Source organism: Rhea pennata, unplaced genomic scaffold, assembly GCF_028389875.1.
Source record: "Rhea pennata isolate bPtePen1 unplaced genomic scaffold, bPtePen1.pri scaffold_32, whole genome shotgun sequence".
Classification (NCBI taxonomy): domain Eukaryota; kingdom Metazoa; phylum Chordata; class Aves; order Rheiformes; family Rheidae; genus Rhea; species Rhea pennata.
The window spans coordinates 2,551,469-2,658,499 of record NW_026907679.1 but is presented as its reverse complement, the minus strand read 5'-3'; the positions used below and the strand labels follow the sequence as shown (position 1 = coordinate 2,658,499).

At 55.6% G+C, this 107,031-nt stretch overlaps 2 protein-coding genes and 1 pseudogene across 2 annotated transcripts; 2 read left to right on the top strand and 1 right to left on the bottom strand.

The window, feature by feature from the left end:
* The first annotated feature begins 14,791 nt into the window (after positions 1–14,791).
* On the top strand, positions 14,792–15,754 carry LOC134154620 (olfactory receptor 14A16-like). Its single transcript, XM_062601294.1, has one exon. The coding sequence runs from the start codon at positions 14,795–14,797 to the stop codon at positions 15,752–15,754; it is 960 nt and encodes a 319-aa protein (XP_062457278.1). The 5' UTR covers positions 14,792–14,794.
* Positions 15,755–48,142: 32,388 nt separating this feature from the next.
* LOC134154550 (adenylate cyclase type 10-like) lies at positions 48,143–93,188 on the top strand. The gene is made up of 42 exons (XM_062601223.1): positions 48,143–48,147; positions 48,600–48,720; positions 51,526–51,648; positions 51,884–52,038; positions 52,434–52,581; positions 53,027–53,214; positions 53,303–53,440; positions 54,152–54,266; positions 54,737–54,874; positions 55,458–55,634; positions 71,026–71,062; positions 71,582–71,686; positions 72,083–72,121; positions 72,651–72,794; positions 73,297–73,502; positions 73,952–74,048; positions 74,380–74,468; positions 74,983–75,174; positions 75,418–75,539; positions 75,787–75,863; positions 76,183–76,372; positions 77,168–77,220; positions 77,679–77,832; positions 78,612–78,804; positions 79,240–79,326; positions 79,748–80,031; positions 80,633–80,769; positions 82,491–82,616; positions 83,579–83,833; positions 84,562–84,906; positions 85,390–85,441; positions 86,433–86,655; positions 87,068–87,175; positions 87,545–87,723; positions 88,268–88,424; positions 88,903–89,107; positions 89,186–89,282; positions 89,512–89,627; positions 90,535–90,652; positions 91,593–91,788; positions 92,297–92,485; positions 93,024–93,188. The coding sequence occupies exons 1-42, from the start codon at positions 48,143–48,145 to the stop codon at positions 93,186–93,188; spliced, it is 6,045 nt and encodes a 2,014-aa protein (XP_062457207.1).
* A 9,266-nt stretch (positions 93,189–102,454) lies between these two features.
* On the bottom strand, positions 102,455–103,038 carry LOC134154549 (olfactory receptor 14C36-like; annotated as a pseudogene).
* Between the last annotated feature and the right edge of the window lie 3,993 nt (positions 103,039–107,031).

Genomic DNA, 107,031 nt, shown 5'->3' with positions numbered 1-107,031 from the left:
GGCAGGGATGAAGCGCACACTTGTGGCCACAGTCACTTCGCGTGGGACGTGCTCCAGGACGGAAATCCTGGCGTTAGGCACGTCTTTGGTGAACTGCCTTGGTCTCATGTCCCTGTGAAAGAGATGCCAGAGTCCTGCTGCCTTTCCCTAGAGGCAAAGAGGATGGTTTTGGGGCCTCAGTCCTACCACCAGCTGCGAGTGGCCTCGGGACCCCATGCATGTGTGCGTGTGACGGTCCTCGGTGGCAGTGCTGCTGCCTCCGGGCTACAGAATCTTTTGCAAGCCCAGCCTTGGTGAGGGTCTGGCCCAGGTTAGTCCCTCTCTCCCTACGGATACGGAGACACTAACTCTACACCGGGAAGAAGAGAACAAACTCTGAACTGTAACTGCCCTAAGACTACTGTAACCACCTACACACCGAGGCTACTGTAACCAACACCAAACTCTGGATCCTAATAACTAATAGCAACACTAATAATGCTAATATCACTCATACTAACTGTAACTAACACCTGTCCTCAGGAAGACAAATAGCTATGCCCTATTTGTCCCTTCTACCTAACTGTGACTAAGAGTAACTACACGCTAAGAATTCAATAACCAACGCCACGCTATCGTAATACTGTAATCCGACTAATGCTTATCCTAAATAACCCGTCCTATCCAATTACGTACCCTACAGTCCAAGGAGAGCTGTGGCGGAGTGGTGGGAGGTGATCGCGGGCACTGTGTCCGTGCTGCAGGGGAGGTGGAAGGGAGTCTGGGAGGAGGGGCCGCACAGCAACTCTCTGCACCTCCAAGCCCGGTGCCTTGGGCTCGTCTTCCCCTGGCTAGGTGCCAGCACCAGCCTGGTCTTGCCGGGGGGGAGGCCATGCCCTGGCTGGTGGGCAGCGGGGGCCTCCTGCTGGGCTAGCACCTCCTCCTCCTCCTTCTTAGGCTCCAGAGCATGGCCTTGGGGCATCAGACAGGCCGCCCCCTCACAGCATCCACCTCCAGAGTCTCCCCTCCTCCTCCTTCATGGGGTCCACCTGCATGGGCTCTGGGTGCCCATGGTGGCTGCGGTGCTCTGCAGGAGGGCAGCGCGGTTGTCCCAGATGGTTGTGTCCACCTTCATCTTGGTGCACAGTGCTGCCTTCCTCTCCAACCACAGCCACTGTGACTGGCTCACGGTGGCAAGAACCGAGAGCTCAATACAGTACAGCCCCCGGAGTGGGAGGCTCCAGAGGGGGTTGCCTTTGCTTGCAGCAGGAGGTTGTGTGCTGGTGCTGATCTGAGTTACAGGTAGGAGTGGAAAGCTTCTCCCCAAATCCAGGTGTTTTCTGGCAGTGCTGTGCACAGCTGCAGGCCGGTGCTGCGGCAGGAACTGTAGAAAGGAGCTGTGAAAGGAGCATCAGCAAGATGCTGCTGGAGCTCCCTGCTGCCCTGGCACCGAGGGAGCTGCTCTCTCCAGACTGAGTCACTCAGAAGTTACAAAATCGATGAATTCTACCTGGGAAATGGAACTCTCTTACATTGAAGTGGACTGCTCTCAGGGGTTATTGGTGTTATTTCACATTCTGATACCATTATTATTTATAATAATAGGACTGATTTATAGGAATACTGATTTGTTTAATCCTTTTCAGGGAGCTAATCAGATGGAAAATGAGGACAGTGTTAATTTTTTTTATGCATGCCCTTTGCTACAACTAACCTGACTGTGCAGCTTATACAGGCCTTTGGAAAGTCCATAACGTGTCTCAGATTATTGCTTGCTTGCCTATTCCCAAATCTGCCAGACCACCCATGCCGTGGGAGACACTTAGACCTAACTTAACATCCATACGGGAACTACTGAAGTTGTTTAATGAGACTTGCTAGGTAAGTGATATTATCAAGTCTCAAAGGGCAGAATTGCTGGAACGATGTTGTGGAAACCCTGCAAATAGCTGCCAGGACTCAAGGACAAGGGAGAGAGGGTATCGTAAATCAGTATTGCAAAGGACCACCAGCTCCAGACGAATAACCTCGAGGAAAGCACAACACTGTGAAGAATGTGAGGGGCAGAGAAGACCAGAATAGCAGAATTAGCCGGAGTTGCCTGTAAGTTCATTAAGGCTTTATCTCGACCTTGCTCTATGCCTACTGGTTGCTTGCATACCGGGAAACAGAACCCAGTTTGGGGAAAGCAATCTGGCCCAAACTGCTGAGGCGAAGGGCGTCTCTTAGACGATGATGCGTCTCCAGCAGAGCTGAGAAAACGCAGCCACTTTGCTAGGTGGTTTTTCACTCCTCCTGAACCCCACCAAGAGAATGCAAAATACTTTTCAGTAGCACTTGGTAGGCCTGCACTTGGCCAAACTAACAGAAAAATGGCATTTCTATCCCTTGAAATCCCATAGGTCTCCCTTGGCCCTGTGCCTGCCTGGGTAGCCTTTGCCCACCTCACCCGCTCCTGGGGCTGCGCACGTCTCTCCTTCCTCCCAGCCCCTCAGCCCAGACTGCTGCCTGCTGCTCAGGGCTGGCTCTGCCCAGCCTCATTTCCCAGCCTCTCTAGGTATCTCCCACAGCCGCTGAAAGGCTCTGTGGATGCTTCTCTTTCCTGATCAGCTATTTCGAGTGGAGGGGAATGCAGGAAGGCTGCTGAATGGCCAACATGCCAGGAGACACTGCCCAAAGATGGCATCAGGAAATGCTTTCCTTCCGAGCTGGTTCGGGAGGCATTTGGAAAGGAGACTTCTCCCCCAACTACGGCAAGCAGCCATTCCTTCTCAGGTATGTTTTGCTTCTGCTCAGAATTGCAAGTCTTTCCTTTCCCAAAAGACACTTTCAAGCAACAGCTCCCAGGTTTGGAAACCTCCTTGCTTTGTAAGCTTGCTAGTGCCCCCCCCCCCCGGCCAGGCCTTGTCCTTTTAGCCTTGCAGGGAAATGCACACCGATTTCAAACAAACAAGGAAAACCTGCCAGGGCAGCAGCTGGGCCTCGAGCTGGTGGGCGCTGATGTAAGCAAGATCCCAAGGCAAAAGCCCATCTCTTAACAGCTAAGGACCCCGAAGGGCACACAAGGTCCACCCCAAAACTAGTCTTTAGTTGCCAGTCAGTGGGACCCCTGCAGAGCAGATGAGGCCTCGATGACCAGTGTCCTGTATCCTCTCCGTGGCACACGAGGGTCCCTGGGCAGAGATGTCCTGGTGCTTGGGAGCACATGGGTGAGAGCGGCTAAACCCTGTAGAGCCCGGGGGGAGCAGGCCGGAGCGCCTCATCTGGGGAGTCTGTAAATCACTATCGCTTCCCCTTCCCTAAGGCCTTGCACTGCTGAGCTTTCTGATCTTAATTTCCCAGTGTTTCTTCTGGCCAGCTGTCACGCAGGACCTCAGCTGCTGCCTGCCGTGTTGAAGGGTTCCCATTGCTCGGCAGTCCCCAGAGATCTGCAGTGACTCAGGGGAGGGCGGAGGTGACACCAGTCCCAGGACAGGGAGCCCAGGCCCAGGCTCGCTGCGGGGCCTGGCAGGGGAAGGAACTCTGATTGTGGGGCAGCGTGGGGCAGCAGGAGGCGGACAGCTTCCCCAGGCCAGCGGGGGCTGTGGCAGTCCCTTCTCCTCCACGCGTGAATTTGCTCTAGGCCGGGTCACCTTGCACAAGGACTTTGACAGGCTGCTGCTTGGCCTCTCAAGTCCTCCCTAACCTCTGGAGCTCTGTTCAGGCCCGTTGTAACCTACCTGCAAACAGCAGAGCCATCGCCTGCTGCCTCAGCCACTCGGCATCTGCATTTTCAACGGCGACTCCTAAGCATGCAGTACAGATGGCAAACATCAGTACACGGCCCTTGGAAACTCCCATTTCCAGGCCAATGTATGACACTGAGGATCTCCTCTGGGACGTGGACGGGAGGGTTATGAACATCAACACTTTCAGAGCTGTCCAGGCATTTTAGAGAACTCTAAAAAAGGCCTCCGGAAAAAGCCCATTTGCTGTCTGCCCAGTCTCTCACCGCTGGGACACACTTTTCTGTTGTCCTGGCCTAGTCATGGAGGCAGCATGTGGGGAGGCATGAGCAAGCCAGCTCTGACTCCTGCACTCCAGCCACACCAAGTTCCCGAGGGATCCAAAATGCTTCCTCAGCTTGGAGGCTGTTTTAGGGAAGAGGGCACAAGAAACCTTCCTGGCACTCTGAGGGCAGAGACCAAGCCGAGCTCCCAAGCGGTTCTTTTTCACTTGCACAGGCCTGGGAGAACTCTCCCTGGAAGGGGCTGCAGGGGAGGAAACCTCACGGAGAAGGCTTTCAGATGGACCCAGACACAATTAAGATCAGCTGTCTGCTGCTTAGTGCAGGGTCAGGAGTGCTGTTGATCCACCTGCCTTGCTCCCAGCTGCCCTGTGCTCGCACTTGTGTAACCCAAAGGATTATTTCACCCACAAGTTACTCTAAAAAAAGACATTGAACTCTGATGAGATCAGGGGAGGCTGGTTTCAAAGCACAGATCTAACTCTGCTCTCTTTCGCAGCCCGAGGTGGAGATGTGATGGAGAGAACAGAACGTTGCTCCTGACATACATGATTCAACCAAGGACTCTGTGAGCTGACTGCCGAGAGTGGAGGAAACTCTCAACACTTCCATTCTAGCCGAGGAAATGCTGGGTTCACTTCAGCTGCACACATACGAAGGTGCTCAGCAGCATTTTCTGGTGTTAGTACCTCCTGAACTACTTGAAAGGGATTCAGCATTGCTAAGATCCAATGGGAGAGCTGTGTCCTTCTGGAGGGCAGCTTCCAAACCCAGCAGGACACCATAAGGACTCGCTCACATGTCCTGAAAAGGAGATCTCCGAAAGGGAGAGTCCATTCATTCCCCAGACCCTCAAATCACATTTCCCAGCACCCTGGGATGAGAACAGGCCTTGGGCACCTCAGCCCTCTGCAGACACCTCCATGGGAGGACCTCAGGGTGGGTGTCTGAATTTGCAGCTGAACCTCCAGCTGACAGCAAGTACAAGAGCAGAAAGGGAGAGGGAGGACCACGGGAGAGTTGCCTGAGTCCAGCCTGCCACAGTGTTTCTGTGGGCACTTTCCTCACATTCCCTGAGCATCTCTCAGCCGCCTGGAGCTGTCCCCACTGGAAGCTCTTTCTTTGTCCCCACGTCTGTCCCCTGTCAGTGCTCCCTGACCCCATGCCACCCACGGGGCATTTGGCTCTGCCCTACAGACTCCTTCTGGCCAAAGGGCCCAGCCCAGGGGCATCTCTGTGTGTGCAAGACCTAAGGAGCAGGGGAGACTAAGCATGATGAGACTGGTGAGGGCTGCAAAGGAGATACTGCTGCTGCTGGCAGGTGAAGAGGTGGCTGAAGGAGCTTTCTGGGGTCCTTGTAGACCTATTGGTCCCTCACAGGAACACTGCAGAACTCTCCTCCAGTCACCTAAGCCCAAACAATCCTTTCCAGTTTGTGCCCTGCCAAAGGTATAAAACAAAATCAGAGCCTCAGGAGAGTGCCTTCCCTTTCAGGCAAGCCTGCCATGCATGTTAGAAACCAGGAGAGTGATCCGTAAAAAGCCTTCCAGGCCCGGGATGGGCTGGGTTCAGAAGACCCCTCCAGGAATCTCAGTGGTGTTGTCCTGCAGCCAGAGACTTACCGTGTCAAAGGCTGTGAAGATTTCTCCCACAGTGAGCTCTCCTCTGGCCTCCCACTCCACACCGCCTTTCACTTCTCATCTCATGTCCACAGTCAGTGCCTAGAGCCTAGAGCCCTGCTGCTCTTGGCAGAGGAGCTGCTCCTGGACACCGCTGTCTCTCAGTAATGCTTCCAGGTTGCCATGGGCTCCCTCTGTCCCAGGAGCCCGGCCCTGCTCAGGAGCAGGGGGCAGCTGAAGACAGGAATTTCTCTGTGCCTTGTGCTCCATTCTCTTGGGAAATCGTCCCTGAAGTAGACTGAAATAATCACCGATGGTCCCTCTCTAAGCCCTGAAGGAAGACTGACTCCAGCATAACAATTTCTTTCATCAGAGAATGGTTATCTGCAGGAGATGGAAATCTCCCACTCGGGAAGCCCCTGTTCCGTCTCTTAACTAGGCAGGACACCTGGAAAGGGGCAGGAAGGGAGCTCGTTTAGCCATGGTTCAGGTATTGGTTCTGATGAGTCTTTCTGGGCATCGCATGTCTGTTTAGAAGCCCCTGAGCTGGAGTGGGACTCAGATCCCTCCCATGACCGCCACAGGCACAGAGAAGGTGGGATTCCCCTTGCCCGAGCAGAAGTGTGCACAACAGAGATGTTTGCCTATGAACTCCTTGTCTGAACTGCCGTTACAATCACTGGAGATGGCGGGTGGGAGTCAGTCCCTCACACACAAACCTCTGGTGTTAATTAAAGAGACAGAGTTAAAGAGACAGCTAAGAGCTAAGGAGACAGTTCAAGTATCTGCACTGATGGAGCAACTACGAGAATCACATTCTTCTGGAGCATGAGGTGGGGGCCGGGTGGGGAATTTCCTTGGCCATGACACTAGATGTCTAACACTGCTGGAGCCCCACTCACTACGAAGCTGAGACACAAGCCGATCCCTACAGTGCAAAATCCTGATGTGATTCAGTGCAGACTCTTGATTTAATGACGTAAAATAGGCTGGCAGGTCCATACCGGATGCCTGGGTTGTCCAGCACCACTGTGTATTTCTCGCAGATACAGCGTGGCACCTACAGGAAAATCATGCCCCTTTGGCACGTGTGCTGGGCAAGTGCCCCAGGGCATCTTGGGTTTCCTGCCTGTGCCCAAACAAATGAATCCTACCTCTGCCTTTAGGCACAGTCAGTATCGTCCACGTCCAAGCGTGCTGTGTAAATGGGAGGCACATCACACCGGGGTCTCCACTCCAGTCTCGGCACTCTCACACCCTTCTAGCTCTCCTGTCCCTGAACCTCTTCTCACCTGCCCAGATGATGTGAACAGGGACTGGGCTAATGATGTCCACAAAGTGGCTGGATCATGGGCTTTCCAGGGCCTGGGAATTGCTCAGTAGCACCTTGTCCTTCCTGGAGATCAGTTCACCTCTGACACAGGCCCCACGATGCTGCAGAGTCAGCTCAGGCAGCAAACCCATTCCTGAACAGCCCAGCTGTGTTTCTCCCTGGCCTCGGGCACTGCAGAGTTTGCTCTCTTAGTGGGAACATCTTTCACCATAACATTGCCACCTGCTTTGTATGCCAGCATGTCCCTGCTCTGAAGTGGGACCACCACACACACTGTGTCCTTTGCCCTTGATAACAGGCTTCACCATCACCAATCTGACTGAAACATTGCTAGAATAACTAAGATGTGGTGAGATCACTTGCATGACTGAAAGGAACCAATTGTAGGGTAGAAGCTCTTCAGGAGAGAACAAGGGAGAAGATGAGGAAGGGGGATGTCCTTTGTGTGAAGGGGCAGTTCACATGTGTGGAGCTCTTCCATGGGAGAGGCAAGTGTTTGGGTAAGCACCAGAGTCAGGGTGACATTGTGATGGGAACTAGACCACCTAATCAGGGTGACAAAGTCAATGTAATGTGAGCAATTCTGTGGATCACAGGCCCAAGTGATCTTGTGGGACAGGGAGGGGAATGGACTTCAATCTCACAGACATTCTCTGGAAAGGTGAACAGCAGGGTGGAAATAGGCCGGGAGGTTTCTGGAGGGCACCAGGGACAGCTTCTTTGCACAGTTGCACAGTGGGGCAGTACTCATACTTCCCTCTGTCTGCAATTCCAAACGGGGAAGAACTGATCAAGGATGGGACAGTCAGTGTCATGCTTTCCTAGAGTGACCATGAAAAAGCAGAGTTCTACATCCTGAGCAGAATGAGGAAGGATAGCTGCAGAGCTCAGACCCCGGACTTCAGAGAAGTAGACTTGGGCCTGCTCAGGGGACTGGTGGGGGCCCAGGAGCTCAGGAAAGCCAGCAGGTCTGTAAGGACAGCACCTGCCAAGCACAAGAATGGGCCATAGCAATACTCAGTAAAACTGGTAGAAATCTTGGGAGATTGGCTTGGCTACGCTGGGAAATCAGGATTGACCTCTCAGCAAAAAGTCTGCATGTAAGAATTGGAAGGAGGGAGAGGTTAAAAAAAAGTAGAAATCAGAAAAGTTGTCCAGCAAAGCAGGGATGGTCTTAGGGAAGCCAAAGCTCTGCTAGGATTGGACTTGCAGGGTATGTGAATGGCATCAAGAAGAGCTGCTGCCTCTTCAGTTACAGCAAAAGAAAGAAAAGGAAAATGTGGGCTCACTGCTGGTTCAGGCAAGGAATCTAGTAACAGAAGATGCAGGTAGGTCTGAGGAGCTCTGTGCCTTCTTGGCCCCACTCTCCACCAACAAGGTCTCCTGGGCTGTTTTGCCTGGAGCCAGGACTTCAGAGGAAAAAACAGCCAAGGTGGAAGAGGGTTCAGTGAGGTATTATTGGCAAGAACTCAACCCCCTACAAGTCTCTGGAGCTGGATGGGCTGCATCAGCGGATACTCAGAGGGCTGCCTAATATCATAACTGCCAGTTATGGCTGCCAGTCTCTATCATCCCTGAAAGGCTGTGGAGATCAAGGGAGGTCCCAACAACTAGAAAGAGGAATCTGTGCCCATCTTCCAAAAAGGCCATGAGGACCACTTGGGGAGCTGCAGGCCCTTCAGTCTAATTTTGGTGAGGAGCGTTTCATGGAGTGAGTCCTCTTGTTGTCCAAAATCTGGATTCTGTTACCCGGTGTGCAAGCAACCAATAGACACACAGGGTCGAGATATTTGTTTACTTAATTTCTGCACAGAGATGGGTGCTAGGTGGTAGATCCACAAAGCTAGCACACCTTCTCCCTCTCTCAGTCTTTATTTATATACACTTTTCAGGGAGTATTTTATACAAATCTTTCTGTTGGTTACAATTTCACTACCTCAGGTAATTGCTCTGCACTTGTGCTTTCACATTCCTGCTAATTAGCACAGGAATCGAAGAAGAGGCAGTAACATCATTATCATGTCATTTCCATCTCATTCTTCATTTAGGGGTGTGTAGTTTAATATGTTAATAAGCCTTAATGAACCTACGGTCACTTCTGTGTTATTCTGCTGTTTTTGTCTTACCTACCCCTCGCATTCTTCAAAGCGCTGTGGTTTCATCAAGGTTATTTAGCCGGAGCTGGTTATCCTTTGCAGTACTGTTTGTCTCTCCCCCTTGTCCTTGAGTCTTGTTAACTATTTGCAAGGTTTTTCTCACAGCATTGCTCCAGCACTGTTACAACTGTTCATACCCCTGTGTAAGAAAGAGGTGTTCTCACCACAGCTATGCAGTATGGAAGGTATCGATGGAGTCGAGGGATGGGGACTGTAGGGGGATGCTTCCAGCTTCCCCCAGCATCTGGGGCCAGTTAAATGCAGTCTGCATTCCTGTGCCTCATATTCTGAAAGAGAGGACATCAAGACTTTGACATAAGGCCTGCTTGGATGTCAGGACTTGGAAACAGGAAGCCTGCTCTCACCGCTGGGGCAGTGTTAATTCCTCCAGACAGGAATTAACTGCTCCTTACTCCAGTGATGGGATCTGTCCTTGGGACCACCACTGCAGGAGTAAAGCAGTCATTTGCAGTCACTGAAACTCCTTTCTTCAGTGTTCAAGGCAGATAGCCTGCTGTTGGGGGTGTTTGGCCACCCCCTCACCCCATGACTTTGACTATCATAAAAATGGAGCAGAGCTGAACCCTGCGGCAGCTAAAAGTTAAGGACTGAGAGTATGTGAGGAGAATGGTAACTGGCCTAGTGACCCCAAGTCCATGTTTGCCTGAAGGATATAAATAAATTGGTTGTTGTTTTATTAATCTCTTACTTTGCTGTAAAGGTCGTGGGGAAGGATGATTGGATCCATCCTTTCCATGTCAGGAAATTACCACCTTCCCAGAACGGTGAGACCTTTACCCAGGAAGATAAAGCTATGCTAGATCATGAAAAATGAAGGAATTTCTGGTACCTGTTGCACTTGTTTCCTTTCCAAGGCCTTGTGGACATGTGAGTCTCTGGTTGCTTGGCTGAGCCAACCATCTCAGAGCATAAACCAAGGACATTTTCCTCACTGGTGTCTTCATCATCCTTACAGGAGTGCCCTCCTCCTGCATGCTGCTCCAAGGGGGGAAGGATTAAGATACCACCAACACGGGTGGCTCTGGGTGACATGTAATAATTGTGGTTCTTGTGACCCTCGTTGGTGTGACCCATGTTACCGAGGCCAGTGGATGAATAACTCTCAAGGCTGCAGTTGGGGAAAGGTAAGTAGGCCAGGGGCAGCAGAACAAATTAACTGGTGTTGTTCCTGCCCATCGCATCAGCCCCAGGCTATAGAAGCTGGAATAGGTGCAATAACATTATTAACTAACTAATGACTCTACTCAAATTATCAAAATGATTGGGCTGCTAATAAGTTTACTTAGTGTTCGGGTGGCCCATTTCAAATTATCCATAATGCAGCCTGAGATTATGTCCAAATAATGTCTCCTGTGCAGCCTCAGGGCAGCCTTACTGCCCTGGAGCCCACATGCACGTTCCCCGTTTAGTCAAGCTGGGTCCCAGAGATGTCCACTAATTTTATAATTGTTTGTATGGAACATTCTTGTACTTGACAGGTGCAGTCCTTAATGAGCTACTGGCTTTCCTGAGCTCCTCTGTCCTTCAGAGCTGCCTCCTGTTATCCATCCCATGGAAGAGCTCCATACACCCAAGCCACCCATCCACATACAGGGGATCCCCCTCCTCATCTTCTCTGGCAGTCTCTACTGAAGAACTTGCACCCTGCCATTGAAAGACTCCAGTCATGTGAGTGATCCCACCAGTTACTCCAACCCTGTGGCAGTCCTGTGACAGCTCATTCATCTCCATTGGCTCCTGTCTGCACCCCAGGCTGCATACGTTTGCATACTAGTTGGCTTCACCACCTCAGCTGTGGCACTGATGGAAGATTTGTCACAGGAAAACATGTTACCAAGGATCTTAAGTATGCACAGGCTTTGATTGGAAGTGGTGACATGCTAGCATGGATACAGGTGGCAATATAATGATGAAATGAGGTTCCCACTAACAGAACAAATCCTACAGTGCCCAAGGCCAAGAAAGAGCTGGGCTGTGCAGGAATGTCAGGCGAGGGGTTGACTGCCCAAGCTAACTCTGCAGCACCATTGCACTTGTGACAGATTTCTTGAACTAATCTCCAGGAAGGACATGTTGCCATTGAAGATATCCTGGGGCCTTGACAGCCTATGATCCAGCCACCCTGATGTCATCATTAGTCCAGTCCTAATTCATATCATCTGGTGGGGTCGGAAGAGGTTCAGGTCAGGAGAGCAAGAAGGATTTGAGAGTGCAGAGACCAGCACAGAGACCTTGCTGTGATGTGCCTCCCATTTGTGCAGTACACATGGATGTAGACAAGATGGGCTTTGCCTAAAGACAGTGGTGAGATTCATTTGTCCGGGCAAATGTAGGAAGCCAAACATGCTCTGGGGCCCTTGCCCAGCACGGACTCCAAAGGGACGTGGTTTTCCCTAAGGTCTCATGCAGTATCTGCTACAGACATATGGTTGTCCTGGACACTTGAGCATCTGACATGGCCCTGCCAGCCTATTTTATGTCAATAAATCAAGTGTCTCCCCTGAATGACATTGGCTTTTTGTAACACTGGAATCTGCCTGTGTCTCGGCTTCATAGTGAGTGTAGCTCTAGTCATAGTAGGCATCTAGTGTCATTTCAGATGGTCAAGGAAATTCACCACCTGGCCCTCTGCTGATGGTCTAGAAGGATGCGGGTGTCCTGGTTGCTCCATCAGAGCAAGCAGACACAGGCACATGCCTAAGACTAACCGTCTCTTCAAATGTCACCAGCTGTTTGCATGTGAGCAACTGACTTCCACCGTCCATCTCCAGGGATTGTAATGGGAGCTTAGACAAGGAGCTTGCTTGCAGACCTCTTATGCTCACTTCAGCTTAGGCAAGGGGTATCCCACCTCCTATGTGCTTGTGGCGTTCACAGGAAGGAGCTGAATCCCAACTGCTTCCCAGTGGCTTCTGAACAGGCATGAGATGCCCAAATTGATTCATCTGAAGGAAAAGCTGAACCATGGGAAAATGAGTTCCCTTCCTGTCCCCTTCTAGGTGTCCTGCCTAGTTAAGACATGGGAGTATGGTTTCCAGGGTAGGACATTTCTGTGTCTTCTAGATGACCATCCTCTGATGAAACAAGTGACAACACTGTAACTGGTCTCTCTGAACTGTTTAGAGAGAGACCAAAGGTGATTATTCTGTTTTACTTTCGTGAACAATTCCCAGGAGGAGGGAGCACAGGGGACAGAGAAAATCATGCCTTCAGCTGGGCCACTGTTGACTAGAGAGAGCAGGCTGCTGGGGTGGAGGGCACTCATGGCAACCAGACAGCAGTGCTGAGAGAGAGCTGTGTGCAGGAGCAGCAGCTCCTCTGCTAAGAGCAGCAGGGCTCCAAGCACTGCCTGCAATTGCTGACCTGAGAGGAGACAAGGCTGACAGTGAGACGTGAAAGGCAATGTGGAGCAGGAGGCCAGGGGAGAGCTCCTTGCAGGAGAAATCTTCACACGTCTTGACACGGTAAGTTTGGCTGAGGGGCAGTGCTACTGAGGTTCCTGGGGGGGTCTTCTAAACCCATTCCATCCCAAGACTGAAAGCTTCTTCTAAGGATTATTCTCTCGGCTTCTCTAGCGCTGCGGAGGAGGAGATGCTTTAGAGCAGGGATTCCTTGCCACACTGTCAGAGGGACAGGGCAGGCTGCTACTTTCTCCCAGGAATGGTGTAGGACTGTGAAGCTGGGACATGCACCACAATCTGCCCTGGGCTGTGATTCAGAGCAGTGTCCCTGCACCACAGAGGAAGGTGTAAAAAGGCTCCATGAAAGGGAAGGAGTTTCCTTCCAAGGCTTTCAATTTCCTCCTTTTGGCAGGGAGAAAAAGGAAAGAGTTTTCTGGCTTGGCAAGGGACTGGGACTCACTGATCTTCACTCTCAGAGATCAGAAGGTGTGTGAGAAAGGTCAGCAAAGCCCTTCAGCCCTACCTCCCACCACAGCTGCACCAGCAGCAACTTAATGGACTTACCAGGGTTTATGTGACTTGCTCCTTAGGACCTGCATGCAGAGATGCCCCTGGACAGTGCCCTAATCTGGAAGGTTTCTGTAGGGCAGAAATACGCATGCAGAGGGTGGTAGAGGGTCTGTGAGCACCGACAGGGAAAAGGCGTTAGGACGGAGAAAGCTCCCAGCAGGGCCAGCTCCAGGAAGCAGAGATGAGCAGGGAATGAGAGGGAACTGCAAACAGAATCATCATGGGGAGATGGATTTGGGCAAGTCTTGATCAGTCCCTGCAATGCAGACACGTTCCGCTGGGCAAGGTGCCTGTGTCTCCCCTCCCACCCAGCAGAGCCTCTGCCCTGACAGCCATGGAGTCCAGGGCATGAGCTGCCTCTCCTGCAGCAAGACCTGCGGGAGAGGAGAGGGGCATCACTACTGCCACGGGCATGTTTTGTGGCACTTGATAAAGGGCTGAGTGACTGCTCTGTGATATCATTGTCTATGATGCAGCATGCCCAGCTGGGAAAGGTGAGGGCTTTCTCAAGTGCGTGTCCCCCCCCCCGCCCTTGCCTGCCTTGGAATCAGGATCATGATGTTGCTCCTTGTTTCCCTTCCTGTCCATGATGCTCCTCTTCCTTTCTCAGGCCCTTAGGGTTCAACATTTTCAGCTGCAGTTCAGACGCTGATGCTGCAAGTTGTGCAACAGAGGGGTCTGCATGGGAACGAGGTTTCCCCAGCCCCTTCTAAACTGTGTGGCAGCCTGAGGGGCTGGGAAATGAGCTAACTTCCTAAAGTAGAGCCCATCTCCAGTCTTAAAAGTCCTTTGACTGCCTCCCTGTGGTGTCCTAGCAGGCAGTGAACTGCCCTCCTGAAAGGCAGAGCTGTCTCATGGCACCTCTGTGATATCTGAGAGACTAATGAGGAAGGTGCAGAGATACTGAGAGTATGGAGAGGGTGTGGCGAGGATGTATATGGGTAGCTGAAAAGAGCCCTGTGTGTCCCTGGCTAGAAGTGGAGTGTGGAGATCTCCCACTGGCGCCCTTAGAAAGGCTGAGAATTTTGGAGACCTGTACTTTGAAACTGGACTCCTCTGCAGCTAACAGAGGCTGGTTTCTTTCTAGAGTAATATCATCCTCCAGCTCAAAGAAGCGTGCATGCAGGAGGGCTGGGAATAGGACTAATAGACAGATGAGATGTCCCTACTCTGCAACAAAGGGCAGTAAATGGCTTCCTTTCAAGACTCACAGTAGCAGTGCCAAGAATTTATACTTTTGAGGAACATTTTCCAGAGATGATGTCTACAGGAAAATAAAATCCCTCTGAAATCCCTAAAATTCTGTTCCTCAAAGCTCATTCTCCAGAATTGGGACTGAAGATGCTGAAAAGCTCTTCTACATGATGAGTGGATTTCACCTGACAAAAACTGTGAATGTCAGGACAAGTAACCCCCATTTCCCAGTTCCCACTGCTGTATTGACTCTTTGGGAGCCCATGGGCAGAGGCCAATGCTCCTCATGGCAACCTCAGCCGGTGCAAAGTGGAGGTCAAGAAAGAGAGCTGCACAAAGACCCTCTCAATAAAGAGAGAAGCAATGTGGGTGTCCTAGGGTCCTATGAGAAGTGGAATGTCTAGGGCTTTTTTTTCTTTTTTTTTTTTTTTTTTTTTTTCTTTTTCCTCTTGAAAATTCTCTCTTAACTTCTCAATGTCTTCTTTGGACAGTACCCCATACCCAGAGATAGCAAAATGTCCAATGGCAGCTCCCTCGGCGATTTCTTCCTCCTGCCATTTGCCAACAAGCCACAGCTGCAGCTTTTGCACTTCTCACTCTTCCTGGGCATCTACCTGACTGCCCTCCTGGGCAACAACTTCATCATCGCAGCCATAGCTTGTGACCACCATCTCCACACCCCGATGTACTTCTTCCTCCTTAACCTTGCCATCCTCGACCTTGGCTCCATCTCCACCACTGTCCCCAAATCCATGGCCAATTCCCTCTGGAACATCAGGACCATTTCCTACTCTGGATGTGCTGCCCAGGTTTTTCTGGTTCTCTTCTTGTTTGGAGGAGAGTTTTCTCTCCTTACAGTCATGGCCTATGACCGCTTCATTGCCATCTGCAGACCCCTGCACTATGGGACCACCATGGGCAGCAGAGCTTGTGCCAGAATGGCAGCAGCTGCCTGGGCCAGTGGTTTTCTCATTGCTGTGCTACACACTGGAAACATATTTTCAATGCCACTCTGCAAAGGCATTGTCGTGGACCAGTTCTTCTGTGAAATCCCCCAGATCCTCAAACTCTCTTGCTCAGACTCCTACCTCAGGGAAGTTGGGCTTCTTGGGATTGGTGCCTGTTTAATGTTTGGGTGTTTCATTTTCATTGTGCTGTCCTACGTGCAGATCTTCAGGGCTGTGCTGAGGATCCCCTCTGAGCAGGGTCGGCACAAAGCCTTTTCCATGTGCCTTCCTCACCTGTCTGTGGTCTCCCTGTTTGTCAGCACTGGCATATTTGCTCACCTAAAGCCCCCCTCCATATCCTCCCCTGCTCTGGATCTAGTGGTGGCTGTTCTGTACTCGGTGCTGCCTCCAACAGTGAATCCTCTCATCTACAGCATGAGGAACAAGGAGCTGAAGGATGCACTAAGGAAAGTGATCTCATGGATATTTTTCAAAAGTAGTAAAATTGCCTTTGCTCTCCACAAATGACTTCCCCTGTATCCCGTAGTAGGACTGAGCTTTGTTCATTTTAATTTTATTATTCCTAGTATTGCTGTTGTTATTATTTGTTGTCATATTGCTACACAAATACTTGGATTCATTCCACTTTCACTGAGACTGCTCTGCTACATCTGGTGCCCACATAAAATTGGGTCTAACACTGGGTCAGTTCTGTCTCCATCACAGTATCTTTGTAATAAAGTGAGTTCTTCCTGGTGCGTTTCCTGAAGTCTGGGCTTCCTCCAAAACTCTTGTCCCTCACCCTGTCCCCAATACATGTCCTTGAGACAATCTCCCCCACCTTGTATACTGTTCTTTACCCCCAAAGTCACCTCCAGAGAAGGCTCTGAGCCCAGGGGAGATAAGCCCTTTCCTGAATCGTCTACAGGGCTGGCAGAGAGCATGCAGAGGAGGTTCTGGGCCACCTACTGGGCCTGTAGACATTCCTCCTCCCATGGGAGCTCTCAAGCAGAGTCCTTCAGTGCAAAGATCCAGCCAAGCCTGTTGTCTGAACAGAGGGGAGAAACTGCCCCGGAAACTCCCTCCAGACTCAGCCCCTCATACAGCCATTTCCAGCACTGGCCATTCCCCACAGTCTCACACATCACAGTGAGGGCTGATCGCTGAGTGTTGACCAACTCTATTTGCCTGCTGGTCTCAGCATATGTATGAGCTCATTGCTTCATTTACCTTGTCTTTTACTGGTATTGTCTACTACCAGGCCTCCTCGCCCCCTCCCCATCCCCCCAAGTCCTTTAGCAGCATCTGCATTAGCAAAGTCTCACCCATGATAGGGGGAGCTGCAGCTGGGGAGAACATTTTCCCGGTAGGCACACATAAATCTGAGATAAGATAGGATGCGCCCCAGCATGCAGGGAAAGGTGACTGGACTCATGGCAGTGCTGATCATCTTTTCAAGGTGAGAGTAATTAGGATGCTTCCTGATGACTGGGGAAAGGCAGACATCACACCTATTTTCCAGAAGAGCAAGAGGGAGGATCTGAGGAGCAACATGGTCGCTGGTCAGCTTTATCTCAGTCCTTGGGAAGGTAATGGAGGAAATCTTCTTGGAAATCATCTCTGAGCATATGAAGGGCAAGGATTGGAAGAGGCAGCATGGTTTGACCAAGGGGAAATGGAAACCATGCCTGACCAACTTGATTGCCTTCACCATAAGATAAATGCCTGTGTGCACAAGGGGAAAGCAGGGTATTTTGTGAAGCTTCACTTTAGCAAGGCTTTTGATATAGTCCCTCCTAGCCTTCTAGCCAAACTGTTGAGATTTTCACTAGATCAATGGACCAAAAGGCAGGTGAAAGACTGGATGGACCACGCAGATGAAACACTATAACCAATGGTACAAATTCCAAGTGGTAGCCAGTTACTAGTGGTGTCCTGCAGTGATCACCATGTGTGGCAGGATTGTTTAACCTCTCTATTAATGACCTGCACAATGGATGGAGCACAGCCTTAGCACCTTTGTGGCCAACGTAGCATCTGACCACCCTCATCTAGATCCCTCTGCACTGACCAGTGTGTTTGGGACTAGATGGCATCCAGAAACCTTGTCGAGCCTAAGTACTGTGACTCACAGAATCACTCAGAATCACAGAATTGTTGAGGTTGGAAGGGACCTCCAGAGATCATCCAGTCCAACCTCCCTGCTCAAGCAGAGTCACCTAGAGCATATTAGAAAGGATCATGTCCAGGCAGGTTTTGAATATCTCCAGAGAAGGAGAGTCCACAGCCTCTCTTGGCAACCTGTTCCAGGGCTCTGTCACTCTCAGAGTGAAGAAATTCCTCCTCACGTTCAGGCAGAACTTTCCGTGGTTCAGTTTGTGCCCATTGCCTCTTGTCCTGTCACATGGGACAACTGAAAAGAGTTTGTCCCCATCCCCTTGACACCCTCCCTTCAGGTACTTATACACATTGATAAGATCCCCCCTCAATCTTCCCTTCTCCAGGCTAAACAGGCCCAGCTCTCACAGCATTTCTTTCTAAGAGAGATGCTCCAGTCCTCTGGTCATCTTCGTAGCCCTATGCTGGACCCTCTCCAGTAGCTCCATGTCTCTCTTGTACTGGGGAGGCCAGAACTGGACACAGTACTCGAGATGAGGCCTCCCCAGGGCTGAGGAGAGGGGCGGGATCACCTCGCTTGACTTGCTGGCAACACTCTTCCTAATGCACCCCAGGAGACCATTGACCTTCCTGACTACAAGGGCACATTGCTGATTCACAGTCAACTTATTGTCCATCAATATTCCCAAGTCCTTCTCTGCAGAGCTGCCTTCCAGCAGGTCAGCCCGCAGCCTGTACTGGTGCATGGAGTTTTTCCTCCCTGGGTGAAGGACCCTCCACTTGCCCTTCTGGAACTTCATGAAGTTCCTCTCTGCTCAACTCTCCAGCCTTTCCAGGTCTCTCTGAATGGCAGCACAGCCCTCAGGTGTTCCAGTTACTCCTCCCACCTTGGTATCATCAGCAAATTTGACTTGGTGTCCCTTCATCCAGGTCATTGATGAATGAGTTGATCAAGACAGGACCCAGTACTTAGCCCTTGATGACACCAGTAGCCACAGTACAGAACTCCAGCTAGACTTTGTACCATTGATGACAACCCTCTGAGCTCTGCCTTTCAGCCAGTTCTCAATCTACCTCACTGTCCATTCGTCTAACCCACACTTCCTGAGCTTATCTAGGAGGATGTTATGGGAGACAGAGTCAAAAGCTTTGCTGAAGTCAAGGTACACAACGTCCACTGTTCTTCCCTCATCCACCCAGCCAGTCATGCTATCAGAGAAAGGATATCAGACTGGTTAAGCATGACTTCCCCTTGGTGACCCATGCTGACTATCCTAATAACCTTCTTTTCCTCCATATGTCTGGAGATGACATCCAGAATGAGCTGTTCCATCACCTTTCCAGGGTGATGGCTGTCTCACCAGGAGGTGAGACTGACTGGCCAAGAGTTGCTTGAGTCCTCCCTATTGCACTTCTTGAAGATTGGAGTGACATTAGCTTTCTTCCAGTCCTCTGGCACCTCTCCTTTCAAAGATGATGGGGAGTGGTCTAGCAACAACATCTGCCATCTCTCTCAGTACCCGTGGGTGCATCCCATCACGGCCCTTGCATTTATGGATGTCAAGTCTGCCTAAGAGATCTGTAACCCGATTCTCCTCGACCAAGGGAAAGTCTTCCTTTTTCCAGATTTTCCTCTCATCTCCAGGCTCTGGGAGAAGCAAAGAAGGTATTCAGTAACTGCCTTCTCTGTAGCCTTCATCACCAGGGCCCCCGCCCCATTCAGTAGTGGACCCACATTTTCCCCAGTCTTCCTCTTGCTACTATTTGAAGAAGCCCTCCCTGTTGTCCTTAACATCCCTTGCCAGACTGAACTTCAAATGGACCTTAGCCTTCCTTGTTGAATCTCTACATGATCTGACAGCATTTTTATAGCCCTCCCAAGTAGCCTGTCCCCTCTTCCACATTCTGTGTACTTTCTTCTTATGTTGGAGTTTTGCCAGGAGCTCCTTGCTCACCCATGCAGGTCTCCTGCCGCCTTTGATGGACCTCTTTCTCCTTGGAATGCACTGCTCTTGACCTTGGAGGGAGTGATGCTTGAATACTAGCCAGCTCTCCTGGACCCCCCTTACTCCTAGGGCTGTAACCCATGACATTCCTCCAGGTAGGTCTCTGAAGAGGCCAGTTCCGCTCTCCTGAAGTCCAGGGTTGCAATCCTGCTTATTGCCTTAGTTCTTTCCTGCAGGATCCTGAACTCCACCATATCATGGTCACTGCAGCCAGCACAGCCCCCAGCCTTCACATCTCCAACCAGTCCTTCTTTGTTGGTTAGGACAAGGTCCAGCAGGACTCCCTTCCTCGTAGGCTCCTCCACCACCTTTGTCAAGAAGTTATCACTGATGCACTGCAGGACCCTCCTGGACTGTTTGAGCCTAGCTGTGTTGTCCTTCCAGCAGATATCAGGGTGGCTGAAGTCTCCCATGAGAACCAGGGCCTGCAATCATGAGGCTACTTCCAGCTGTCTGTAAAAGGCCTCATCAGCTTCCTCTTCTTGATCAGGTGGCCTGTAGTAGACACCCACAACAGTGTCCTCCATGTTAGTCTGCCCTTTGATCTTCACCCATAAGCTCTCAACTGCCTCCTCCTCCACCCCTAGGCAGAGCTCAATGCCTTCCAGTTGCTCTCTCACATAAAGAGCAACTCCACCACCTTGCCTTCCTGGCCTGTCCTTCCTAAAAAGCACATAGCCATCCATGACAGCATTCCCGTCATGCGAGCTATCCCACCATGTCTCTGTGATGGCAATGAGATCATGGCCTGCGACTGCACACAGATCTCCAGCTCCTCCTGTTTGTTCCCCATGCTGTGTGAATTGTTGTACAGGCATTTTGGAGAGGTGGTCATGCATTCAGATTTCCCAGGAAGGGTGTAGAGGAGTCCTCCATAGCCACGTCTCAAATGCACATTGTGTTTTATTGACTCCCCTCTCTCTATGACCCTCCCCTTCCCCCCTCCAACCTAGTTTAAAGCCGTCTTTACCAGGCTGGTCAACCTGTTGGCAAAGACACAGGTGCCCCACTTAGTGAGGTGGATCCCATCTCTCCCCACCAGTTGCTGATCTTCAAACAATGTCCCATGGTCATAGAAACCAAAATCCTGTTGCCCACATCAGTGGCGCAGCCAGCTGTTAACTTGGATAATTCATCTACTCCTCCTCCCATCCCTCTCCCTCATCAGCAGGCCTGAGGAGAAGACCACCTGGGCTCCCAGACCCTTGACCATCATGCACAGAGTCCTGAAGTCCTATTTGATTGTTTCCAGTTTGTTCTCCTTATCATTATCACCCATGTGAAAGGGTAGCAGTAGTCTGATGATCAGACAAGCCTTGGCAGCCTTTCATTGACATCTCGCATCCGCACCCCTGGCAGGCAGCAAACCTCTCTAGACAAGAGGTGAGGTCGGCAGACAGGTGCCTTCGTCCCCTGCAGCATGGAGTCACCCACTACAACCACTTGTCACCCCTTCTGAGTGGTCATGCAAGGCACAGGGTCTGACAGCCCAGTTGCTTCCCTTGAAGTCAAGGGAACAGAAAATATTATCAATGTCCTGAGACAGAACCAAGCTCAGAAAGACACCACGCACAGTGTTCCTCTGGCTAGACTATCAGGCACTGCGAAAAAGTGATTTCCAAGTCAGCTTAAAAGCCATGCGCCTGCTAATGGCCCATCAGGCACTGAGGCACAAGGGACTTCACACCCACAAATATCAACCAAGTGACCAGTGCTGGCCTATCAGGTACTGAGGCTCAATTGACTTCAGAACAACAGTCACATGACCATCACTGGCCTGTCAGGGCCTCAGGCAGAAGTGACATCACAAACACAAACAGCAGCCATAGGCTCATGACTGGCCTATCCAGTCCTCAGGCAGAAGTGACCTTAGAACCACAAACAACAGCTGTGTGCCTGACACTGGCCAATCACGCACTAAGGCACAAGTGACCTCACTGTACTGGCTACCAGTCACTGGGGCACGAGTGACCTCACAACCACAAACAGCACCCACAGGACCAGCACTGGCCCATCACGCACTGAGGAACAGGAGACCTCACAAACACAAACACATCCCTGGGCCTCTGGCAGACAGGACATCACCACCACAGGCAACAGCTGCGAGACTAGCACCACCTTAGCATGGCCTCAGGCAGAAACGATCTCACAGCAACAAACAGCAGCCATGGGCCTACTACTGGCCTATTAGGCACTGAGGCACAAGGGACCTTGTCACCGCAAACACCATCCATGCACCTAGGTATTGCTAGTCAGGGCCTCAGGCAGAAGTGACCTCAAAACCACAAACATGAGCCGCAAGACCAGTGCTGCTCTATCAGGGCCTCAGCACAAACATAGGCACAAGTGACCTCAAAGCACAAACAGTAACCAAATGGCCAGCACTGGCCTATCAGGCACTGCTGTAAAAGGGACTTTACACCCACTACCAGTAGCCATGGGCCTATGAGGCACTGGGCCAGAAGTGACCTCAGAGCTACAAAGAGGACCTGTGTGACCAGCACTGCCCGATCAGTCCCTGGTTTACAAGTGACTTCACAACCACTAACACCAGCCAGGGGCCTCGCGCTGCCCCATTAGGCACCGAGGCACAAGCGACCTCCAAAGCACAAGCTGCAGGGATGGGCCCAGCACTGGCTTGTCTGGCACCGAGGCACAAGTGAGCTCACAGCCACAAACAGCAGGGATGTGTCTCCCTGTCGCTTGGCATTTACATGCACACAAGTGGCCTAACAACGTTTATCAAAGGAATTTGCTCACTGCTTGCCTATCCCGTTCTCAGGAGGCAGTGACTCCACAGTCTTCCTCAGAGCCACGTGCTGCCAACTGGCCAATCAGGCAGTGAGGCAAGTGTGACCTCATGAGCAAAACCAGAAGCCATGGGCCTGCCCCTGTCCTCTCACATGCTGAAACAAAAGTGACCTCACACTCTGCGTTGAAACCATGTGCTTGCTGCTGGCCAGTCAGGGACTGAGGAACAAGTGACCTCCCAGGCACAAAAGCAGAAATGGGCTTGATGCTGTTCCTTGAAGAAAAAGTCACCTCTCCAGTACAAAAATGAACAAGGTGGCTGCTGGTGACCTAGCAGATCCTGAGGCCCAATGCCTTCACCAACACAACCACCAGCAATATGCTTTGAGCTGGACTGCCAGCTACTGAGGCTGAAGTGACCTCACAGACAGCCAAGAAGCTCCTGGCCTGTTCGCGACTCTGGCACGATTGACCCAACCAAGCACAAACAGCAGCAATGTCCATGCTGATCACTGCTCACATACTGATGCACAACTGACCACAAAAGCACAAACACAGCAATGGGCCTGCTCACCATTTATGAAGCACTGAGACAAAAGGGACCTCATCATCTTCACCAAAGCTAGGGGCATGTTCTTGGCCTACCAGGTTCAGAGGCACAACTCACCTCACAAGTACAAATGGCATGAATGTGCCTGCTGCTGGTCTTTCTGGTACTGAGTCATAAGTGACCTGAGAAGTGTAAATCTTCACAGAGCAGAAGCTCACCCGGGCAACTCTCATGGCCTTTGATTACGCTGTTAGCACTCCAAACGTAACAGTCTTCTGCAAACAGCTTTCATCTCCTGGCAAGACTCTTTCCAGGTCACAGGACATCTCCATTCTGTCACCCTGGGCACAAACCACAAAAGGGAGCAATTGGTCTGGCCTTTCCTTTAGTACCATCAAGTCAGAGCTGTGAGCCTTTGCCCTGGGGCACCTACACAATGACAGCAGGATGCCACTTCCATTTCTATGGCCTAGATATAAACTGAGTGAGCAGCTTCACTGGAAAGAGTTTCCAGAACTGTCAGATCAGCTGAGCTCTGCAACAGCCATCAACCTCATGCCAGACCTCTGCTGTCCCAACTAGTCTACAAACACACTGTCTCTGCCCCACAGAGCTGGCTGGTCGGCTAGATACAACCAAGTGCCAGTAAGAAGAGATACATGCAGGACACTCACCACTTGCACGCTCCCCTGGCACTGCTCTCCTCACTGCCTTCGCTTGGCTCCAAAACTCAGACACACAGGGAAGCTCTTGCACTCACACCTGAGGTTGGCCAAGGCACTCCAGGCTCACAAGGTAAGTGCAAATGATCAGCACAAGATCAGGCACAGAGCTGGCTCCTTGTGTGATGCGGCTCTTTCCACAGGGCAGCATCCTGCTATCTTTGGGCAGAGCAGGCTGCTGCTTTCCACCTCCATCTCCTCAGGAACCTCCAGCTAGGAGGATTGTAGGGAGGGGATGAGGATTTTCTTTAGTAACCCAGAAGTTGCACATACGATGTAGAAACATTTGAGAGACCTGAAGGCCTCCTGATTGCAAGGTAACCTCAGTTCCTTTGCTTTCCTTACTTGGACATGGAGCCCTTGTGAAGCAAAAAAGCATGCAGAGGCTTTGAAATGAAGCCCAAGCAAGGAGACAGCCCCAGGCTAGAAGTCTGCTTAAATGCCAGCTCTCCTGGCTGTGCAGCCTCTGCAGAATGAGTCCCGGCTCCACAGCTGGGTTAACACAGCACCAAGGGCTGCTGCCATGGACAGTGTGACCTTGGTCACATCTTCAGCCCTTGCAGAGCCAGAACCCCAACAGCTATGACACCTCCTCAGTTCAACCTATCAAGGCTTTTGGGCACTCACACAAAGGCATTCAATAGATGCTGGCATTCATTATAAGGTTCTTTCACTTATTCTGTAGGGCACCACGACGTTCTAGGAAAAGGAAGGGGAACACTAGCATTTGCTGAGCAGGTGTATCCGTACTACGTGATACTTGATGGGAATGGTCCGTGTTGCAACTTTTGTATCTGTACCACCTGCTATTGGGTGAGAATAGTCTAGTGCTGTAACTTTTTAGTGCCTAGAACAATACCGCTGTGTTAAGCGGGATACAAACAAGTAACTAACAAGGTCTTGGAAATCTGTGAGAAAGAACAGCAGTTGGTCACATATAGATTCTGTGGCTGGAAGCCACAGAATCACCATGAGAAGCAGTCAACATGAAGGTCAGAAGCTGAAGAGTAGTGAAATAGCGACCCCAAAGTCAAATGTGGCCCCCAAAATAAGTCTGTATGCGCGCGCAGTATCGTAGCCCGGTTATGCAACCGGGATGGAGTTGGGCTAGACTCCCTGCACTTGGTGGCCCCAGGTGCCGGGACTCCTGCCTACCGCAAGTAATCATAAATGCCAGAGTTTTCCGAAGGAGGGAGAGGCTGCTACACAACAGAGGAGCACGTTGCCTCCTCGGGGACACCCGAAAAGATTGTGCCTGCTGACTCACTCTCTCTCCATGCAGACAATCGGGACAAGCATTGAGGTGGTCCTTCTCGAGATTACCATTGGGTCAGTCTGTTTGTAAGTATCTACTAATAAACTGCTTGCTACTGAAGAGTGTTTGCGTGTGTGTGTGTGTGTGAGTTTGTGCTGGGTTGCCAAACCGGATGTTTGGCCCCCGGGAATCTAACTAGAACAGCTCGTCCCCCAGTGTCCCCGAGGCTTGGTGTCTCCTCGCTGTTGGTGTCACCCCACACTCATCCCCCAATGTCCCCAAGACTCGGCGTCCTCTGGGTGTTGGTGTCACCCTATGCTCATCACTTGGTGTCCCTGAGGCTCGATGTAACCCTGTTCTTGTCCCCCAGTCCCTGAGGCTTGTCCCCCCGGTGTCCCCTGGGTGTTGTTGTCATACTGTGCTCATCCCCAAGGCTCAGTGTCCTCCCTGGGGTGTCTCTGTTTCCCCATGCTCATCCCCTGTTGTCTGCAGTGTCCCCGAGCTTTGGTGTCAGTGTCACCCCTTGTCCTCAATGTCCTCCATGTGCCAATGTCTCCTTGCCATGGTCCCCAGTGCCTGCAAGTGTTGGTCTCTGGTGTCCCTGTGCCTCAGGGTCCATTCAGCCCTGTCCCTAAGTGTCCCTGTGCTGGGTGCGGGCCACATCGTGAAGTGCCTGGGAGTCCCCTCCACCCTGTCCGTGGGTGTCCCCGAGCCTCGGTGTCCCCATGCGGCTGCAGGGCCACCTGCAGAAGACACGCCAGGTGTCTCCGTGCACTGGTCCTCCATGTCCCCAGGTGTCCCTGAGCGCTGGCCCCGGGTGTCCCCATACCTCCCTCATGTCCCCACATCACCCAGTATCCCCCGACGAATCCCCACGTTCCCTGACGTGTCCCCGCAGCAACCAAATGGGCAACATTTGGGCTGCTACATCCACCTGCATGGCAGCGACCTGTGGCCCCAGTTCCCCCAGTTCACAGCAGTAGTGAGGCTGGGACCTGCCTCAAATTGCCCCCTGGAGACCCCAAACTGCCCCAGGGACACCCCTAAAACACCCTGGGGCTCCTGCAAATTACCCTGCCTCCCAAAGAGGCCCCACAAAACCTCCCCTGGGACCCCCAGACCCCCAAAGGACCCATAAAACCACCCTGGGATCCCCCAAAGCTCCCCTGAGCCCCCAAATGCACCCATGGCCCCTAAAACCACCTGGGAACTCCCTAAGCCTCCCCCACTGACCCCCCGCAGCGATCCCCAACTACTCCTGGGATTCCCCCCCCCCCAGGGCCCCTCAGCTACCCCTGGGATTCCCCCCCCCCCAGTCCAGGAGATCCCAAACCCCCCTGGGACCCAGGAGTCCCCCAAACCCCCACTGGGATCCCCCCAAACCCCCCTTGGATCCCCCAACCTCACCACCCCCTGCACCCAGGAACTCCACCCCCCCAGGTGCTGTCACCCCCCTGCCCCCCCCCCAGATCCCCCTTTGGGACCCCCACACACCCGGGACCTTCCAGATCCCCCCGGGCTCCACCAAACCCCCCTGGGACCCCAAACCCTCCGAGGAGCCCCCTCCAAACCCCTGCAGCCCCCCCAGGATCTCCCAACTCCCCCCTACCCCGGGGTCCCAACCACCCCCATGGGGGCCCATAAAACCCCCTTTGTAGCCCCCCTCCAGAAGGCCCCCCCAAACCTGCAGCACTCGGGGTGGGGGGCAGCAGCCTATTTCTCCCCCTTCCCCTAGGACAGGGAGATCTGGGTGTTTATTTGTCCCAGGGATGGTTGTTTGCCATGGTGGGGGGGGGCGGTATATACCCCCTGCTCCGCGCCAGTGCCGCTCTCCCCCACAGCCTCACCCCAACATCAACCCATGATGTACGCCAAAACCCTGCTGCAGCTGGGCATGATGTGACCCCCCCCGAGATGACAACACCCCCTCGAGGTCTCAACACCCCCGGAGGGTGACACCCTGCCCCCCCCAGGTGTCTCCCCTCCTCCGATGGCTTTTAATATGCTGGATTATATTTATTCCCTCCCCACCTCCTGGAGGGGCACTAGGGGGTGGGGGGCACCCCACCAATGGGGGGGAGGGGAAGGGGGGGACCGTCTATGGGGCGCTGGCTCAGGAGCTGCCCCCCTGGCCTGGCCCCCACTTTACTGTCTGTAATTAAAGATGTTAAAATAAAGTAATTATTAGAAGCCTCGTGGGGGGCCCAGCGTCCGAGGAGGTGTGGGGAGGGGGGAAGGGTGTGGCGCTGCTGGCCACAGACACCTGGGTCCTCTGTACGAGTGCAGGGGAGGGGCGGGGCGGCATGCCCGGATGCCTGGGACCCTCCCAGACACCTGAGTCCCTTGGAGAACTGGGTTGTCCTGGACTTCTTGCGTTGCCTGGACTCCTGGGCCCCTCGGACGCCTGGGCCCCTCGCTCACCCGGGGGAGTGGGGTTGGGGGGGGGGGTTCAGCATGGGAGCCCTGGACGCCTGGGTCCCCTCTGTGTGGGGGAGAGCGGGGGGTGAGAAGGGGCACCCGGACGCCTGGGTCCCCCAAGGGGCAGTGGTAGAACTGAGACTCGTGGCTGGATCTGGTTGATCATGTCAAATAAAATATTGAATCGGCAACAAGTTTCTATTGCTTAAACCGTGGAACAAGAAGCTGCTCTGGGTCCTTCTTGTGCTCCCAGCCAAGAGGCACCTTATCGCTAGCAAGAAAACTTAAAAAAAAAAAAAGAAAACATAGAAATCGTGACTTTTGCTGCTCCTCACTGGCGCCTGCCAACGATCAAAAAGAGAACGGATCATTTTTATCCTGCCAACGCATCCGGGAAACATCCTCTTGGTCGCTGCCGGCAGGGCTCGGCGGCCGCTTCCCCTTTGGAGAGCACGGTTTAATTTAATCTAGAGGGAATATAGCGAAATGCTCAATGCGACATTGATCTCTAGGCAAGAGGCTGCTTTTTAAGCGTGGGGGGAAGCTCGTTCTGCGATGCGTGTTTGGTCTTTGGTGGAAAGCTTGAAGCAGGTGAGAACAAAAAAAAGGGAATAAATCATTTCTACTCACATAAGATCGGTGCTTTTCCAAAATCCTAAGGACTGTGAGTCATGGAAACTTCTTCAAATCTTTGCTGCATTGTAGTGTTTTCATATTGGATTTAAAATTGCAGTTAAACGAGGGGATTTTTTTGCATGTAAGCAGTGGGATGAAGACGAGCAGATCAGCGGAGACCTCCTCTCAGCGACCGTGAGCGTGTTGAGCACGGTTTCATCTTGGCAGCCCTTGGTGGGCATGGCTGCTGCTAGAAGAAGCTTGGAGGCAACGCGAGTCAGTTCCACCCCCCCCCTCAAAAAAAAAGGGGGGGAGAAGAAAGGAAAGAGAAGACACACATTTCCAAGACATTTCATGGGACGTTGAGATCCTTGGGCTGAAGGAGGTGCTGCTCCGTGGAGCTGATCCCAAAGGATGAGCCAGGGACCACAGAGCTCCTGCCCTACCCCAGGGCTCTCCGTGCCACCGGCTGCCGGCAATGACCGTCTTCTCCAAATGCAAAGGACCGGGGAGATGTTCACTCAAGGAGACCACCGGTGGTACCACCACACCTCACTAACTGCAGCAGAAAACAGTCCAAGAGAGCTGCGGGAAACGGAGGCAAGTAGGAGTCCATCGCCCAGCTCTCCACAAACAGGACTTGCACCAGATGAGAGCAGAAGAGGGGAAACGGGCGTTCGCAACGGCTCTAAATCATGAACGAACGACTCCAACCAGAGAAGACCGTATTCTCTCCATGAATTGTGCAAGATTCCCAGTCCCAAGTTTAGGTAGGATTTCCATCTTTACGAACTTCAGCCGTAACCTCCGTGAGTTCAGCAACTTGTGGAAAATGGTAGGAAGCGGTGAGGAACAGTGGAAAGGGTGGAAAATATTGGAAGACGAGGCAAAAGCAATGGAAAAATGCATAAAGAGGCAGAAAACAGGGAAAATGATGGAAATTGGGATGAAACCCCCAAAGCAGTGGAAAATGCAAAAATACTACAAAATCACCTGCAAAATAAATGCCAAATATCCCATTTAAAAAATAAAAAAACTTCAGCACAATGTCTCCCACAAAATAAAAGCTACTAAAAAACCCCACAGAGAATGCACAAATAGCAGAAAACAGTAGAAGAATGCCAAAAAGTTGAAAATGTAAAAAGTGAAAGTAGAGAGAGAAAACAATAGCAAATGAAGTAAAAGAGAAAGAGAGATTAAAAAACCCCAATATATTCAACTGAAGGCTGAGTATGCATACAGAAGATCAGAAAATGTTTTAAAAAAACACAAAAAGGGTGGATGCAATGACACAGAATGGAAAGAAAGGCAACACAAGTGTGAAAAGCACATGAAAAAGAAAAGGAATGATCATAAAGCAGAGGAAAAGAGCAGAAAATGCTAAAGAACGTGAAGACAGTGAAAAATGCAAGAAAGATGGTTAATGCGGGGGAAAAGAAGGGTTGAAAACAGCAGAAAATGATGGAGAAAATCATACCTGGAAAACTGCAGAAAGCATAATGACTGAAAACGCAAAAAAAGGCAAAAATGAAAAAAGAAAAAAAAAAGCAAAATGCAGAAAATGCTGGCACATGACAGAAAAATTCAGAAAACATCGTAATACACAAGGAATGGCAGAAAATGCAAAACCTACCAAAACCTGGCCTCCAAAATAATGGAAAACACCTAAAGCAACAAGGAACACACACACACACACACACAGACAAACAAACTCCAAGCGGAATTGAGTGGAAAAATGAATAAATGGTGGAAAGCAGGGGAGAATGTACCAAAAAAACAAGGAAGAAAATGCACAGAATTGCTGAAAAAAATCAAAAATAAGAAGGTGGTAGAAAAAGTAGGAGTTGATGAAAACGGGCAGAAAAAAGGAGAACATGGTGGGAAGGACTTAGAGGAGTGAAAATGGCAGAAAACAGAAACACCAGAAAAGGTTAAAAAAAAAAAAAGTGAAAAATTCGAAGAACAACTGAAAGCATCAGGGACTGACTAAACAGCAGAAAATTCTGAAAAGGAAAGGAAAAGGTGGAAATCACAGAAGAAGATGGAGAAAACAGAAAGGATGGATAACATGAAGAAAATGGAACACCAAATACACTTAAAATGGTTAAAAATGGTTAAAATGGTTAAGCCAGAGATGTCAGAAAGTGAAAAAAAAAAAAAAAAAAAAAAGTGGGAAAACTGAGAAGTGGCAGAAAATCAAAAAAAGGGAAAACCTGAAAACACTTCAAATGGGACAAAACGCAAGAAACAGAGGAACATTCGCACCCCCCCCAAAAAAATAATTGCCCAAAGTGTCCAACAGCAGCAGAAATCTTTGGAAAAAAATATAAATAAAAAAGAAAGAAATGTGGAAAATGCAAAAAGCTCTATATGAAAACTGTGGGAAATGCAAAAAAAAAAGAAAAAAAAAGAAAAAAAAAGTGTAAAACAGAGAAAGAATGGAAGAAAGAGGACACAAAAAAGGTTGAAAGGGGGAAAAAAGATGGAAAAGGGAAAGCAGAAATGGTAGAAATGGCAGAAAAGGAGGGAGAGCAGCAACAGATGATGCAGGCACGGCAGAAAAGAGATGGTGCAAAGCAAGAAGTGCAGAAAGCTGTGGAAAATGGTGAAGAGCACCAAAAGAAAGTGGAAGGTGGAGAAACATCAAAATGGAAAATGAGAAAAGCAGGTAAATTGGAGGGGAAAAAGCAAAAAGAATATGGGCAGATGGAGGTCAGAAAACAGTGGGGATGACTGTGATGTGCCAGCAGAGGAGCTGCACCAAGGTGATCGAGGTTCTCCCTGGCTGTTGGCCTCGGGGGCCTCCCTGCTGCTGGATGGGTTGCTGGGTCCACCGGCCAGCTCGTGGTGAGTCTGAGTGCACACCAGAGCTCTGCGTCTTGCTGGCTTTCATCCTTCCCGGGCTTCATTCACTCTCCGGTCGAGCCATGCCAGACCACAGGTACACAACAGACCAGATGGCCTCAGCCAGGAACAGGATGGTCGACAGCTAACAGTGCGGCTGGACGGCCAAGAGAGAACCCGGTGCACAGTTCCACAGGAGCCAGGTGCTTCCGGTGTGAGCCTGCAGTGTGCAGGGGCCGTGGTGGGATTGCTGCTGGGGAAGCTGGACTGAACTGCTCCGTGTCCCTGAGCAGCTCCTATGGCTGGTTGACAGTGAAGGGACTGTTCTGCAGCACTGAATTCGCTGAAAGGGACTTGGTCACACATGGCCCCAGCGTCAGCAGCTCTGCATTACGGGGCGCCCCAGTGAATCAAAGCTGATGGCTCCTGGCTTTTGAGGTCTTTCAAGGGAAAATAGAAGCACATAGTCATGGGGAAGAGGGAGAGCAGAGGAAAGAAGCAATTCCCAGGATCGGCGCAGGGTGGGCATTGGTGATAGAAAGAGAGCTGCATGGCAAACCCCAGCTTGGCCCTTGCACAGCAGATGCAAGGCCTGAGGACAGCGGGTGTCTGTAGAGGCTACAGAGCTTCTCCCTCTTGCCCTTGTGTTTCCTGGTCCAGCAGAGCAACTGCCCTGTTCCCCCTTGCCTTTCTCTTGCTCCAAAAAAAATTACACACACATGGGCTGAAGAAACAGGACTTTATCTTTGAGGAAAGCAGAGCAAGGGGAGGAAGTGGTAGAACACTAATGGGCCAGGATGCGCTTAGAGTTGTCGAGCTGTCCTGTGCTGCGGGAGACACCAGCCATGGCCCAGACCTTCCAGCACACCTGCGTGTCTGCGGTGCGCAGCCCCACGGCATTGGCACAGCTGTGGCAGTGCTGCTCAAACAGAGTCACCTCCTGGCAGAAGGGTGACACCTCTGCCATGCTCTCTGGAGCCAGTGACCCAGTGCTCCAAAGCTGAACCTTGGTGGTGACCGCTCCCGGGCAGTTCTCAGTTCAGCACGGTCTGTGTCACCAGGCAACAGACGGAGGGTTCGGCATCAGCTTCCAGGGGCTGGAGGGCTGAGACAGAAAAGATCACAGCACATAACAGACTCCCACAGTTGCAGACCTCCTTGATATCCCGCCCAAACAGGGCCCGTCCCACCCAGCCCTTCCCAGGCCGGGCAGGCAGCACGTGGGACAAAAGGATCAGCTGCAAGTTGCTGGTCAGGAATACCCCGGGTGACCCACAAATACTCACCTCCTCTCCCCCAAAGAGGAAGACCACACCTGCCTGGCTTATGGCAGGGCCAGCAACTGGAGCTCCCTTCCTGGGCTCCCTCCTCCTCCCTGCCAGGGCTTCCTGCCACACCTGCTCTCACTCACCATTGCAGATCTGCTCCACCTTCTCCTTCCTCTGCTTCATTTGCTGCCCCATGAGCCCTAGGCAAACACCTCCTGTCAGCCCTCATACTCCCCACCAAGACCCCAGCAGCACAGCTCCCATCTGGCCTTGCCAGCCTGCCCACTCATCCTCTTCCCCTTGTGCAAGGCTGGCCTCAGCGTTGGTCCCCGGGGTGCAGGATGCAGGCATGCTGTGAGGCACTGCAGAACCTCCTCTCAGCCCACCTGCACGGTCAGGGATGCGACTGGGGTAGTGGGTCACCAAGGAACCTCACGGCTGCCTCCTGCAAGGATGCCTCAGGCTTCTCCAAGTATGGCAGGCTCTGGTGCAAGTATTGCTCCGCTCTGCTCCTGTCCCTCAGCACCTGGAGACACCGCAAGGCCGTGGGTTGGCACTGAGACTCCCTGGGGAGCCAGGCTTGACCCTCCTCCCACGACCGGCCTCCTCTTCCTTCCTCCTCATGACCCTCGGTGGCCTAGGGATGCTGAGATCCCCCCCAAGCCTTCTAACAAGGACAGCCAAGCCAGGGGCTCCTTCAGCATCCCAGGGGGGACAGCAAGGGCAGAGGGGCCTGGAGCAGAGCCCGAGGCGGCTGGGGCTCTGGGCTTCAGCAGTGGGTGAGGGGTACAGCTGTGTGCCCTGCACACTGGGCAGCGGGGCAGGCTTCGTCCGGTCAGGGCCCCGGGACTTTGGCCTTGTCCTTACCAGGTACTCCCCAATCTTGGCCAGCGTTGGAGCATGTCCCAGCCCAGAGTGGGGCTTAGGACCAGGGCTGCCCCTCCCTGCTGAAGGCAGCGGCACCTCTGCCTTGTCCTTGGCGACTCAGCGAATTGGACCTCCCGCTGGCATGCACTCAGAGGCACACTTGTCAGCAGCCCCTGTCATGGTGCTCAGGCCTCCCCCAGGTCATGTCAGCATCCCTTCCCCAAAGCACTGCTCCATACCTGGGCCACTCTCTGGTTCTGCTCGCTCATTTGCAGGAAGAGTGGCACCAGGCTCCTCTGCACGGGCTGCATCATCCTCTGCTTGTTCTTCCCCACCACAATCTCCATCAGGTCCTTGAAGAGCAGCATGGAGAGCTCTCGCACTGTGCTGCAGCTCTGTGAGGAAGGAAGGAGAGCAGGGGAGGCCTCAGCAATGACTCCAGGAGCCAGGCATGAGAAGAAGGTTTTCCTTTGCGAGGCCTCGTCTTCTGCAGGCACAACTGTCCCCCTCCCTGGCCAGGGCTTCGAGCTGGGGACAAGCCTCTGCAGAGGCAGCACAACTGTGGCAGGAGGTGCCAATACACTGCCCAGTGGGCACACGTGCAGAAGGACACACAGCATCCAGAGCCACGTCTACAGACCCACCCACACGCCAGAGAGCCCCTGGCTCTCCCACCAGCCTTACGTCATCAAAGCGTGGCAGAAGCCTCTCCGCCAGCTGCAGAGCAATGGGGTTGGAGCCCTTCTGGTCCAGGTAGCTGAGGATGTTTCTCAGCAACAGCAAGCTTCCTGCACGCACGTCCCTGCGGGCATCCTGCAGCCACTCCACCATGTCTGGGAGCAGGCTCTGCATTTTCCTTGTCTGTGGCAAAGACACAACTTCCTTTTGTCAAGCAAGGCCAGAGCCCCCTGGCCACGAGTGCTCTGGGGGCTGATTTCCCATCAGGGCTCAGGGGCCACGGCCAGGGCTCTGCACACAGCCACGGCTGGGGCACAGAGGCTGCAGTGCAGGGCAGAGATCTCCAAGGGGCCCCCGAGCACCCTAGGGCTTCTCTAGGGAGCAAGGCTCCTGCCTCCAACACCAGCAGCAGCCGACTGCATTAGCCCAACCCTGTGATCTGCCTCATCGTCCCTCTCCCAGCAGGACTCTGGCCGCAGCGTTCGCACAATGGAGGCCGTTTGGAAGTGGCTTGTTGCTGCTGGGCCTGGATCTCCGCCTGGCACAGCGGAGCTCTTCCCGAGGGCCATTGGTGCCTTTCTGCCTGTGCAGCACAGCCCAGGGGCTGCCATGAAAGACTTGGGGCACATCAAGAGGGCAGCGGGGACGTGGGAGCAGCTAGCACACCTCCTGAGGGCCAGCAAAGGCCAGGCCACTCTGTGACCCAGCACCACCTGCAAAGCCCCAGCCTGCCAGTATGGCTTCACCCAGCTGCCCCCCTGCTCACCATCTCGGGCCTCTTCAGCAGGCTCAGGAGGCCTCTGAATGCCAGTCTGCGCAGCTCCAGGCCCTCAGCCTGAATGCAGCGCCAGAGGAGTGGCAGCGCGGCATCGTCCATCTCGGCAAGGTCAAGGCCATCCAGCAGCTGAAATGCACACAGCACTGACGGACTGGCAGAGCCACCAGCACTGCCTGCAGCCTGCAGCCCTGCGTCCCACCCACCATTCAGGCCAAGGCCACCAGCCCCTGACACGGCTCACGCCACGGGTAGGAGCCACTGTGGAGACACCCGCAGGCCCTGCTCCCAGCCCTGGGCCTCACAGCACACTGCACGCACTGCTCGCCTCCGCCCCACGGCCTCGGAGCCCTCTGCAGCCTCTTGTCCTCAGCCCTTGGAGGAGCACTTGAACCCAGAGAGCTGCCGCAAAGGAGGCCCAAAAGGCAAGTGCTTGTGAGCGGTCGCCCAGCAGAAATGAGCCAAGGCCAGGGCTGCTAACAAGAGCGCGTGCATTGCCCCAGCTCCATTCACCAACGTCACCCACCAGGCACGCGCACAGTGCGAGCAGAGAGCATTCAGCGGCACCTCCAGAGAGGCACCGCTTGCCATGAGGCTCACCTCCACAAAGAAAGCCATGGCGGGCCTCTGGCGAAACTGGTCCTCCCCGCTCAGCAGCCTTGCCAGCTGGTGGAAGATCCAGCCACACAGGTGTCTCGGAGCTCTCCTCATGGCTCTGGCAGAAGGAAGAAGGCACTGTTGGTCCTCAGCTGAGCAGGTAAGCCTGCTCTGGGCCTGCTTGCCCCCTCAGCCACTTCCCCCCAGCACACTGAAGGCAGCTCAAGGCAGTGCTTGGCACGCAGCCACGGCAGCCAGCAGCATGTGCTCCTGCAGGGCCGCTCTTTCCCCACCACACCTTGCCATCAGAAAGCCAGGCTCAGTCACCATTATGTTCCTCTGGGTGGGAGACTAGAGAAACACCCTTCCTACGTGCAAGCCATGGCCTTCCCACACATGCCGTGTCCTCACCCCTTGGCATTCCTCTGCCCCGGGGGCCTTCCCAGGTCCTTCTGCTCAGCTTGCACCTTTCCTGGGGCTCTGCTTTGGCTGCCACTGCAGCCAGACCGTCCCCAATCCTCTCTGTGAGGGGAGCCCAGGCCCCACCGGAGGGCACTCCGGAGCTTTGGGAGGGCACCACTCCTGCGAGGGACCTTCTTGCACTACTCCTAACACCAACTACTCCCCCAACAGCTCTCAAAGCTGGGCAGTAGTGGGTCAGGGAGCTCCCATGGCCATTTTGCTGTGTGAGCCCTTGCCACAAGTGGGCAGGCTGCAGCCCCTTTCTTGGAGAGCTCGCCCCCAACCCCACCCACCCACAAGGAAGGACATTGTGTGGGGCACCCCAAATCCACGGAAGAGGTGCTGCAGGAGAGCAGGGCGTAAAGGGCTCTACCTGGCCAGCATGGACACTCCCTTCTGAGATGTCTCTGCATGCAGAAACAGCTCCCAGCCGCCATTCTTCTCCACAGCCAGGGCTACGTGCCGATAGCCTGCACAGTGGAAGAGACCCTTCATGGCCTCCATGGCACACCTGCATGCAGAGCAAAGCCCAGGTCACACTGGCAGCCTGGCCCTGCCTCCAACTCCAAGGCCGAGACAGGAGGAGTGGGATCGAGCACCTGATGTGGCTGGGGGCACGGGACCCATCCCGCTGGCATTCCCTCAGGAAGATGTTTGCTTCCTGGCGGGTGAACCCTGCTGTGAAGACCATCTGAAAGAGCAGCGCCAGGAAGAGCTGGGGGAAGAAGGCCTTCAACACCTGTGGGTCGTCGGGCTCCTGGACGATCACGTGCAGTGCTCTCGTTGCCTGTGGAAAACACCCAGGGACACCTCTCACTCCTGAGCGCTCCCTGCCATTCTCCCTGAACCCTCGAGCTGGGAGACTCACACACAGCCTCGTGCCATGGACAATGCAGATGGAGGGCTCGGACTTGCTGCCTGACCAAGGCCAATGCCTGCAGGGTCTTTGGCCTCAACGCCTGTCCGTACACAAGGAGCCTTCCTGCGTGAGGGACACTAGGGGGTGCAGGGACAGGGAGAGATGGAGATTTCCAGGCCATGGCCAGCCTGAGTGTTTGTGTGCAGAGCAGCGCTCGGCAGCCCTGTGCGCTGGCAACGGGAGGCCTGGTGCTGGGCATGTTGTATCCCCATGCAGGGGAGGTGCCTGCCTGGGGGCACACAGGCAGGGCAGAGGGGGCCCACAGAGCCAGGCGACAGCCAGGGGACCAACGAGGCCTCGTCCCATAACTCACAGCCAGGGGAAGGATGCAGCTGTTGTCCCTCTGGAGGTGGACTGCTTGCGCAGTGGCCGTTGCTCCAGCAAGCTCAGCAGCTCCTGCAGCACGTCTTTGGCAACTGCGGGCTTATCCAGCAGCACCTTCCACATGGTTGTGGCGATGCTGCAGGCCCAGAGTGCTCTGTCAGTGGCACTTCCTCGGCCACAGCGCCAGAGCCTGGGCATGCCCTGGAGCTCCCTGGACGTCCAGCAGCCATGACCCTGCCCACCCCTTCCTCACTGGGAGCTCTAAAGAGGGCCTGCCCATGCAGGCTGGACAGCACCAGGCTGAAGTGCCTTGTGGGGAAGGCAGGGAGCATGGCCGCTGCCTGCTGAAAGCAGGCTCCCTTGCTCAGCTCTGCCTTCTGCAGAGATACTTGATGCATGGGGACTGGGCAGTGGTGGGACAGACAGAGGACCCTGCCCCGCAGGCATGTCCTGAGAGTCTCCTTGGGTCTGGCCCCCTTTGCGCCCTTCTCCCCATCTGCGATGAGCCCTCGAGCCTGACGGGCCCCATACCTGTTGCAGAGCGGGGAGCAGTAGAGCAGGCTCACGGTCACCTCCTCAGGGTTCGAGCAGCACAGGTGGCAAAGGATGTTGTTCAGGGTGACCCGGGCCGACAACTCCCTGACGTACCTCAGGTTCCTGTAGAGGCACCTCATGATCCGTGGCACCTGGAAGACCCATGGGTGAGAGTGGGGCTGCTACCAGAGAGCAGCCATTACCCCACTTCCCACTGACATCCCCTTCCTTCTCCACGGCTCCCAGTGCTCCTTGCTGCCTTCCAAGGCTCTTGGGTGCCCCAGACCCCTGGCTCTGGTGAGGTAAGACCATGTCCCAGAGGGCTCCTGCCCCACGCACGCCACCTGCAGCCTGCTTACATCTTCCAGTGAAGAGACAGCGCCCACCACAAACATGTTCAGCATGTGAGTAGCCACCACGGTGCTGTAGTTGCTGCAGTTCCTCATGCCCTCGATGGCTGTGACAATGACGTCTATGCCCTCGGAGGGCTGAAGGTTTTTCACAAACAGCTTATGGGAGAAAGGAGGTGAGGGAAGAAATGTCACGCTCTGTGCCACATTAATGGTGCTTAGCTGAGCAGTGGACGTGGCTCGGGAGAGGGGGGCGGGGTAATGCTGGCACTGTGGTCCCAGCAGAGCCAGGGGCGGCTGTTGGGTTGTGCAGCGGCACCGTGGGGCACGTGGCCACAGGGCCATCAGGGCAAGGGAGGATGGTCGCGGTCAGGGTCACAGCGCACTGGCTCTGCAGGCAAGCACAGCTTGACGGTGGCCCTCAAGGCTGCAGCTGCTGCTGGGACTCTTGGAGTGAAGCCCCTGCCCACTCCCCACTCAGGCACAGTGGAAGCGGCACTGGGAGAGTGCAGCCGTACACAAGGTGCCACTGAGAGCTGCTTCCCTCTCCACCACGCCCTCTGCCCACTCTGCGTGAAACACGATACCCCCTCAGCCCTGCTCATTAGGCAGCCCTCTGCTCATCCAAGTCCCATGATGACCCCATGGCCAAGAGTCCCAGCAGGGGAGGTGCTCCTCACATTCGTGATGACACTGAGGTTGCTGGTCCATGACACGCAGAGCTTGTCTTCAGCTTCCCACTCCTTTGGGTTCTCCGCATGCCCTTGATTATCCTGCAACGGCTCGCTGCCTGAGCAGGAGCGGAAAAAGAGAGCAGTCAGGAGGAGTGAAGGAGCCTTGGAGGGGGCAGACTGATGGCCTCAGGGAGAAAGCAGCCTGGCAGAGGAGAAGAGCATGCCAGTAACGTCTGGGGAGCAGGATTCCCCGGGAGGCTGGGGGCCCCTTGCAGGGGACAGAAGGGGCAACTGCTTTGAAGGCTACCAAAGGCCTGGGGGGGGGGGGGTTCAATGGGACTTTGTGGTGTGAAGCACCTCAGGATCCCTAGTGCGAGCAGGGGTTGCTGAGCAGTTTCCACAGCAGGGCAGTCCAGCACAGGCACTAACATCCTGCTGCCCTACTGCTCCATCAGCCCTCTTTACTGCTCCTGTGTCTCACGGAGCAGAGTGGCCGAGGCAGGCTGATGCCCTCCCTGGCCTTGCCAGGCTCTCCAGCTCCACAAGCATGCAGCCCACCACAGCTTCTCTTACGTTTTCGTTGCACCACAAATCGGAAGAGGCAATGAAGAGCGTCCGAAGCCCCACGGCTGCTCTCCACATCCTCATAGGAGCAGCAAAGTACGAGACGACCCACCAGCTGTCCCACTATGGCCACAGAGACCCTTCCATAGCCGGTGGGGCTCTCCTCAACTCCTCCAAAGAGGAGCCAGACCTGTGGAACGGGCGGTACAGCTAGAAGGACTGATGGCAAGCAGTCGCCACCAAAGCCCTGAAGCCAAGAGTCTGCCCAGGCATGCATGCCAGGTGAGTCAAAGCTCCGGAGGGCCCTGCAGGCCTGGCCTCCCAAAGCAGCAAGGCAGCACTGCCACACCTCGCCTCACATTGTGCTCCCTGCACACTCCTGCCCTGCACAGAGCTGGGGCACAGCTGGGGCCTCAGAAAAAAACGCCTGCAGAGAGAAGCTCATGGCAAGAGGAACAGAGAGCTTTTGCCTCAGGGCAGGGCCTTGCTGAGCGCTTTGACCTCTGGCCAGGCTTCCCTCACAGGCACCCCAGAGCTGAAGGCTGCTCTGGTCTGCAGGCAAGGGGCAAAGGGGTGGCTGGGAGGCGCCTGCCTCCTTACCTCCAGCGAGGAATAGTTGGACAGCACATTGCTCAGCCTCCCAATCCTCCCCACGGCCCTCTCACGCACAGCTGCTCTCTCCGAGTTGGTGAAGGGCAACAAGAGCTGGGAGGACAAAGCCTACTGGTCTGCCTGGGGAGCTGACACCTGCTCCAGCAGAAGCAGCTCTCCTCAGCCCCTGGCTGCACTGATACAGTTCAGGAAGGCAGGTAACTGCACACCCCCTGCACAGGCACCCTTTCCACACACCCCCTCCAGAACATTGCCCTGTGTGCAGGACATTCCCTGGTGGTCTGCTTGGGGAGGTTGGGCTATGGCCTCCTGGCCTGGCAAAAAAACCAAACTTCTCAGCTGGGCTCCCCTTGCAGGATGGGCGAGTCCTAGCAGGGCCCTGCCCCAGTCAGATCTGGAGAGCAAAGGACAAGGGACAGGGGGCGGGCAGGGGGATCGCAGAAGTAGCTGCCGTCTGTGTGGTGCTGAGAGAAAAAGGACGCCAATTCCTCCCACATCTTTGGTGCAGGAAAGGCTTTGAGGGCAGAGTTGGCCCTGGAGTGCAGCAGGCAAGGCTTTCTCATGACCTAGGAGTCGTCTCTGGAAGGAGAAGGGACTTGGGCTGCAGCCAGTGCACCCCACGATCAGTGCTCAGGCACCTCCCAGTCACCTAAGGGAGGTGGGCTCCCTCCCTGCACTCTGCAGCCTCCACATGGCACTGAGATAGGAAATGGCCACTTGAGGGTATCGCTTCCCCCTGAGCTGAGGAACAGTCCCTGTGAAGCCCACTCTTTGCAAATGCCACACCTGCAAGATATTCTGCAGCTCCAGGAGGCTGGAAGTGGCAGAGTTGAGCACCAGCACCTCCAGCATGTTATCCATGCTGTCCAGGGTCTGCAAGGAGCACAGAGGGTTGTGACACTCTTTTCACCGCTCCCTGGCACACACCAGCCTCTGGGCTTTGCCCGTGGCCACACCCAGAGGAAGGGGTAGAAGGGAGGAAGGTGGGAAAGCAAAGCTGAGATCGGGCCCTGCCTGTGATCTTACAGGCGTCTCTCGGCAAAGACTGGGCAGGGGCAAGAGCAGAGGGGCTGACAGGCTCCCCGTCGCTCGCCCAGTGCATACCTTGGAATAGAGGCAGGTGTCCAGGTTCTTCATGTCTTCTTTGGCAGGAAGCAAGAAGACACTCCTGAAGCAGGTGTGCATAGGATGCTCTTTTTGCCCTCCAGAACCGGCTCCACGACACTGCAAAGAGAGAGAGGCGCTTGCTCAACACTGGTGCTGGCAGCACTGCCTTGATGCCCTGGCAAGGTGGATGTGGACCTCTGGGGCAGGAGTCCTCGGGCTGGTCCCGAGAGCAGCTGGGGCAGCCCTGCATGTGTTGGGGGGGTGCTCCTTCCTTCCATGACACTGCTCCTGGGACAGAGGACAGTCCTGCTTGGTAGGCTTCATGCCTCCTCAACCATCTGCCTCCCCTTCTCTGGTGAAGGCCAAGGTACCCTGGGCAGCTGCAGGTAGCCCTGTGCCCTCCCGGTAGCCTTGTGCTCTCCCATCTCCTGATGACAAAGCCGGGGCCAGGGAGAGCAGAGGCCCAGCGGGCAGAACCACCAGCCTCCCTCCATGATGGGGGGACACCTCCCAGGCAGGCACGGTGCCATCAGGACCATGCTCTGGAGAGGTCTGGGCCAAACCAGGGGCTGACGTACGTACCTCATCGCCATGAGAGCAAGCATGGCTTGCTGACGCACTGCTGTGCCCAGCTGCTCCATCGGCTCCTCCTCCAGCAGCACCTACAGAGCACAACCAGCATGCCACACTGAAAGTGCCACCACCCAGCGCCAGCACTCCCAGCAGCACTCTGTGAGGCTAGCAGAGGCCTGAGGCCCCCATCCCTGCACTGCAGCCCACAATGACCCCCCCTCTGAGGTCTCAGCTCGCAGGGCTTCTCAAGGCCACCCGGGCACCTCTCAGCAGCAGCTCTTTGCCAATGCTTGCTTGCCCCAGTCCTCCCAGTGACCAAGTCCTCTCCTCAGAGCTGTGCTTGCGCCCAGCTGCCCTTGAGCCCATACTCACAGCTGCTGCATGTGTCCTCACCTTGATATGCTCGGCCAGGTCGTACGTGCAGCAGAAAACATCCAGGCCCCACGACAAGGCCTTGGAGCTGCTGCCTCTGCAGAGGGTGCAGATGCACTCCAGGAACTTGAGCTTCTGCACCTCTTCCTGACGCATGGGGAAGAGAGACGGAGTGAGCGTGAAGGGCAGGGGAAAGACCAGCAGGAGCAGAGCAGCGAGGGGGCTGCAGCAGTGTGCGTGTCCCCTGGCCGGGAGCAGCTCTGCACAGCCAGCAGCCCCCCCGCAGCCTGGCAGCAGGCAGCAGAGCCGGCGTGACCCGCAGGGAGACTCAGGCCCGGCCCGGCCGGACGTGGCTGCAGCTACCTTCTGTGTGCCGCTCACAAAGGCCTGGATGAACTCCAGGGCTTCCTCATCCTCTCTCGACAGCTCCGACCAGCTGCAGATGGAAAACTTGGCCCCTGCAACAGCCAGAGAGCCAGGAGGCCTGGAGACACTGAGCGCAGGCAGCAGAGACGAGCGCACCGAGCTCGGCCTCCGTGCCACTGCCCCGGGCACCCCAGTGCCAGGGTGCGGGCAGACGGGAGCCCCGCGCAGAGCAGGGCGCGCTGCCCGGCCCTGGCCCTGGCCCGGCCCGGCCCCACGGGGCCCCTAACTCACTGCTCCACGGGCTCCGTGATGCCTGGGCCTGCAGCCCTCGAGGACGCCTGGGGAGAGCTGCTGCCCTGGGGAGTCCCGTCCGACTTCTGGGGTACCCGGGGGCTGCGTGGGCGGCCGCCCTCCTAGGGATTGTTGGCAGTGGATTTGTACCCAGCGAGAGGATGGGGCCGTGCCCATGGCAGTTTGCGGGCTCAGGGCATCCTCCGGGGTCTCCCCTGCATGACGAGTCTCCCCGCAGGGGATCCCTGCACCCCCAGGCTCTGCACGGCTGCCGGAGCAGCTCCAGCTCCTCCCACCACCAGGATCTCGGGTGAGCGATCCCCACTGCGAGGCCAGCAGTGACCCTGGTGGCAGGGACTTCTGCCCAGGGTGCCCTGGGCTGGCAGGGGCAGCGTCAGCACTGGCACGCAGCAGTCCTGGCAGCTACACTGGCACCTGAGCCAGAGGGGAGCATCAGTCTTTGCTCTGGCTGCAGCTCCCCACCCCGTCCAGCCTCCCGCTCTGGCTGCACTGCTCTCAAACCTGCCCCAGCTAGTGGCCTCCTCACACCAGGCCCACAGACACTCACACCAGCAGAGCTGAAGGAGCGCACGGACCCTGAAGCCAGGCATGTGGCTGAGCCATGCAGAGGGAGGGAGCAGCTGTGGGGACTCGGCATCGGCCTAAACACGACTTCTGCAGGTTTCACAGAAATGCCATAAGGACCCCCTGCAAGAAACAGGAGACACTCAGGGGTCTTCCACAAACCTCTGCTTTGAACATGCTCAGTGCTAGGGTAGAAATGTCTAAGCAGGTGAGGAAATGCAAGATGGGAAAGCAACTCAAACACACACAGTAGGAAAGAACCTACTGCTCAAGCAGGGCTCAGCAACTGGCTCTTCCAAAGATTCTCAGCTGCACACTTCCCAAACGAAGCAGAAGGCAAGAGCCAAACTCTTAGATCAGATAAAACAAAGAGGAAGTCTTGTGAAAACTTCTGCTTCAGGAGCAGACAGTGAAAACAGGGTTTTGGGGGGCTTTCCATTTCCTTTCCCAAAGAATAGGAGACACAGTAAGGATACTTTGGTGTTTCTTCAACAAAATCGTTCCCTTTCCACTGCTATGCTCCCAAGCCCAGCCGTACCCAGCCCTACTGGATGACCTGCCTTTTCTGTCAGGAGCAGAAAACCTTCTTAAAACATAACTGATATCCTGGACTCCCCCTTTTATACAATACACAGAACAGCTGCTGTCCATACGCTACTCAGGTCACACACAAAGCAGTGGGGGTGCATATTAAATGCAGAGCCCTGCCTCTAAAAATGCATTTGCATTCAGCACACACTGGTATTGCAGAAGGTGAAGCTCACGATGACAAAAAACGCCCGCGTCCTCCAGCTCAGCTTTCAGCCAGAGACACATTTCAAGCTGACACTTCAGTCATACCTCACCAGCATCGGTGTCCCAGCAGACACAAGGCACAACCCAGCCTTCTCCAGGCGATGTCCAGGGATACCTACAAGCAGGGTGAATAGGGGCTGGGGAAGCTCTGGGCGAAGGAGTGGCCCCGGCAGGGCAGGGCCGTTCCCCATGCACAGGGGGCTGCGTGGAGCAGGGCTGCTCAGAGCTCCCGCTCGCCCCCAGGACACTGCCTGGGGGTGTCTCAGGACGAAGCTCCAGCAGGGACGACACCAAAGGCAAGGCGCTTCCCTGAGTCTCTGCTTTCAGGTCCCTGCCTGTGGGGTGTGGGGAAGGGAGAAGGAGCTGCCCAGGCTGGACAAGAGTCCCAGACTCCGAAGCCCACGGAGAGACCAGCAGGTCTGCGAGGCAGCTCCGAAAGTGCTTTCGCCCACGCTCTGCCCACGCACAGCAGTGCTGGGCCCGCACCCTGCTCTCGCAGTGGGACGGTGCTGAGAAATGGTCACCGCAGGTGGCTCCGAGCCGTGGGGCCGCCAGGAGAAGGGGCGCAAGAGCCAGGGGGCCCGGGGGGCCGTAGACGGCCCAGGCCGGGCAGGGCCTTGCCCACCCGCTGCTGGCACACGGCCGGGCCGCGGCAGCTGCTGCTGCCCTCGTGCACATGGCCGCTCGCTCTGCCCAGCCCTCGGCCCCGTGGCTGGGGCGGCAGCTCCCGGCGCTGCGGCTAAAGGCTCCGGGCAGCCCCGCAGCGGGAGACGCTGCCCCGCGGCAGCAGCCGCCTCTCGCCCCCTCCCTGCCCGCAGGGCCCGGGCACCCCCGGCCCCCCCGCCCCTCAGCCGCCTCCTCAGCCCCAGTGCGCATGCTCCGCCCTGCCCCGCCCCTCCTGACCCTCGAGGCCCCGCCCCTCGGCTGCCCTGCCCGCCCCAGCTCCGCACAGCGCATGCTCACTGCTGCCCCCTCCCGCCCCTCTCTCCCAGGTCCCGCCCCAGGAGTCCCCGCCCCATCCCACAGGAGCCAATGGAGGCACGCAGAGTGGGAGAGGTCACAGCGAGGGAGGTGTCACTGCTGCAGATGGGGGCGGGGCCTGTGTGTCCATGGCCCCGCCCCTGGGCCCGCTGGCCCCGCCCCCACCAGGCCCCACCGCGGCTCTGCTCTGCGGCCGCCGAGCAGCAGCTGCGGCAGCGACGGGCGTTGGCGGCGGCTGCGCAGGGAGCCCGGAGCGACGCTGCTGCCCAGCGGTTGCTCCTGCGCCCGGGGCCTGCAGCGGCAGGCCCGCCTCTCCTGCCCGCCTCGCGGTCACGGCCCCCAAGCCCTTCCCCGGTGCCCTCGGGACCGCGCGGCCGTGCGTGACCTGCCCCAGGTCTGCCCTGGCAGTATCGCTGGTGCCTGGCGGGGAGAGCGGCAGCGGCCCGTGCCCTGCGGCACCTCACCGTCGTCGAGCTGCCGGCCCCTTCTGCACGCCCTTCTCTGCAAACCACTGCATCAGGTCTCTGACACTATCGCTTTCACTCACCGCCAGGAAATTGCTTTGAGACACCATCCCAGCTCTGGGAGGATGGGCTGCAAGCAGAGTGCTCCAGCTGAGGAGCACTGCGGCCCTGCAGTCGGGTGTCCGCTCCTGGGGAGCTCTGTGGCATGGCACCAGTTTCTGCGATGGCACCACGTTTTCCTGTCCCTTCCTTTCTGTCCCTTGCCTGTCCAAAGACCCCTCCCAGTCACAGCTCCTGCTGTCCCACACCAATCAACAATGTCCACTGCAGCTGCAGTGCTGGCAGCACCGACCAGCAACCACAGAAAAAACGGCCTCTGACCCAGGCCCCTGTGTGCGGATTTGGTCCAAAGCAGAGGTCACACTGCAACGACAGCCTTGCCTTACGTGGCTATAGTACCCGTCTCACTCTGCCATTACTACATGGAGTTACATTTAGATTAAGTTTCCATCTTAGGGTTAGCATGACTTGATTGCCCACTGCCAGTCCCTGACCTCATGCTGCTGCAGGTGGCACTCCTCCGCTAAGTGCAGTTTTAAAGAGGGGCTGTGACCAAGCTTCAATACCCTGGTTGTGCCATGGGCAACAGCAAAAGGCAGAAGCTGTTTGAGACAGGTTTGGGGTATCTGCTGCAGTTGTCAGTGTGCCCCCAGTGAGAAGGTAACACCCCATGTCCCTGCAAGAGGAGACACCCAGGTCTTGCCCATCGTGAGCACACGTCACGTCTGGTGAACTTGGTGCCTTCAGCGTCTCCCACAGAGCTCCAGAGGGCAAAAATCTATCCAGTAGAGACAGGGGAACAGATTACCGGTGGGATAATACTGCCTGCATTTGGGGAGCACTGTGCAGAGCGAGTGGCTGTTTGTAGCCTGCATTTCTTCAAAGAAGAGAGCTGCGGTTTCTGTTTGGACTGAGCAGCTCCTGCAGATGTTCCTAGGAAGGACCTGGCAGAGCTGTGATTCTGTGCGGCACGTTTTCATGTTGTGTTGTGTTGTTTCATCGCACCTTGCTAACGGAGACGCTCCTGCCATGGAGCACACAGTCAAGGTGTTTCGGTGGTATGGAAGCACACTGCCAGCCTGAAGTCCCGGGCTCCAGAAATAACCACTTCCACCTGCTCCGAGTTTAATCCTGCATTTCATAGTTTGGCTGAGGCAGAGAAGAAAGCGAAACTGTCTCTGAAGTTGGTCAGGAGCGCGTGGGGGAAACGACTTCTTGAATCCAGATGGCGTGGTCAGTGCGGCCCGGGCTCCGGGTCGGAGCTCCCCGTGGAGGGCTGGGGTCGGGGGAGGCTCCAGGGAGGGCTGCGGCTCTGCTCGGGGTCCCTGGGGAGCGGCACGGGCGGGGGCTGGCTGTGGGGGAGGCGTGGGGCTGCGGGCGAGGGCTGCGGGGCTGGGGCAGGGGGCGAGGGCTGGGCGCGAGCGGGGAAGGGCCGAGAGCTGCGGGGGCTCCGCGGGCGGAGCAGGGTGGCGGCGGCGGCGGGGCCGGGCGTGGGGCGGCTGTGCCGGCCTCAGGGCGGCACCGAGCCTGCCCGCCCTCAGGGCTGCCGCCCGCGCCTGGCCAATCAGCTCGCGAGGGGAGGCCGCGAGCCAATGGGGGCCTGGGGGGCGGGCTGTGCCCTGAGCGACGTGCCAGCCGCCCAATGGCGTGCCCCGGCGGGGCTGTCCCTGCTGCCAGGCACGGGGCCGGCGGGGTGCAGCGCCCCCTGCCCGCCGCCTCCTGCGCCTGGGCCAGGGCTCGCCCGGGCCGGGCCCGTGGGCGGGTGGGGGGCGGCGGGGGCCTCTGCCCCGCGGCCGCGCGGGAGCGGCCTGCTGTGCGCAGAGGGAGCAGGAGAGGCAGCGGCACAGGATGGCGGAGCAAGAAATTCCGCCGGAGCGCAGGAGATCGCTTGTTCACTGTGAAGGGGCCGAAGGCGGGCAGAGGTTCCCCGAGAGGCTGCGGAGTCTCCGCTCCGGGAGAGACTCCAAACGGGCCCCTCCTGCTCCAGGGCAGCCTGCTCCAGGGGACCCTGCTTGATCCGCGGGGCTGGACCAGACCAGCTCCCCAGGTCCCTGCCAAGCTCGGCTGCTCCAGCCCCTCCCAGTCTCTGCGCTTCCGCTGCCTCGCGGGGTCGGCGGGAGCCCAGCGCGCACGTGGGCCGAGGGGTGGCAGGTTGGGTGGTGAGTGCGCGGGTGGGGCTAGCGGGGAAGGGGGTTGTGTTAGCAGTTAGGGTCGAGGCTGCTCCTTGGGGTTTCTGCTTGGGGGTTGGTGTTGCGGGTGGAGCCGGGGACGGGGGGTGGCTGTGCTGGGTGGGGGTCGGGGGGAGGATTGGGGGGAGGTTCTGCTGCGGTGCTTCGGGGTGCTGGTGCTTGTGGTGAGCGCTGGCGAGGTCTGTGGGGGACTGGGTGATGGCTGGAGGTGAGGGCTGGGGGGAAGGTTGGCGTGGTGATGCTGGGGCTGAGGGTGGGGGTGAGGTGAGCGCCAGGGAAAGGGGTGAGAGGTGTGTGTCTTGGCTCAGCGGTGGGGTTTGGGCTGAGGGGTTGGAGTCGGGGCCGGGGCTGGTTCAGGAGCAGGGCTTGGGGTTAGCGGTTGGTGCCCGGTAGGTGAGTGGCTGCAGCGCCTGGTCCGTCGGGGCTGAAGCGGGAGGGAGGTGGCCGTGCGCAGCCCCGCGCTGCCCCTGGAGCTGCCTCCCGTTGCCTCCGGCAGCTCTGTCCTCCGCGGTGCGGCGGCGCTCAGGCCCTGGGGCCACGGCGGCGGCGGCTGCTGCTCGTGGAGACGCTGCGGGCAGCAGAGGTGACCTCAGCACCGCCACGCACGGGGCCGCTGGGACCCGCCTGGTGACCCGCCGCGGCCCCGCAGTGTCCGGGAGGACGGCGCCGGGAGAGGGCAGGAGTGCACGGGGCTCGGACAGGAGCCACCGAGCACAGCCGCGACTTTCCCTGCCGCACCAGCAGCCCTGCAGAGCCGAGGCATTTCCCGAGGCCTTCCCACCTCCCGTGCTGGGTGGGAGCCACGGGGCTGGGGCTGGGGCTGGGGCTGGGCAGCGTGGCGGAGCCACGGGGGCCCTCGGCCGTGGTGGGGGCAGAGCCTTGCGGAAGAGGCTGTGGGGCAGGAGAGCTGGCGCCAGGGCCGGGGCGGGCGGGGGGACGCTGCAGTGCCGGCACCACCCCTGCGGGGACCTGCCCAGCTCTGCCTTAAAAACTCTCCCCCTTGGCCTCTGCTCTGCCCCGCAGGATGGAAGAGAGACCCCCCCCCAGCCACCCCCAGGCGGCCTGGGAGAAGGAGGGCGGCCGCCCGCGCACCCCCCGGGCACCCCAGGAGCAGGACGGGACTCCCCAGGGCAGCAGCTCTCCCCAGGCATCCTCCGAGGGCTGCAGGGCCCAGGCGTCACGGAGCCGGCGGAGCAGTGAGTGAGGGGCCGCGCGGGGCTGGGCCGGGCGATGAGGTACGTACGTCAGCCCCTGGTTTGGCCCAGACCTCTCCAGAGCATGGTCCTGATGGCACCGTGCCTGCCTGGGAGGTGTCCCCCCATCGTGGACAGAGGATGGTGGTTCTGCCCACTGGGCCTCTGCTCTCCCTGGCCCCAGGTTTGTCATCAGGGGATGGGAGGGCACAGGGCTACCTGCAGCTGCCCAGGGCACCTTGGCCTTCACCAGAGAAGGGGAGGCAGATGGTTGAGGAGGCGTGAGGCCTACCAAGCAGGACTGTCCTCTGTCCCAGGAGCAGTGTCATGGAAGGAAGGAGCACCTCTCCCCCCCACACACACGCAGGGCTGCCCCAGCTGCTCTCAGGACCAGCCCGAGGACTCCTGCCCCAGAGGTCCACATCCACCTTGCCAGGGCATCAAGGCAGTGCTGCCAGCGCCAATGTTGAGCAAGCGCCACTCTCTCTTTGCAGTGTCGTGGAGCTGGTTCTGGAGGGCAAAAAGAGCATCCTCCTGCACACCTGCTTCAGGAGTGTCTTCTTGCTTCCTGCCAAAGAAGACATGAAGAACCTGGACACCTGCCTCTATTCCAAGGTATGCACTGGGTGAGCGACGGGGAGCCTGTCAGCCCCTCTGCTCTTGCCCCTGCCCGGCCTGTGCTGAGAGACGACTGTAAGATCACAGGCAGGGCCCGATCTCAGCTTTGCTTTCCCACCCTCCTCCCTTCTACCCGTTCCTCTGGGTGTGGCCACGGGCAAAGCCCAGAGGCTGGTGTGTGCCAGGGAGCGGTGAAAGAGTGTCACAACCCTCTGTCCTCCCTGCAGACCCTGGACAGCATGGATAACATGCTGGAGGTGCTGGTGCTCAACTCTGCCACTTCCAGCCTCCTGGAGCTGCAGAATATCTTGCAGGTGTGGCATTTGCAAAGAGTGGGCTTCACAGGGACTGTTCCTCAGCTCAGGGGGAAGCGATACCCTCAAGTGGCCATTTCCTATCTCAGTGCCATGTGGAGGCTGCAGAGTGCAGGGAGGGAGCCCACCTCCCTTAGGTGACTGGGAGGTGCCTGTGCAGTGATCCTGGGGTGCACTGGCTGCAGCCCAAGTCCCTTCTCCTTCCAGAGACTCCTCCGAGGTCATGAGAAAGCCTTGCCCGCTGCACTCCAGGGCCAACTCTGCCCTCAAAGCCTTTCCTGCACCAAAGATGTGGGAGGAATTGCGTCCTTTTTCTCTCAGCACCACACAGATGGCAGCTACTGCTGCGATCCCCCTGCCTGCCCCTCATCCCTTGTCCTTTGCTCACCAGATCTGAATGGGGCAGGGCCCTGCTAGGACTCGCCCATCCCGTAAGGGCAGCCCAGCTGAGAAGGTTGGTTCTTTTGCCATCCAGGAGGCCATAGCCCAACCTCCCCAAGCAGACCGCCAGGGAATGTCCTGCACATAGGGCGATGTTCTGGAGGGGGTGTGTGGGAAGGGTGCCTGTGCAGGGGGTGTGCGGTTACCTGCCTTCCTGAACTGTATCAGTGCAGCCAGGGGCTGAGGAGAGCTGCTTCTGCTGGAGCAGGTGTCAGCTCCCCAGGCAGACCAGTAGGCTTTGTCCTCCCAGCTCCTGTTGCCCTTCACCAACTCGGAGAGAGCAGCTGTGCGTGAGAGGGCCGTGGGGAGGACTGGGAGGCTGAGCAATGTGCTGTCCAACTATTCCTCGCTGGAGGTAAGGAGGCATGCGCCTCCCAGCCACCCCTTTGCCCCTTGCCTGCAGACCAGAGCAGCCTTCAGCTCCGGGGTGCCTGTGACGGAAGCCTGGCCAGAGGTCAAAGCGCTCAGCAAGGCCCTGCCCTGAGGCAAAAGCTCTCTGTTCCTCTTGCCATGAGCTTCTCTCTGCAGGCGTTTTTTTCTGAGGCCCCAGCTGTGCCCCAGCTCTGTGCAGGGCAGGAGTGTGCAGGGAGCACGATGTGAGGCGAGGTGTGGCAGTGCTGCCTTGCTGCTTTGGGAGGCCAGGCCTGCAGGGCCCTCCGGAGCTTTGACTCACCTGGCATGCATGCCTGGGCAGACTCTTGGCTTCAGGGCTTTGGTGGCGACTGCCTGCCATCAGTCCTTCTAGCTGTACCGCCTGTTCCGCAGGTCTGGCGCCCCTTTGGAGGAGTTGAGGAGAGCCCCACCAGCTACAGAAGGGTCTCTGTGCCCATAGTGGGACAGCTGGTGGGGCGTCTCATACTTTGCTGCGCCTGTGAGGATGCAGAGACGAGCCATGGGGCTTTGGACGCTCTTCATTGCCTCTTCATATTTGTGGTGCAACGAAAACGTAAGAGAAGCTGTGGTGGGCTGCATCCTTGTGGAGCTGGAGAGCCTGGCAGGGCCAAGGAGGGCATCAGCCTGCCTTGGCCACTCTGCTCCGTGCGACACAGGAGCAGTAAAGAGGGCTGATGGAGCAGTAGGGCAGCAGGATGTTAGTGGCTGTGCTGGACTACCCTGCTGTGGAAAATGCTCAGCAACCCCTGCTCACACTAGGGATCCTGAGGTGCTTCACACCACAAAGTCCCATTGAACCCCCCCAGGCCTTTGGTAGCCTTCAAAGCAGTTGCCCCTTCTGTCCCCTGCAAGGGGCCCCCAGCCTCCTGGGGAATCCTGCTCCCCAGACGTTACTGGCATGCTCTTCTCCTCTGCCAGGCTGCTTTCTCCCTGAGGCCATCAGTCTGCCCCCTCCAAGGCTCCTCCACTCCTCCTGACTGCTCTCTTTTTCCGCTCCTGCTCAGGTAGCGAGCCGTTGCAGGATAATTAAGGGCATGTGGAGAACCCAAAGGAGTGGGAAGCTGACGACGAGCTCTGCGTGTCATGGACCTGCAACCTCAGTGTCATCATGAATGTGAGGAGCACCTCCCCTGCTGGGACTCTTGGCCATGGGGTCATCAGGGGACTTGGATGAGCAGAGGGCTGCCTAATGAGCAGGGCTGAGGGGGTATCGCGGTTCATGCAGAGTGGGCAGGGCGCGTGGTGGAGAGAGAAGCAGCTCTCAGTGGCACCTTGTGTAAGGCTGCACTCTGGTGGCAGCCCAGCTCTCCCCCAGTGCCGCTTCCACTGTGCTGGTGTGGGGAGTGGGCAGGGGCTTCACTCCAAGAGTCCCAGCAGCAGCTGCAGCCTTGAGGGCCACCGTCAAGCTGTGCTTGCCTGCAGAGCCAGTGCGCTGTGACCCTGACCGCGACCATCCTCCCTTGCCCTGATGGCCCTGTGGCCACGTGCCCCACGGTGCCGCTGCACAACCCAACAGCCGCCCCTGGCTCTGCTGGGACCACAGTGCCAGCATTGCCCCGCCCACCTCTCCCGAGCCATGTCCACTGCTCAGCTAAGCACCATTAATGTGGCACAGAGCGTGACATTTCTTCCCTCACCTCCTTTCTCCCATAAGCTGTTTGTGAAAAACCTTCAGCCCTCCGAGGGCATAGACGTCATTGTCACAGCCATCGAGGGCATGAGGAACTGCAGCAACTATAGCACCGTGGTGGCTGCCCACATGCTGAACATGTTTGTGGTGGGCGCTGTCTCTTTCACTGGAAGATGTAAGCAGGCTGCAGGTGGCGTGCGTGGGGCAGGAGCCCTCTGGGACATGGTCTTACCTCACCAGAGCCATGGGTCTGGGACACCCAAGAGCCTTGGAAGGCAGCAAGGAGCACTGGGAGCCATGGAGAAGGAAGGGGATGTCAGTGGGAAGTGGGGTAATGGCTGCTCTCTGGTAGGAGCCCCACTCTCACCCATGGGTCTTCCAGGTGCCACGGATCATGAGGTGCCTCTACAGGAACCTGAGTTACGTCAGGGAGTTGTCGGCCCGGGTCACCCTGAACAACATCCTTTGCCAGCTGTGCTGCTCGAACCCTGACGAGGTGACCGTGAGCCTGCTCTACTGCTCCCCGCTCTGCAACAGGTATGGGGCCCGTCAGGCTCGAGGGCTCATCGCAGATGGGGAGAAGGGCGCAAAGGGGGCCAGACCCAAGGAGACTCCCAGGACACGCCTGCGGGGCAGCGTCCTCTGTCTGTCCCACCACTGCCCAGTCCCCATGCATCAAGTATCTCTGCAGAAGGCAGAGCTGAGCAAGGGAGCCTGCTTTCAGCAGGCAGCGGCCATGCTCCCTGCCTTCCCCACAAGGCACTACAGCCTGGTCCTGTCCAACCTCCATGGGCAGGCCCCCTTTAGGGCTCCCAGTGAGGAGGGGGTGGGCAGGGTCAGGGCTGCTGGACGTCCAGGGAGCTCCAGGACATGCCCAGGCTCTGGCGCTGTGGCCGAGGAAGTGCCACTGACAGAGCGCTCTGGGCCTGCAGCATCGCCACAACCATGTGGAAGGTGCTGCTGGATAAGCCCGCAGTTGCAAAAGACATGCTGCAGGAGCTGCTGAGCTTGCTGGAGCAATGGCCACTGCGCAAGCAGCCCACCTCCGAGAGGGACAACAGCTGCATCCTTCCCCTGGCTGTGAGTTACGGGACGAGGCCTCGTTGGTCCCCTGGCTGTCGCCTGGCTCTGTGGGCCCCCTCTGCCCTGCCTGTGTGCCCCCAGGCAGGCACCTCCCCTGCGTGGGAATACAACATGCCCAACACCAGGCCTCCCGTTGCCAGTGCACAGGGCTGCCGAGCGCTGCTCTGCACACAAACACTCAGGCTGGCCATGGCCTGGAAATCTCCATCTCCCCCTGTCCCTGCATCCCCTAGTGTCCCTCACGCAGGAAGGCTCCTTGTGTACAGACAGGAGTTGAGGCCAAAGAGCCTGCAGGCATTGGCCTTGGTCAGGCAGCAAGTCTGAGCCCTCCATCTGCATTGTCCATGGCACGAGGCTGTGCGTGAGGGTCCCAGCTCGAGGGTTCAGGGAGAATGGCAGGGAGCGCTCAGGAGTGAGAGGTGTCCCTGGGTGTTTTCCACAGGCAACAAGAGCACTGCACATGATCATCCAGGAGCCCGACGACCCACAGGTGTTGAAGGCCTTCTTCCCCCAGCTCTTCCTGGCGCTGCTCTTTCAGATTGTCTTCACAGCAGGGTTCACCTGCCAGGAAGCAAATGTCTTCCTGAGGGAATGCCTGTGGGATGGGTCCCATGCCCCCAGCCACGTCAGGTGCTTGATCCCACTCCTCCTGTCTCGGCCTTGGAGTTGGAGGCAGGGCCAGGCTGCCAGTGTGACCTGGGCTTTGCTCTGCATGCAGGTGTGCCATGGAGGCCATGAAGGGTCTCTTCCACTGTGCAGGCTATCGGCACGTAGCCCTGGCTGTGGAGAGGAATGGTGGCTGGGAGCTGTTTCTGCGTGCAGAGACATCTCAGAAGGGAGTGTCCATGCTGGCCAGGTAGAGCCCTTTACGCCCTGCTCTCCCGCAGCACCTCTTCCGTGGATTTGGGGTGCCCCACACAATGTCCTTCCTTGCGGACGGGGGGTGGGGGCGAGCTCTCCAAGAAAGGGGCTGCAGCCTGCCCACTTGTGGCAAGGGCTCACACAGCAAAATGTCCATGGGAGCTCCCTGACCAACTACTGCCCAGCTTTGAGAGCTGTTGGGGGAGTAGCTGGTGTTAGGAGTAGTGAGAGAAGGTCCCTCGCAGGAGTGGTGCCCTCCCAAAGCTCCGGAGTGCCCTCCGGTGGGACCTGGGCTCCCATCACAGAGTGGATTGGGGAGGGTCTGGCTGCAGTGGCAGCCAAAGCAGAGCCCCAGGAAAGGTGCAAGCTGAGCAGAAGGACCTGGGAAGGCCCCTGGGGCAGAGGAATGCCAAGGGGTGAGGACACGGCATGTGTGGGAAGGCTGTGACTTGCAGGTAGGAAGGATGTTTCTCCAGTCTCCCACCCAGAGGAACATAATGGTGACGGAGCCTGGCTTTCTGATGGCAAGGTGTGGTGGGGAAAGAGCAGCCCTGCAGGAGCACATGCTGCTGCCGTGGCTGCGTGCCAAGCACTGCCTTGAGCTGCCTTCAGTGTGCTGGGGGGAAGTGGCTGAAGGGGCCAAGCAGGCCCAGAGCAGGTTTGCCTGCTCAGCTGAGGACCAACAGTGCCTTCTTCCTTCTGCCAGAGCCATGAGGAGAGCTCCGAGACACCTGTGTCACTGGATCTTCCACCAGCTGGCAAGGCTGCTGAGCAGGGAGGACCAGTTTCGCCAGAGGCCCGCCATGGCTTTCTTTGTGGAGGTGAGCCTCATGGCAAGCGGTACCTCTCTGGAGGTGCCGCTGAATGCTCTCTGCTCGCATTGTGCGCGTGCCTGGTGGGTGACGTTGAGAATGGAGCTAGGGCAATGCACGCGCTTTTGTTAGCAGCCCTGGCCTTGGCTCGTTTCTGCTGGGCGACCGCTCGCAAGCACTTGCCCTTTGGGCCTCCTTTGCGGCAGCTCTCTGGGTTCAAGTGCTCCTCCAAGGGCTGAGGACAAGAGGCTGCAGAGGGCTCCGAGGCCGTGGGGCGGAGGCGAGCAGTGCGTGCAGTGTGCTGTGAGCCCCAGGGCTGGGAGCAGGGCCTGCGGGTGTCTCCACAGTGGCCCCTGGCCATGGGGTGAGCCGTGTCAGGGGCTAGTGCCCTTGGCCTGAATGGTGGGTGGGACGCAGGGCTGCACGCTGCAGGCAGTGCTGGTGGCTCTGCCACTCCGTCAGTGCTGTGTGCATTTCAGCTGCTGGACGGCCTTGACCTTGCCGAGATGGATGATGCCGCGCTGCCGCTGCTCTGGCGCTACACGCAGACTGAGGGCCTGGAGCTGCGCAGACTGGTATTCAGAGGCCTCCTGAGCCTGCTGAAGAGGCTCGAGATGGTGAGCAGGGGGGCAGCTGGGTGAAGGCATGGTGGCAGGCTGGGACTTGGCAGGTGGTGCTGGGTCACAGAGTGGCCTGGCCTTTGCTGGCCCTCAGGAGGTGTGCTAGCTGCTCCCACGTCCCCGCTGCCCTCTTGATGTGCCCCAAGTCTTTCATGGCAGCCCCTGGGCTGTGCTGCACAGGCAGAAAGGCACCAAAGGCCCTCGGGAAGAGCTCCGCTGTGCCAGGCGGAGATCCAGGCCCAGCAGCAACAAGCCCCTTCCAAACGGCCTCCATTGTGCGAACGCTGCGGCCAGAGTCCTGCTGGGAGAGGGACGATGAGGCAGATGACAGGGCTGGGCTAATGCAGTCAGCTGCTGGTGGTCCTGGAGGCAGGAGCCTTGCTCCCTAGAGAAGCCCTAGTGTGCTCGGATCCCCCTTGGAGATCTCTGCCCTGCACTGCAGCCTCTGTGCCCCAGCCGTGGCTGTGTGCAGAGCCCTGGCCCTGGTCCCTGAGCCCTGATGGGAAATCAGCCCCCAGAGCACTCGTGGCCAGGGGACTCTGGCCTTGCTTCACAAAAGGAAATTGTGTCTTTGCCACAGGCAAGGAAAATGCAGAGCCTGCTCCCAGACATGGTGGAGTGGCTGCAGGATGCCCGCAGGGACGTGCGTGCAGGAAGCTTGCTGTTGCTGAGAAACATCCTCAGCTACCTGGACCAGAAGGGCTCCAACCCCATCGCTCTGCAGGTGGTGGAGAGGCTTCTGCCACGCTTTGATGACGTAAGGCTGGTGGGAGAGGCAGGGGCTCTCTGGCGTGTGGGTGGGTCTGTAGACGTGGCTCTGGATGCTGTGTGTCCTTCTGCACGTGTGCCCACTGGGCAGTGTATTGGCACCTCCTGCCACAGTTGTGCTGCCTCTGCAGAGGCTTGTCCCCAGCTCGGAGCCCTGGCCAGGGAGGGGGACAGTTGTGCCTGCAGAAGACGAGGCCTCGCAGAGGAAAACCTTCTTCTCATGCCTGGCTCCTGCAGTCGTTGCTGAGGCCTCCGCTGCTCTCCTTCCTTCCTCACAGAGCTGCAGCACAGTACGAGAGCTCTCCATGCTGCTCTTCAAGGACCTGATGGAGATTGTGGTGGGGAAGAACAAGCAGAGGATGAAGCAGCGCGTGCAGAGGAGCCTGGTCCCACTCTTCCTGCACATGAGCGAGCAGAACCAGAGAGCGGCCCAGATATGGAGCAGTGCTTTGGGGAAGGGATGCTGACATGACCTGGGGGAGGCCTGAGCACCATGACAGGGGCTGCTGACAAGTGTGCCTCTGAGTGCATGCCAGCGGGAGGTCCAATTTGCTGAGTGGCCAAGGACAAGGCAGAGGTACCGCTGCCTTCAGCAGGGAGGGGCAGCCCTGGTCCTAAGCCCCACTGTGGGCTGGGACATGCTCCAACGCTGGCCAAGATTGGGGAGTACCTGGTAAGGACAAGGCCAAAGTCCCGGGGCCCTGACCGGACGAAGCCTGCCCCGCTGCCCAGTGTGCAGGGCACACAGCTGTGCCCCTCACCCACTGCTGCAGCCCAGAGCCCCGGCCGCCTCGGGCTCTGCTCCAGGCCCCTCTGCCCTTGCTGTCCCCCCTGGGATGCTGAAGGAGCCCCTGGCTTGGCTGGTCCTTGTCAGAAGGCTTGGGGGGGATCTCAGCATCCCTAGGCCACCAGGGGTCATGAGGAGGAAGGAAGAGGAGGCCGGCCGTGGAAGGAGGGTCAAGCCTGGCTCCCCAGGGAGTCTCGGTGCCAACCCACGGCCTTGCGGTGTCTCCAGGTGCTGAGGGACAGGAGCAGAGCGGAGCAATACCTGCACCAGAGCCTGCCATACTTGGAGAAGCCTGAGGCATCCTTGCGGGAGGCAGCCGTGAGGTTCCTTGGTGAGCCACTACCCTGGTCGCATCCCTGACCGTGCAGGTGGGCTGAGAGGAGGTTCTGCAGTGCCTCACAGCATGCCTGCATCGTGCACCCCGGGGACCACGCTGAGGCCAGCCTTGCGCAAGGGGAGGAGGATGAGTGGGCAGGCTGGCACGACCAGATGGGAGCTGTGCTGCTGGGGTCTTGGTGGGGAGTATGAGGGCTGACAGGAGGTGTTTGCCTAGGGCTCATGGGGCAGCAAATGAAGCAGAGGAAGGAAAAGGTGGAGCAGATCTGCAGTGGTGAGTGAGAGCAGCTGTGGCAGGAGGCCCTGGCAGGGAGGAGGAGGGAGCCCAGGAAGGGAGCTCCAGTTGCTGGCCCTGCCATAAGCCAGGCAGGTGTGGTCTTCCTCTTTGGGGGAGAGGAGGTGAGTATTTGTGGGTCACCTGGGGTATTCCTGACCAGCAACTTGCAGCTGATCCTTTTGTCCCACGTGCTGCCTGCCCAGCCTGGGAAGGGCTGGGTGGGACGGGCCCTGTTTGGGCGGGATATCAAGGAGGTCTGCAACTGTGGGAGTCTGTTATGTGCTGTGATCTTTTCTGTCTCAGCCCTCCAGCCCCTGGAAGCTGATGCTGAACCCTCCGTCTGTTGCCTGGTGACACAGACCGTGCTGAACTGAGAACTGCCCGGGAGCGGTCACCACCAAGGTTCAGCTTTGGAGCACTGGGTCACTGGCTCCAGAGAGCATGGCAGAGGTGTCACCCTTCTGCCAGGAGGTGACTCTGAGCAGCAATGCCACAGCTGTGCCAATGCCGTGGGGCTGCACACCGCAGACACGCAGGTGTGCTGGAAGGTCTGGGCCATGGCTGGTGTCTCCCGCAGCACAGGACAGCTCGACAACTCTAAGCGCATCCTGTCCCATTAGTGTTCTACCACTTCCTCCCCTTGCTCTGCTTTCCTCAAAGATAAAGTCCTGTTTCTTCAGCCCAGGTGTGTTTAATTTTTTTTGGAGAGAGAGAAAGGCAAGGGGGAAGAGGGCAGTTGCTCTGCTGGACCAGGAAACACAAGGGCAAGAGGGAGAAGCTCTGTAGCCTCTACAGACACCCGCTGTCCTCAGGCCTTGCATCTGCTGTGCAAGGGCCGGGCTGGGGTTTGCCATGCAGCTCTCTTTCTATCACCATTGCCCACCCTGCGCCGATCCTGGGAATTGCTTCTTTCCTCTGCTCTCCCTCTTCCCCATGACTATGTGCTTCTGTTTTCCCTTGAAAGACCTCAAAAGCCAGGAGCCATCAGCTTTGATTCACTGGGGCGCCCTGCAATCCGGAGCTGCTGGCACTGGGGCCATGTGTGACCAAGTCCCTTTCAGCGAATTCAGTGCTGCAGAACAGTCCCTTCACTGTCAACCAGCCATAGGAGCTGCTCAGGGACACGGAGCAGTTCAGTCCAGCTTCCCCAGCAGCAATCCCACCACGGCCCCTGCACACTGCAGGCTCACACCGGAAGCACCTGGCTCCTGTGGAACTGTGCACCGGGTTCTCTCTTGGCCGTCCAACCGCACTGTTAGCTGTCAATCATCCTGTTCCTGGCTGAGGCCATCTGCTCTGTTGTGTACCTGTGGTCTGGCATGGCTCAACCGGAGGGTGAATGAAGCCCGGGAAGGATGAAAGCCAGCAAGACGCATAGCTCTGGTGTGCACTCAGACTCACCACGAGCTGGCCGGTGGACCCAGCAACCCATCCAGCAGCAGGGAGGCCCCCGAGGCCAAGAGCCAGGGAGAACCTTGATCACCTTGGTGCAGCTCCTCTGCTGGCACATCACGGCCATCCCCACTGTTTTCTGACCTCCATCTGCCCATATTCTTTTTGCTTTTTCCCCTCCAATTTACCCGCTTTCCTCATTTTCCATTTCGATGTTTCTCCACCTTCCACTTTCTTTTGGTGCTCTTCACCATTTTCCACAGCTTTCTGCACTTCTTGCTTTGCACCATCTCTTTTCTGCCATGCCTGCATCATCTGTCGCTGCTCTCCCTCCTTTTCTGCCATTTCTACCATTTCTGCGTTCCCTTTTTCCATCTTTTTTCCCCCTTTCAACCTTTTTTGTGTCCTCTTTCTTCCATTCTTTCTGTTTTACACTTTTTTTTTTAGCATTTCCCACAGTTTTCATATAGAGCTTTTTGCATTTTCCACAATTCTTTCTTTTTTGTTTGTATTTTTTCCAAAGATTTCTGCTGCTGTTGGACACTTTGGGCAATTATATTTGGGGGGGTGTGTGAATTTTCCTCTATTTCTTGCGGTTTCTCCCATTTGAAGTGTTTTCAGGTTTTCCCTTTTTTTGATTTTCTGCCACTTCTCACTTTTCCCACTTTTTTTTTTTTTTTTTTTTTTGCACTTTCTGACATTTCTGGCTTAACCACTTTAACCATTTTTAACCATTTTAAGTGTATTTGGTGTTCCATTTTCTTCATGTTATCCATCCTTTCCGTTTTCTCCATCTTCTTCTGTGATTTCCACCATTTTCCTTTCCTTTTCTGAATTTCCACCATTTTCCTTTTTCTGAATTTTCTGCTGTTTAGTCAGTCCCTGATGCTTTCAGTTTTTCTTCGAAATTTTCACTTTTTCTTTCTTTTTTCTTTCTTTTTTTTCTTTCTTTCTTTTTTTTTTTTTTTTTTTTTTTTTGCCTTTTCTGGTGTTTCTGTTTTCTGCCATTTTTACTCCTCTAAGTCCTTCCCACCATGTTCTGCTTTTTTCTGGCTGTTTTCATCAACTCCTACTTTTTCTACCACCATCTTATTTTTGCTTTTTCTCAGAAATTCTGTGCATTTTCTTCCTTTTCTTTTTGTACATTCTCCCCTGCTTTCCACCATTTTTTTCTCTTTTCCACTGAATTCCACTTGGAGGTTTTGTGTGTGTGTGTGTGTGTTCCTTGTTGCTTTGGGTGTTTTCCACCACTTGGGGGGCCAGGTTTTGCTGGGTTTTGCATTTTCCACCGTTCCTTGGGTATTGCGATGTTCTCTGAATTTTTCTGTCATGTGCCAGTATTTTTTTTCATTTTGCTATTTTTGGCATTTTTAGCCCTCCTTTTGCATTTTCAGTCATTATGCTTTCTGCAGTTTTCCAGGTATGGGGTTTTTCCATCATTTTCTGCTCTTTTCAACCCTTTTTTTTCATTTTCCATTTTTTGTGGATTTTAAAACATTTTCTGCTCTTCTGTATGCATACTCAGACTTCAGCTGAATATATTGGTTCTTTTCACCCCTCTTTCTCTTTACTCCATTTTCTATTTTTTCTCTCAACACCTCTCTACTTTTCACTTCTCGCATTTTCAATTTTCTGGAATGGCTTGACATTCTTCTACTGTTTTCTGCTATTTTTGCATTCTCTGTGGGGTTTTTTAGTAGCTTTTATTTTGTGGGAGTCATTGTGCTGAAGTTTTTTATTTTTTGGTGGGATTTTTGGCATTTATTCTGCAGGTGATTTTGTAGTACTTTTGCATTTTCCACCGCTTTGGGGGTTTCATCCCAATTTCCATCATTTTCCCTGTTTTCTGCCTCTTCATGCATTTTTCCACTGCTTTTGCCTCGTCCTCCAATATTTTCCACCCTTTCCGCTGTTCCTCACCGCTTCCTGCCGTTTTCCACAAATTGCTGAACTCACAGAGGTTATGGCTGAAGTACGTAAAGATGGAAATCCTACCTAAACTTGGGACTGGGAATCTTGTACGATTCATGGAGAGAATACGGTCTTCTCTGGTTGGACTCGTTCATTCGTGATTGAGAGCCGTTGCAAACACCCGTTTCCCCTCTTCTGCTCTCATCTGGTGCAAGTCCTGTTTGTGGAGACCTGGGCGATGGACTCCTACTTGCCTCCATTTCCTGCAGCTGCCTTGGGCTGTTTTCTGCTGCAGCTGGTGAGGTGTGGTGGTACCACCGGTGGTCTCCTTGGGTGAACATCTCCCCGGTCCTTTGAATTTGGAGAGGACGGTCATTGCCGGCAGCTGGTGGCACGGAGAGCCCTGGGGTAGGGCAGGAGCTCTGCTGTTCCCGGCTCATCCTTTGGGATCAGCTCCACGGAGCAGCATCTCCTTCAGCCTGAGGATCTCAACGTCCCACGAAATGTCTTGGAAATGCGTCTCTTTTCTGTTTTGGTTGGGATAACTGGCTCACGTTGCCTCCAAGCTCCTTCCAGCGGCAGCCATGCCCACCAAGGGCTGCCAAGATGAAACCGCGCTCAACACGCTCACAGTCGCCGAGGAGGTCTCCGCCGATATGCTCGTCTTCATCCCACCGGTTACATGCAAAAAAATCCCCTCGTTTAACCACAATTTTAAATCCAATATGAAAACACTTCAATGCAGCAAAGATTTGAGGAAGTTTCCATGACTCACAGCCCTTAGGATTTTGGAAAAGCATCAGTCTTACGTGAGTAAAAATGATTTATTCCCTTTTTTTTTCGTTCTCACCTGCTTCGAGCTTTCCTCCAAAGACCAAACACACATCACAGAACGAGCTTCCCCCCACGCTTAAAAAGCAGCCTGTCGCCTAGAGATTAATGTTGCATTTTAGCATTTCACTAAATCCCCTCCAGATTAAATTAAACCGCGCTCTCCGAAGGGGAAGCGGCCACCGAGCCCTGTCGGCAGTGACCGAGAGGACGTTTCCCGGATGCGTTGGAAGGATAAAAATGATCCGTTCTCTTTTTGATCGTTGGAAGGTGCCAGTGAGGAGCAGCAAAAGTCAAGATTTCTATGGGGTTTTTTTTAAGTTTTGTTGCTAGTGATAAGGTGCCTCTTGGCTGGGAGCACAAGAAGGACCCAGAGCAGCTTCTTGTTCCACGGTTTAAGCAATAGAAACTTGTTGCCGATTCAATATTTTATTTGACATGATCAACCAGATCCAGCCACGAGTCTCAGTTCTACCACTGCCCCTTGAGGGACCCAGGCATCCGGGTGCCCCTTCTCACTCCCCGCTCTCCCCCACACAGAAGGGACCCAGGCGTCCGGGGCTTCCACGCTGAACCTCCCCCCCCAACCCCACTCCCCTGGGTGAGTGAGGGGCCCAGGCGTCCAAGGAGCCCAGGAGTCCAGGCAACGCAAGAAGTCCAGGACAACCCAGTTCTCCAAGGGACTCAGGCGTCCGGGAGGGTTCCAGGCATCTGGGCATGCCGCCCCGCCCCTCCCCTGCACTCGTACAGAGGACCCAGGTGTCTGTGGCCAGCAGCGCCACACCCTTCCCCCCTCCCCACACCTCCTCGGACGCTGGGCCCCCCGCGAGTCTTCCAATAGTTACTTTATTTTAACATCTTTAATTATAGACAGTAAAATGGGGGCCAGGCCAGGGGGGCAGCTCCTGAGCCAGTGCCCCCTAGACGGTCCCCCCTGCCCCTCCCCCCCATTGGTGGGTCACCCCTGCCCCCCCAGTCCCCCCCCCAGCAGGTGAGGAGGGAATAAATATAATCCAGTGTATTAAAAGCCATTGGGGGAGGGGAGACACCCGGGGAGGGGGGAGGGTGTCACCCCCAGGGAGTGTTGTGACCTCGAGGGGGTCGTGTCATCTCGGGGGGGGGGTCACATCATGCCCAGCTGCAGCAGGGTTTTGGCGTACATCATGGGTTGATGTTGGGATGAGGCTGTGGGGGAGAGCGGTATTGGCGCGGAGCGGGGGTAAATACCGCCCCCCCCATGGCAAACAACCATCCCTGGGGCAAATAAATACCCAGATCTCCCTGTCCTAGGGGAAGGGGGAGAAATAGGCTGCTGCCCCCCACCTCGAGTGCTGCAGGTTTGGGGGGGGGGCCTTCTGGAGGGTTGTGGGGCTACAAAGGGGGTTTTATGGGCCCTTGTGGGGGTGGTTGGGACCCCGGGGTAGGGGGGAGTTGGGAGATCCTGGGGGGGCTCCAGGGATTTGGAGGGGGGCTCCTGGGAGGGTTTGGGGTCCCAGGGGGGTTGGTGGGGCCCGGGGAGATCTGGAAGGTCCCGAGCGGGTGGGGGTCCCGAAGGGGGATCTGGGGGGGCCAGGGCAGTGACAGCACCTGGGGGGGTTGGAGTTCCTGGGTGCAGGGGGTGGTGAGGTTGGGGGATCCAAGGGGGGGTTGGGGGGATCCCAGTGGAGGTTTGGGGGACTCCTGGGTCCCAGGGGGTTTTGGGATCTCCTGGACTGGGGGGGGGGGGGAATCCCAGAGGTAGCTGAGGGGCCCTGGGGGGGGGGAATCCCAGGGGTAGTTGGGGGTCGCTGCGGGGGGTCAGTGGGGGAGGCATAGGGGGTTCCCAGGTGGTTTTAGGGGCCATGGGTGCATTTGGGGGCTCAGGGGAGCTTTGGGGGATCCCAGGGTGGTTTTATGGGTCCCTTGGGGGTCTGGGGGTCCCGGGAGAGGTTTTGTGGGGCCTCTTTGGGAGGCAGGGTAATTTGCAGGAGCCCCAGGGTGTTTTAGGGGTGTCCCTGGGGCAGTTTGGGGTCGCCAGGGGGCAATTTGAGGCAGGTCCCAGTCTCACCACTGCCGTGAACTGGGGGAACTGGGGCCACAGGTCGCTGCCATGCAGGTGGATGTAGCAGCCCAAATGTTGCCAATTTGGTTGCTGCGGGGACACGTCAGGGAACGTGGGGATTCGCCGGGGGATACTGGGCGATGTGGGGACACAAGGGAGGTATGGGGATACCCGGGGCCAGCGCTCAGGGACACCTGGGGACATGGAGGACCAGTGCACAGAGACACCTGGCATGTCTTCTGCAGGTGGCCCTGCAGCCGCACGGGGACACCGAGGCTCGGGGACACCCACGGACAGGATGGAGGGGACTCCCAGGCACTCCACGATGTGGCCCGCACCTGCCACAGGGACACTTAGGGACAGGGCTGAAGGGACCCTGAGGCACAGGGACACCAGAGACCAACACTTGCAGGCACTGGGGACCATGGCAAGGAGACATTGGCACATGGAGGACATTGAGGACAAGGGGTGACACTGACACCAAAGCTCGGGGACACTGCAGACAACAGGGGATGAGCATGGGGCAACAGAGACACCCCAGGGAGGACACTGAGCCTTGGGGATGAGCACAGTATGACACCAACACCCAGGGGACACCGGGGGGACAAGCCTCACGGACCGGGGGACAAGAACAGGGTTACATCGAGCCTCAGGGACACCAAGTGATGAGCATGGGGTGACACCAACACCCAGAGGACACCGAGTCTTGGGGACACGGGGGGATGAGTGTGGGGTGACACCAACAGCGAGGAGACACCAAGCCTAGGGGACACTGGGGGATGAGCTGTTCTAGTTAGATTCCCGGGGGCCAAACATCCGGTTTGGCAAGCCAGCACCAACTCACACACACACACACACACGCAAACACTCTTCAGTAGCAAGAAGTTTATTAGTAGATACTTACAAACAGACCGACCCAATGGTAATCTCGAGAAGGACCACCTCAATGCTTGTCCCGATTGTCTGCATGGTGAGAGAGAGAGTCGGCAGGCACAATCTTTTCGGGCATCCCCGAGGAGGCAACGTGGTCCTCTGTTGTGTAGCAGCCTCTCCCTCCTTCGGAAAACTCCGGCATTTATGATTACTTGTGGTAGGCGGGAGTCCCGGCACCTGGGGCCAACAAGTGCTGGGAGTCTGGCCCAACTCCTCTGCGGCTGCATAACCAGGCTATGATACTGCGCACGCGTGCAGACTCATTTCGGGGGCCACATTTGACTTTGGGGGTCGCTATTTCACTACTCTTCAGCTTCTGGCCTTCATGTTGACTGCTTCTCATGGTGATTCTGTGGCTGGAAGCCACAGAATCTATATGTGACCAACAGCTGTTCTTTCTCACAGATTTCCAAGACCTTGTGAGTTACTTATTTGTATCCCGCTTAACACAGCGATATTGTTCTAGGCACTAAAAAGTTACAGCACTAGACTATTCTCACCAAGTAGCAGGTGGTACAGATAAAAAAAGTTACAACACAGACCATTCCCATCAAGTATCATGTAGTACGGATACACCATACTATATACATATATACATCTACCCATTTAAGATGGGTTTCCTGACACAGTTTTGAAATATGTCTTTCAAGTGTTTGGTTCATTCTTTCTACCTTACCGCTAGACTGGGGTCTCCATGGAGTGTGTAATTCCCATTTCATCTATAAAAATTTGCATGTTCCTTGAACCACCTCTGAAATAAAACGAGGTCCATTATCTGAGGATATACCTTCAGGAATCCCAAATCGAGGAATTATCTCTTTTAGTAAACATTTAATTACTTCTTTTGCACGATTGGTGGAGCATGGGAAGGTTTCTGGCCAACCAGAAAATGTATCTACCAAAACAAGTAAATCTTTAAACTGACCACATTTAGGCAATTCAGAGAAATGTGTCTGCCAGTGTTCCCCTGGGGTTAATCCTCTTCTTAGTTCTCCCATAGGTGGTTTCTTCTGAATTCTGGGGTTATTTGCACAACAGGTGGGACATCTCCTTACAATAAGGTCAGCATTTGATAGCATCTTTGATCCCACAGCCTATCTTTTTATGCTGCTTATCATAGCATCTGCTCCCATGTGAGTTTCTTCATGCAGTCCCTTGAGGAGCACTTTCAACATTTTGGCTGTAGTTAAAACTTGTCCATTGGGCGTGACCCACCACCCTTCAGCATTTTTTGTACATTTTAGCCTTTCTGCCAATTGATTTTCTTTGTCTGAATATTCAGGAGGTCTCATTTGTATCTTTCTACTGGGTACTAAAGCCCCAATCACCTGTCCTGCTAGTGCTGCCTTTTTGGTGACCATATCTGCTCTCCCGTTTCCTTGTGCCACTTCACTATTTCCCTCTGGTGGGCTTTGCAATGCATTATAGCTACTTCTTTGGGTTCCATTATTGCTTGTAACAATCTTAATATCTCTTGTCCATACTTCATATTACTTCCTTGAGAATTTAAGAGCCCTCGTTCTTTCCAAATCGCTCCGTGAGCGTGAACTACCCCAAAGGCATACTTTGAGTCTATATATATTTACTCTTTGGCCCTTTCTGATTTCAAGGGCTCGTATAAGGGCAATGATTTCAGCCTTTTGTGCTGAGGTGTTTTGTGGCACTGGTTTAGCTTCTGCTTCTTTCCATTGGGTCACTACTGCATATCCAGCCTTTCTCTCGCCATTCTGTGCAAAGCTGCTACCATCTGTACATAGCTCCACATCTGGGTTCTGCAAACGTTCATCCTTGAAATCAGGCCGGCTAGAGTATACTTGCTCTATAGTGGCCAAACAGTCATGCTGTAACTCTTTTTGCTCTTCACCAGGTAGCAGAATAGCAGGGGTTAAGGTCGAAGCCACCTTTAAGGTAGTATCTCCTTTTCCAATAACACAGCATGCTATTTTACCAGTCTGCTCAGGGAAATCCAGTGATGCCCCTTTTGATTTAAAATTGCTGATACTGTGTGTGGTACAAAAACAGCTAAGGGCTGTCCCAGAGTCAATTTGCGGGCCTCTTGTATTAATAACATGGTGGCCGCTATAGCCCGGAGGCAGGCCGGCCATCCTTTACTTACTTCGTCTAGTTGTTTAAAAAATATGCCACCGGTCTTTTCCAGCTCCCAAGCATTTGGGTCATTACTCCTGAGGCCACCTGCTGCCACTCATACACGTACAATTGAAAGGGTTTAGCCATATCTGGGAGTCCCAGTGCTGGAGCTTCCATCATTTTCTTTTGTATTTCATCAAAACTAGCACGGCATTCTGGGGTCCGCTCTAACCATTCTCCTGGACCCTTTAGGGCTGCATATAAAGGTTTAGTTATCAGCCCAAAATTAGGGATCCATATACGGCAAAATCCTGCCATTCCCAAGAATCCCCTCAGGTGTCTTTTTGTGCAGGGTACTGCAATTCGGCATATAGCCTCTTTTCTTTCCGCTCCTAGTGCACGTTGTCCTTTCGATATTTTAAAACCAAGATATTGGACTTCCTTCTTCGCAATCTGAGCCTTTTTCTCTGAAACACGATACCCGGCAAGTCCCCAAAAATTTAACAGACTCACTGTTGCCTCTAAACATATTTGCTCTGAATCCGCTCCAATCAAAATGTCATCCACATACTGTAAAAGAGTGACATTTTTGTTACCTTCCTGCCATTGGGCTAGTTCTTTGGCCAAGAGCTCACCAAACAGGGTACGACTGTTCTTGAATCCTTGAGGAAGAACCGTCCGGCATAACTGCTCCTTCCTCCTTGTAGTGGGACTTTCCCATTCAAAGGCGAAAATTGTCTGGCTTTGTTCTTCTGTAGGAATACAGAAAAAAGCATCTTTTAAATCTAGCACTGTAAAACAATTGTTAGTCTCAGGCACCGAGGCTAAAAGAGTATATGGGTTTGGCACACTTGGATGGATATCTCTTGTTATTTGGTTCACTGCCCTTAGGTCCTGGACCAGTCGATATTCTTTGGAGCATGGTTTCCTTACTGGCAGGACTGGTGTATTGAATTCAGACTGACATTCTCTAAGCAAGCCATATTGCAGAAGGCATTAATTAGGGGTTCCAGTCCTCTACGTGCTTCTAGCTTGATAGGGTACTGATGCACCCTAACTGGCTTCGCTCCTGGTTGTAGCTCTATTTTGACCAGAGTCGCGTTTTTTGCTTTACCTGGCTTTGTTGAGGCCCAAACCGAGGGAATCACCGCATCCAGTACACTTGAAGGGATACTTGCACTGTTACCGTCTGGAGCTGATCCCATCAAAAGGCAGATTTGTGCTCTCCATGCCGATTCTGGAGGGCTGTGGAGCTGCACGGAACTCTCAGAAAAGGTCACCTGCGCATTCAGTTTGCATAGTAAATCCCATCCTAATAAAGGGAGGAGACACCCTGGCATATAGAGAAACTCATGAGTCAATTTAGTGCCTCCAATCGTACACTCCATTGGTTGCAAAAATGGCCTCAAAGCTTTCCTTCCTGTAGCCCCAACAATAGTGGTAGTAGTCTTACTTAAGGGTCCTTTACAACTAGTTATCACTGAATGAGTGGCTCCACTATCTAATACAAAATCTACAGTTTCATTCCCCAGCTTTCCTGGAACCAGGGGATCAGCTGAGGAAATTCTAATTTTCTCCCCCCATCCCCTTCATTCCATATTTGACTCCTCTAACATAATTAGCTCGGTGTTTGCTGGGCTCTGTAGCTTTGTTATCCTTCTTCGATTTGGACATTCATCTTTCCAGTGCCCTTCCTGTCTACAAATTGCACAAAGATTTGGAACCAAAGCGGGTCTAGGGAGGCCTCCTCCTGGCCTCCCTCCCCTTCCACCTCTTCCTCCTCTGTTACCTCTTCTGCTTCCCCTGCCCCTGCCTTGGAATTCATTCCTCTGGACAGCTGCCAGGAGAGAAGCCTGCAGTTTCATTCCATTTTGTGTTTCTCTTCTTCTCTTTTCATCTCGATTATTCTATACCTTATGTGCTATTTCTATCAGCTGTGGAATAGACATTCCCCCAGCTCCATCCACCTTCTGTAGCTTCTTTCTAATATCCTGAGCTGACTGGCCAATGAATAGCGTATTAAACAGTCTTTGATTCGCTTCCTCATTTGGATCCAGGTCTGTCCATTTTCTGGCTGTTTCGCATAATCTTTCATAAAAGGCCGAGGGATTTTCTTCAGGCCTTTGCTTTACTTCATACAATTTTGACACATTCTTTGGTTTCGGAACCCTGTACCGAACCCCATATAAAATTAGCTGTTGATACTGCCTCAAGAGCTCCCTACCCCCGCTCCTATTTGGATCCCACTCGGGATCCTTTCTGGTGGGTAAATAGACTTCAGGATCCCCCTTTCTGTCCCTTCTCTCACCCTCTTCTTTTGCCTTATCAATTACCAGCCTCTTTTCTTCTCCTGTCAGGAAAGTATTCAACAGCGCCTGCACATCTCCCCAGTTAGGATTATGAGTTATCACAATAGTCTCCAAAAGTTGATGCAGCTTCTCAGGATTTTCCCTATATGATCCAATAGACTGCTTCCAGTTTAGTAAATCCGAGGTTGTAAAAGGAACATGTACAAATACTGGCAGCCCTCCTGGTCCCACTGCTTGTCTCAAAGGAGCCTGTATAACAGGTTGTTTCCGTCTCCTAGTTTGGCCAGAAACAGGGCTGGACTCTTTGCTTTCTAGTGGGGGGACCGATGCTTCAACTGAGGTGGAATCGTTTCCACAAGAGGGGGGCACTGTCAGTACTTGTACATCCTCCTGCTCCTCTCCATTCAGAATTTTTCTGTTAGCACAATACCCGCTCTCTTCCTTCTTTCCTACTGCAACCATTACATATACCTCTTCACTTATAAGTTCACATTCCCTTTGAATTTCTGGTTTCCTTTATAGTGATGTAAAAGCCTACACACAGGGTATCTCATCCCACTTCCCCTTCTGGCAACAAAACAGCAGTAACTGTAATATAGTGTTATGGTTCAAGGTCCCATTTTTTGGCCATTGCTCATCACATTCCAGCTTATACATTGGCCACCATTGACTATAACACCTTTTCATTCTTTTTTTTGTCATCCGATCTCCCCCAAAAATATCCCAGTGTTTCAAAATACAACCCAAAGGGCTACAGGGAGGAATCCTGGATTGGCTTGATCCCATGTCAGTTACCTAGAAACACCAACCTTATTACCTAAAAATACCTTTTTCACGTACCTTTGTGTGCACTCGGCTCTGACCCCTCTGGTCAATTTAAGGCAACCCTTGCCAAGTGTCTACGTGTGACATAATTCAACATAATCTTCCGCGGAAGTAAGTAAATTTTATACTCACCAATCCAAAGATTTATCCCCCTTTTGCCCTGGCACAAATATCTCTGGTCGGTGTTGTGCCTTTGAGTCTCTTGTTGTCCTGACTTCGGAGGGAGGTCGGAGGACTCCCCGATCAACAGGTCGGTACGCGCTGGAGCTCGATCCGATCCAGTCCGCTGTCCGGAATGGCAAGATGATCTGGGCAAGGCCTTCTGGCAAGTCCCATTTGGGTTGCCAAACTGTTGTCCCAAAATCTGGGTTCTGGTACCCGGTGTGCAAGCAACCAATAGATACACAGGGTTGAGATATTTGTTTATTTCATTTCTGTGCACAGATGGGTGCTAGGTGGTAAATCCACAAAGCTAGCACACCTTCACCCCCTCTGAGTCTTCATTTATACACACTTTTCAGGGAGTATTTTATACAAATCTTTCTATTGGTTACAGTTTCACTACCTCAGGCAATCGCTCTGCGCTTGCGCTTTCACATTCTTGTTAATTAGCGTAGGAAGCGAAGAGGAGGCGGTAACATCATTATCATGTCATTTCCATCTCATTCTTTATTTAGGGGTGTGAAATTTAATATGTTAATAAGCCTTAATGAACCTAAGGTCACTTCTGGGTTATTCTGCTGTTTTTGTCTTATCTACCCTTGAGTTTATTTACAAAAGAGAAACCAGGAAAAACAGAGCAGAAAACAAGCAAGTCGGAGCCGCCAGCTGTAATTTGCCTGGCTAGAGGCCAGCACCCAGCTGTGCATGCCGTGTTCAGCCTCTGCGGGACTGCGCCCTGTGGGCAAGGGCACCGCCTGCGAGGGTGTCAGCCTCAGCCCCGGCTCACCTTCCCGTGGGGAGCAGTGAGCCTTGGGCTGCCTGTGAGCTGGGGTGCCCAGCGTGAGGGGGTGTCCCTGCGGCGTGGAAGCTTTACACAGCTCTCTCCCGCAGAGCAGGGGGCTGGAGCTGCCTCCTGCCGCGTCCTTCAGCTTTTTCCTCCCCTCTCTGATATGCCCGTCCGCTGTGCTGCTGGTGCAGCCCTGTCCATCTCCTCCTGGCCTCCGCCAGGAGCCCTGTGGCTGGAGGTTTGCTCTGTCCCCCACCTTCTGGAAAAGACCCACTTGCTCTTTACAACAGAACAACCTAGGACGTGCCCCGCTGCATGCTGCAGTTGCTAGGGCAGCGATGACGTGCAGAAGCTGTCCCTGTTAGCTGGCTCGCTTGTCTGATGACAGCACAGAGGCAATCGGTGACGTGTGGCCGATGTCACTGCCGGCTGACTGTGACCTGCCCCTTGGTGGCAGGGGGCCAGCAGCCCCTCCCAAGGCCCCGGGTTATTGCGCAACCCTGCGCGGTGCTGTGCTAGCCTGCTCCCGGTTGGGCACGGTCGTCTTCTCCTGAGGTACCCTGTGTACCCCAAGGGCGCTGACGATGTCTTGTGCCTGGGAGAGAAGGTCCAAGCACTGCTCAGAACTCGGGGAAGTAGCTGCTTACGTCCCCGACCTCATTTTATCTGAGGACTTGAGGCACGAAGCCCGTTGCGTTTAGAATTTTCATGGAGTACTGCTCTTTGCAGACGTCTCAGGTGGGTCCAAGGCTTGTGAAGGGCGGGGGTTGAGAAGAAGTCAGAGACACGAGGCATTGGGGCTTTCTGGGCCTTTGGGAGCCCCGGTGCCACCTCTGGTGGAGAATGCATCAGAGGAGGCCTCTTTGCTGCTGCCATCTTCCACTTTGGGGGAAGTAGAGCTCAGAGGTGGCTGACGTCAGGAGGAACAAGGGGCTCCAAAAGAGGGGAGGCCTGGAAGAGGCCGGGAGTCGGCTAGTTGGGCTCAGCAGAGGTACCCAGTGCTAGGCACTCCTCCACGGGCTGCAAGAGCGCGTGGGCCAGGGGCCCCTGCTCCAGGCTGTGTGGTGTGGGAGAAGGCACGCTGCCGGGAGCAGTGGCCAATGTGAGAGTGGTGGTTTCTCTTGGGTGGTCCAGGCTTGTTGTCACAAGCCAGGTCAGGGCACGATGTAATGCGCACGCTCTCTGAGGTGGGAGCGTGAAGCTGGCGGCCATGTAGGCACCTGCTGATTCCTCTGTGCCTGTTTGTGCCTCTTTGAGGTTTCACTGCTCTGACAGAGAAGTTTAGCCAGAGCGTCAGCCTCGAGCGGGGTGCGGACGAGCTAACGCAAACGCTCAATGACTACATGGGCGACATTGTGGAGGGTAAGTGCCGTTCTGCAGGACTGTCTGGGACGGTGCCATGAGGCTGCTCTTTGGGAGAGCAGAGAGGTGCGCTAGGCAGCCTCCTTGCGCGTGCTGGGGGTTTCTGTGGGCGCTGAGGGCCACCGAGAGAGCTGGGCTCTTGTGCTGGGGGACACTGGTGCTGAGGAATGGGTGTGTTATCTTCACTAGCTCCTTTGGGCAGTGCCCAGTACCGTAGGCACCAGTGCTGTGGTGCCTGTGAGCAGTGTAGAGGCGGGGCTGGAGCTGTGCCTTCCTGAATGGTGCCCCACCAGGCAGCACTGCCCTTGTGCTGCTTGGGCAGCAGAGTGGCTGCTTCTGTGGCTTGCTTGAAGAAGGTGCAGAGGCAACTCTTCTTTTGCTTTCTTTCGCCTGCAGAGCTGCTGGGCTTTGGAGGAGACATCTTGAAGTTTGCAGGTATGTATTTCTAAATGAAACTTCTCTCTGTCTGCTGCCACTGCAGAGGCGTGCTAGGAGAGAGGACAGAGTGAGCTGTGAGCTGGCAAAGCCCAGAGGGGAGGCTCTGTGGGCATGCAGGTGCTCCTGGGGAGCTGCCATCGCGGGCCCCAAGCGGGAAACTGCAGTGGGACAGGGCTGGTGTGGAGGTGTTGGGGAGGCAGCCTGGGAGCTTGGGGGTTGAGGCAGCATGGTAGGAAGGAGGGGATGAGAGAGGCCTCTCATCTCTGCCCTGAGTGGGACCAGCTGCGGGGGTGCCCGTGTTCCTGTAGCCACACTGTGCACCTTCATCCTCTGTGGCTGCTGTTGTAGCTGGCCTGGGGGAGGGGAAGGCATCCCTGTGCCCAGAGAGCTGTAGCTGAGGAGGAGGCCTTCCGACGAGTGCATCTTCCTCAGCACGCCTGCCAGTTCCTGCTGTCCGTGCAGGGGGTGCAGCTCAGGGAGCGTCAGGTCTCACGAGAGCCTTCCCCCGTTCCCCTGCTTTCTGCAGGGGATGCTGTACTGGTGCTGTGGAGAGTGAGGGAAACACAGCTGAGAGACACCATCAGCCTGGTGCTGCAGTGCTGCCGGCAAATCCAGGAGAAGTACAGCGTCCGTGACACAGACGTGGGTCTGAAGCTCCGACTGAAGATAGGTATGGGGTGTGCTGGACTAGCTGTGCCGTGTGTGGCTCCATGGCCTTGTGCAGTGCCACAGGGTGCTTTTCCGCCTGGGGGAGAGGTGGTGATCCCTTGTGGGGCCAGGGAAACCTTCTGCCTGGAAGGCTGTTGTGTGCTCTCAGGCAGCTGCTTACAAGCTGCCTGCACGCACCCTGAGCAGATGGCCAGCAAAGGTGCTGGTGTGCTGGGCCTCTGGGGTGCTGTGGCTGTGAAGACTTTGTCAGTGTCAGCTTCACGTGCCTCTTCCTAGGCACCCGTTTCAGGCCCCTCTGTTGGCAGGCCCCACTTTGTACCCCCTCCCCATCGACACTCCAGCTGGACTCCGTAATGAAGGACTGGTGCCTCCAGCTGAAGCAGCTGAGAGCAGGAGCCTGTCTCCAGGGTTGAGCTTGAAACGGAGCCTGTGGAGAGCTGCCGCCGCGGGATGCTGCGGAGGTGCAAGTGCTCTGCGCCTCAGTTGTGCTTGTCTCTCCCCAGGGATCTCTGCAGGGCACATGTCGCTGCTGACTGTGGGAGACCGCAAGGAGCAGCACTTCCTGATCCTTGGCAAGGCCGTGGGTGAGGTCTGGCAGGCGCAAAACCTTGCAAGTGCAAGTGATGTTATCCTGTCAGCCAGCTACTGGGAGCTCTGTAACCAGAGCCAGGTGAAGAGCAAGAGAGTGAAAGGCCAAGGAGCTGTGAAGGTGGGTGAGATGGCCTCTAGAGCTGTTTGGGGCACCTGGAGCTGGTGGTGAGGGAGGAAGGTGTGTGAAGGCTGAGGAGATGGGCGTTGTGGGGGCTGTAGCTGTAAAGAGGAGGTGGAGAGCTGTAGCTGTTGCCCTTCCAGCCGAGGGTTAGCTGTGGATTGTGCTTGCTGGGTTTGCGGTGGGGTCAGGAGGGAGTGTCAGGGTTTGGCCCTGCTGGGGTCGTGGCGGTGTTCTGTAGACGTCGGGGTGCGTGGCTGATGGCTGCACAGCTCGTGTGCTGCTGATGCCAGCGTTTGTCCCGGTGCAAATCCAGCAAGGTGGCTTTGCTACACGGGGATCTTCTCCTCTTCTCTGGGAAGCGAGGGCGGGATGGAGGGAGGGTAGGACGCGTGCCCTGGGACTCCTGGGGAGGCCGATGGCAGTGCTTCTGCTGCGTGTGCCTCCAGGTTACAGGCGTGCAGCGGATGTCTGTGTCGGAGCGCGAAGACCTTTTCTCCAAGTTCACACGAGCCCAGCTGAACTGCCGTTCTCCGGAAATGCCAGGTGAGTGCTCCGGCTTTGCCTTGTTCTGTGCCTGCCCAGAAAGATGGGGACTGGCTTGCGGAGGGGCCGCTGGGGCCTGGCCTCTGCCCTCTCCCCCTTGCAGTTAGTTAGTGGTTGTGCTTGGGGCGCAGCTGCGCTGCAGCAGAGGCACTGGCTGCTTCCTGCTGCTTCCAGGGGCTGCTGTGGCTGAGCACCTGCAAGAGGAACACATGGGCAAAGGGCGGAGGACCTTGCTCCCCGAGTTGCAGTGCCAGCCCCTGCTTTGCGAGGCCCCCGTAGCCAGGCTCGTAGCGCCCTGCTGCCAGTGACCGCGTGCATTTTCCTTGCGTAGGCGTCCTGAGGCCTGCTGTTACCTTGGCCCCTCATCGTGCTCAGGGGAAAGTGCTGAGGAAGTATATCCCAGCCAGTGTCCTGCGCAAGGTATGGCCACGAGTGCTGGGAGGTGCCTTTTAGGGGAGAGGGAGGGGAGAAGGAGATGTGTGTTGCAGAGCGGCAGTTCTCAAGACAGCAGGTAAGGCAAAGAAAATGCCCCCGTATGCAAAAACCTGGGAAAGGAGTGCTGCAGGGGCCAGAAACCTGCCGACTGTGTGCTCCTGCAGAGAGCGCCGGGGGTGAGGGCGGGGTGGATTGCCCTCTGCATTTTCCACTGCTGTTGTTCTGGCCATGGCCCCAGGGTAAGAGAGGGATGCCTCCGGAGCAGTGACAGCATTGCTGAGGGTGGCCCCTTGTGTCCATCCATGCCCAGTGCCTTCTTGCACCGTTGCGTGTCTGCCTCGCGCAGGCTGACGCCTGCTTTGCGCTGCGAGGAGGCTTTCTGCATTCCTCTGAGAGCGCCCGCTGCTGCCGCTCTGTGCGCTCTGCCTTGGTATCTGCTGCAGGCAGGAAGCGCCCAGGGCGAGCTGGCTGGTGGAGGTGGCCCGCTGCTGTCTTCCAGATTGACGACAGACAGCCCCTGGCGTGCCTATCCGAGCTGCGGCCGGTCACCTGCCTCTTTGTGAAGCTGCAGTTTGCTGCCAAGGTCAACCTAACGCAAATCTGCAAGGCTATCCAGGACAGCAGCGTGCTGATTTCGGAGATCCTCCGTCCTCACAAGGGCGAAATCAACAAAATCTCCATGTTTGATAAGGTGAGCGTGGAGGAGCAGTGCCCCCGCGCACGAGGGCGAGGGTGGTGGTGGAGAGGAGGGAAGCGGCTCTGTCTCTCGTGCGGTGGGGAGAGGAGAAGCAGCTCTGCCTCGGCGTTGGGAGCGGTACCCTGTGTCCTGGGGTTGCCCTGAAGCTCTGCTGCTGTCGGCGGAGGCTGGAGTCTCAGGGCGGGAAGGGTTTGGTGCAGGCGTTGCGGCAAGGTGTGCTGTCTCTGTCCTCGGCAGGGCTGCACGCTGCTGTGTGTGTTTGGCCTCCCTGGAGGAAAGCTGCCCTGCGAGAGCGTTTGCGCCCTGGAAAGCGCGATTAAAATCTCCACCGCCTGCTCCAGGAGGCTGGGGAAAATCGAGTGAGTGGGGAGGCGTGCTGCCTGGGACGGCCTGGGGCGGGGGGTGCGGAGGGGTGCCAGAGCGCCTGGCTGCTCTGCACACGCAGCCCGCTCAAGCTGGCGTGTCCGCTGCCGGGCTCTGCCCGTCCCTGAGGCCTGTGCTGCCGGGGCAGACGGCAGAGCGCGGGGACGTGGGGAAGGGGCGGCGGTGGGCAGGCAGGACTGCGCACGGGCGCTGCTGATCCCTGCTGCTCTGCCTGCGCCTCAGGGCAGTGTCCGTGGGGGTCACCAGCGGGACGGCGTTCTGCGGAGTCGTCGGCCACCGCGTGAGGCACGAGTACACAGGTACGAGGTGTCCGTCTGCGGAGCGGGTGCCCGGGCCGCGTCCATGACAGGAAGAGGCAGAGTGTCGGGGAAGAAGCTGTGGGCCCTGGGCGCCGGACCAGGACGAGGGCTTGGCCTGCGGCGGTGCGTCGGGACCGGCGGAGGCGGAGCGGGTCCCGCCGTACGACGGGGGACGGGCTGTGAGCCTCCTTGTTGCTCTCGCTCGTGCTCAGAAGGGTTTTGTGCTGGCCTGTGCTGCAGGAGATGCAGCCGGCAGCCTGGAAGGGTGGTGCGGGTTGCTCTCCTGAGGACGTCAACGCGTGCTCTCTCTCTGTGGCAGTCATGGGCCAGAAGGTGAACCTGGCTGCCCGGCTGATGGAGCACTACCCGGGGCTGGTGTCCTGCGATGCGGCGACCTACGCAGCATCCCGGCTGCCCCAGTCTTACTTCAAGGAGCTGCCGAAGGCCCAGATGAAGGGGGTTGGCGATCCTGGCACTGTCTATCAGTACCTGGGGATGTCGCAGAAGCTGTGAGTGTGCTCTTTGAGCAGGCTGCCTGGGGGCGTGGAGGCACACAGGGTGCAGCTTTGGGCAAAAAGCTGTGCAGAAAGAGGCCAAGCTGCTGCCCTCCCCAGGCCTCCCACCGCTGTGGCTGAGAAGAGGGAAAGCCATAGCATGGCCGTGCTTTTTGCCTGTTCACCTTGGTGCCTGTTGCTGTTGGGAGAGTGGGAGTGATGGTGCAGGGGTGGAGAGGGCTCTCAGGAGTCGTGCCCAGAGGGGCCTGTCAGCCCCTGCCCAAAAGGCTTGCAACTCTGCTTTCTGCCCTGTGCTTGCTTGCTGGCATGCAAGTGGCAATGCAGTGACAATTGTGACCCACCCAGGGGGTATTATCTCGGCTGCTTCTGAGCAGGAAGCTCTTGGAAAGCACTTTGGTCTGTGCTGGTCCCCTGGGAAAATGTGGGTGGCCGGGCCTGTCTTCCTGCTCACTTGCTGGTGAAACTGGAGCTGTTCCTCTCGGCCAGGCTTGTAGGTTCTCTTTGGATGATGTTTTGGCCTCTGTTGCTTGCACGTTGATAGCGTGTGCTGTGCCAGTGTGGTCAGAAGCCCTTGGGCTTCTGTGTGCTGGAAGTTTTCCCTGTGCTTGTTTGGTGTTTGCACTCTCTGCTGAATGAGCGTGAACTTTGGTGGTGGGAGCGTGGCCAGGCTGCCATTATGCTCAAAGGAAGAGCGGGTAGGCAAGAGTGTGTCCTCAGCTGCACGCATGACTCTCTGTCCTCTAGCTTCTTCCTCCTTCACTGACTTTTGTTTTTCTCTCCCCCTGCTAGCATATTTGGCATGGATCTTACGGAGGAGAGGTCAGAGTACGGCCCCTTGCTCGGTAGGTGAATGCCTTGCTCTTGTGTATGCCCATTTCTTGCCCTTGGTAGCTGCTAGTACCAGCCTGGGAATGGAGATGCTTTTGCAAGGGATGGTGTTGCCTGCAGTGGCCATCAGGTTTGGGCTCATAGCTCGTTCGTAAGGTTGGAGTTGGGCCAGCAGTGGAGGTGGGAATCAGAGTGAGACGCCTAGTGCTTCCTGCCTTCCTGCACCGTTCGCGTGTCAGGAGCTTTCAAGAACGCAGTTGCTCCCAGGCTCCAGCAGGAAGGTGGGGCTGTGAGTGCCCTAAGGCAGGCCTAGCTGCAGAATTGTAGCTGTTGGGGTGGGAAGGAGCCCTGGGTGCGGGCAGGCTCGCAGGTGCGGTGGAGGGAAGGTGCAGTGGCAGCAAGAGGGGAGGCTGCCCAATGTTGTTGGCTTTTGAGCTCGCTACAGCAGCTTGCTTTTTGTCTGCGTTCACAGGTCGCGAGAAGGAAATTGCCCTCTTTGAAAGTGCCTTGAAAGCCTACAGGACTTGTCACGAAAGCAGCATCCTAGCATTTGAGGGAGTGCTTGGCTCTGGAAAGAGCCATTTACTCACTGAGCTGGCATCTTTAGGCCAGGCTGCTGGCCACAGGTGAGTGTTTTGGAGCGCTACGTGTGGGACACTTCCCTTGCCCATCCACTGATGTTCGTGGCATCCTCGAGCCCCTCTGCTAGTGCTGCTGGCCGTTGGCCTGCAGCATCCCTGAAAAGCCTCCTGGAGCCGCTGGTATGGAGCAGCTGCACGCTCTCCTACTACGTCTCGCGGGAGCTGGAAGTGGCTTCTGGAGCCAGGGCTGTTGCTCTTGCAAACTTAGGCCAGGCTGCAAGGGCTGGCAAGAGCCCAAGCTGTGTGCTTTTCATGCAGCTGGAGAGTAAAGAGAAGAAAGATGCTGGGGGAGGCGGGAGTGGTGTGGTGGAGCTGCCAGAGAAAGGCTGCTTGCCCTTGGGCTTCTATCCCCAAAGGCCCCTGGGGCGGCCAAGCCTTCCCGTAGTATAGGAGGCAGATGGCAAAGCTGTGGCATTCAAACACAAAGGCCCAACTTGCTCAGTCCTTGCTTCTTCAGCTGGCAAGTTGCTGAGCAGGGGGAGGTGCTGAGAGCTGTGGAGACACCGGGTGTGGTGGTGGCTCTGCCAGGGGCTTGGCAGCAATTGCCCCTCTGTGGCTTTTCCTTGTAAGACGCGGGAAAAGCTTGGCCCTCTGTGAAGCACTTGGAGGTGTGTGGAAGAAGAGTCCGTCTGGGGCTGTGTGTCCAGAGCTCCCTTGCAGACAGCCCTGGATGACGTGCCTCTTCTCTGACAGTTTTGCCTTGGAAGTCTGCAGCTCTTTGCATTGCTCTCTGAATCTCGGTCCCTTTTGCTTTTGCGTGGCAGGGTAGTGGCTGTGGAACTGACAGAGCTAAACCTGAAGCAGGTCTACTCTGCCCTCCGTATGGTGCTGGCCATGGCCCTGGGCCTGCAGGCATGTCAATCGTGCAGTGCCAGACAGCTTGTGCTGCAGACAAAGCTCCAAGGGCTGATGGCAGAGAGCAGCTACTGCCTCCTCAACGACGTCTTCCTCGTTAAGGTGAGAGCGAGGCCCTCTCTGGCCCTGGCAAAGGGCTGCTTGTGAGCTTTTGTAGTTTGGAGGCTCTGGTGGGGAGTCGCTTGGCTGCCTGGAGGGAAGAGCAGGGGCATATAGCGCAGGCTTCTGTTCCTGAGCACGGTGGGCAAAAGGCACTGAAGAGCAGCTTGGAGATGGGGCTGATGACCTTGTGTTGAGCTGAGTGCTGTGTGAGTGGTCTGCTGCCTCCCGGAGCTGCCATCACAAGCGAACAAGCAGAGGGCTTCTGTTCTCAGCTCCCGGGGGTATCCGCACTGTGTTGTCTCCTTGCAGCTGTGTTGGGGAGAGGGCTGATGGTGAGGCCAGGAGAGGTATTTTGCTGGGTTGGTGTTGTGTGGTGGGTAGGTGTGCTTCAAGCCCTGGAAGGCTGTTTCTCTATGACTGTGCTTTTCTGGGCAGTTTCCCCTCTCGACGGCAGTTTCCCAGATGAGTGGCACTCAAAGGCAAATGGAGCTGGAGTTGGTTTTGAAGAAAGTGCTCCAGAAGGTGAGCTCTTCTCTCCCTCGGGTGTCAGAGAAAGACACCAATGCCACAGGCGGAGGCTTCAGGAGGAGAGTGGTGGGAGCTGGCGGGAGGACGATGTACCTGAGTCCTTACCCTTCAGAGCCCAAGCACCCCTGCCCATACCCCCGATACCTTTCCTCCCATAAAGTTGGTGGGCACGTGCTCGGGAGGAGCAACAAGGTTCCTGTGTAGTACAAGATGCCTTAAAGTCTCAGAGAAATTGCAAGCCAGTAAGATTCTGCATTCCTAAGTAGCTGGGGAGAGGAAAGAGGCTTCAGAGCGTTCTCTCCGTCTCTCTCTCACCCTCTCTTTCTGGAGAGGGAGGGAAAGAGGCCAAAGTTGCTGCTATGGAAGCTACTTGAGAACCCATCAGAACTCCCCCAGAGCAAGCTGTTTGTTTCAGACTGTTGAAGAAGATGGCGTTGTATTTGTCATCGACAACGCCCACTGCATCGACTCTCCCTCCTGGAGTCTTATGCGGAGCGTGCTCAGGGATGTCTCGATCTTCGTGGTGATGAGCTTCACTGCCAGTCACTGTAGAAGACAGAGGCTTTGCCAAGCTGCCGTAGACATCCTGAAGTTGCAGAAAACCAGTTGTGTTCGTCTGGGAGAGCTGAAGCCTTCCGCTGTAGTGCAGAAAGCCTGCCAGGCGCTTGGAGTTGTCAGCCTGCCCCAGGATCTAGAGACGTAAGTCACAGGCAGGGCCCGTGAGCTCTTGCTGAGAGCTTGAAGCTGTGCAGAGAGCCAAAGGGAATGAAGCCCTAGAAAAGGCAGTGCAGAGCTTCTAGGAGGGCCAGTGCCTCTAGCCAGTGGGACATACTGGCAGTTGTGAGCTGCGAGTGGGCAGCTGCCTAGGCACAGAGCACAGGAGGTGTCCAGCCTTCTGTGTTGCACTGGAAGGCAGGAAGGAAGTGGTCCTGCATGCTGGCATGGCTCAGGGGTGGCAAAGGCATTAGTCTGCATGGTGAGGCTTTGCGGGGCGATTCACGGGGGCAAAGGTTCTCACCGGTGCCGTAGAGCATCGAGGCTGTTGGGGACACGAGGGACAAGGCTTGCTTGGGGCTCTATCTGCACTGCTTTTCCCGAGGATTCCAGCAAAGGCTGTATCTTCCAGGTGACTCAGGCCCCAAAGCCCGTGGGAGTCGTGGCCCTTTCAGAAGTGAGGTGGATCTGTGGTGAAGACGTTGGTTTCTGTGCTCTGCCCAAGTGGCTCAGCACCCACCTGAAACATGTGCGTGTGCGCCTGCCTTTGCCTGTGTCAGTGAGTGCTGGATGTGCTCCTTTGCAGGTTGCTGACGCAAAGAAGCTACGGCATCCCCTATTACTGTGAGGAACTGCTGCGCTACCTTCTTGGCCACGACATGCTCTTGTTCCACCCACTGGGGAAGGATGAGAAACGAGAGGACAAGTGGGAGAGCCTCTTCAGTAAGCACCTTTGCGGCCGACTGCCTAGTTGCTGTGCTGCATTTTCCCCAGTGCATTCTTGCCCGAGGCTTCCCCTGTGAACTTGGCACTGTCAGCTCTTGCAGCCATAGAGATCATGGTGTGGATCAGGTGTGGGTTTGTACAGGCCTTGCTGCTGGGACAGCCCAAGCCGAGGCAGGGGAGTTCTGGTGTCTTTGAGAGGACAAGCAAGGGTGCCGTGGCAGACAATTTCAAAGGAGGAGCAGAGCCGCTGCCTGGCACTCAGACGAGTGCTGGTCTTGTCGTGAACTCATAGGAACGCAGGTGCTTCTTCTGGGCCAGTGTGCTGAGTCCTGTGGCTGGAACATTCCTTGTGCGCAGCCACAGGGCTGGATTGAGTCCGTCAGTGACACATGGTGCCAGGTGCTGTAAGGCCTGCTAGGGGTGAATGCTGAAGGGTTGAGGTTGGAGGGAGCTGAGGGATGTGTGGTGGGAGGCATTTAGAGGACCAGACAGAGGGCCTGAAGAGTTCAGTGTGTTAGCGAAAACACTTGAGGGCAAGGGAAGGCAAATGGATGCCTGGAGTCCACAACGCCTGGTCTGCTGCTTCAAGGAGAGCTCCTGCTGGGGTCAGGCTCTTCTCTATATGGGTATACGGCATTGGTGCACTTTATGTTCCTGCCGCACACCGTGTTTGTTGGTCAGAAAAAACTTCTCCATCAGCCGGTGGTCTGAGGACTCTGGCTTTTGTGAGCCCCTGCTGTCCTTCTCCTCTGCCTTATAGGCCAAAGCGTAGTTTGAAGCCTGCCTGAAGGGGTGGGAAAGAGCAATTTCTGTCCCTGAGCACAGCTGCTTATGAAGCTCCGTGTGCGGGGCGAGGGCAGGCAGGCGCAGAGCAGCCTGACCGCAGGCTGGCATTGGGCATGCTCTGGCTAAAGAGAGAGAGAGATTAAACACAAGACCCCGGCTAGGCACAAAGCGGGGCATGCTGCTTCTGCCTCTAGCATGCCCCACGCGGGTGGATTTTCATGGGGACGTCGGAGGTGCTGCTGTCTGACCTGTGGAAAATCCCTTCTTTGGCCCTTTGAGTCGCCGCCCAAATTCTTGGGATACCCTGGAGAACTCTGCTCTCTGGCCGATGTAGGCGTGTTATTTAAGAGGCATTGGAATGTGCATGTATTTCCCTGGGCAAAAGGCAAAGAAGGTCACTTGCCAAGAAGTCTGACATCAAACCCAGCAGAGGCGAGGCACAGGCCTTGGGAACTTGAATGCCAAAGTGTGAAAGCCCCCAAAGGTGCTACTAAGTGAAGGCAGCAGTGGTAACACGACCTAGGGATGAATGCCGACCAGCTTGCCACGGCTCTGGCAGCATCCCTGAGTGACCCCCGATTTTGCATTTGCACTGGCAAGGTGCCTGCCTCTGGGATGACAGCAACACTGCTGCCTTCTGCCTTGAGGCGTTGCCTCCCCAGTCAGGAGGTCTGGAGCCTTTGACTTGGGAGTGTTTGGGGAAACTGCCTGGCAATAGCTAATGTTAGGGAAAGGCTATGAAACAAAGGTATGCAAGGGAAGTGCTTTGCTCGTCTTAGCGAGCATGTTTGGTGCAGGCCAAGTGCATCAGCCCACCTGAGGCAGGCCTTGTTCCAGCTGAGGTGGATTTTGGAGTGTTTGCAAGCAGGAAGTCATGACATGAATTGTCTCCCTTTGCTAATCGCTTTCTCCTGCTCCCTTGTGCCGCTCAGCTTCTGTAACGGAGGCTTCAACCATCGCAGCAGCACGGAGCTCCAGCGCGGGGAAGGACCGCAGGGTGTGCACCATGAGGCCGGATGTGACCCTGCAGAACACTGTACTTCCCCCTGCATTGAAAGGTGAGGGGCTGAGCTGCGCTGCGGCAGCTGGCAGCAGTGCTGGGTGCCTTTGCCAGGGCCCGAGGTGGAGAGTGTGGGCCTCGGTGTGCTGCAGAGTTGAGCCTCTCCCCTCTGGGACTCTGCTGGGCAGGTTGCTTTTGTGCCGTGGGATTGTCCACAGAGAAACCTGCATGTTGTCTGCTCTGAGTGGGGTGGGGTGGTCAGGGGCAGAGAAAGGAAGGTATTGGGAGCAGACTGTTCTCAGCAAGAGAAAATGCATTTCCAGGGGATATTTGTCATGGCTCTGACTGAGCTTTGAACTAGGCTTCGCACCTCATTGTTCTGTTTGTAATTTCTCCTGCTTGTGGGGGCCTCAAGGCACTGAAGCCCAACCAAAGCCATCTTGCGAATCTCTCTTTGCCTGTTGATTTCTGGGCTGGCCCCGAAATCACCCCATTTCTAGGGGGTGCTGGATGGGAAGCTGTGAATGAGCATGGCTGCCCTCGAGCTGAGCCCTGGCCGAATGCGGGTGGCAGAAATGTCCCCCATGCCCAGGTGTTCTTCTTGAAGGAGCTGCTTTGTCCAAGAAGGGGAAAGTCTTGTGTGACCAAGGGAAATGCGGGGTTGTGGGGAGCTCTGAGCTGGCCTCAGCGGTGCAGGAAAAGCTCTCTGTCTGTGTGCCCTGTGGACATAAATAGAGCGCAGAGCTGGCAAGCTGCATCCCCGGACATATGCATGTGCTGGATGCTGCCCTGCTCATCCATGGTGGGGGAGCGTTCGTCTGAGCATCTCTGCTTTCCCGCATCCTTGCTTCCTGTGAGTCAAGCAGGAGCAGAGGCATCTTGAAGACACGTGCCCTGGGTTGCAGTTGTCCAAGGGGCTGGGTCCCTAGGGAAGAATCTACCCTCTCGAGTGTTGCAGCTAATGCAGGCTGTGATGGTGGGGAGTGGGCAAGGGAGAGACGTGTGGCTTGCTTTTGGCAGGGATTGCGCTGGCTCAGCTGGACAGCATGAAGCCCTCGGAGCAGATGGTTCTGAAGTGTGCAGCCATCCTAGGGCCGCTGTTTAGCACGGAGCTGCTGTTCCACATCCTTCCCGGGTGGAGCAGGGCCAAGCTGAACAAGGCGCTGAATGCCCTGGTGAGATGCAACATCCTCAAGTGGCTGAATGCTGCCAAGGGGGCAGAAGAGAGCAGTGTTCCCACCGAGGGGTCAGGCACCTCTCTGGAGGAGGAGAGCGGTAAGAGGTGGTAAGGGGAGCCTGGGAGCGCTGCAGGCTGCTGCTGCCGCTGTCTGTGTCCCCGGTGGGGCTCCCCAGAGAATGCCCCCTGCCCGGAGGAGTTGTGTAATGCTCATGGCACCCCAGGGAGTTAGGGATGGGTTGTTAAAAGCTCTGACAAGTCCATTTCCGAGGAGCCTGTGCTTTGTGCTTTGTGCTGGAGGGCAATATTGCATTGAGGTGCTGCGAGTCCCTCTGCTGCCCTGCCTGCAAGCGCGGCTCATAGCCCATGTAGGAGAGGGAGTACGAAGGCCTGGACCTGCTGACCCAGCCTCCCGCTGTGTGCAGATGAGGGATTTAGTGTGCGTTGATCTTTATTGTCCCCTAGCGCCGGGGGAGCGTGGGAGGCTGGGAGTGTCTTGCAGAGTGGGCAGAAAGAGCTGGCTGTGTCTTGCTTCTGCGGCTGGCAGCATCCCCAGCTGCCGCCTGAGCGCAGCTGCACAGCCTGTTGGCAGGGAGAGCAGCCCGGCAGCCCGTTGCGCTGGCCGTGCTAGTGTGAGGAAGGCAAGGTGGGCCCTTCTGCTGTCTGGCCCGGAGGCTCTGAGTGCAGGAGCGCTGGTTTCCTGCCAAGGGCCTACGCCAAGGCCTGTCTTTCATGGTGCAGCTATGGCATGCCTGAGCTCTGGCCCCAGCTCTGGCCCCAGCTCTGGCCCCAGCTCTGGCTGATGGGAAGCCCCGTTGCCTTTCAGATGCCCAGAAGTCATCCGTGGAGGAGAGCAAGCAGAGGGCGAGGCTGGAGTCTGGCGTGCTGGCCTTTTGCGCCCCGCTGCTGCAGGAGGCTGCCTACGAGCTGTGGCCGAAGGGACAGAGGGTGGCCCTGCACCACAAGTGTGCGGCCTTCCTGGAGAGGCACGCGCACAAGTGCCAGTGCTGCGGGGGAGGCGACTTTGTTGCCTTCCACCGCTTGGCCTTGGGCAGCACGCAGGAGGCCGAGAGCGGAGAAGAGCATGGCAGCGACTGCTACTGGCGCAGCTGGGAGGCCTCCCTAGCGACCAGCGAGGAGATGAAGTCGGACGAGCTCCCCGCCTCTACGGGTATGCTGTGTGCCCTGCTCTGGAGCCTGGGTCCTGCCCACTCCTACTGCACACTTGTTTCACGCAAGCGTGGGGATGCTTCCAGTGCAAGGCGGATACTGTTGTAGGACTAGTTCATTTCTCCACTGAGCACAGCTCCACATGAGAGCGATGATGTGTCCACAGCGTAGCACCTTTCTCCCCTTGCGTGTCCACCTGCCATTTCCCAGAATTACGGGAGGGCAGCCCATCTCCTGGCAGAGGTGCACGCGTGGCTCAGCAGGCTGAGGTGTATTAGCTAGTGTGTCTAGTACACTTGGTGAAGCTGGGTTAAGTCTGGAGTCGAGCCCCACAGTGAAGGCAGATGTCAGGGAAGGAGGTGGAGAGGGAGCTGCCGCCAGAGCCTTTGTCTCTGCTCTTCCTCCCTTGGTGCTACAGAATGGCAAGAAGCAGCTCTACAGCATGTGCAGTGAGGAGGTGTTTAATGCCATGCTTTCTTTGCAGATGCTTCAAGTGGTGTACCAAAAGAGAAGAGCTGCTTGGAGGAGATTTTTCGGTGAGGAGCCAAGGTTTTGAAGATGATTTTTGGGGGCAGTGGGGTGAGGGTGTGCAGAGGAGATAAGCGGAGTTGCCAGCTTGGGCTGCCCGTTGTGAGTCTAGCATTGGCAAGAGCAGGCCTGTGAGAGGCAGCTGGGTTGAGATGGCCATGGGGATGCATATCTTTGGGGAAGCCATTGGGATCCCAGTGCTGATGGTGGTTTGGAGTGGAGCAGCCCTGGCTTTCTAGCTGTTAGAGAGCAATGTTGCAAGCTGTGCAGGGGCAAAGCAGCCCCTGGAGGCAGGGTGGCTTGTGGAAGGGGACAGAAATGCCAGCTGGTCTCCCTGCCTGCCTGAAAGAGCAGTGCTCCTCCAGAGCAGGGGCAGCAAAGGCGCCAACAGGATCGGTGCTCCTGCCGCTTTGTTACAGCTATGGCCAACGGAATGGCTTGCCATTGCTGAAAAGGGGAGCTGTTGCTTCTCATGCCAGTTCTGCCCTGCCTGAGTCCACTGTGCCTGTGCTCTGGGGCCCCCGGGCTCCTCAGAGTCCCCAGCATTTACTGGTCAATGTGCCCGCAGTGTCAGGGAACAAATCTTGCCAAAGCGTGCTGTGTGAGTGAGTTGTCCTGGCTTTGCTTGCCATGCAGGGAGAGCCAAAGGTCTTGAGGGAGGAGAGAAGGCGAGAGCGGAAGGGAGGAAGGAGCACAGGGGGAAGTCATAGCAATGATGGGGGGCTGAAGCCCACTCTGGAGTCAGTGGCGTCAGTTGTAAGCTGTGAGGGCCCAGGGAACTCTGGGTGCAGGTAACTGTTGTGTGGGGTAGAAAGAAGGACTGTGTGAGCTCCCTCAGCACGCCTGGGAAGGCTGTGCAACCCACAGCTCCCGTGCGGTGCCTTCGTGTGTGTGGCCTCGTGCTGTGCTAGAACCTGTCTTTAACGTACACTGAAGGAGCGGTGTTGGTGACGCTGGTGTGTGCTTTGGTGTCTTCTTTCTCCGTGATCTTGTCTCCAGAGCGGCAAAGCGGTTTCTGGCTAAGACCGAATGGATGCCCAAGGTGCCCAGCAAGACCCACTGGACGCAGGGTGTGGAGTGTTCCTGCAGCTGCAAGGCCATTGTGGACTTGGTGCTTGTGCCCTTGGCTCAGCACTACATGGCAGTGGGCAATGACGCCAGAGCCTTTTATTATCTGCTGGAGGGTGCGGCTGCCTACTTGCACGTCTCCGACAACTACCTGGTGAGTTGCCGTGCTTGCCAGAGCCCACTGCCCGTGGAGTCCTCTCAAGTGCCTTGCCCTGGGCAAGCCCATTTCCCCACTGCAACAGGGCCTGCCTGGGGGCCTTCCTTTGTGGGGACTCGGGGATGAATTGGTGGGAGGGAGACCCAGCGTTTGCCTCCTGTTTGCCTCTCCTGTGGCAAGAGAGACAGGGCCATGAAGCAGCCCCTTGGTGCAAGGTGCACCTCCCAGGAGGTGGTGCAAAGGAGTGCTTGTGCGCGTGGTGTGAGAGGCAGCGTGACTGTGCTTGGGTGGGCATCACCAGGGGCAGATGCAGGCCTCCTCAGCAAGATGTTGGAGGCACCTGGGAGTGCTGGGGCTGGGGACAGGCTTGGCAGCGATGCTCAGCTGCTCTCTGTGTGCTTGTTCAAAGGCCTTCCGGAACCTGCAGAAAGCAGAAGTGCTGAGGACCTTGGTGGCTAAGAAGGGAAACGCGCTTGCTTGCTTTGAAGAAGCCACTTTGCTGAGCCTCAAAGGAGAGGTAAGGTGACAGGGTGGTTTTGGTGGGCTCCCCCAGTGGGTGGAGTTGAATGCTTTCCTGTGGGGTAGGGTGGGGTGGGGCAGGTTCTCCCTGGCCCACCTCACTGCAACTGCTCTCAGCCTGCTTTCCTGGGGCCCCTTTGCCCCCTGGCCCAAACCAGCTGAGGTCCTGGCCTTGATTCCGCCAGACACATGCAATTGGTTATGTGCTGAATCGGAGCCCTTTGGGAGCCTTCCCAGTATCCTTGTTCTTAGCGTTCCCAGTAGCTGGGAGGCTCAGGATTCCCAGCTGTGCCTGGGGCTGCTTGATGGACTGGGGATGAGCTTTTGTTCCAAACGGGACTGCCTTGAAAGCCCTTTTGCTGTGCAGGTCTGCTACCATATGGGACAAACGGAGCTGGCGAAGACAACGATCAGGAAGGCATTGAGCCTGCTGAAGAGGAAATTCCCCACGACCTCCACTGGCGCCGCCCTGCAGCTTGTGCTGGAAAAGTCAGAGCATGCCTCTCGCAAGAAGAACAGAGACTGCTCCGTTCCTCAGGAGGCAGGGTAAGAAGCAGAAGGGAAAGCAAAGGCTCTTCTAGGCAGAGGGAAAGCTGCTGAGGGAGCTGGAGGCTAATGGATGGAGCAGCTGTGGGTTGTATTGGGCAGCTACTGGGGTGTTGGCATGGGAGATGGTGTTGGTGAGAGCAGGGAGGTGTTAGTGGGGAGCAGAGTGTGGGGAGGGGAAGGGAGTGTGCTGGCAGGAGCAGGAGGTGGGCCTGTCGGCGTAAGGGGAGGTGAGCTATGAGAGGGAGGAAGCTCAGAGGCTGTAGCCAGGCGCAGGCCTCCCGTGCAAGGCCCCTTTTCCTCCCGGAGGCCAGCTTTGCTTGGCCTGCCTAGGCTGTAGTGCCAAGACACCGTCTTTAGCAGTCACGTTTCCTGGGTGGTGCTCCTTGGTTCTGCCGCTTGTATCGCTGCGGCCGTGCCTGCGTCAGCTACCCCTCTGCAAGGAGGTGCAGCCGTCTCCTCCATCCCCCTGCTTCCCCCGCCCCGTGGGACTTGGCACAGTGCGCCTAGCGGCTGTGGCCCAGCAGTTTCCCTTGTGTGGCAGGAGGCAGAGGCTCCCCTGGCTGTTCCGGCAAAGCCACTGCCTGTCCTTACTGCGGCAGCTCTTCAGCCTGGAGAGCGCCGCCGGCAGTCGGAGGCTCTCCCGCCTGGCAGCACTCATGAAGGTGAACACGGCCGAGGAGTCCGAGGACGCGAGTCATGTGAGTGCCTTCTCTCTGCAGCAGCAGACCCGCCCTGACGCGGCTCCTTTTCCCTGGCCTGGCAAGAGTACCAGCAGGGCCTGCCCCCGGCAAGAAGAGCCCAAAGATGTGCGTGTGCCTGCCCTTTTCTGGATGAACTTCCAGAGGGTGTGGGTTGCTGCTGCTTTTGGTAGTCCCTCGCGTTGGATTAGTTTCCTAATTGTGAGCATGGAGGTGGTTCTGGCTTTAAGGCAGCACCACTGTGTGTATTCTGTAGTTTCCTCGTGGCTCTTGATAATGCTGGTGTGCAAGGCCGGGGGCCCCTATCTTGGCACAGCTGCAGTCAGCAGTGGCAGTAGGAAGAAGAGTAGGTCGTATGGGTGCGCGCTGTGAGAGTGGAAGAGGGAAGCTGGCAGTTGGGTTGTGGCCTGTCCCCTCCAGGCCAGGGAATTGCCCTAGAGAGACAGTCGTGTGCATTGTCGTGTTTGGACCCTTCTAGGTCCTCTTGTCCTACCTGGAATATGCGCTGTGCTGCCAGAACCTGGGCTGCCGGGAAGAGTGGCTGCAATACGGGCGGGCGGCCGTGCAGCTTAGCGCTGAGGTGCAGCTCTTTGGAGGAGGGGTATTAAACACAGCCAGCTTTGCCCAGGCCCTGTCCCATCTGACCCTCAGCCTGGGAAATCTGCCTCTGTCCGTCGACGTAGGTAGGTACTGCCCCCGCCGCCTGCAAGAAGGCATCTCTGCCGAGAGAGCCGGTGCAAGTCTGCTTGTTCTCTTCCCAGGCTATCGTGCTGAGAGGCTCTGCATGGAGCTGCAGAAGCCTGACCTGGGCTGCGTGGTTCTCAGGACCCTCTTCACGGCACTCTTTCTCCAGATGAGGTAATCCCGGTGCTGGAGAGAGTGGGGGTTGCGCAGTGTCAGGGGTCAGGGACCTTTGGGTGAGAACAGGCCTGCTGGAGAAAGTGGGACGGAGTTGGGAGGAAGAGCAAAGAAGGGAAAACGAGGGAGAGAGAGGTGCTGGGAAGGGGAGTGTGAAGTGTCTGGAGGTGCTGCCTGGGCTCCCAGCCCGTGGAGAGGCTCCCTGGAGGCTCGTTGTGTTCCTCCCCAGGTACCCGGAATGTGAGGCAGTGCTGCGCAGGCTAGAGGAGCAGGTGTCTGGAGCAGATGAGATCGTTGGGCAGGCATGCTTCTTCTGCTGCTGCTTAGACCTCTTGCTTGATGCTGGTAAGTGCTCAGTGAGGAGGGCCCCCGAGAGCCTGTTTGCTGGGCAGGCAAGGCTGCCCCCCTGGAGCTGTGGGCCAGAGCTGGGGGCTTTGTGCACGGTATAAACAGGCAGAGCCCTCCCAGCACAAGCAGAAGTGCACCGTCAGTACAAGACTTCTAGAGACTGGAGTAGACAATACAAGAGTTCTGCCAGGTTTCCCTGTCCTCTGGAAACATGGAAACAGTTCCGCTGGCCAAAGCAGTTTTTCTCCTGGTAGAACAATGACCCCAGAGCCTCCAGCAATCCTTATATTTCCTCCACAGAGCTTTCCGCTGTGCGCGTTTCTCTCTTTGCCTGCATCCTCGTTATTTTTTTTCCCTTTTGCATTTCTAACATGGGAGCCAAGAGTAATTTGACAGTGCTTTCAGTTATGCTCTTTCCTAGCTGTGTTTTGAGATTGCCCCTTCTGAAAGCTCTTCTCCGCCTCGCTCTGCTCTGGCTCCCCAGGAAGCAGGGCTAGCAGTGCTGGCATGTGCCTGAGCAGGAGGCACCGAAGAGCCTGTGCTCTGGGGTCGCTGTCCTTGCTGCTCAGTGGCAGCGTGCCTTTGTGCAGTGCTAGAAAGCTGCAGATTTCTCAAGGGCAAGACGTGGTGTCAGGGGAGTTGAGAGTTCTCTTGTTTCCTTCCTGATGTTCTCTGCCCTTGCGTTCAAGGGCAGTTCTGTGCACTTGAGCAGCCCTGAGGAGCTAGGGTAGAAGTGCAGCCCTTGCCTGCTTCCTGTGAGGTTTGTTGCTCTGTGAGTGCTTTGCCTGCCAAGAACTTTGCCAGCTGCGCTGGAGCTTTCTGCTGCTCTGAATGCCTGAGGCACGGTGAGGCCAGGGAGGGAGGTGCTGCTTCGCTGCTTCTCTGAGAGACATTTGTATTGCAGGGTGGCAGTATAAGTCCTTTGAAGAGTGCAGGAGGTTCGTGGAGCAGAACGAAGCCAACTGCCTTCTCCAGGCGCAGAGCAGCATCCTGCTTGGACTGTATTCATCCCTGGCTCTTTGGTAAGTTGGAGACTTGCTTTGAGTGGGGAGAGGCCCAGGCAGTGGTTGTGTCTGGGAAAGGGGGAGCTCTGCGTTCATCCCATGCCCCCATCCCATGTCCACCAAGGCGGCTGCTTCTGGAGCACAGTGGTGAAAGGGGCCAGGGGGCCACGCAGGATGAGCAAGGTGGCAAGGAGCCCCAGGTTGTGCTGCTGTGGAGCCCTGCCAGGGAAGGATGCCTTGGCGGCATTCAGCCACAGCCTTCCTTTTCCCCTTGAATGTTGGGGGGGGACTGGTGTGGCTCTCTCTCAGCGCAGAAAAGCGATGCAGGCCGAATGCTGCCTAAGTGCAAGAGCTTGGCTCGGGGAGGGCACGAGGGCTTGGAGCAATGCTGTGTTTGTGGGAGAAGGCAGCCATTGTCCCAGTCTCCTGCCTAGCATGGCTTGTGTCTCCTGGGTGCCTGCAAGGGACTGGGTTCCAGTCCTTGCAGTTTCCCTGTGGTCTCGCTCATCACTGTGGGGGAGTGCTGAGTGCTGCTGGCTCACAAACAGACCCGCATGTGCACAGGTTTATAAACAGGTCAAGCAAACTGGAGGGAAGGGGAGCAGAGAGGACCCTGTTGGGAGGGACAGCAGTAGATTCCTGCTCAGCTGTGATGTAGCAGGGAGACGAGAACACCAAGTTCACACGGGAGAGAAGGAATTGAGCTACTGCTGCCTGATTACAATGCAGTGCTCTCAGGGATGCTTATCAGGAGCAGCTACAACATGCTGTGGTTCAGCCCCCACCCCACCAGTGCGCCCCCAGTAGCTTCCTTGACCTAGAGGATGCATTGCCTCTGGAAGCCAGGTTGGGGCTGGAGCCTATGGCCTACGAGACCTCTTGGTTACTTGCTCATCTCTACAAAATGTGCCTGAGTGTGTGTTTGTCTGTGTTTCTTTTTTTCCTCTGGACAATGTAGGTTTGCAAGGCTTGGGCAGTGGGACAACTTCCAGAAGCCCTTTGAAAAGGCCAAGAGGCTGCTGAAGAGCACTGGCGCCTGCCTTGTGGCCAGCCAAGCGTGCAGCCGGCTCCTGGAGTGCCATAGCCTGGTGCTGAAAAAGGACATGGAGCACGGCTCGTGGAGGGCCCGTGAGAGCTGCCGCAGGGCTCTAAGGGTGAGGGATGTGGAGGAAGGGGAGGGGCATGCTGCAAGGGCCCTCTGGGGAAAGCTGTGTTGCTAGCAGCAGTGGGTTGACCTGTGCAGGTAGAAGCAGCCACGACAGGATGGAGTCAGGGTAGTGCCAGAGGGTAGCGGCTTAGGGAGCAACGTGGCTAAAGACTCCTGTAACAGAGGTGTCAGCAAGAGGGGGCCGAGAAGGCAGTCAGGTGAAGGCAGTCTTCCTGGGCATGTGAGAACTCCCTTGTGGGACTGTTTGGCCCAAACAGGAGAGGAGAAGAGCCTTGCTCAGCCATGAGCTAGTGAGCCCTGCTGAAATGCCTGCTCCATAGGAGGTGTTAGGGCTCAGGAGAGATCTGTGTGGTACCTCAGCCTTGCTAGCTGTGCACTCCTCCTTTCTTTGTGGCTGGTTTTTCTCTTTGGGGATTTGGTGCCCTTCTCTGTGCCAAGCCATCGCTGGGCTCTCTGACTTGTCCTGATGTACCTCTCTGCTGTTTTCTCGAAAGCTTGCCGAAGAGGTTTTCTCTCGGTGCTCCACAAGCCCCGTCTTCTACCCCAGAGTCTACCACCTGAAAGCCTACATTTTCCTGATGCTGGGGAATGAAGAGCAGAGCCTGCTGTGCCTCAACCAGGGCCTCCAAGCCTGTGAAGACCATGGCAACCTGCTGGAGAAGACTTGGCTGGAGATGAGCACTGTAAGTTGCTCACCTGTGCCTTTGAGTTGCTTCCTGGGCAGAAGTTGAGCCTGCTGTAGCAGAAGGTGGGCTGCACTGTACTGTGGCAGGTAGCCCCAGAGAGAGCCCCCCGAGAGCTTCAGGGGCATGTGCTCAAAGTCCTGTGAGAGCTGGTAGGTGCTCTTAGCCCTGCTCAAGAGGAAGATAGAGACAGCTGTGATCCCTCTCTGCCAGGTGGGGCTGGACTGGTACGTGAGGAAGCAGTATGCCCTGCAGCTGCTCCTTTGCAGCATCTCTGCTTGGCAGAGTGGTGGTGAAGTGGAATCTTTCCCTGCTCCTTAAGGCAGCTCTGGGAGGCCAGGGTCAACGTGTGCTGAGTCTGAATTGGCCTTGCCTCTCCTTCTGCTCACTGAGAGGTTTTGGCAGCATGGCTCATTGGCTGATGGATGGAACAAGCTGCTGAGAGAGGCCTTAGTTGCCTTCCCAGGCAGAAGTCATGGCTCTGGAGGTCACGTGCTCTTCTCAGCTCTCACTGTGCCTTTTTCCCCCCCTCCTTTAGGAGTGCTGGTTCACTGGAAAAGGCCGCCTGGGAGATTTGTGGCTGAAGACAGCCCCACATTTTCCCCACCTGAACCAAGCAAAGCCAGAGGTCTGTAGCTCCAGGTACCTGCTGAAGCTGCCAGCACTGCAAAGGGAGGATTCTTCTCCAGGAATTAAATTCTGACACTGCTAGTCCAAGCACTTCTTCCTTTCCTTCTTCCTTTAATATACTCAGCATCATTCTTCGGCCCCCTGCTTGTATTCTGCCTCGTTCTCTCCTTTCCCACAACAATGTTTGCACAACCTGAGTCAAACTGAACCAACACCTACACAATTACTAAGGTCAATACTCAAAACAAAAAATCAAAAAACAAAACAGTCTGAGCATTCTGAAGAGCTTAGCATTTAGGCTTCCATCAAGCGAGGAATATGATAAATAAGGCACAAAGCGCTCCAGAGAAGGTGAAGCTCTGGGGGTTAGTTAATTCCTATAGTTCTATAGTAGTTCCCAAGTATTATTCGTTCTCCTGGGTAGAGGTAATGCATCAGGCCATTTCAGGCCATCTCTGCCCAGCTCATTGCCAGTTTGGTTCTCCTGTTGGAGTTTCTCCTTGCTGCAGCCCCATGGGATTGGGGCTGTAGGCACAATGCAACTTCTGTTCTCTCTGCAGGCTTTATGCACAAGGGGATGTCTAGGGTTATACCTTTGTGATGAGTTAGTAGAGCAAAATGCATGTCCTTGGTGGAACTCATGTCCTGCAGCAGGTGTTTCTTAAGAAGACACAGATGTTAGGTCCTTGGCAGAGAGAACATTTTAAAATAAAGACATAGTTTACAGCCACCAAAGTAGGGAAGTTGGTAAAAGTATTATGTACTCGTGTCCCTGATTAATGAAATGGTAGGTATTGTTATTTTTTTTAAAAAAGTAACATTCTCTGGATAAAGGCATCCTGTATAAACTCCGTGTAAGCTGCCACAGGGCCCTCCCTTAATTGGGGAGTACCTTGCTGCCGCAGTCGTCCATGATTAATAAAGAAATAGAAGTGAGGCATCCCACATACATGACTGCAGACCCATTAGAAGCCAAAGGACAAATTTCCTGTTCCCAGACAGTTGAATTAAGATGCCCCATCGGTCACGGGGGAATCGCAGTGCGGGCATCCACTTCTCACTGGGTAGAATCTTGGGGGAAGTCCCACTGCCCAGAGCAGGGTCCACACCTTGGGGGGTGGCATTAATCTTTCATAGTTCGCACTGTTGTTCTCCCCAGAAGTCACAGCTTAAACCAATTGCAAGCCCAATCATCTGTTGATCCAGTCAGGATTCAGTCTTGCCTACAACTGCCTTGGTTTCCTTTCCATCACTCAGTTCCCCACTGTGCTACCAACAGTGAGAGTTTCTGCAGTGCCATCTCATCTCTCATCACTCCATTCCGTCACAGCCCTGCAGTGTGGTGCCTCAAGCCGTAGGCGCCCCAGAGGTTGCCCACTGGTGGGAGGCACCAGCGCATGCTGCTGGGATCGGGGCTGTGCTATCCAGGAGGCCCACTCTTGCCTGCAAGCTGTAACACCTGCTGACTCATCAGCTCCCAAACTGATGCCACAGGTCTTGAGTAGCAGAAGAAATCCTCAGTGTCCACTGCAGAGAGAATCAGGAAATGCTGTGAAGACAGGCAAAATCAAGCAGTTGTGAGAGGGGGCAGGGGGGCTCCAGCAGAGAAGGGGCCAAAGTCCTTTGTGTCCGGGCTGTTGACCTTGGAGTGAATTTGCAGGAGCAGCAGGTGGGGGCCCTGGGGGTGGCACCTGCTGAAATTGTCTGTCTGCAGCCACGTTGTGTCGTCCTATTCCTGCACGCTGCAGAGCTCCACAGCAGCTCAGGAGGTGCAAGCCTTCAGGAGAGACCTGAAGTCAGGTTCCTGCTGTTTGTGCCTAAGAAACCGCAGGAGGTTTCTTAGGAAGGCAGGGATGAAGCTCACACTTGTGGCCACAGTCACTTTGCGTGGGACGTGCTCCAGGACGTAAATCCTGGCGTTAGGCACGTCTTTGGTGAACTGCCTTAGTCTCATGTCCCTGTGAAAGAGATGCCAGAGTCTTGCAGCCTTTCCCTAGAGGCAAAGAGTATGGTTTTGGGGCCTCAGTCCTACCACCAGCTGCGAGTGGCCTCGGGACCCCATGCATGTGTGCGTGTGACGGTCCTCGTGGCAGTGCTGCTGCCTCCGGGCTACAGGATCTTTTGCAAGCCCAGCCTTGGTGAGGGTCTGGCCCAGGTTAGTCCCTCTCTCCCTACGGATACAGAGACACTAATTCTACACCGGGAAGAAGAGAACAAACTCTGAACTGTAACTGCCCTAAGACTACTGTAACCACCTACACACCGAGGCTACTGTAACCAACACCAAACTCTGGATCCTAATAACTAATAGCAACACTAATAATGCTAATATCACTCATACTAACTGTAACTAACACCTGTCCTCAGGAAGACAAATAGCTATGCCCTATTTGTCCCTTCTACCTAACTGTGACTAAGAGTAACTACACGCTAAGAATTCAATAACCAACGCCACGCTATCGTAATACTGTAATCCGACTAATGCTTATCCTAAATAACCCGTCCTATCCAATTACGTACCCTACAGTCCAAGGAGAGCTGTGGCGGAGTGGTGGGAGGTGATCGCGGGCACTGTGTCCGTGCTGCAGGGGAGGTGGAAGGGAGTCTGGGAGGAGGGGCCGCACAGCAACTCTCTGCACCTCCAAGCCCGGTGCCTTGGGCTCGTCTTCCCCTGGCTAGGTGCCAGCACCAGCCTGGTCTTGCTGGGGGGAGGCCGTGCCCTGGCTGGTGGGCAGCGGGGGCCTCCTGCTGGGCTAGCACCTCCTCCTCCTTCTTCTTAGGCTCCAGAGCACGGCCTTGGGGCATCAGACAGGCCGCCCCCTCACAGCATCAACCTCCAGAGTCTCCCCTCCTCCTCCTTCATGGGGTCCACCTGCATGGGCTCTGGGTGCCCATGGTGGCTGCGGTGCTCTGCAGGAGGGCAGCGTGGTTGTCCCAGATGGTTGTGTCCACCTTCATCTTGGTGCACAGTGCTGCCTTCCTCTCCAACCACAGCCACTGTGACTGGCTCACGGTGGCAAGAACCGAGAGCTCAATACAGTACAGCCCCCGGAGTGGGAGGCTCCAGAGGGGGTTGCCTTTGCTTGCAGCAGCAGGTTGTGTGCTGGTGCTGATCTGAGTTACAGGTAGGAGTGGAAAGCTTCTCCCCAAATCCAGGTGTTTTCTGGCAGTGCTGTGCACAGCTGCAGGCCGGTGCTGCGGCAGGAACTGTAGAAAGGAGCTGTGAAAGGAGCATCAGCAAGATGCTGCTGGAGCTCCCTGCTGCCCTGGCACCGAGGGAGCTGCTCTCTCCAGACTGAGTCACTCAGAAGTTACAAAATCGATGAATTCTACCTGGGAAATGGAACTCTCTTACATTGAAGTGGACTGCTCTCAGGGGTTATTGGTGTTATTTCACATTCTGATACCATTATTATTTATAATAATAGGACTGATTTATAGGAATACTGATTTGTTTAATCCTTTTCAGGGAGCTAATCAGATGGAAAATGAGGACAGTGTTAATTTTTGTTATGCATGCCCTTTGCTACAACTAACCTGACTGTGCAGCTTATACAGGCCTTTGGAAAGTCCATAACGTGTCTCAGATTATTGCTTGCTTGCCTATTCCCAAATCTGCCAGACCACCCATGCCGTGGGAGACACTTAGACCTAACTTAACATCCATACGGGAACTACTGAAGTTGTTTAATGAGACTTGCTAGGTAAGTGATATTATCAAGTCTCAAAGGGCAGAATTGCTGGAACGATGTTGTGGAAACCCTGCAAATAGCTGCCAGGACTCAAGGACAAGGGAGAGAGGGTATCGTAAATCAGTATTGCAAAGGACCACCAGCTCCAGACGAATAACCTCGAGGAAAGCACAACACTGTGAAGAATGTGAGGGGCAGAGAAGACCAGAATAGCAGAATTAGCCGGAGTTGCCTGTAAGTTCATTAAGGCTTTATCTCGACCTTGCTCTATGCCTACTGGTTGCTTGCATACCGGGAAACAGAACCCAGTTTGGGGAAAGCAATCTGGCCCAAACTGCTGAGGCGAAGGGCGTCTCTTAGACGATGATGCGTCTCCAGCAGAGCTGAGAAAACGCAGCCACTTTGCTAGGTGGTTTTTCACTCCTCCTGAACCCCACCAAGAGAATGCAAAATACTTTTCAGTAGCACTTGGTAGGCCTGCACTTGGCCAAACTAACAGAAAAATGGCATTTCTATCCCTTGAAATCCCATAGGTCTCCCTTGGCCCTGCGCCCGCCTGGGTGGCCTTTGCCCACCTCGCCCGCTCCTGGGGCTGCGCACGTCTCTCCTTCCTCCCAGCCCCTCAGCCCAGACTGCTGCCTGCTGCTCAGGGCTGGCTCTGCCCAGCCTCATTTCCCAGCCTCTCTAGGTATCTCCCACAGCCGCTGAAAGGCTCTGTGGATGCTTCTCTTTCCTGATCAGCTATTTCGAGTGGAGGGGAATGCAGGAAGGCTGCTGAATGGCCAACATGCCAGGAGACACTGCCCAAAGATGGCATCAGGAAATGCTTTCCTTCCGAGCTGCTTCGGGAGGCATTTGGAAAGGAGACTTCTCCCCCAACTACGGCAAGCAGCCATTCCTTCTCAGGTATGTTTTGCTTCTGCTCAGAATTGCAAGTCTTTCCTTTCCCAAAAGACACTTTCAAGCAACAGCTCCCAGGTTTGGAAACCTCCTTGCTTTGTAGGCTTGCTAGTGCCCCCCCCCCCCCGGCCAGGCCTTGTCCTTTTAGCCTTGCAGGGAAATGCACACCGATTTCAAACAAACAAGGAAAACCTGCCAGGGCAGCAGCTGGGCCTCGAGCTGGTGGGCGCTGATGTTAGCAAGATCCCAAGGCAAAAGCCCATCTCTTAACAGCTAAGGACCCCGAAGGGCACACAAGGTCCACCCCAAAACTAGTCTTTAGTTGCCAATCAGTGGGACCCCTGCAGAGCAGATGAGGCCTCGATGACCAGTGTCCTGTATCCTCTCTGTGGCACACGAGGGTCCCTGGGCAGAGATGTCCTGGTGCTTGGGAGCACATGGGTGAGAGCGGCTAAACCCTGTAGAGCCCGGGGGGAGCAGGCCGGAGCGCCTCATCTGGGGAGTCTGTAAATCACTATCGCTTCCCCTTCCCTAAGGCCTTGCACTGCTGAGCTTTCTGATCTTAATTTCCCAGTGTTTCTTCTGGCCAGCTGTCACGCAGGACCTCAGCTGCTGCCTGCCGTGTTGAAGGGTTCCCATTGCTCGGCAGTCCCCAGAGATCTGCAGTGACTCAGGGGAGGGCGGAGGTGACACCAGTCCCAGGACAGGGAGCCCAGGCCCAGGCTCGCTGCGGGGCCTGGCAGGGGAAGGAACTCTGATTGTGGGGCAGCGTGGGGCAGCAGGAGGCGGACAGCTTCCCCAGGCCAGCGGGGGCTGTGGCAGTCCCTTCTCCTCCATACGTGAATTTGCTCTAGACCGGGTCACCTTGCACAAGGACTTTGTCAGGCTGCTGCTTGGCCTCTCAAGTCCTCCCTAACCTCTGGAGCTCTGTTCAGGCCCGTTGTAACCTACCTGCAAACAGCAGAGCCATCGCCTGCTGCCTCAGCCACTCGGCATCTGCATTTTCAACGGTGACTCCTAAGCATGCAGTACAGATGGCAAACATCAGTACACGGCCCTTGGAAACTCTCATTTCCAGGCCAATGTATGACACTGAGGATCTCCTCTGGGACGTGGACGGGAGGGTTATGAACATCAACACTTTCAGAGCTGTCCAGGCATTTTAGAGAACTCTAAAAAAGGCCTCCGGAAAAAGCCCATTTGCTGTCTGCCCAGTCTCTCACCGCTGGGACACACTTTTCTGTTGTCCTGGCCTAGTCATGGAGGCAGCATGTGGGGAGGCATGAGCAAGCCAGCTCTGACTCCAGCACTGCACTCCAGCCACACCAAGTTCCCGAGGGATCCAAAATGCTTCCTCAGCTTGGAGGCTGTTTTAGGGAAGAGGGCACAAGAAACCTTCCTAGCACTCTGAGGGCAGAGACCAAGCCGAGCTCCCAAGCGGTTCTTTTTCACTTGCACAGGCCTGGGAGAACTCTCCCTGGAAGGGGCTGCAGGGGAGGAAACCTCACGGAGAAGGCTTTCAGATGGACCCAGACACAATTAAGATCAGGACAGTAAGAGGCCACTCTGGCCTAGCAAGCTTCCTCCGACTTGCACCTTCCTCGGAAGAGGCACTAAGCAGAGCTGAGCAACTCCCTGTGCTGGGGCCCAGCCTCCCCTGGAGCACTGACAACACAACACTTTTCTGCAGGTGCTTCCAGCACTTTAAGGCCTCCACCAATGCCTTCTGCTGCCTCCCTCTGCACTGTTTTTTTTCCTACGCTTTACAAGCTGGAAGGTCAGCAGATAGCAAAGAAACTTCCTTGTTTCTTTAGGAAGCAAAAGGAAAGGAAATGACCTGGACAAAGGGACACAGTGCCTCCTCAGCAGGTTTGCTGGCGATACCAAGCTGGGAGGAGTGGCTGATACACCTGAGGGCTGTGCTGCCACTCAGAGAGCGCTCACGAGGTTCAAGAAGGGCAAGTGCAGAGTCCTGCACCTAGGGAGAAATAACCCTAGGCACCAGTACAAGCTGGGGGCTGACCTGCTGGAGAGCAGCTCTGCAGAGTAGGACCTGGGTTGTTGGTGGATGACAAACTGACTATGAGCCAGCAATGTGCCCTTGTGGCCAGGAAGGCCAACGGTATCCTTGGGTGCATTAGGAAGAGTGCTGCCAGCAGGTCGGCGGAGGTGATCCTGCCCCCCTACTCAGCCCTGCTGAGGCCACATCTCAAGTCCTGCATCCAGTTTTGGGCTCCCCAGTACAACAGAGACATGGAGCTACTGCAGAGAGTCCCGCGTAGGGCTACGAGGATGATCAGGGGGCTGCAGCACCTGCCCTACGAGGACCAACTGCGAGAGCTGGGCCTGTTTAGCCTGGAGAAGGGAAGACTGAGGGGGGATCTTATCAATGTGTGTAAGTATCTGAAGGGAGGGTGTCAAGGGGATGGGGACAAAGGCTTTTCAGCTGTCCCATGCGAAAGCACTAGAGGCAAAGGGCAAAAATTGATCCACAGGAAGTTGCGCCTGAACGTGAGGAGGAATTTCTGCACTGTGAGAGTGACAGAGCACTGGAAGAGGTTGCCCAGAGAGGTCATGGAGTCTCCTTCTCTGGAGATATTCAAAGGCCACCTGGATGCAACCCTGTCTAACGTGTTCTAGGTGAGCCTGCTTGAGCAGGGGCGTTGGACTAGATGATCTGCAGAGGTCCCTTCCAAGCTAACCGATTCCGTGCTTCTGTGAAAGGGACAGAAAGGAAAGGAAAAGGGGGAGGGGAAGGGGAAGGGGAAGGGAAAGGGAAAAGGGAAGGGGAAGGGAAGGCATAGGGAACAGCTCCAAATGACTGCAGGATGCCCAGAATTTTGTGATGCAGTTTAACTGAATGATACTGGTTAAATGTTGATAACCTCAAGGAAATCTCTAACAATGAGCTTGGTCTGACTTGTGTAATATGCCCTTTTTTGGCTTATGCTGAAGTACGAGCATTCCAAACTAGAAGGGGCTAAAAGTGGAAGCTCTCAGGCTTTTCTAACCATGAAAAGGTGTGGGCTTACTATGTTTTCTTGAAAAAGGAACGTGACAGGGTTTGCATGTTGTGACTTGGCTCTCTTGCGGAGGCTTCCAGTTCCTTAAAGAGTACTTTTGTGTATTCAGATTCCCTTGTACTTTGCTCTGCCTTTGTTTTCTTCCCGGTTTTCTTCTTCTTTTTCTAGAGGATTTATGGGCTGCCTTCATTGTGGAAACAGTGTGCAAGTACAGTCTTTTTCTGGAGGAAATCCGACTTCCTCTATTTTTTCACAGACAGTTCTTGCTGAAATATGTTTCTCCAGAATATTAGCAGAAAGGCTAATATTATCTTGTTCCAGCACAACGACCTCCATCCTGTGGGTCCTCCTGTCCACAAGTGGTCCAGAAGCAGCTGCCCGCAGCAGTGCAGTACAGCCAGAGCCCAGCTTGCTCCCAGCGAAGGCGCAGGCTGCCTTGACTGCCTGATGTACAAGGCTCCTGGGCACACATCCTCACAAAGGTGCACAGCTGAGCCATGACGCTGGCCTTGAAAGCCTCTGCCTGACTGCCTGGAGCTGCTGAGAAGCCAGTGAGAAGTGCTGGCAAAGTCCAGTAGGTTCTGCCTGCCAGCAGGCTGACTGCATGCTCAACATGGCAGCCTGCAAGGATATGCCTGGGGGTGTCCAAGGCAGCTGCCTTTTCCGTGGGTCTGCACGGTAACTGCACACTGGCCTTGCTGGTCATACCAGAGCCAGCTGGACCAGTATCATTGCTCCTGACAACTCCTCCCCCCTCCCTCAATCTGTTATGGTGGGATGGACAGAGAAGTGACAGGGCATTTCACAGAATCACACAGAAGCACAGAATGGCTGCGGTTGGAAGGGACCTCTGGAGATCATCTAGTCCAACCTCCCTGCTAAAGCAGAGTCACCTGTTGCATGTTAGACAGGATCATGTTGAGGCAGATATTGAATATCTCCAGAGACAGAGACTCCACGACCTCTCTGGGCAACCTGTTCCAGAGCTCTGCCAATCCTGCAGTAGAGAAGTTCTTCTTTATCTGTGGGGGCAGAATTTCACACTGCTCAGGGCATGTTCGGGGGTGTCATTAGACCCAGCCCACTCCCTCTCCTGAGAATGAAGAGCCCTGATTTGATGCTTTCCTTTGGTTGACTGCACTTGTTTGTGAGAGTCTCTACTTACTGAACATCCCAGGCACACACTGTCCCTGGAGATGTCCTGTGCTCTCTGGGTGGTTCCAAACCCCCTTCAGAAAAATGGGCATCTTTGATCAGCCCTCCAATATGTGGCACAGTCCCCAAAAGAGACCTCTTTGACCACTCATCCTCTCGAGGGACACTGGGCACCCACAAGTGACAGATGAATACAGCCCTCTTTCCCTCACGTGTCACTCAAAAGAGTTCATGCCCCTTTATCCACAGAAAACCCAAGAACAACAACAGGATCCTTTTGGGTGCAATTCCCTGAGCACATTCTTGGCTCCAACTTGGGAGGAAGAGCCCAGCCTTCAGGCACAGAGATCCCCTTTTATTACAGAATTGCTACTTGGGAGATCAACTCCGACACAGAGATAGGCAGATATGCAGAAGGCTTCTGGGTCAGAGAGATGGGATTTGTGCTCCAGCAGAAGTGGAATGAATTCAGATATTTGTGCACAAATAGGACTATCACAGACAGAACTCCCAGAGCACAAAGTTTCTTGAGATAAACTGGGAATCGCTTGTGAGGAGACATGGGCAGCTCATTGCTGCTGAGCTTGCACCAGCTGGAATAGTTTCCTCACTGCCTCCTGGAGCTCCTTGTTCCTCATGCTGTAGAGGAGCGAGTTGAGTGTTGGAGGCACCATTGAGTACAGAACAGCCACCACCAGATCCAGAGATGGGGAGGAGATGGAAGGGGCTTCAGGTAGGCAAATGCTGTAGTGCTGACAAACAGGGAGACCACAGCCAGGTGAGGGAGGCACATGGAAAAGGCTTTGTGCCGGCCCTGCTCAGAGGGGATCCTCAGCACAGCCCTGAAGATCTGCACGTAGGACAGCACAATGAAAATGAAACACTCAAAGACTAAAAAGACACTAACCACAATAAGCCCAACTTCCCTGAGGTAGGAGTCTGCGCAGGAGAGCTTGAGGATCTGGGAGATTTCACAGAAGAACTGGTCCACAGCATTGCCTTGGCAGAGCGGTAGTGAAGATGTATTTCCAGTGTGCAGGAGAGAATAGATAAAGCCACTGGCCCAGGCAGTTGCTGCCATTCTGACACAAGCTCTGCTGCCCATGATTGTGCCATAGTGCAGGGATCTGCAGATGGCAACAAAACAGGCCATGACAGTGAGGAGAGAAAGTTCTGCTGAAAGCAAGAAGAAAACCAGGAAGACCTGGGCAGCACATCCTGAGTAGGAAATGGCCCTGGTGCTCCAGAGGGAATTGGCCATGGATTTGGGGACAGTGGTGGAGATGGAGCCAAGGTCGAGGAATGAGAGATTGAGGAGGAAGAAATACATGGGAGTGTGGAGATGGTGGTCACCAACTACAGCTGTGATGACGAGGCCGTTGCCCAGGAGGGTAGCCAGGTAGATGCCCAGGAAGAGGGAGAAGTGCAAGAGCTGCAGCTCCCGTGTGTCTGCAAATGCCAGGAGGAGGAACTCATCGAAGGAGCTGCTGTTGGACATTTGCTGGTTTGGAGCATGGGGCAACTGTCCAAGGGGAAAAGACAGTGACCACTGATTGTCCCTGAGAAACAAAACTTTCATTTGTTCATAGAAGTACTACCCCCTCACCCATCCTACCAACAGTATAGACAAATTTCTTTTCTCCTTCTCAGGAAGACCTTCGTTCAGCTCCTCAGCTCCTCAGCTTCAGCTCCAGCTGAGTGTGCTGGGAGGAGCACAGGCCTGTCCTGCTTCGCACCGGGCAGTAGATGGGGCTGGTTTTTGATATCTCTGATTTTCACAACTGATGTCTGAGTGTCCACCTGTAAAGAAAAAGATCTGTTAATATCCTCACACACGGTTCTATAGAATTTATGCTACAGCAGAGAGGTTTAGCAGTTTTTTTACAGTTATTTGTTTGCAGATTTTTAGATTCTTCCATCACATCTGGTGAGTGGTCTTTTTAGGGATAGACATTTTTTCTTGCTGCAAGGATGAACATTAGAAGACGAGAGAGGAAAACGGGCTGTCTGCTGCTTAGTGCAGGGTCAGGAGTGCTGTTGAGTCCACCTGCCTTGCTCCCAGCTGCCCTGTGCTTGCACTTGCGTTACCCGAAGGATGATTTCACCCACAAGTTACTCTAAAAAAAGACATTGAACTCTGATGAGATCAGGGGAGGCTGGTTTCAAAGCACAGATCTAACTGCTCTCTTTTGCAGCCTGAGGTGGAGATGTGATGGAGAGAATGGGGTTTTCCTCCTGGCATACATGATCAGACCAAGGATTCTGTGAGCTGAATGCTGAGAGCGGAGGAAACTCTCAACACTTCCATTCTAGCCGAGGAAACGCTGGGTTCACTTCAGCTGCACACATACGAAGGTGCTCAGGAGCATTTTCTGGTGTTAGTACCTCCTGAACTACTTGAAAGGGATCTCCAGCATTGCTGAGATCCAGTGGGAGAGCTGTGTCCTTCTGGAGGGCAGCTTCCAAACCCAGCAGGACACCATAAGGACTCACTCACATGTCCTGAAAAGGAGATCTCCGAAAGGGAGAGTCCATTCATTCCCCAGACCCTCAAATCACATTTCCCAGCACCCTGGGATGAGAACAGGCCGTGGGCACCTCAGTCCTCTGCAGACACCTCCATGGGAGGACCTCAGGGTGGGTGTCTGAATTTGCAGCTGAACCTCCAGCTGACAGCAAGTACAAGAGCAGAAAGGGAGAGGGAGGACCACGGGAGAGTTGCCTGAGTCCAGCCTGCCACAGTGTTTCTGTGGGCACTTTCCTCACATTCCCTGAGCATCTCTCAGCCGCCTGGAGCTGTCCCCACTGGAAGCTCTTCCTTTGTCCCCACATCTGTCCCCTGTCAGTGCTCCCTGACCCCATGCCACCCACGGGGCATTTGGCTCTGCCCTACAGACTCCTTCTGGCCAAAGGGCCCAGCCCAGGGGCATCTCTGTGTGTGCAAGACCTAAGGAGCAGGCGAGACTAAGCATGATGAGACTGGTGAGGGCTGCAACGGAGATATTGCTGCTGCTGACAGGTGAAAAGGTGGCTGAAGGAGCTTTCTGGGGTCCTTGCAGACCTATTGGTCCCTCACAGGAACAGTGCAGAACTCTCCTCCAGGCACCTAAGCCTAAACCGTCCCTTTCAGTTTGCACCCTGCTAAAGATATAAAACAAAATCAGAGCCTCAGGAGAGTGCCTTCCCTTTCAGGCAAGCCTGCCATGCATGCTAGAAACCAGGAGAGTGATCCCTAAAAAGCCTTCCAGGCCCGGGATAGGCTGGGTTCAGAAGACCCCTCCAGGAATCTCAGTGGTGTTGTCCTGCAGCCAGAGACTTACCGTGTCAAAGGCTGTGAAGATTTCTCCCACAGTGAGCTCTCCTCTGGCCTCCCACTCCACACTGCCTTTCACTTCTCATCTCCTGTCCACAGTCAGTGCCTACAGCCTAGAGCCCTGCTGCTCTTGGCAGAGGAGCTGCTCCTGGACACCACTGTCTCTCAGTAATGCTTCCAGGTTGCCATGGGCTCCCTCTGTCCCAGGAGCCCGGCCCCGCTCAGGAGCAGGGGGCAGCTGAAGACAGGAATTTCTCTGTGCCTTGTGCTCCATTCTCTTGGGAAATCGTCCCTGAAGCAGCCTGAAATAATCACCGATGGTCCCTCTCTAAGCCCTGAAGGAAGACTGACTCCAGCATTACAATTTCTTTCATCAGAGAATGGTTATCTGCAGGAGATGGAAATCTCCCACTCGGGAAGCCCCTGTTCCATCTCTTAACTAGGCAGGACACCTGGAAAGGGGCAGGAAGGGAGCTCGTTTAGCCATGGTTCAGGTATTGGTTCTGATGAGTCTTTCTGGGCATCGCATGTCTGTTTAGAAGCCCCTGAGCTGGAGTGGGACTCAGATCCCTCCCATGACCGCCACAGGCACAGAGAAGGTGGGATTCCCCTTGCCCGAGCAGAAGTGTGCACAACAGAGATGTTTGCCTATGAACTCCTTGTCTGAACTGCCGTTACAATCACTGGAGATGGCGGGTGGGAGTCAGTCCCTCACCCACAAACCTCTGGTGTTAATTAAAGAGACAGAGTTAAAGAGACAGCTAAGAGCTAAGGAGACAGTTCAAGTATCTGCACTGATGGAGCAACTACGAGAATCACATCCTTCTGGAGCATGAGGTGGGGGCCGGGTGGGGAATTTCCTTGGCCATGACACTAGATGTCTAACACTGCTGGAGCCCCACTCACTACGAAGCTGAGACACAAGCCGATCCCTACAGTGCAAAATCCTGATGTGATTCAGTGCAGACTCTTGATTTAATGACGTAAAATAGGCTGGCAGGTCCATACCGGATGCCTGGGTTGTCCAGCACCACTGTGTATTTCTCGCAGATACAGCGTGGCACCTACAGGAAAATCATGCCCCTTTGGCACGTGTGCTGGGCAAGTGCCCCAGGGCATCTTGGGTTTCCTGCCTGTGCCCAAACAAATGAATCCTACCTCTGCCTTTAGGCACAGTCAGTATCGTCCACGTCCAAGCGTGCTGTGTAAATGGGAGGCACATCACACCGGGGTCTCCACTCCAGTCTCGGCACTCTCACACCCTTCTAGCTCTCCTGTCCCTGAACCTCTTCTCACCTGCCCAGATGATGTGAACAGGGACTGGGCTAATGATGTCCACAAAGTGGCTGGATCATGGGCTTTCCAGGGCCTGGGAATTGCTCAGTAGCACCTTGTCCTTCCTGGAGATCAGTTCACCTCTGACACAGGCCCCACGATGCTGCAGAGTCAGCTCAGGCAGCAAACCCATTCCTGAACAGCCCAGCTGTGTTTCTCCCTGGCCTCGGGCACTGCAGAGTTTGCTCTCTTAGTGGGAACATCTTTCACCATAACATTGCCACCTGCTTTGTATGCCAGCATGTCCCTGCTCTGAAGTGGGACCACCACACACACTGTGTCCTTTGCCCTTGATAACAGGCTTCACCATCACCAATCTGACTGAAACATTGCTAGAATAACTAAGATGTGGTGAGATCACTTGCATGACTGAAAGGAACCAATTGTAGGGTAGAAGCTCTTCAGGAGAGAACAAGGGAGAAGATGAGGAAGGGGGATGTCCTTTGTGTGAAGGGACAGCTCAGATGTGTGGAGCTCTTCCATGGGAGAGGCAAGTGT

Excerpts from the sequence above, each read along its gene's own strand:
- LOC134154550 (XM_062601223.1), top strand. Across the intron at positions 52,582-53,026 it reads GCTGCATCCTTCCCCTGGCT|GCAACAAGAGCACTGCACAT; the intron begins GTGAGTTACGGG and ends TGTTTTCCACAG. Across the intron at positions 89,283-89,511 it reads GCACTCTTTCTCCAGATGAG|GTACCCGGAATGTGAGGCAG; the intron begins GTAATCCCGGTG and ends GTTCCTCCCCAG.
- LOC134154620 (XM_062601294.1), top strand. The coding sequence starts at position 14,795 with ATGTCCAATGGCAGCTCCCTCGGCGATTTCTTCCTCCTGCCATTTGCC.